At 54.3% G+C, this 144,179-nt stretch overlaps 1 protein-coding gene across 4 annotated transcripts; it reads right to left on the minus strand.

Annotated features, from left to right (window-relative positions):
• Positions 1-252: 252 nt before the first annotated feature.
• LOC144820086 (transmembrane protein 176A-like) lies at positions 253-112,201 on the minus strand. 4 transcript variants are annotated; one of them, XM_078677751.1, is made up of 9 exons: positions 112,084-112,201; positions 98,235-98,339; positions 92,975-93,064; positions 38,982-39,176; positions 33,156-33,266; positions 28,058-28,114; positions 15,118-15,354; positions 2,111-2,230; positions 253-568 (listed from the first exon to the last, which is right to left on the minus strand). In XM_078677751.1, exons 2-9 carry the CDS (start codon positions 98,310-98,312, stop codon positions 464-466), a joined length of 993 nt encoding a protein of 330 aa, XP_078533877.1. In that variant the 5' UTR covers positions 98,313-98,339; positions 112,084-112,201; the 3' UTR covers positions 253-463. The 4 variants fall into 4 exon arrangements, with proteins under 4 accessions (XP_078533877.1, XP_078533902.1, XP_078533920.1 ...); XM_078677776.1 differs by having other exon boundaries at positions 112,067-112,174; XM_078677794.1 differs by lacking the exon at positions 92,975-93,064.
• Between the last annotated feature and the right edge of the window lie 31,978 nt (positions 112,202-144,179).

The raw sequence follows: 144,179 nt of genomic DNA on the forward strand, positions 1-144,179 counted from the left end.
TAGCATAGACTAATGGTGCTATATAAACTGTTAAATAAGTAACTTTAGCCTCATCCTTAGTGACAGAGGCCTGGACTTGTTTGGATCAGGTTCTTAGGCCACATCCCATTTAGAAGCCCCTCCCCCTGCCACAAACACACCTTTTTTACATCCTCTTTGAAGAACTGCTTTCAAAGCCTGGAATTGACCAAAGGGAGAAAGTTACATCAAACGATGAAATAACTGAAAATAAATAACAGAATACAAAACTGCTTAACTAAATCCTTTATTTTTTAGAAGTACAAACTACTGTGGGATAGCATTGCAAGGTTATACGTAGCATACATTTAACATAAACCGTGAATTAAATCATTATTGGTAAAGCTGGCGAGAGTGACGGAGGTGAAAGCAAGCGACATCTCTTTCTGTATTTAGAATCTTGCTGTCAGCACTTGCCTCCCTCGCGACCCAAAAAACTGAGCGTCTAAACGGTTTGCACACCTGAGACCTTCTCCTCGTACGCGGGGGGCTGGGCTGCCAGCAGCGGCTCGCTGTCCGGCCCCGGGGCGGGATGCTCCTCCTTCACCTCCTGTAAAAAAATAAAACAGAGCGGAAGTTAACTGCAGGAGGCGGATGTGAAGACACAGGAGAGACAGACGAAGAGATTTGGAAGAGGAGCCGATGGGATCAGACCAGACGACAGGGGAGGTTAACTGGAGGATAGAATCAAAGCGGGGGAGTGGAATACAAATCCCAGAGAACTGGACCTAGAATCTCCTGTAGTGGGGGGAACTATAGATAGTCTGGACTGGCCAAGACCTGCCTTAGATTTGGGGGGAGGGTGTTGTAAAGTAGCCCGAACCCTGCACAGGATGAGGAGTCCATCAGGAGGTCTGGTCCAGGTTCCCAGCCCAATGTCGTCTCACTCACCTCCTCACTAAAGAGAGGGCGAACACGAGTTGGCCCCATGAGGGAAGACCGAGACCTGCTCTAAAAACTTCCTTAACCACATGCACCCTGACACGCAAGAGCAGGACCAGATCAACTGACATCTACCAGCTGCAACACAACCTGCAACACTTCATCCTTCTCCCTGCCATGTGCACACCTGGGTGTAGGTTCTTGGCACCTTAATTTCCATGCATGGTTGTAAAATTGCAAAATATGAATTGTACACAGTAGCCGCTGTGGCACAACACTGCGCTGTTCGAGAAGCCTTTCACCACTAGGTGCACAGATTCAAACCCAACATTGGCTGCGTAGCAGTGGGACATGAGCATTCTGACCTCAATCTGCCTCCCAACGAGTGTTAGTCATTTTTGTATTTTAAGCTCTTTGCGTTATCCAAGAAAGTAGGCGTATGGGAATGTTTTGGGGTTTCCCATAAACTCGTCTCTCTCTGCTGATTGGAGAACCTCGTGCTGCTGAAACTTTGTAGCAAGAGGTAGACAAAAAGACCCTTCTTCCGGAATTGTTGGTCATCCAGAAATGGATCACCAGCAATTACCACAAGAAACGTGGAAATAAATTGCATCAAGTCCCTGGTCCTTGCACACGCCCTGCCAAACATCTCCCTCTGAAGAAGTTGCACAACGAAACACTAATGACGAATATGCCTCCTCTTCCCGCTTTCCCTCACCCCGCAAGTTGTTACAACGAGGTTGTTGTAACGACCACGATGTAACAACATGCAGGGTGAGGGATGCGGGGTGACGGATGTTCACCCTAACAGCAAGCAAAGTAGGGGAACACAGCTGAGGGACACACAGAAACGTCTGGTGTTGGAACACCTAGTGGTAACAGAGCATATGGGAGCAGAACTCTGGCAGCCATGATGGAATTAAACTCAGGTTCACTCTGTGTCCAAAGAGCTGCAGCCCTTAGAGCAGCAGGAGGCAGGAAAGTGATGGGGAAAGTGGAGTGTGGTCAAGAGAATAGAAAGAGGTTGCAGGGTTAGGTGCAGAGCTGAGGTAGCACAGTGCAGTCTGGAGGCACAGACCTTGGACCCCTTCGCAGAGTACTACCGAGGTGCCCAAGAGTGACTTACCAGACTCCGCGGCACTCTCCAGTCTCACCAGAGCGGTCAATTGTACAGATATTATAGGAAGCCAGTCTGCATTCTCATAGTTACCTTCTTAAGGGCACGTGTGCAGCAGAGGCGCTTGATGCCAGAGCCCAGAGAGTACAGGGAAATGCACAGAGCCAGGCAGGTGAACACCAGCACCACCACCTTCACACCATTTAACACGGCCTGCAAAAGATACGATGAACAGGATCAGGCGAGCAGCAACTCCAACACCTTTACGCACATTCACGGAGAGCACCGAGGACACTTCTTAAACTCATGCAGTGGTGCATAAATGGGCACTTGGATCACACAATAAACACACATGGGATAAAGTGCCCCCAACCATGGGTAACCTAGATACCACCAATTACCAGGGATTAATCCTAATCATAAACATGCGAGTGCATGCCCGAGTTCTTTCAAAAGTTATCAAAACTCTGATGATGCAGTATTCAGGTTACTTAAAGTTGGGGGTGGTCTATTCCATATACTTCTTGATCTCATGTGAGTGGTGCCAAGGCACGCGGTGCACTCAATAGCCTCTGGGGTCACATTTTAAGCCCTTAAGGTGGAGTGTCAGTTACATTGCTCGTCCCGCTTCCACTCCCACTTCAGAATCAAAGCATCAACAGACCTTCTATACCCTGAGCCCTCCCTCCACCAGCTGAACTGAGGGTCATCTGACAGCAAAATGTCATCTTTGCATTACAATGTTTGACTGGATATTTTGGAAGGACACAGTAGGACAATAATCCTTTTTGCTTCAATATATATATATTTCTCTATACAGGGCCGAGCCTGCTAAATGTTGACCCACTCTATGGAGGTTCGCAATTCTCTCTTAGGGAAATCTCTTCTTCAGGGTTTCAAACGCGCCAGTCACCTTTGTAAGGAAGAGCCAGATCATGGTTCAGCTCAAGAAATAAGCCACATTCTCGTGCACAGCGCGCATGGATATAAGGAGTGTGCAAAGGTTTCGAACGGCGCGTACAGACCCTTGCAGCTCCTGATTATCGACCAGTAGTTTGTCGAGCTTCCCACATTTCCGGAATACATTGCTTAGACTGCTCTAGCAGTGACTGTACACAAATTGCAATCTTGTACAAAAACGCCTGCGAACAAAGCTAGACTTTCATACGAAACTCCACTGCCTTAGAACTTCATGAGCTGTGTATTATAGATGTGTAGATTCTGCAAGAAATACACACCCCTTACAAATTCACACACACATCACTACTTCAGACAGATATTACCCTCATATTACTACACGCCTCACCCAAAAGTACACCCACCACCATTCAAAACAAGAACACACGCGTGGCGAGCACGAGCTCTACCATTATTCATGAAGGTCTCAGCAGAGTTAAAACTAATACATTGATCACATTACACCACATCACAATAGCGGCACACCGTATGTTAAGCTCATCACACATCCACTTGCTATTCTTGTAACCCAATATTAAAAATATGTTAATCTAGTCCAGCATGGAACTCTTCAACATAATCAAAGAATTCTCCAACCTCTCAGCTGAAACAAACATTAACCCCTCACAGGAACTCTGTGACAACCTTGCAAATGTCTTCCATGAGAAGATCGCCAACATCTACTGAAACTTCAAACACCAGCCCAAGGCCACCAACTTCTTCAAGCAACACAATGACCTGCTACCACCACAGACAGACCAGCCAAATGGAGCTGGCTCACCCCACAGAACACTGTCTCCATCATAAACTCGGTCCACTTAGGGGCCCCAATCAACACATGCTCGGACCATATCTTCAACCGAGGTGACACCAGAATCAGCCACATACTCACCACATTGTTCACCACCTCAATTGCCCTGGTCACCTTCCTAGAGCATTGAAAACATGCAGAAGTCAACACCCTTCTAACTAAACCATCGGCAGACCCCAGCAAAGTCAATAACTACTGACTGATCTCCCTGCTCCCGTTTCCTGGTAAAGTATTACAAAAAGCCATCAACCAACAACTCTCCTCGCATCTGAAAGGGAGCCTCCTACACAGCTTCTCCCAATCTGGATTCTACAGCAACAACAGCACAGAGACAGACTTCTTAGCGGCTACCAACGACATCGAACCCTACTCGACCAAGGAGAGACTGCGGCTATGATCCTCCAAGACCTCTCAGCAGCCTTTGATACGGTCTCACCACGTACTCATCATAAGGCTGCACGACACCGGCATCCAATGAGCTGCTCTCAGATGGATCACCTCTTTCCTCACCAGAAGAATGTAAACAATCTTCCTTCACCGCCAAATGCAAGGAAATCATCTGCGGAGTACCCCAAGGATTCTCGCTCAGTCCCACCGTCTTCAAAACATATTTGGCACTTCTAGCCCGCATCGACAAAACCCAGACTTATATCCTTCGCCAACGACACACAACTCGTCCTCTCTTTCTCTAAAGACACTACCAACACCAAGATCAACTTCCACAACTGCATGACAACCGTCTAAGGCTAAACTCGGACAAGACTAAGGTACTGATTTTTAGGTCTCGCGACCTATCGATGCGCGCAAGCGCATCGAGCGGAGCGAGAATTCAAGTAGCCAAAATCCTCGTCAAACTAAGGGCTTTCCGCTGGCGTTTTGTTTACGTTCAAGTGAATCACGTGATCAAACACGAACGCGCATCAGCCTCCCTCCCTCCTAATTGCATTTTTTTAACGGCCGCCGCACAGCACATCAAAGGGCTTCGCCCAGCGTGCGCTCTGCGGCTTCTCCTCCCCTTCTCCCGGTGCCACACTGCCTCCAACCCTTATCCCGGTGCCACACTGCCTCCAACCCTTCTCCCGGTGCCACACTGCCTCCAACCCTTCTCCCGGTGCCACACTGCCTCCAACCCTTCTCCCGGTGCCACACTGCCTGCAACCCTTCTCCCAGTGCCACACTGCCTACAACCCTTCTCCCAGTGCCACACTGCCTACAACCCTTCTCCCAGTGCCACACTGCCTGCAACCTTTCTCCCGGTGCCACACTGCCTCCAACCCTTCTCCCGGTGCCACACTGCCTCCAACCCTTCTCCCGGTGCCACACTGCCTGCAACCCTTTTCCCAGTGCCACACTGCCTGCAACCCTTCTCCCAGTGCCACACTGCCTGCAACCCTTCTCCCAGTGCCACACTGCCTGCAACCCTTCTCCCAGTGCCACACTGCCTGCAACCCTTCTCCCAGTGCCACACTGCCTGCAACCCTTCTCCCGGTGCCACACTGCCTGCAACCCTTCTCCCGGTGCCACACTGCCTGCAACCCTTCTCCCGGTGCCACACTGCCTGCAACCCTTCTCCCGGTGCCTCACTGCCTGCAACCCTTCTCCCAGTGCCACACTGCCTGCAACCCTTCTCCCAGTGCCACACTGCCTGCAACCCTTCTCCCAGTGCCACACTGCCTGCAACCCTTCTCCCGGTGCCACACTGCCTGCAACCCTTCTCCCGGTGCCACACTGCCTGCAACCCTTCTCCCGGTGTGTTGGACTTGGGCCTTGTGGCAGGTTCACCCCTGAACTTTTTGCCTTGAAGTATAGTGATTTCTGGTCTTTGCGCACTTTGACACTGTGGCGCGTGCGCTCCTTGAGTGCGTGTGTGAGATAGGCCTGCCCTCCCATAGGAATGCATGGGGAATGTATGTGTTCCTGGTAGTTCCTGATGCGTGGGGAGTGCAGGCTCGAGTTTGGTATGTGTGAACTCGTGAGAGTGAATGCTGTGAGATGGTGTATGCGGCATGTATGTGTCTAGTGGGGAAGTGCTAATTCTAGACCTTGATGTATGTGTGCAGTGAGGGTGCTAGAGCATGATTGGCTGGAGCTGGCTAGCATGCCAGGCTCCAGGAAGTCTGGATGGGTCTGCCCGGTTGTGGGTGGGAGATTAGCATGCTGATGGCTGGGGAGGAGTGTACCTGTGTCCTGAATGAGGCTGGGTTTTTCCCTGACAATGCTGGCTCTGCCCCCCCTGTGGTGTGACTGATGGCCCTAGCCCTGCCAGTGAATAGAGAGGGTGGTTGAGCCCATCAGCAGTGCTCACAGACCAGCTGCGACTGGTTCTGCCCCCACCCTGCCCAAAGACAAAGGATTTGTCTGTATAAAAAGAGGCTGTGACCTCTTGAAAAATATTCTTGTTCCCAACTTGAATCTTGCCAGGGGCGTGCTGCTGCTTGGGCTCAGGGGAAGGCTTGCCTCCCTGAGCCCAGCCCCTGGACTGCTGAGATGCTGGATTTTGAAGGACTTTGGTGCTTTCTGTTGCTCTAGCGCTTGGGAGCGCTTTATCCTGCTTGTAGCGCTCGATTTTCACTTATAGCGCTGGGAGCGCTGTATTTCCGTCCTAGCGCCTGGGGGCGCTCTATTCTCGCACCTAGCGCTCTGAGCGCTGTTATTGCCCCTTCCGCGTCTGCCACACGCCGCATGATTGCTTTTATTAGTAATTTTGAGGGTGCCTACCCCTCTTGCCCCCGAGAAGCGAGAGAGCCGGTGCCGCCGCCGCGAAACCGGAAGCCAGGCCCGAGCCGCCTGACTATGGGAGGGGCCTAAATTTGGTCACTTCCGGGAGAAGCCTTCCTTTTTCCGTTGCCGGTCTCCCGTGTGAGGAGGGAGACCGGAGCTGATGTCCGCCCCGGGGAAGGAGTCCCTGAGGAAGAGGGCCGGGCGCCTTGTGAAGGCGGGGCTCCCAGGAGAGCCCCGCCAGGCGCTACCACGGCCCAAGAGAGAGCCGCAGCCGAGCACCGCCAGCCGACCCGGTGAGTGTGTTGAGAGAGAGGAGGGGCGTCGGGGCACATTGCCGGTGCCCGCCCCTCCCCTCCAGAGCGAGTCTCGTGGTGCTAAGAGGCCCGGGCGGCCTCAAGTGATCCCGAGTCCCCCGAGAGGGACTCCGCCTACCGCCCATTGTTCTCGAGCCCCGAGAGGCTCACAGCGCCGCATTGATTTCCAAGCCCACGAGGGGCTCAAGGCGCTATTGGTTCACGGAGCCCCGTGGCTCCAAGAGGGCACCAGTGCGGGGGGATTATTGTATATTAGGAGCCAGAGTGCTCCAATGGGCCCAGTTGTTTCTCGAGCCCTGAGAGGCTCCACCTTTTGCATATTTGTTTGCAGAGCCAGAGGGCTCCCAGTTTGCGCAGCTTTGGGTTCCAGAGAGCTAGTAAGAGCCCTGTCGCAGTTCTGTTTCCAGCTGCCCAGCAATAAGTGGGCAGCTGCACCGTTTAGGTATTTTGCTTCCTAGGGACATGTACTCTGGACTTTAGGAGTGAGGCGCACACCTTCATCCCTGGCCTTTCCTGGATGGCCGGCCTGCACACAGCCTTCCTTGGATTTCTCCTTCCCCTCCCCAGCCAGCTTCCCCCAGGCCGTGTTCCCTCCCCTGCTACCCCATCCTCACTCATCCCTCGCACCCCCTCCTCCTTCAGGCCCCCACCATGTGCCTCGGCGTGGCTCCAGGACGCCTTGATGGAGGTCGGAAGGCGTGTCCTAAGTCCTTTACGGTATTCAATGGAGCACTTCGCCAGCATGAGGAGCCAGGCGACGAGCAAAGGGCAGGCTCCTAGTAAGCAGAAGAGGGGTGACTTTCCGCCCATGTGGTGTCCCAAGGCACTGGCATGGATGTGGCCCCATGAACGTAAGCTTGACACATATGCAATGGACGATGTATGTCTTTTAGCAACATTTTCGGTGCATCAGTATAATGTACCAGGACAAGTTAATTTCAAGTCACTTTTGCTCTATACAATGGCATCGATTAAAAGTTCAACATAACACACTTATTCTTGCACCACCGTTCAGAAGTTATGCAATAGATACATATATTTATTTCCTATCTACAAGCCCCAACGAAACCGATATGTTACAAGGAAACTGGGCATAAAATCTTTAACTGCCTATAATATCGCTGTAATGCTTCAACTCATATCAAATATTCCTGAGATGGATACCATCGAAGAGCATAAAAATATACTACGTAATAAACGCACTGCACGTTAAGATGATAACCATGAATCCCTCGCATAGGCTATATCCATCACGTACGTGAATGAGGAGGCTGTTAGCTCGAAGACCTGCTAACCAATACGCGCAGCACACAATACCAACTACAACAAGCATTGGCATTGCCAATAGGTCTCGCTTGTGGGACCTTATAAGTATTTAGTTTTGCAGCACAATATCCTTAGTGCAACAACATCAACTGTTGCATGCCTAAACACTTATAAGATACAAGGTTTAGCCGTGCAACAGCTAATGTTGTTGCACCAAGGATATTGTGCTGCAAAACTAAATACTTATAAGGTCCCACAAGCGAGACCTATTGGCAATGCCAATGCTTGTTAGATACAGAAGCTAACCAGAGAAGGCATTCTGGTGGCCCTCAGAACCCGGACCTACTGCTACCCCCACTGACCTCGCTTGGAACCTAGGCATCATTTTGGACAACAAGCTAATCAGGAGGACTCCGGTCAACTCTCTCTCTTCCTCCTGCTACTTCATCATCCTCTGCATGCTTTGTAAGATATTCAAATGGCTATCTTAAAGCTCAAGACGCACCATCACCCACGACCTCATCTCCAAACAACTGGACCAGAGCGAGACACTACGCAGGGATCGCAGCTCACCACTTCCTCCGAATACAGATCATACAGAGCACCGCAGCCGGACTCGTCCTGGATCTCCTTAGACAAATTTATATCACACTTTACTGCAAACCACCAGTGGCTCCCGGTTCAGAAACAATGCCAGTTCAAGCTCCTGAGCCCTGCACACAGGGTACTAAACAACTGCAGACACACCTATTTGAACCAACACTTGAACTTCCATCAGCACACCATGTACCTCCCTAGACTCCACATCCCTTCACAACCCTCGCTCCACCAGACGGAGGCAGCTCCTTCTACAGCGAAGAAATCCACTAGCCTCGCCCTCGCCGCCGTACCACGCATCCGAAGAGCCACCGCCGGAGGCAGATCCTTCTCCTACCTGGCGGCCAAGACATGGAACTCCCTCTCCACCCACCTTCGGCAGACCCAGGACCATCTCGCCTTCAGGAGACGACTCAAGACCTGGCTGTTCGAGCAGTAGCAGACCTCTTCCCCCAAGCGCCTTGAGACCCTCCCGGGTGAGTAGCGCGCTATACAAGTGTTATGATTGATTGATTGAAGAAATTGGAGGAGCTGCCCTTTCATCTATGGACCTCCCCATCTCTTACAGAGTTCCTAAAGACCCTGAAGACTTGGCTATACGGCTAGTCAACTTGTCCCTGCCCGCGCCTACTCACAGGTGACAAGCAGCGCTCTACAAATCTACTGCTTGAGTGAGCCATGTCAACAGTATCCAAGAGCAAGTAATTGCTCTGAATAACTACCAATTACTAGTTGTAATGACAGCAACAAACCTAGTCTACCAGATCCATCAAAAGAGAGGTCTACAAGGCCCCGAGGACCGAGAGCAAGAGTTCAAGAGCAGAGGACCAAACCAGAGGGGTTTCAATACCAGTGATCCAAAGGCCCTGGTTCTGAAGGTCACTCTGATACACCACCAAGGTTTTTAAACCAAGACTATCGAACGTAAGGATTTTAAGGCCATATAGAGACAAAATCATGGCTAAACACAGGACATCGCAAAACTCTTGGGGGATTCTTAGATCACGGCGATTAATCCTAAGAGAATCAAAGACACCCACGTCAATTGTAGGACAGGCGAGGCTGAATATAATCAACATTTTATCATTCAATACTATTGTCTTGTGAAGAAGAGAAATAAACATATAGTGTAGTTCCGGGCTGTACACGCTTAAGAGTCCAATCTTCAGTGACTTTGAAAAATTTCAAGGTGCTCTTCAGTTGCCGTTATGAACAGCAGCAATGAAATGCAGACGTGGCTAGCTGAACTGTAAAGGTCCTACCACCACCGATGTGTGGCACGTGCCGGCCTCAGCTGGCAAAAAGCAAAGTATTGGGCCATTCGGTATGAAATAACATCAACCAAGGTAGACGATAACCTAATAGTGACAATGCACTTATCAAAGCGAGGGGTGGGGGAATCACAAGTGATTGTTACTGGCCCTCGCATGACTTGAGGGTTGAAGCCGCAACAGAGTGGTCGAGGAGGGTAAGGGATGATAGCCACTTACTGATAGATGCCACGCCGTCAGCGAAGCACGTGAATGTACGGTGTCTTTTCTCACAACCCTCTACAAATTTACCAATCTGTGGTGACTGAGGTCACAAATAAACATCAGTATGAGGATACAGATTGGTTTTCCCACACTGAATTGTACAAGTGCGGTATTGTAGCATCATCACTCACTGCAGGTGAATGAAACTATTAGTTAAACTACTTCCTGAAAGCCAAATCCCTACCACATTAAATTGAGAGCAACTCTTCAAAAACTACTACATCCGACAACATGACAGCTAGAATACTAATATACCATTCGACCCAGTCAGGGAAGACTATACTGAATTAAACAAAAACAAAAATAGAAACTTTGGAGTGTTGCACCACTGGCCATTACCATCCATTATTTGCCAAAACACTTATTTCGCTAACTTCAGCAGAGCTCTGAACATTTCAGCATTGGCTTTGAATTGGAAGCACATGTACTGAAACCATGGCTGGGGAGGTAGGGTCCTTTATCAGAATTTAAGAATGAGGTAGTGGATTTTGCCTTCTCTGCAGCTTTAATGCGGTGTAAGGTTGAGTGCATTTGCATAGCGCGTAGAGGTCACTCCCACATCAATTGCAGCGACCTTCGGAGCAAAGGAAGGGTCCTGACCTGCCACGCGTACAACAAACACTTCCAAGTATTACAATGTTGATCCTGCAAGGGGATGTCTGGGAGGCCATGGGACCCCCTATACCACCTGCAGAAGGCTGCGGTTTAAAAAAATGGCGCACTGTCAGTGCGCCTACTGAGAGTTTCTTTGACTCTGTGCCCGCGTCTGTAGTATGGCGCAGGCTCAAACGAATTCCCTCATTTGCATAGGCCGCGCCCCTATGCAAATGAGGGAACACCCGCTGAAGGTAGCACTGGCGCAATAAGTGCGCCAGCACTATCGGTGTTATAGAATCGGACACACAAGCGCCTGCGCCCCCTCCTATAATACCAAAGTGCCACGGGGGGCGTGCAAAGCAGGCGCGAACACCCATTGCGCCCATGAGGCACCTTATGTAATACGGCCCCGGATGTACTTTGGCTGGAGAAAAAAGGAAATTCCTGAAAGACAATATGGTTGCGGAGCCTGCGTTCTCGGACAGAAAAGGTGTGACAAAATTGAGCGCTATGACTCGAAGGCACACTGCGCAGGACCCTCGGGACGGAAGCTGGTGAGTGCTGGTGTCAAGGGTCTCATATGGAGCATGTTCACAGTTCCGGTCCACATTCTTTAGATGTTCACGGCCAACCTAGAAGACATTCTGAGCTCCAAGTAACTATGAATTTATGCTCGGACTCCCCGGCACGTGCTCTCCCTGGTTTCAGGAAGTGCGCATCTATTTAAAAAAAAAAAAAAAGATCTGTTTACATGGTCGTTTTCCATTATCGTCTGGTACTGACTGTAGGCTTCCAGATTTCCCCAGTGCACGTACACCCTTACCAAAAAGTTGCATTGCACTCTTGCCAAGGGTGGCTTTGGTGGAGTTGAGGCTTCGTCCTCAATTCTCTTGGACGTCCCTCTCTTCCGGTGGATTGTCATAACACCCGTTCCTCAGTGAACGTCAAGCATGAGAGTACGATGGGTCGAACTACAGTTCTTTGTCTTTCTGGAAGAAATGGTTTGACAATCTTTAGAAGACCGACCCGGCAGGAGGAAATTGTTCCTTTAGGGTAAGATAGTTGTTCAGGTTGAATCCGGTAATTTTGCATTCAGTGAAAGGTGGAGTTTGCAATCGTCAAGGTTCATTTTATTGAGCCAGGTCTGTTCAACCTCTTGCGTGTTGTTCTTAGTAAATGACAGGAATGCGGTTTTGGCAAGCAAGCATCCAGGTCTGTATGGTGTGCGAGCACTACTGGTGAATCCTGATGCCATTATCGGTTAGTGATTAACAACCACAGGGGCTGTCCACAAACCCCGAACCCGGGACAAATACTAATTATATCAAACAAAAGGCTCAGGGAAAAAGAAAAATTGTTAAAACATCGGAAAAGTATCCATTATAGTAGTCAGAGAAGCCCAATAGTATCAAAAATTATATATTTATTTAATTTCCCATTTAATAAGAAATTTGTTTTATATAAATAGTCTCATACAAGAAAAACGCTGGTATACAAAAAAAGCAATACATATAAACCAGACAAGTGGCAACAACAATACATATCACAGAACAAAAAAAGAAACACCATAAACATAAATACTGTGTCCTTATAATAATTTTAGCCACAGGAAAGCGTCGACGGCGTTTCGACCAATACGTTATTTACCGGTCATCTTCAGGACTCAACAAGTATTCTTGGACAAGAGATCTTCTATATAAAAATGTATAAAAGGCATAGACCGATAGATATTCAGGTCCTCCAGCATCGGTATTCAATATCGAACTAGAAATAAATCACTGCACGGTGGAGCCTTGCTACTTGATAGCATAATGTAGGGATCCTCAAAAAACCTTAAGAGGGCCAATTAGTGACCGCCGTGGTGATTTAGGAAATTAATCACCAACACAACGTTTTTGCGCGCATGTTCATTACAAAGACGCCAACTCATATCCACGTGCATGAAGCCCTTGCATGAAGCCCATGCACGTGGATATGAGTTGGCGTCTTTGTAATGAACATGCGCGCAAAAACGTTGTGTTGGTGATTAATTACCTAAATCACCACGGCGGTCACTAATTGGCCCTCTTAAGGTTTTTTGAGGATCCCTACATTATGCTATCAAGTAGCAAGGCTCCACCGTGCAGTGATTTATTTCTAGTTCGATATTGAATACCGATGCTGGAGGACCTGAAAATCTATCGGTCTATGCCTTTTATACATTTTTATATAGAAGATCTCTTGTCCAAGAATACTTGTTGAGTCCTGAAGATGACCGGTAAATAACGTATTGGTCGAAACGCCGTCGACGCTTTCCTGTGGCTAAAATTATTATAAGGACACAGTATTTATGTTTATGGTGTTCCTTTTTTTGTTCTGTGATATGTATTGTTGTTGCCACTTGTCTGGTTTATATGTATTGCTTTTTTTGTATACCAGCGTTTTTCTTGTATGAGACTATTTATATAAAACAAATTTCTTATTAAATGGGAAATTAAATAAATATATAATTTTTGATACTATTGGGCTTCTCTGACTACTATAATGGATACTTTTCCGATGTTTTAACAATTTTTCTTTTTCCCTGAGCCTTTTGTTTGATATAATTATTATCGGTTAGTGAAGCACCAAGCTGCAGCCCCATGAGGGGGGGGGGGAACCCTGTCCGATTCCAAAGATGATGGGGATCATTTGAGATCTTGATGAGACTTTGGAAACAAACTAGTCGCGGCTGGAAAGGTAGGAGGAGAACCAGTGAAGGACATTGCCAGTGAATTCCATTCACAAATCCAGAGTATATATGAGGGTGGGATGGTCGACTATGTCGAAGGCAACCGAGAGATCCAGCAATACCAGCGGTCATCTTCATCTGTGGTCAAGAGGGCATCGTCTACAATGTGTATGGTAGCGGTCCCTGTGCTGCAGGGTGACCCAAGCCAGTCTAGTAGTTGCGTCACTGTGTGATATTCGGCTGCAAACTCCTTGCCCCTGCAACAAGAGTGCAGAAACCCCAGAACAAGCGGACACTGATCATTAGTGGCCCTTTCTGTGGACTTCAAAGATACTATGTAGCATAACCTGCATTTGTAAAGCGCACGTTCACCTATGGGTATCTTGGCGTTGAATAAGGTATGGTGTAACGGACAGTCGCCAACAAGAACCGCAGACCGTAATAGGGCGCCCTTGGTCCTCAACATGCATTGCATGAAAACCAACATAGTAATGCACTTGTTTGCTCAAAAGTCTTCCTCTACCGCCTTCAGAAGGTCTCGCCCGTCTGTTCTCATGATGCTGGTCTCGGCCTTCTTTACACAACTCCTGTGCAGTCTTTCTGCTTCTTGATCACAATATGTGTCTCCTCTACTCACTCTGTCCCTTCATTCTCCACATACCCCTTCCCGATCATTAAATGTTGTCCTTCCCTTCCCAGTATCATCCTGACCTTTCACACCCCTGTTTTGTCTCTTCCCTAATTCTCACTGTCCTCCTGTTCACCACAAATTGTTCTCTAATGGTTAACATCCCAACATTTCCCCTAACTTTCTTCTGTCCTCTCCACTCTGCTATCTTCAGAATCTACGTGATAAACGCAGGAACACCCCCGCGCCTTGGTACCAAGACGCCTTCAGAACGCTTTACCATCTTGACTCGTCGTGGTGGGACGAGTCTATCCTGCCGTTGTCCACATGTCTCCTTCCTGACCTTGTCACCTTTTGTCCCTTCTGATGGGAGATGCCTACTCTGGATGGTCCTAGGGCCCACAACTGAAAACATGATCCAGCCCCCCTCATTCTCTAGTTGACCTCATGTCCCATTTAACCGCATGCATGCATGTGCGGCTTTTAAAAAAAAACTGCGTTACATGACGAGCTGAGCTCGTCATGAGCATGCGAGCGGCGCAACTCATGACGAGCTCAGCTCTGTCATGAGCATGGAAGGGGTTAAACCAGTCTCCTCTCACCATGACCCCTACGCTCACGTCTACAAACTCACAGCCCCAGTACTGGGAGGTATAGCAGGGCTGTTTGGCAGGCCTCACCCTACTGCATGGCAGAGTCCCATGGTATTGCCCACAGACTCCATGCCACCAACGGACACGCGCATGACCCGCTTCTGAGACGCAGCGTAAGCGGTTAAGGAAGCACAATGATCCAATCCTTAATAAAACCAATCAAAGTTGCTTTCCCATAGTGGAAAGAGTTTGGGGGACTACTGCCCCCTCCCAGGGCCAGATACAGCTCTATACACATGCCCGCCTTCAGCTGCGCTATGAATAAGGCGATAAGATGCCACCCCCCACACACAGTGAAGGTCCCAACTTACCAAGAGATTGTAGAACACGTTCTTGCACTCCTCAACCCTGGGGTCGTAAGGCTCCGGGGTCGTAGTTTCATAGTAGCGTCTGTAGTAGCCATCATCACGCCGAGTCTTGCACAGATTATCCAGATCCCAAGACCACCTCCTTGACCACTCGTATGGACTTAGATCACCTGAAACCATAACGATCCCTCCGATGGCCACACCAAAGCTGACGAGATGAAGGAACATGGCGGCCGTGCGCTACAGAGAAGGAAGGAAACACAGGTGACCAACGAGGCTGACAAGGTGGAGGAACAAGGCAGAGCAAAGAGGGCCCCAAGACACAGCTTAGCGCAAAAGGGGTCCAGACACACACACACAGGCAAAAGGGGGGCACACACACACACACAAAAGGGGCCTAGACACACACACACACACACACGGGTAAAAGGGGGGCACACACACACACGCAAAAGGGGCCCAGACACACACAGACACACACACATGGGCAAAAGGGGGGGGCACACACACACACACACGGGCATAAAGGGCCTAGACACACACACGGCCAAAAAGGGTCTAGATATAGACACGGGCAATAGGGGTCCAGACACACACACAGGCAACAGGGGCCAAGACACACACGGGCAACAGGGGCCAAGACACACACGGGCTACAGGGGCCCAGACACACACGGGCTACAGGGGCCCAGACACACACGGGCAACAGGGGCCCAGACACACACGGGCAACAGGGGCCCAGACACACAGGGGCAACAGGGGCCCAGACACACACACACACGGGCAACAGGGGCCCAGACACACACACACACACGGGCAACAGGGGCCCAGACACACACACATGGGTAAGGGCAAAAGGGGCCCAGACACACACACACATGGGCAACAGGGGCCCAGACACACACACACATGGGCAACAGGGGCCCAGACACACACACACACACACGGGCAACAGGGGCCCAGACACACACAAGGGCAAAAGGGGCCCAGACACACACACACACACACGGGCAAAAGGGGCCCAGACACACACAAGGGCAAAAGGGGCCCAGACACACACACTCGGGCAACAGTGGCCCAGACACACACACACACACACACACACACGGGCTACACGGGCCCAGACACACACGGGCAACAGGGGCCTAGACACACACACACACACACACACACACACTGGCAACAGGGGCCCAGACACACACATGGGCAAAAGGGGCCCAGACACACTGTTGGAAAACGAGGCAGTATCTGTGAGGCCTGCACAAATAACATGACACATTTGTCCTTCACTGGGAGCCAAACACCCTAGGGCAGCGCCTGACTCTCAGAGGGTAGCGTTGCAGAGCAGTCTGAGGCTTACTCAAGGGAGGTGGCGTGGGCTAGTAATCGCCATTTGCTGGTGCGCAAAAATAACACTCAATAATTGATTGTCCAGTCTGTACTTTGCTTTATAAAAGTAAGAGTACATTTATTAAACACACACACACTACTCAATACTATGCACCAATTTACAAATATACATAAGCTGATGGAATTACTTTGTGACATTGCATGACATCTCCACCAATCCCGCAGGGGGGGTGGGGTCTAGTACCACCCCTCCCATGTATGCACATCATCTTGCCCCCAATGCGGTGAATTGGTCTTAACCTGGAGCGAGGGCCCTCCACACTGGCACCATCCCAGTGGCGACCCCCCCCCCAGTACCTCAACAAGCATTAAACAGGCTACCCCTGCCTTGGTGACACATGACCCTGACTGAGCATCTCCTACCCACCATACAGTATTCACCTCTTCATCTTAAGGGCTAACAGTCTGGGGTCTTCACCTAAGCGCAGCAGCAAGAATACATGTTTACGCACACTTTAGAATGACAGTACTCAGCACATTTGGATATCATTAGAATGCATTGCAAGTACAGCCCCTAAAGGCATCACAGATAAAATCACAGGTTGAAGTATCTACAGCCAGACACCCTAGCAGAAATGTCTAGCCACTTAAATCCATTTTTCTTATGGCATCACCTTGCACCAGCACTTCACATTAACCAGGCGAAATTCAGTCCCTCTACAAGAAATAACCATTAATAATCGCAGTTCAGTGCAATTACACCTCTTCGCCTCCAGGGGATGCCCTTCTAGATATCCCCACCTCAGCCCTTCACTTCTTGATGCAGTTATCCACAACACCCTCAGCTGAAGAACAAAAGTTCCAGCCCAGAAGGTGTTAACTGCCAGACGAGCCCGGGAGGGGTTGCTTCCTTGAAATCCCCAAGACACTTGGGGTGGGACTTTTGCTCGTGCTGGGGGGAGAATGCGCTTCTCCTGCAGCTCCCCCAGCACCTTTGCACCTGTATAGTGGTGACCCCGTTCTTCTGGGGCCACCACGAGCCAAGAAAACGCTGTATTGCCCTTGCAGCCCGGTCCTGGCCTGCAAGGCATTATGGGCCGGGCTGCATAATAGATGAGCGGCTCTCCCGCAGCTCCGGGGAGAGCCGCGCTGGCGCTTTGCCGCTTTTCCCGGCCTCGATGGGGGGTCCGGTCCCACCCGGACCCCCGGGTACGCATAGACGGCTCGGGCAGCCCACCCCCGGCCGCTCCTCCTCCTTTCTGGGGCCCGGCCCCACCCGGGCCCCTCGCACCTCCAACTGCCTTCTCTGGGGGCCCCGGTCCCGCGGGGGCATCTTCACGGGGTGCGCGATGGCGCACCCCGGCTTTACTTCTTTTGGGGGGCAGCCCCCGGGACCTGACCCACCCCGGGGGCATCTCTGAGACCGGCGGCGGAGCCCCACGCGCTTCGTCGTCGGTCTTCTTAGGGGTCAAATGTCGCCTACCTTCCGGGGCCCATATCTCAGCCCCTGGGGGTCCGATCTGCCCCATTTACGCGTCTTCACTCTCCTTCGTCCTCTGGGTCTCCAAGAGGGTGCATTCTGCAGGGGGCAGTTTTCACTTGCTCCCTGCGCCTCTCTTCTCCCTGCGCAGAGGCCTCCTCTTCTGCGCCACGATCCTGGGCTCTTCTTTTGGCGCTGTTAGGGGCCTGGGGGACAATCAGGGGTTTCCTCCTTCCAACTGCCCATTGCACCAGGCTCCAGCACCTTTCGCCTCCGCAGACCACACCCCAGAGAGAGCTTCTCTTCTTCTGCAAGTACTTTTTAAAAGTTGAGTAGGGGGCTGGCAGGAAGTCTCTGTAGGTCCTATCACACAGCGACACATCACTTCCCTGCCCCCTCCCTCCTTCTTGTCCAGCCTCTGGGTTGTTCAAAATGGAGTCGTCCAGTGTCTCTGGCCACATGGCCTCTGAAACCCAACTCCTTCCCCCTTCACTGCTTTCTCTCCTGGGTGCAAACTGGTGCCTGGCACCCAGCGACATCAGTTGATGGATTGGCTTTAACTCCACCTATCTTTTCTCCTTGGAGGGAATATCTTGCTCTGGGACGAAAGGTCATTAATCTAACCTGCCAGGGCCAGACCCCAGCCAGGGACTCAGAGAAATATGACATTTCTGGACGACCCACAAGCAGTACAAATATGACTTTGGACTTTGCAGAATACTCATTTTCACATCTGCTACACTGGACATTTGTGCGTGTCTGGAATCTGTAGGCTTTGTGGAAGTCATTTTAGCCATGAGTCCCACATCCCCACAGGGAAATAAAGAAGTAAAAACACAGTAAAACACACTGACTTTCCCTGGCATGTTCCTTCCCAGGGTATAAAGCCTATTCCATGTCACCGCCCAATTCTGCATAAGATGGCCACGCCATTCACTCTGTAGCTGCTCCTGGACTGCGCACGTTAGGAATCTCCCCTGCGCAGCCCCTACACGTGTGCACACGCATGTACACCTGTGTCTGCATGTAACCAGCACGGTGTCCCATACTCCAGCTGCTGCGCAGCGGCCTGGTCAAGCCAGGGGGACACCAGTAAAATCCCCATGCAGTCTCCTTCATTATGAGTTCACTGTGGGTGAGTCCCAGATTATGAGGCTCCCCCACAGTAAAAGCTCAACAATTAGGTGCTCAAAAAGCGAAAAATCCGGGCGGCGCATAGTGTCAGAACCACCTTCTAACACACGCCGCGCCCAGCTGATTCCTACAGGAAAGAAGTAGCCATTCTACATGGGTACACTTCCCGTAGTCAGCGATAACTAGTTATAAGGGGTTCTGACCAGACCCCCCTTACTCACCAGTTATCCGCTCAGACCACCTGCTTCTCCCCTCCATGAAATCTCCACCCATGACAAGGATCCCAGACTACCCTAAGAACCCTCCAGGCTCTAGGTTAGATACCTCCAGGTCACTCATGGTCTACATGGACTCAGCCTAACTAGGCCCACCTTTGCCCGTGGGCAGGCAACACTATGCCTACCCGTTCTCTGGACAAGGGTACAGTGCCTCAGCACTGATGCGGTCTCCCGGGATAGGTCTACCCCCATCCACGGGTCACTAGCTGGTCTCCCTTCCAAAGTTTGTTCCAACCAGTACCCTCTCTCCGTTTTGGTCCTTGCACCCTAAAGATGTAACCTCTCTGGACCCTCACCCTCAGCCTGCGGCTGAGGTCAATTTGCTGCCACCACCCTTTCGGGATGACTGGCTTCCCTACAGAAAGCACAGCCACTCATGCTTTTCCCACTCAGAAAAGCTCCTCTGACCGCTAGTCTAACTCCAAAAATAGGACCTCAGACCGGTCTCACTACCACACTGGCAGTGCTAGGGAGGAACACTGAGGGTGCCTTGACAGACCCCCTACAGCTCATTCCCCCCGTTAGTAGCTCCACACGGAAACTACCCCGGGAACCTAGACCCCCTTCTTGTTCTCCGCTGCGAGAACAGGGACTATGCATCCTTCCCTCCGAGAGGCACGCTCTCCTCCCGGAGTACCCTTAGAGAGCCTGTGGGCCCCGAGTTAGCTAGACCCAGGCCCACTTCTCCTGGCTCTCCCCAGTCTCCCGGCAGCGCCCTGGGAGACCGTCCAGGGACCTACATGGTCCCTGGATGGCCTGCACCACCCCTTCTGAAGAGCAGGGTCCCTTCACTTAAGATAGGCCCCACCTGCCTTCAGGGTAGTACTACCACCCTCAGCCAGGGACCCTAAAGTTCCCGGCTAGGCCTGCAGCACCCCTTCGCGAAACACAGGGTCCCTTCACTGAAGATAGGCCCCACCTGTGTTCAGGGTGGTACTACCATGCAGAAGTCCACCTCCTGCCTCGAGCTAGGGGAACATCCCCATGCCCCTGGTCCTTCGGTCCAAGTCCCACAGGACCTACCTGACTGGTTACCGGCTAGGCCTCGCCCAAGCCACCACTTCAGGTTCCCTCCACCAGCTCCAGGTCCTGGGGTTCAAGTCCCACAGGAACTACCGGACTGGTCACCGTCCACCACTAACCCTTCAACTGAAAACTAGGGAGCACATCCCCCCCACTCAGATCTTCACTGGCTCAGTTACCTAGCCCACCTAGGGGCTACCACTACACACCATCACTCAAGAACTACCCTCCTTTGGGGCCACCCACTACCAGGGGCCACCCCTGGGTTGCTCACCTCCCCACCAGTTAACCTGGGGGACCTGCCGGACACTGAACTCTACCACACTCTCCTCCCACCGTGGGAAAAGTTTGTTGGGGTCCCCCACCATGGGAACCCTTGGGGTGTTACTACCTGGGGTGAAGAAAACTCCTGCCCCACCCTTCAAGTGGTTTAGGCCTGCGCCAATAGCAAGAAACTTTCAGCGGGGGAAGGATATCTGGGGCCCCTTCTGTGGAAACCCTCCCTGCCCTTAAAAAGTGCGGGAACCTCGCAGAACCCCCTTTTCTCTTGACCCACATAAAGGTCCATCCACCCCTACACCCCCCTCTGTGATGTAGGTATCAGTTGCTGTCCCTATCTCTTGATGACACCCTCCTCAGGCAGGTGTAGTGCGTGAAGTGTTAGGGTTCAAAGGTGTACAATATGGTTTAGAACATTTGTTTGTAATCATTTCCTGGAAAGCACCATCCCGCTAGCACATGATAATCAACATAGTGTGGTCATATCAATACAGTTTACATTTAAACCATAATATCTTCACATGACACATATGGGCGCGTGGCTTTCCTTTCCCATACCTTTAGTTCACATAACCAAAACTTTGAACCCTTCTCAGAGCCTTACGCTCTTCCATTTGCTCATTACTGCATAGGTAATGTGTGGCTAAACTGGACTTATCAAATGCTATATTTGCACACCAGAATGGGATACTATGTTTCCCGCCGCTAGACACCAATGTTGGAAAACGAGGCAGTATCTGTGAGGCCTGCACAAATAACATGACACATTTGTCCTTCACTGGGAGCCAAACACCCTAGGGCAGCGCCTGACTCTCAGAGGGTAGCGTTGCAGAGCAGTCTGAGGCTTACTCAAGGGAGGTGGTGTGGGCTAGTAATCGCCATTTGCTGGTGCGCAAAAATAACACTCAATAATTGATTGTCCAGTCTGTACTTTGCTTTATAAAAGTAAGAGTACATTTATTAAACACACACACACTACTCAATACTATGCACCAATTTACAAATATACATAAGCTGATGGAATTACTTTGTGACATTGCATGACATCTCCACCCCTCCCGCAGGGGGGGTGGGGTCTAGTACCACCACTCCCATGTATGCACATCATCTTGCCCCCAATGCGGTGAATTGGTCTTAACCTGGAGCGAGGGCCCTCCGCACTGGCACCATCCCAGTGGTGACCCCCCCCCCCCAGTACCTCAACAAGCATTAAACAGGCTACCCCTGCCTTGGTGACACATGACCCTGACTGAGCATCTCCTACCCACCATACAGTATTCACCTCTTCATCTTAAGGGCTAACAGTCTGGGGTCTTCACCTAAGCGCAGCAGCAAGAATACATGTTTACGCACACTTTAGAATGACAGTACTCAGCACATTTGGATATCATTAGAATGCATTGCAAGTACAGCCCCTAAAGGCATCACAGATAAAATCACAGGTTGAAGTATCTACAGCCAGACACCCTAGCAGAAATGTCTAGCCACTTAAATCCATTTTTCTTATGGCATCACCTTGCACCAGCACTTCACATTAACCAGGCGAAATTCAGTCCCTCTACAAGAAATAACCATTAATAATCGCAGTTCAGTGCAATTACACCTCTTCACCTCCAGGGGATGCCCTTCTAGATATCCCCACCTCAGCCCTTCACTTCTTGATGCAGTTATCCACAACACCCTCAGCTGAAGAACAAAAGTTCCAGCCCAGAAGGTGTTAACTGCCAGACGAGCCCGGGAGGGGTTGCTTCCTTGAAATCCCCAAGACACTTGGGGTGGGACTTTTGCTCGTGCTGGGGGGAGAATGCGCTTCTCCTGCAGCTCCCCCAGCACCTTTGCACCTGTATAGTGGTGACCCCGTTCTTCTGGGGCCACCACGAGCCAAGAAAACGCTGTATTGCCCTTGCAGGCCTGGCCTGCAAGGCATTATGGGCCGGGCTGCATAATAGATGAGCGGCTCTCCCGCAACTCCGGGGAGAGCCGCGCTGGCGCTTCGCCGCTTTTCCCGGCCTCGATGGGGGGTCCGGTCCCACCCGGACCCCCAGGTACGCATAGACGGCTCGGGCAGCCCACCCCCGGCCGCTCCTCCTTTCTGGGGCCCGGCCCCACCCGGGCCCCTCACACCTCCAACTGCCTTCTCTGGGGGCCCCGGTCCCGCGGGGGCATCTTCACGGGGTGTGCGATGGCGCACCCCGGCTTTACTTCTTTTGGGGGGCAGCCCCCGGGACCTGACCCACCCCGGGGGCATCTCTGAGACCGGCGTCGGAGCCCCACGCGCTTCGTCGTCGGTCTTCTTAGGGGTCAAATGTCGCCTACCTTCCGGGGCCCATATCTCAGCCCCTGGGGGTCCGATCTGCCCCATTTACGCGTCTTCACTCTCCTTCGTCCTCTGGGTCTCCAAGAGGGTGCATTCTGCAGGGGGCAGTTTTCACTTGCTCCCTGCGCCTCTCTTCTCCCTGCGCAGAGGCCTCCTCTTCTGCGCCACGATCCTGGGCTCTTCTTTTGGCGCTGTTAGGGGCCTGGGGGACAATCAGGGGTTTCCTCCTTCCAACTGCCCATTGCACCAGGCTCCAGCACCTTTCGCCTCCGCAGACCACACCCCAGAGAGAGCTTCTCTTCTTCTGCAAGTACTTTTTAAAAGTTGAGTAGGGGGCTGGCAGGAAGTCTCTGTAGGTCCTATCACACAGCGACACATCACTTCCCTGCCCCCTCCCTCCTTCTTGTCCAGCCTCTGGGTTGTTCAAAATGGAGTCGTCCAGTGTCTCTGGCCACATGGCCTCTGAAACCCAACTCCTTCCCCCTTCACTGCTTTCTCTCCTGGGTGCAAACTGGTGCCTGGCACCCAGCGACATCAGTTGATGGATTGGCTTTAACTCCACCTATCTTTTCTCCTTGGAGGGAAGATCTTGCTCTGGGACGAAAGGTCATTAATCTAACCTGCCAGGGCCAGACCCCAGCCAGGGACTCAGAGAAATATGACATTTCTGGACGACCCACAAGCAGTACAAATATGACTTTGGACTTTGCAGAATACTCATTTTCACATCTGCTACACTGGACATTTGTGCGTGTCTGGAATCTGTAGGCTTTGTGGAAGTCATTTTAGCCATGAGTCCCACATCCCCACAGGGAAAGAAGTAAAAACACAGTAAAACACACTGACTTTCCCTGGCATGTTCCTTCCCAGGGTATAAAGCCTATTCCATGTCACCGCCCAATTCTGCATAAGATGGCCACGCCATTCACTCTGTAGCTGCTCCTGGACTGCGCACGTTAGGAATCTCCCCTGCGCAGCCCCTACACGTGTGCACACGCATGTACACCTGTGTCTGCATGTAACCAGCACGGTGTCCCATACTCCAGCTGCTGCGCAGCGGCCTGGTCAAGCCAGGGGGACACCAGTAAAATCCCCATGCAGTCTCCTTCATTATGAGTTCACTGTGGGTGAGTACCAGATTATGAGGCTCCCCCACAGTAAAAGCTCAACAATTAGGTGCTCAAAAAGCGAAAAATCCGGGCGGCGCATAGTGTCAGAACCACCTTCTAACACACACACACACGGGCAAAAGGGGCCCAGACACACACACACACACACACACACACGGGCAAAAGGGGCCCAGACACACACACACACACACACGGGCAAAAGGGGCCCAGACACACAGGCAAAAGGGGCCCAGACACACGCGCACACAAGGGCAAAAGGGGCCCAGACACACGCGCACACAAGGGCAAAAGGGGCCCAGACACACGCGCACACAAGGGCAAAAGGGGCCCAGACACACGCTGTGAGAAGTTGGCCTGATATGCAGTGCTCACTATTCTAGTGATCACTATGTATCAGTCCAAACAACCCTTATTGATGATTAGTTGTAAGTCAACCTTATAGACCAGCTATCCTAGCAGCATGGATACGAGCAGTCTAAGGCTAAGACTCTAGAGGGCGTGTTAAGCCAGCTGTTTTACCATCACATTACCCCTTGAACACCAAGTGAAAGGACACCACACAAGTTGTTATGAAAATAAACGTATATTTATTTCTAACAAGACTACCCTGGCTCTTTATGAGACAGGGAGCTAAGCACACAACAAAACTCTTAAGAAAATACTTTAAGTCGCACAATTTACACAAATGCCCGAGGGGCACGAAAAACCATATATTACAAAAGTGGAATGCGAACTACTAGCAGGTAAGTAACTATTCTCATAGACTTTAGAAACGCTAGTCCTACAATGCTAAACACTTAGATTAGTTGCAGGAGGCCTGTGGACGTCGTGTGCAGAGTGGGAACTCTCACGCGTAAGGCGGGAAAAAGTCTATGGAGGCTAGTAGTCACAAAGTTACTGTTCTCGGGCGAACCCGACTAGGTAGGTCGAAAACAAGGGTGGATCCGAACACTTAGGGTGTTGGACTATGCTGAAGCACCGGAGTACTTGGTTTACCTAGCCCAGGGGCTGCGGCTGCATAGGGTTGAAGTTCCGTGGAAACCCTCGTTGAAGAACCAGGAGCCTGAAGAAAGAAGTTGCTGGCAGGCGGCCAGTGAAGAGAGTTCGTGGTGATCCAAGCCTGGATCAGGGAAGAAGAAGACCTGAAAGCAGAGGGGACCAAGTTCTGAATCACTAGCCAGTGATTTAGGTGGGCACCAGAGTGGCACCGGACGAAGTCACCTCGACCAGGTGAGTGGGCGCTGCTGGGCTCTGCAGTCTCTCGGACCAGGAGGCGTTGTCGGCGACCAGGATGGAGGTGCGAGCTGTCCCACGGAGGTATCTGCTGCTGAAGTCGCTGGACCCAGGATTGGGCAACAAGTCTTGGCAAATGCAAGGCCCACGCGGTGGACCTAAAATGGCGTCTTGAGTGGACCAGGAGGGTCCAGGGTGCTCCTCTGTTGGAGGGGAGCAAGGGCTAGTCTGGAGCAACCAGACCAGCAGTGTTTGTCGTCGTGAGAGGGCCACTAGCCAACGGGCAAGCGACCTGGACAACGCGGTGAGCAGCAAAGAGCAGAAGGGCCCCACGCAGATCTTGTGGATGCAGGGGGGCTGAACTTCGGTGCTGGAGCTGCTCAGGGTCGGGGCTTCTCTTACCCCAAAGCACTCAGTCGAGGGTCACTCGTGGACGTGCTGGACAAGCGTCGTGCAGTTCTGAAGATGGCCGGTCCCTCGAGGTCTCGTCGCACCCACGGATCACAGCTGGGCTGATGATGTAGGTTGAGGTCAGAGGTGCCAGGGAAGCCGGTTCTCGTCGTGCTGGAGCAGTCTTGATCCGGAGGAGAGACTGGCAACAAACCGCGATGCTTGGTTGGTGCCTGCTGCTGCAGGGTGACTACTCCTTAGTCACAAGGGAGAAATCTTGAGAAGAGTCTTGAGTTCCTTCTTGTAGAAAGTAGTTTCAGGATTCAAAGATGATCTAATTTGGAAGGGGGCCAGTTCCTACCTTTATCCTGAAAAAGGGGGCTGGCACGCGACGAAGTCCTGCCCTATGGGTGGGACCAGGAGGGGGGTGGTTACACCCCTCTCCCTTGGCGGGCTTTTCCCCAGAGCAGGGGCTGGAGTGCCCCTGGAACTGGTTCAAGCCGGCCTATGCACAGTGAGCACCGGGGTGCCACTTGCAGTCACCTTCCTCTAAAGCCCTGCCTACCTAGGATACACAAAATCCTGTCTGGGACGGTGCTGGCACCGCCCCGGACAGGAAACCCTTTGTCCTTGCCTTCTGCTCTGGGAGGACTCCCAGCAGCAGGAGGGCAGACTTGTGTCTCGGTGGCAGCATCCATTTTGTGGAGCTAAGGCTCTGTCTGACTTTAACCGGGGTTACAGGTTACATACATGTCGTGTCCCTCTAGAAGGGTGGAATGCTAACCCCGTCGCCAGAATTGGCGAGGGGTTAGTATTCCAATTCGTATGACACCTTACTCGACATGTTTTGATAAAGCGATACCAGAGTTGACATATAAACGGAGGATTAAAATGCACTTTAGAGTATATGGTATGCGTTATCATGGAACAGCTATTAGGACTTGGTTCCGCAAGCTGCAAACGGGCTCAGCTCATGCCAGAGCACCATCTCACATGATTCCAAGCACTCTGCCTTCAGGATTGTTAAGGCCTGCCATAGGAGTGACTGATAGGAATACATGTGTCCATTTTAGGGTTAGATATAGGTATACTATATCTAAAGCAAAGGGTGATTACACCACCTTGCCCCAGCTGTCGTGCAGCCAGTTGTGTCAGATTTGGATGGCCAGCCAGGGGTGGCATAATACATGCTGCAGCCCCTGGTAGGCCCTGGGTACACCTATGCCCTGGGTACCTAAGGTACACTGTACAGGGACTGATAAGGTGACTCAGTATCCAATTGGATATGTACCTAGGGTACATGGAATCCATTTTAACAGAGAGAGCAGTGGGCCTGAGGTCCCGAATAGCAGGGCCTCAGGTCAACTAAGTCAGAAAACCAGCAAAACACCAGGCAAAAAGTTGGGGGCAACCATAGTCAGGGATCTACCTTCCTACACACGCGCACACAAGGGCAAAAGGGGCCCAGACACACGCGCACACAAGGGCAAAAGGGGCCCAGACACACGCGCACACAAGGGCAAAAGGGGCCCAGACACACGCGCACACAAGGGCAAAAGGGGGGCCCAGACCCACACCCGAGGGCACAAGTGGCCCAGACACACACCCACGGGCACAAGGGACCCAGACACACACCGACGGGCACAAGGGACCCAGACACACACCCACGGGCACAAGGGACCCAGACACACACCCGAGGGCACAAGGGACCCAGACACACACCCGAGGGCACAAGGGACCCAGACACACACCCGAGGGCACAAGGGACCCAGACACACACCCAAGGGCACAAGCGGCCCAGACATACACCCAAGGGCACAAGGGCCCAGACACACACCCAAGGGCACAAGGGGCCCAGACACACACCCAAGGGCACAAGGGGCCCAGACACACACCCGAGGAGCACAGACACTAGAGGGCAAAAGTGGCACAGAAACACACTAGAAGGCAATTGGACACAGTCACACTCCAGAGGTGAACAGGCACACACCAGAAAGAACACACAGACACAAAAGAAAGTCATAAATATGCAGAGGGCAAAAGGGGCACAGAAACAGGCCAGAGGTCTAATGGGGCAAAGACACCCACCAGGTGGGCATACACAACCAGAGAGCTAAACCAGCACAGGCACTTCGAAGGGCAAGGGGGCACAGAAACATACCAGAGGGCAAAAGAGGCAGAGAAACACACCAGTGAATGAAGGAAGCAGTGAAAGACGCCAGCAGGCAAATAAGGTGGTTAATGTTGTCAGAGTGAAATGAAAGATGGCCGAGGGCTTAGGAAGAAACCACAGCAGGTGAAAGGAGCAAGCAGTGAAGGCCGACACTTACCGAAAAGCAGCTGGGACGTCTCTCACTGAGTACAGCTACTGCTCCGGTGACAATAAACTGAAGGGGAAACAGACTACATGTGAGAAACACACACAAGTGGAAAGAACACGCTTTCAGAGCAAGACTTGTTATACTACAAAGAGAAGAAGGTGCAGCAGCAGTTCACCTGTGCAGTGGGGCAGGATGTTGAAACTAAAGCCACACCACAGCAGGCACAGGAGCCACCATACACCCCTAGGCTGCGCCTCAGCAGGCACTGGAGCCACCCAGACACCCCTACGCTGCTCCTCAGCACAGGAGCCACCCAGACACCCCTAGGCTGCTCCTCAGCACAGGAGCCACCCAGACACCCCTAGGCTGCTCCTCAGCAGGCACAGGAGCCACCATACACCCCTACGCTGCTCCTCAGCACAGGAGCCACCCAGACACCCCTAGGCTGCTCCTCAGCAGGCACAGGAGCCACCCAGACACCCCTAGGCTGCTCCTCAGCAGGCACAGGAACCACCAGACACCCCTAGGCTGCTCCTCAGCAGGCACAGGACCCACCCAGACACCCCTAGGCTGCGCCTCAGCAGACACAGGAGCCATCCAGACACCCCTAGGCTGCTCCTCAGCAGGCACAGGAGCCACCCAGACACCCCTAGGCTGCTCCTCAGCAGGCACAGGAGCCACCAGACACCCCTAGGCTGCTCCTCAGCAGGCACAGGACCCACCCAGACACCCCTAGGCTGCGCCTCAGCAGGCACAGGAGCCACCCAGACACCCCTAGGCTGCTCCTCAGCAGGCACAGGAGCCACCCAGACACCCCTAGGCTGCTCATCAGCAGGCACAGGAGCCACCCAGACACCCCTAGGCTGCTCCTCAGCAGGCACAGGAGCCATCCAGGCACCTTCTCATCAGGCACGGGAGCCACCCAGACACCCATAGGCTGCTCCTCAGCAGGCACAGGAGCCACCCAGACACCCCTAGGCTCCTCCTCAGCAGGCACAGGATCCACCCAGACACCCCTAGGCTGCTCCTCAGCAGGCACAGGACCCACCCAGACACCCCTAGGCTGCGCCTCAGCAGGCACAGGAGCCACCCAGACACCCCTAGGCTCCTCCTCAGCAGGCACAGGAGCCACCCAGACACCCCTAGGCTGCTCCTCAGCAGGCACAGGAGCCACCCAGACACCCCTAGGCTGCTCATCAGCAGGCACAGGAGCCACCCAGACACCCCTAGGCTGCTCCTCAGCAGGCACAGGAGCCACCCAGACACCCCTAGGCTGCTCCTCAGCAGGCACAGGAGCCACCCAGACACCCCTAGGCTGCTCCTCAGCAGGCGAAGTAGCCACCCAGACACCCCTAGGCTGCTTCTGAGCAGGCGAAGGAGCCACCCAGACACCCCTAGGCTGCTCCTCAGCAGGCGAAGTAGCCACCCAGACACCCCTAGGCTGCTTCTGAGCAGGCGAAGGAGCCACCCAGACACCCCTAGGCTCCTCCTCGGCAGGCACAGGAACCCCCAGACACCCCTAGGCTGCTCCTCAGCAGGCACAGGAGCCACCCAGACACCCCTAGGCTGCTCCTCAGCAGGCACAGAAGCCATCCAGACACCCCTAGGCTGCTGCTCAGCAGGCACAGGAGCCACCCAGACACCCCTAGGCTGCGCCTCTGCAGACACAGGAGCCACCCAGACACCCATAGGCTGCTCCTCAGCAGGCACAGGAGCCACCCAGACACCCCTAGGCTGCTCCTCAGCAGGCACAGGATCCACCCAGACACCCCTAGGCTGCTCCTCAGAAGGCACAGGAGCCACAGACACCCCTAGGCTGCTCCACAGCAGGCACAGGAGCCACCCAGACACCCCTAGGCTGCTCCTCAGCAGGCACATGAGCCACTCAGACACCCCTAGGCTGCTCCTCAGCAGGCACAGGAGCCACCAGACACCCCTAGGCTGCGCCTCAGCAGGCACAGGAGCCACCCAGACACCCCTAGGCTCCTCCTCAGCAGGCACAGGAGCCACCCAGACACCCCTAGGCTGCTCCTCAGCAGGCACAGGAGCCACCCAGACACCCCTAGGCTGCTCATCAGCAGGCACAGGAGCCACCCAGACACCCCTAGGCTGCTCCTCAGCAGGCACAGGAGCCATCCAGGCACCTTCTCAGCAGGCACGGGAGCCACCAGACACCCATAGGCTGCTCCTCAGCAGGCACAGGAGCCACCCAGACACCCCTAGGCTCCTCCTCAGCAGGCACAGGATCCACCCAGACACCCCTAGGCTGCTCCTCAGCAGGCACAGGACCCACCCAGACACCCCTAGGCTGCGCCTCAGCAGGCACAGGAGCCACCCAGACACCCCTAGGCTCCTCCTCAGCAGGCACAGGAGCCACCCAGACACCCCTAGGCTGCTCCTCAGCAGGCACAGGAGCCACCCAGACACCCCTAGGCTCCTCCTCAGCAGGCACAGGAGCCACCCAGACACCCCTGGGCTGCTCATCAGCAGGCACAGGAGCCACCCAGACACCCCTAGGCTGCTCCTCAGCAGGCACAGGAGCCACCCAGACACCCCTAGGCTGCTCCTCAGCAGGCGAAGTAGCCACCCAGACACCCCTAGGCTGCTTCTGAGCAGGCGAAGTAGCCACCCAGACACCCCTAGGCTGCTCCTCAGCAGGCGAAGTAGCCACCCAGACACCCGTAGGCTGCTCCTCAGCAGGCACAGGAGCCACCCAGGCGCCCCTAGGCTGCTCCTCAGCAGGCACAGGAGCCACCCAGGCGCCCCTAGGCTGCTCCTCAGCAGGCACAGGAGCCACCCAGACACCCCTAGGCTGCTCCTCAGCAGGCACAGGAGCCATCCAGGCACCTTCTCAGCAGGCACAGGAGCCACCCAGACACCCCTAGGCTGCTCCTCAGCAGGCACAGGAGCCACCCAGACACCCCTAGGCTGCTCATCAGCAGGCACAGGAGCCACCCAGACACCCCTAGGCTGCTCCTCAGCAGGCACAGGAGCCACCCAGACACCCCTAGGCTGCTCCTCAGCAGGCGAAGTAGCCACCCAGACACCCCTAGGCTGCTTCTGAGCAGGCGAAGGAGCAACCCAGACACCCCTAGGCTGCTCCACAAAGATTACAGAGGCACTTTGACCAGAAAGCAGGACAACTGGACACTTCTTGTTAAATTGATTAGAATACATTTACTGGTGAAGTAAAGGTGCTTCACATAGATAGGTCAGTCACCCCAAGAAGTGCACAGCGGAGATGCAAAACCGAAGCAGATGATCGAGTGTTTTGAGGAGTGAAGCGGTGTGCCTCACCCGGGGCTCAGCCTCGGCGCTCACGAGTGGCCAGACTGATGGATGAATGTACGGTGGGGACTGGATGTCGGTTTAATGCTAAGAATGTCATTTGGAACGTCTCTGCCTCAGCAAAGTACGACGACTCTTTGAAGAAAGTGCATAAAAAGTAAAAACCAGGTCAATATTTCAGATATTGTGGATAAGAGCATAACCTGGCGGGGAGTTCCACCGGTCTGTGTCTGGCCAGGGGCATGCACAAGCGCTTGCAGTGATTAACACTACTACTCGTGGCATGTCCACGTGGTCTAACGCTGCTAACTCCTCAAGTAGTCATCATGTGGCTGAACTAGACCGATAAGGAACATGCGGGCTATCCTGACCCGGCAGTTTATTGCTCAATGTACAATTATGGGGCAGAGGGGGGATGGAATGCTTTTTTTTTTTTTTTTTAAAGAGGAAGCTGGTCAAGAGCTGGGCTCATCTCCCAAGCACCACTAAGTGAATCAAGTTGCTGAAGTGAATGAAATATTTTTCATGATGACTTATGCAGGTTTTGTCAATTTAATGCATGCAATTTAAATATATGTAATTGTAATAACAACATCTTTATTTCAATATTTAGGTGCTATAAGCTATGCTTATATCACTTTAAGCTGACAGATGCACTCTTTATATACCGGACAAGTGGAAATCTATAGAACTGTGATCTAGCGCAGCCTAAATCACACAGTGCTCAGGGCGTTTTAATGGGCAAACAGTATTTCTTTCAGGAGATTGTATGTCAGACACTGGGTGGCATGTGCCAAGCTGAAACCTCTGTTGACAGAGGATTCTGTATCATCCAAAACAGCAGGCTAGTGCTGACATGGGAAACAGTAGCTAAGTTGTATTCTTAGATGTCCTGAAGAAGGCTATGTGAATAAAAACCTACAGCCATGGGTGTAACAAAGGCCCCGCCACCCTCGCGGGGCGGGTTGCCCCCTCAGCACTGCACTCTGGCCGGAGAGCTTCTGATTGAGCCCGGAGGGAGCCTTCCACGTACCTAGCAGAGAACCCCCCTCAAGTTTCGTTACGCTCATGCCTACAGCCGAAACATGTTGAAATCTCTTCTAAAGTGGAAATGATGGAGAAGCAGATAAACAATCACATCATTCTGGACTGAGGAACCATTGGACTTCATATTTGGAGAGAACTCGAAGGGTAACACAAGCGTGCTTGCTACAGACTAATATATCGGAGTAATTGAGTACTAGCATGTAAAGTTCATGTTGGTTGTAGGTGTGAGGACGTTAATGTGGCTGATGAGAGCACTTCCTTTTAAAGAAAAAATTTACCTCTCGTGGAAGTATGCTATTGATGTGTTCATTTAAACAAATGCTCTGAAAAAAACAGATTTTAGTATTGAGTAAACCTGACCTCTGCAGTTAGATTCCAATATTATTGACAATACTCATTGGCTGAAATGCAAACTTGATCCTGAATCCAGTGTTCGCTCCGGCTCTACGCAGGGACGAATCAACTGAATCTGTGGATGGATGTAACACCAACACGCATTAGCCATGGCAAGAACCACAACTTAAGTAGAAACAGGAAGATAACTAATCCATCATCGCATAGGCAGCTCTCCAAGAGCTTGATTTGGGGTTCACTTCATCCCCAATACAAACCCAGGTCACAACACTACCACCAGCACACCGGGTCAGGAGGTGGCCACTCAGCAGGAAGAAGAGATCTGGCTGTCCCTGGCCAGAGATTCTCTGGACAAGGGATATTTCAGCGAACTCTATAAGTACCTCTTAAGTGTCGCATGAAATGACAACATACTCACCGGAATGCCGGTCCAGAAGCAGGAGCCGCTCCAGTACATGCTCGTTCTTACCGGGAAGCAGACCAGCACACCCATGGACACACACACAAGGCCGATCATGATCAGTACTGCCTGTTGGCACAAGAAAGGGCTCAGTAACTATATTCAGACTCCTACAAAACTTTAAAATGGGCACCATATTGTACTAGAAAGGACTCCTTTTACTTCAACCCAATTTTCCTGCTCTAAACATTTTCTTGGCTTCGCTGGCCTCATTACACCTACAAACATATGTCGTGTGTCATTCAACAAATGTGGCCCCAAGTATCCTCTTTCAAAACAAACCCACATGTCACAGCTTCGGAGGTGCACACACCCAAGAGCTTCCTCCCTTTAACACACCAGAATCTCTCTGAATAGCTTTGTGGAGATGACAGCGTATACAAAATGTAAATGTAAATGTGTTGTATTTGTAAAGCGCACTGCTGCCCACGCGACGGGGCGTCCCGGCGCTGCACTCATACCGCTGTGGAACCCATCCTGGCTTTTCCATGTGAAATGTCCACTCCTGGGCACCCCCAAGGTGAGGCAGGCATCCAAGCGCTGCTGGGGCCGTAGTCGAGATTAAGCAAGCTATTGCCCAGAGTGGGTCCCATGATTAGACTAGGCACCAAAGCGAGAATTATCAAGTCCGAGGAAATTGAGCCCAAGACCCTGCCGAGGCGGGGAATTGAACCCTGGTCCCGGGCCAGACCTCTGCATCAGGGTCTGCCGCTCTAACCATTGAGCCACGCTTCTCTAAAAGGACTTCTTGAGTTCCTGCAAATGTACACAGCAAAGCTCACCATCATCACTTACTGCATACACAAAGACCTTATACCACACCTCTGATACTAAACGAGGTGGTCACCGCCTCTCACTTATCTGAATTCACAAGCAAACAAGCAAAGTCTCAGGCCCGGTTCTCAATATATGTGTTAGTAGTGACTGAAATGGCCATTTAAAATTGAAGAAGGGAATGCGATCAGTGCCCGACTGTTTCTGCCCATGTTAAGTACTTGATGTTAGAAGGATCCACTGAACTGAATTTCCAGGGAACAAAAAACTCCCAAGGGGACCAACTGGATTGTCTTGCCCGCCATGGACAGATCAGCCTGGGTGGATGATGCTGGTCCTCTTGGGTGCTAAGAAGCCCAAATCCTTTCAAGTCCCAATGTTTCAGAGACTGCAGGAGAAGTTCAGGTGTACATGGTTAAGGCTCTGAGGGACAACACTCAGGGGCCAGCACTCACTCCAAAGAGACCACCAGAAGAGTCCAGAGCAGGTCCAGTTGTAACTGGTCTTTTTAGATGAAGGGCTCCTGCAGATTGGGATGTTCCTGTAGCCACAAGAGAGCCCACAACTTTGTTCTAGTTACAAGTGGGAGAAGGGGTAGCCCTGTAGGTCTCAAACAGCAAGTTCAGTTCTTGTTCTTTCCTTCTGTAGGACCAGAAAGGTTTCGCTGGAGCTGGTGTCCAGGTTCGTACAGTTCAGTAGCCGGTGGAGTTCACTCCTGGAGATTCCTTACTCAATGGTAAAAAAGTGCTTGGGGGCAATCCTACGCTCTTGAGCACCACATCCCGTTTACCTTACTGTAAACTACCCTTGAGTGAGCAGTTTTAAGGAAATCCAGGATGACGCAATCCTTCTGCCCCTGAAGGGAGCTTGGAGCCAGCCAGGGGTAGGTTTAGGGACAATCAGCAATCCCATACTTACTCTTCAGATACATCAAACTTGTTCTGGGAACAGGCCATCCTCCTAATGGGCAGGTGCCCAACTAGCCACCCAATGCCTAAAGACAAAAGACTATCCCTTCCTCAGGTCTCCTTACACTAAATTACCAATGGGAAGACCTCACCATGCCCCTTTGCCGTTAATGAAATTCCTGGACCCTCCTTAGTTACCCTTCTCGAGTGGATATGCATCATATTCTGCACACCCAGCCCATCCGGTCACCAAGACGAAGGCGTTTTGTGTACACTGAGAGGAGTTGTCACTGCTTGTTAAGGTCAAGTACTGGTGGGGGCAGCTGGTGACTTGCTATTGAAATTACTTCAGGCAGGGAGAAGGTCATTTTCTAAACAACACTTTTACTATAATTTTAAACCAATTGCACTTCTTAAAAAGTCTCAAAGCAACGAATGGGCTATTTTTCTGCCCTCATTAAGTCTTTCAATGGCGTAAATCCTTGACTCTGCTGAAGGTTCATGAACACGTAAAGGCAAGTAAACTCTCAGACGCTGTGCTTTACTAATACAACTTAACCAGAGGAACCGGGCCTATGCTAATCACGGAGGGGCTTATTTACATGACCCTTGTGCATCACTTTTCCCAGGTTAAAAATGACGCAAAAGTGGCGCAAGGTGCTTGTAAATCTGCCCTGAATTACAAAAAGCCTTCGCAACAAGGGCCTCACTCCTAAAGAGGCTGAAAAAACTGGCGGACAAACATACAAAGCGGTGAAAATGTATGAGATGGTTTCAAATAACACTGACGCTTGTATGTGCCATCACTTCCTATATACACAAATTTAAATTTGATGGGAACGTCTCAGCTTTAAGTACTTGTCACTGCCACGCAATTATTTTTACAACATTAGAGTGAGTGTCTCTTCATGTAAACACAAGTTAAACGTCATACTAGTAATGGTAGTCTGGGAGTTCACCCAACTTAGATTTTAGGCCAAGGCCCAAATGAAGTGATGTGCTTTCCTTATCATTCAAAACCGGCGTGAATTAGCCATTTTCATTCTGCTACTCTCAAGGCCTTTTATTACATTAGGGCTTCATTAACTCCTCCCCTTAGATGATGCAGTTCCTTCCTCACCCTACATTCTTTTGGTCACCATCCAGCCATGCCTGCTTCCCATCCTCTGAACCCTGCGGCACACGGGTCTTTCCAGTGTATCACCATTGCTCTGTGAGGCAGCACCTTGCCCAACTCCACAACCTCCCACATTGCTGCTTCTTTTGCTACCTGTAAACAAACCTAGTAAGAACTGGAGTATAGGTGGTTGTAATGTAATACTAGTGAGTGTGTTTGGTTTGTATTTCTTCCTGGAAGAATTTTCCAAACCTAATGCGTTCCCACCACATGTCTGAATGTGCCAGTGTTTACTCTACACTTGGGGCAGTGGTGTCTTTTCCTGGAATTCAATTTGCTTATTGGTTCTGGCATCAAATGCACTCGTTGTATACATTTAAAGTTGATCAATTTATATTTGGTATTTCTAGTGACTCGTCTTTATTTCACAAATATTTAGTGTCACTTCTGTGCCATTACTTCTTCGCATGAGTTTGTATCCTGGCTCCCTAATACGGTATAACATTTTACTCATGATGTGGATACAAGTAGACTTCCTCTCCCCCTCCCCCCCCCCCCCCCCCCCCACACCCCCAGGATTAGACCAGGTTGACCTGAGAAATCGCTGGTTCTTTTGGGAATGCTGAACATCTTTTTCGAATGAGTAATCGCAATTTTTGCATACGCAAGGAAGCTGGCATTGCTGATGGTCCAGTCAGTGGAGGGCGATTAATGGGACTTTCAGAATTCTGCACTACCTGCGGCTTTTTCTCCTGAGTAATAATTTCACCAAAAATGTTAAGCACAGAATTCTGCACCATAAAATTAACTGTGGCATATTCATGTAGTTAAGGTTGTCTTGACTCACTCTGAACAGGTATTGTTCTAATTAGCTCCTTCAGAAGCATAGGTAGGGTGGCCAAGGGGTAAATTAACCTTTAAAAATCAGGGGTTAACATTCCTCCCTTTCCCAGGGCAGTTCTAGCACCCCCCCCCACCTCTTCCCCAATATAACTAACATCTATAAGTCTAGTCCATGAAGGAGTTTTTCAGGGATTCACATAGGCATGTGTTGCTTATTATATAGTAGTACTCAGGGCGTTACTATCAATTGCTCAGAGTAACTCAGTCCATTAGTGACACTGGAACCATTTGGTTGCACTTGCCTCACATGGTGCCACCGTGTTATTTTTTATACACTGTTACTAGGTCTTTACACATCTGTGTGTCTGCCCAAACTTTTTTACAGTCATTTGGGGTGTTAACTGGAGTCATGCGAGCTCTCCGTAATCAAAACCACTAAAGGGGTACAGAACCGGTTACATTTAATTTTAAACCCAAAAAGAAGTCTCCCTCAGTGTATTCTCTAGGCCGTTACCAGTTTTAGATGCATTCTCAAGCATCTGTAATAGGTCACATAGAGATACAATATGCCCTGTGTCCTGGTCTAACATTCCTTTTTCTCTACGACTAGTTTGGATTATCTGACTCAGGAGGTTCAAACACCAGGAGGTTCAAACACCAGAGCAAGCACCAAGGGGGACCTTAGGAAGTCCTCCCGATTGGAAACATGTAGAAAGAAGTCTCTGTTTGGTTAGGTTTTTCTTTTTTGCCTGTTCAATACAATAGATCACAGGGATATAGATTTAATAATGAAATAGTCTCATGACAGTTGCATTCATTATAATTTGTAGTTTACGTTGTGTTGTCATTTACAAGAGCACTAGAAACAACACCTCTTAAGTAGGTTGTAGGATGTGAAGGCAGAAAATTCATATAACTCCGAGAAAAAAAAAATGGAAGTGCATATTTTACCTGCGTGTGAACAAACAGACTCATTTTGACTTTATGGCACATTTCGCAGGCTACATGCCACAGTACAGGTAGCTGGCAACATACTTTATGTATGCTTTTTAAACCAAGTGGACCGAGTTTCTGCAGAGGAGGATCAGGCGCAACTGCTAGTGCGCAGACCATGGGGAATCTGGTTCCAGTTCATGCAACATCCTAGGATTCTGGGCCAATCACTTAATCTCTCAATGCCTAAAAGTCCGTCTGTGATGCAATTGCGGCTATGTACAGAAATTTAATAAGCTTAAAACCTACAAGCGTACATTCTCTGGCATCGCCTGGAAAATCTGGAACTCCCTGCCAGTGGAAACAAGACTGATTCCCACTACACTGGCCTTCAAAAGGGAAGTCAAAGCTCTACTAATGAACAAGGCGTTGAACTAGATGCTTTTCTCCTCTTGCCTCCTGAATACATATCATGTGTTGCGACCCATTGTCGCCTGCCATATTGTCTTGTTTGCTGTTGATGTATATTGCCCCACTTATCGTTCTCACCCAGCCTGCGACCTATGTCCACCTTGATGTCAACCAGCGTCTGTTGTATATTGTCCCACTGTTAGATTTATTTTTCTCCCCTAGCTGTTTTCTTATGTCTTCATCAACCGTATGTAAAGCGCTCTGATACCCACTTGGGTCATGTTCGCGCTATACAAAACTTCAAATAAATAAATAAACTGCTACAATAACTTTAGGTCGAGTTCCCGCTATATGAAACTGCAAAATTAAAATTAAAAAAATGCTTCGTTCATGAAGCACCTGGTGTTTGGTGAATGTTACCCAACAGTTCAAATGTATTGCAGGAAGGGTGTGTATCTGAGACTTCAGCATGACGAACAATATACTACATATATGAAGTAATCCTGGTTAATGTGAAATTCTACAATATCTATAAGAGCCATGTGTGCTCCTTGTACGCTGATGAAAAGGACTCCTCTGTAGCCAGTTGCACGACATCATGCAGTTTTTCATAGATTCATATTCCGAAGACTGTCCAATGGAAGGCCAATGTGCCGCTTAAGAGCCATACACCAAAAACCACCTCTATTGCATACAACGGCAAAATACAGTCTTCTGCTGAGTTATCCTTTACGCACCTTGCTTGGGTGGTTCAACCCCACAACAAGGCTTACGTATTCCACCCATGGTCATACTTACCCCCAACACCTTCTGCTCCCCTTTGGGTACTGCTGGGGAGGCAGTCTTCCCCTTCCACTGGGACTTCACCATCTCGACCAGACTGTAGAGTCCAGAGGGCTGGTTAAGGTTGATGGTGATAACTGTCGGCTGAGCGATGCCGGAGGCGATCTCGAGCCCATTCACTCGGAGAACAGCGGAATACATGCCGTCCGCCTAGGAGGAGACATGAACACATGGGGTTAGCACAAGAGAGGACAGCGGAATACATGGCGTCCGCCTAGGAGACATGAACACATGGGGGTAGCACAAGAGAGGACAGCAGAATAAAAAAAATAATAATAATAAAACATTTATAGAGCGCCTGGCTGCACAAAACTGTGTATCCCCGCGCTGACTGCTAATACATTACACATATCCAGAGGAGCTGTGTTACTAGAGGAAAAAGAGAGGGTTTATATTTTAGCGAACAGATAGGTTTTCAGTTTTGTTTTGAATCTCAGTTCGGACGGCTCCATCCGCAGTTGAAGCGGAAGAGCGTTTCGGGGCTAGGTACCTGAAAGATTTTCCTCCCATCTTAGCTCTATTGATGCGGGGGAGTTCGAAGAGCATCGTACCAGATGACCTTAGGTTCCTGATCGGACGATGTATAGTTAGGAGATTTTTTAAATATCCTGGGCCTCTGTCCTGCGCAATGCGATGGGCGTAGCAAAGGGTCTTAAATTTGATCCTCTCCCTAACCGGAAGCCAGTGGAGTTTGGCTAGGGCCGCTCTAACAGAAGTTCTTCTTGGGAGTCCAAGCACCAGTCGTGCTGCGGCATTCTGCACGCATTGTAATTGATGTAGGCCCCTCTGACTGAGCCCAATCAAAAGGGCATTCCCGTAATCTAAATGGGGTGTTACCAGTGCATGGATTATGGTCTTCCTGGCTTTAGTAGGAAGAAGATCCAGCACCTTTCGGAGCACCTTTAAAATGCCGAAGCATCTTCCCGTTATTTTGTTGACCTGGGTTTTACCAGAGAGATCTAAGTCCAGCATAACGCCTAGATACATGGCGTCTGCCTAGGAGGAGACATGAAGATATGGGATTAGCACAAGAGAGGACAGCGGAATACATGGCGTCCGCCTAGGAGGAGACATGAACACATGGGGTTAGCACAAGAGAGGACAGCGGAATACATGGCGTCCGCCTAGGAGGAGACACAAAGATATGGGGTTAGCACAAGAGAGGACAGCGGAATACATGGCGTCCGCCTAGAAGGAGACATGAACACATGGGGTTAGCACAAGAGGACAGCGGAATACATGGCATCCGCCTAGGAGGTGACATGAAGATATGGGGTTAGCACAATAGAGGACAGCGGAATACATGGCGTCCGCCTAGGAGGAGACATGAACACATGGGGTTAGCACAAGAGAGGACAGCGGAATACATGGCGTCCGCCTAGGAGGAGACATGAACACATGGTGTTAGCCAAGAGAGGACACCGGAATACATGGCGTCCGCCTAGGAGGAGACATGAAGATATGGGGTTAGCCAAGAGAGGACAGCGGAATACATGGCGTCCGCCTAGGAGGAGACATGAACACATGGGGTTAGCACAAGAGAGGGCACTGGAATACATGGCGTCCGCCTAGGAGGAGACATGAACACATGGGGTTAGCACAAGAGAGGACACTGGAATACATGGCGTCCACCTAGGAGTCATGAACACATGGGGTTAGCAGAAGAGAGGACACTGGAATACATGACGTCCGCCTAGGAGGAGACATGAACACATGGGGTTAGCACAAGAGAGGACAGCGGAATACATGGCGTCCGCCTAGGAGGAGACAAAAAGATATGGGTTAGCCAAGAGAGGACAGCGGAATACATGGCGTCCGCCTAGGAGGAGACATGAACACATGGTGTTAGCACAAGAGAGGACAGCGGAATACATGGCGTCCGCCTAGGAGGAGTCATGAACACATGGTGTTAGCACAAGAGAGGACAGCGGAATACATGGCGTCCGCCTAGGAGGAGACATGAACACATGGGGTTAGCACAAGAGAGGACAGCGGAATACATGGTGTCCGACTAGGAGGAGACATGAACACATGGTGTTAGCACAAGAGAGGACAGCAGAATACATGGTGTCCGCCTAGGAGGAGTCATGAACACATGGTGTTAGCACAAGAGAGGACAGCGGAATACATGGCGTCCGCCTAGGAGGAGACATGAACACATGGGGTTAGCACAAGAGGACAGCGGAATACATGGCGTCCGCCTAGGAGGAGACATGAAGATATGGGGTTAGCACAATAGAGGACAGCGGAATACATGGCGTCCGCCTAGGAGGAGACATGAACACATGGGGTTAGCACAAGAGAGGACAGCGGAATACATGGCGTCCGCCTAGGAGGAGACATGAACACATGGTGTTAGCCAAGAGAGGACACCGGAATACATGGCGTCCGCCTAGGAGGAGACATGAAGATATGGGGTTAGCACAAGAGAGGGCACTGGAATACATGGCGTCCGCCTAGGAGGAGACATGAACACATGATGTTAGCACAAGAGAGGACAGCGGAATACATGGCGTCCGCCTAGGAGGAGACACAAAGATATGGGGTTAGCACAAGAGAGGACAGCGAAATACATGGCGTCCGCCTAGGAGGAGACATGAACACATGGGGTTAGCACAAGAGAAGACAGCGGAATACATGGCGTCCGCCTAGGAGGAGACATGAACACATGGGAGTAGCACAAGAGGACAGCGGAATACATGGCGTCCACCTAGGAGGAGACATGAACACATGGGGGTAGCACAAGAGGACAGCGGAATACATGGCATCCACCTAGGAGTCATGAACACATGGTGTTAGCACAAGAGAGTACACTGGAATACATGGCGTCCGCCTAGGAGGAGACATGAACACATGGAGTAAGCAAAATACCAAGTTAAACTTAGAGAAGAGCATAGCAGACATGTTTAAGAGTGAACAGACAGCAGGAAGGTGGATGGCGCACTATGATAAGTGCATTTGTATAGCGCACAACGCAGCGGGGGGCGGGGGAGGGGGGGGAAGCCTCGCCTTACTCAGGGGAGTTGTCAATGGTGGAAACATGAAATGGTGGAAACATGAAATGCTCAAAGAAGCAATCTCACCATGACTTGACAGAACAAAACATAAGAAAAGAAGCTTCTGTGTTGAGTATCTAATGCCAATGCAATTCTGAAACCTCAATGAAGTAATGTGGAGGGGGTTTGGCATGATAAAGCGGTCAGTAAATTATCAACGAAATGCATTACTACTGCATATTATATTCGTCAAGGACTTCTGTGAAATAGCTTATCTGTCTGGCATTAGCGAAAAACATCTGGGTTTATTTAATATCTATTTATTACATTTACTTTTAGGGGCTTTCACCCAGGCATAATATTTCATTGTCTGCTGTGGTGTTAATCATATGTCTTCATCTGTCCACTACACCGTAGTCAGTGGTGCAGCCAACTTCAGCCATTGACTAACTCCATGTGAGTGAGGGCATTCTGCCCTGTTACAAGGAGCAGGTATCCGCACACAAAGTAGTTGCCTTCAGTGCGAACCACGGTGGCAAGGAGCACTTTGAGAACAAAACAATGTCTGCTTTCAAAAACATGAAAGGAGGAAGCACACCCTAACCAATCAAAAAGGCTGGCGGCCAATGAAACGCTTTGGCAATTCTTATGATACGCCTTTAAAACGTTTTTTCTATTTATCCAGGTTACAGTCTCACTTGACATGCGACACTGAATAGGTCATTCGCAGTACATCCATTATTGGTTGTATGATGGAACAACGCATTCCATTAAAACACATGCCTTTCCCACGCGTGCGTTGCAACTGGAATGCCTTTACCACGCGTGCGTTGCAACGGGAAATGCCTTTACCACGCGTGCGTTGCAACGGGAAATGCCTTTACCACGCGTGCGTTGCAACGGGAAATGCCTTTACCACGCGTGCGTTGCAACGGGAAATGCCTTTACCACGCGTGCGTTGCAACGGGAATGTCTTTACCATGCGTGCATTTCAATGGGAAATGCCTTTGCCACGCGTGTGTTGCTACAGAAAATGCCTTTACCACGCGTACTTTGCTACACGAAATGCCTTTGCCACGTGTGCGTTGCTACGGGAAATGCCGTTGCTACAGGAAATGCCTTTGCCACACGTACGTTGCTACAGGAAATGCCTTTGCCACGCGTGCGTTGCTACAGGAAATGCCTTTGCCACGCGTGCGTTGCTACAGGAAATGCCTTTGCCACGCGTGCGTTGCAACGGGAAATGCCTTTACCACGCGTGCGTTGCAACGGGAAATGCCTTTACCACGTGTGCGTTGCAACGGGAAATGCCTTTACCACGTGTGCGTTGCAACAGGTAATGACTTTGCCAGGCATAACCTTTACCATAAATTTTACAACAACGAACATGCCTTTACCACGCATGTCTTTACCACGCATGCCTTTACCACACATGCCTTTACCACGCGTGCGTTGCAACGGGAATGTCTTTACCATGCGTGCATTTCAATGGGAAATGCCTTTGCCACGCGTGTGTTGCTACAGAAAATGCCTTTACCACGCGTACTTTGCTACACGAAATGCCTTTGCCACGTGTGCGTTGCTACGGGAAATGCCGTTGCTACAGGAAATGCCTTTGCCACGCGTGCGTTGCTACAGGAAATGCCTTTGCCACGCGTGCGTTGCTACGGGAAATGCCTTTGCCACGCGTGCGTTGCAACGGGAAATGCCTTTACCACGCGTGCGTTGCAACGGGAAATGCCTTTACCACGCGTGCGTTGCAACAGGTAATGACTTTGCCAGGCATAACCTTTACCATAAATTTTACAACAACGAACATGCCTTTACCACGCATGTCTTTACCACGCATGCCTTTACCACGCATGTCTTTACCACGCAAACCTTTACCACGCATGCCTTTACCACGCATGTCTTTACCACGTATTTCGTTGTAAAAGCATGAATGTTAAAGGCATATGCATGGTAAAGGTTTTGCCTGAATCCTGCCCTGAACCCTAAAACCGGTCCCTGTCGCAACCGCGGCCCCTCGCTCCCGGCCCTTTTTACAAATACCCGACCCCCGCTCACCCCCCTCCGTTTTTAATAAAATACCTTAAAGCCCTCAAACCGTGGCCTCGGTGACCTCAGGGTGATAGTGCAGCGGCTGTTTTAGGATCAGCTGGTCGATGGCTGTTCCTATCCCCTCCTACCGTCTCCAAGGTGCACCGAGCATCGCCCTCAGAAGGCACCTGTGGGGGCTGAAGTGGGGCCAATGAGGGCCGTTTTGTATATCACACGTCAGCCCTTCGAAGGGGCGTCACATGACAGCTCGGAGCTGCTCCTGACCGGCGGTGTGCACCGCCAGGACACATGCCTTCCCAAGACAGCCCGGCGCATTCTGGGAGTTGTAGTCGGGACCTACCACTGGGAGGAATTAAAGGGGCTCCTACAATGCGGAGGGCAGAAGTGCTCGCGGCGCCTGGGCATCTCCCCCAGAGGAGGGTGCACCCCCGCTTCTCTCCATCTTGTTTCAGTCCAAACCTTCAGTCGCCCCTGCCAACCAACTCCCTTTCGTACCCATCTCTGGGGGCCCCTGCAACCTCAGACCCGCCTCGTCGTCTGCTCTCCCACCTCTGGCAATGACAACCCCTCACCAACAGGGCTCTCTGGCTCTCACCTGGACTCCCCCTCAACCTGCACAGCTCTTGGCCTGGACCCCCTCCTCACCTGCAGAGCTCTTGGCCTGGACCCCCTCCTCACCTGCAGAGCTCTCCTGCCCTTGACCTGGACTACGCCCTCAACCTGCACAGCTCTCCCACTCTTCACCTGACCCCTCCTCACCTACACAGCTCTCCTGCCCTGAACTCCCTCCTCACCTGCACAGCTCTCCCGCTCCTGACCCGGACCCTTCCTCACCTGCTCTTCACCTGGGCCCCTTATCACCTGCACAGCTCTCCTGCTTTTGACCTGGATCCCTCTTCACCTGCACAGCTCTCTTACTCTTAACCCGGACCCCTCCTCACCTGCACAGCTCACCTGCTCTTGACCCGGACCCCTCCTCACCTGCACAGCTCTCCTGCTCTTCACTAGGAGTCCCTCCTCACCTGCACAGCTCTCCTGCTCTTGACCTGGACCCCTTCTCACCTACTCAGCTCTCCCGCTCTTGACCTGGTACCTCCTCACCTGCACAGCTCTCCTGCGTTTGACCTGGACCCCTCCTCGCCTGCACAGCTCTCCTGCTCTTCACATGGGCCACTCCTCACCTGCACAGCTCACCTGCTCTTGACCCGGACCCCTCCTCACCTGCACAGCTCTCCTGCTCTTGACCTGGACCCCTCCTCACCTGCCCAGCTCTCCTGCTCTTGACCTGGACCCCTTCTCACCTACTCAGCTCTCCCGCTCTTGACCTGGCCCCTCCTTACCTACACAGCTCTCCTACCCTGAACTCCCTTCTTCACTTGCACAGCTTTCCTGCTCTTGCACTGGACCCCACCTCATCTTCACAGATCTCTTGCTCTTGACCTTGACCCCTCATCACCTGCACAGCTCTCCTGTTCTTGACCTGGACCCCTCTTAACCTGCACAGCTCTCCTGCTCTTGACCTGGACCCCTCTTAACCTGCACAGCTCTCCTGCTCTTGACCTGGTACCTCCTCACCTGCACAGCTCTCCTGCTCTTGACCTGGTCCCTCCGCACCTGCACAGCTCTCCTGCTCTTGATCTGGACTCCCTCCTTGCCAGCACAGCTCTCCTGCTCTTGACCTGGACCCCTCCTCACCTGCACAGCTCTCCCGCTCTTGACCTGGATCACTCATCACCTGCACAGCTCTCCCGCTCTTGATCTGGACCCCTTCTCACCTGCACAGCTCTCCTGCTCTGGACCAGGACCCCTCCTCATCTACACAGCTCTCCCGCTCTTAACCTGGACCCCTCCTTACCTACACAGCTCTCCTGCCCTGAACTCCCTCCTCACTTGCACAGCTCTCCTGCTCTTCACCTGCACAGCTTCCCTGCTCTTGCACTGGACCCCTCCTCACGTGCACAGCTCTCCTGCTCTTCACTAGGAGTCCCTCCTCACGTGCACAGCTCTCCTGCTCTTCAACTGGACTCGCTCTTCACCTGCACAGCTCTCCTGCTCTTCACTAGGAGGCCCTCCTCACCTGCACAGCTCTCCTGCTCTTCACTAGGAGGCCCTCCTCACCTGCACAGCTCTCCTGCTCTTCACTAGGAGTCCCTCCTCACATGCACAGCTCTCGACCTGGAGCTCTCCTCACTGCACAGCTCTCCTGCTCTTCATCTTGACTCCCTCCTCGCTGCACAGCTCTCCTGCTCTTGACCTGGACCCCTCCTCACCTGCACAGCTCTCGACCTGGACCCCTCCTCACCTGCACAGCTCTCCGGCTCCTGACCTGGACCCCTCCTCACTGCACAGCTCTCCTGCTCTTCACCTGGACCCCCTCCTCACCAGCACAGCTCTCCTGCTCTTCACCTGGACCCCTCCTCACCTGCCCAGCTCTCCTGCTCTTCACCTGGACCCCTCCTCACCTGCACAGCTCTCCTGCTCTTGACCTGGTACCTCCTCACCTGCACAGCTCTCCTGCTCTTGACCTGGTCCCTCCGCACCTGCACAGCTCTCCTGCTCTTGATCTGGACTCCCTCCTTGCCAGCACAGCTCTCCTGCTCTTGACCTGGTACCTCCTCACCTGCACAGCTCTCCTGCTCTTCACCTGGACCCCTCCTCACCTGCACAGCTCTCCTGCTCTTCACCTGGACCCCTCCTCACCTGCATAGCTCTCCCACTTCTGACCTGGACCCCTCCTCACCTGCACAGCTCTCCTGCTCTTCACTAGGAGGCCCTCCTCACCTGCACAGCTCTCCTGCTCTTCACTAGGAGTCCCTCCTCACCTGCACAGCTCTCGACCTGGAGCTCTCCTCACTGCACAGCTCTCCTGCTCTTCATCTTGACTCCCTCCTCGCTGCACAGCTCTCCTGCTCTTGACCTGGACCCCTCCTCACCTGCACAGCTCTCCGGCTCCTGACCTGGACCCCTCCTCACTGCACAGCTCTCCTGCTCTTGACCTGGACCCCTCCTAACCTGCACAGCTCCCCTGGTCTTCACCTGGACCCCTCACCTGCACAGCTCTCCTGCTCTTCATCTGGACACCTCCTCGCCTGCACAGCTTTCCTGCTCTTGCACTGGACCCCTCCTCACCTGCATAGCTCTCCTGCTCTTCACCTGGACTCCCTCCTTGCCTGCACAGCTCTCCAGCTCTTGACCTGGACCCCTCCTCACCTGCACATCTCTTTTGCTCTTGAACCCTCCTCACGTGCACAGCTCTCCTGCTCTTCACTAGGAGTCCCTCCTCACGTGCACAGCTCTCCTGCTTTTGACCTGGTCCCTCCTCGCCTGCACAGCTCTCTTGTTCTTCACCTGGACCCCTTCTCACCTGCACAGCTCTCCCGCTCTTGACCTGCACAGCTCTCCTGCTCTTCACCTGGACCCTTCCCCCAACCTACAGTTCTCCTGCAGAGTTCTCCCCTTCTTCTCAGTAACAGAGGGAGGGAGGGACCTGGGGAGGGGGGGGATGGGAGGAGGGGGTCTGCCACGTCACTGGCACAGCTCTTTTCACCCCCCCCCCCCCCCCTCCAGCCCCTCACCTGCACAGTCTAGGCCTCTGTGCCCCTGCCTCGGGTTGGCCCCTCCTCCTTCAGACTCCCCGGTCAGCCTCGGGTCGGGGGGCTGGGCCTGAGCCGAGGACAAGCGGCCTCCATCTGCGGGAGTGGAAGGAGGAGGAGCGGGGCCTTCTGTTAGGCTCTGGCGCCCTCCAGCGGCCGGCTCTGGTAGTGACGCTGTGTAAGCATCCTTCACTGTCACTGCCGCCTGCAACCCTTCTCCCTGTGCCACGCTGCCTGCAACCCTTCTCCCAGTGCCACACTGCCTGCAACCCTCTCCCGGTGCCACACTGCTGCCTGTAACCCTTCTCCCAGTGCCACACTGCTGCCTGCAACCCTTCTCCCAGTGCCACACTGCCTGCAACCCTTCTCCCAGTGCCACACTGCCTGCAACCCTTCTCCCAGTGCCACACTGCCTGCAACCCTTCTCCCAGTGCCACACTGCCTCCAACCCTTCTCCCAGTGCCACACTGCCTGCAACCCTTCTCCCAGTGCCACACTGCCTGCAACCCTTCTCCCAGTGCCACACTGCCTGCAACCCTTCTCCCAGTGCCACACTGCCTCCAACCCTTCTCCCAGTGCCACACTGCCTGCAACCCTTCTCCCAGTGCCACACTGCCTGCAACCCTTCTCCCAGTGCCACACTGCCTGCAACCCTTCTCCCAGTGCCACACTGCCTGCAACCCTTCTCCCAGTGCCACACTACCTCCAACCCTTCTCCCAGTGCCACACTGCCTCCAACCCTTCTCCCAGTGCCACACTGCCTGCAACCCTTCTCCCAGTGCCACACTGCCTGCAACCCTTCTCCCAGTGCCACACTGCCTCCAACCCTTCTCCCAGTGCCACACTGCCTGCAACCCTTCTCCCAGTGCCACACTGCCTCCAACCCTTCTCCCAGTGCCACACTGCCTGCAACCCTTCTCCCAGTGCCACACTGCCTGCAACCCTTCTCCCAGTGCCACACTGCCTCCAACCCTTCTCCCAGTGCCACACTGCCTGCAACCCTTCTCCCAGTGCCACACTGCCTGCAACCCTTCTCCCAGTGCCACACTGCCGGCAACCCTTCTCCCGGTGCCACGCTGCCTGCAACACTCCTGCCGGTGCCACGCTGCCTGCAACCCTTCTCCCGGTGCCACGCTTCCTGCAACCGTTCTCCAGGTGCCACACTGCCGGCAACACTCCTGCCGGTGCCACACTGCCTGCAACACTCCTGCCGGTGCCACGCTGCCTGCAACACTCCTGCCGGTGCCACACTGCCTGCAACCCTCCTCCCGGTGCCACGCTGCCTGCAACACTCCTGCCGGTGCCACGCTGCCTGCAACACTCCTGCCGGTGCCACGCTGCCTGCAACACTCCTGCCGGTGCCACGCTGCCTGCAACACTCCTGCCGGTGCCACGCTGCCTGCAACACTCCTGCCGGTGCCACGCTGCCTGCAACCCATCTCCCGGTGCCACGCTGCCTGCAACCCTTCTCCGGTGCCACGCTGCCTGCAACCCTTCTCCCGGTGCCACGCTTCCTGCAACCCTTCTCCTGGTGCCACACTGCCTGCAACCCTTCTCCCGGTGCCACGCTTCCTGCAACCCTCCTCCCGGTGCCACGCTGCCTGCAACCCTTCTCCCGGTGCCACACTGCTGCCTGCAACCCTTCTCTCGGTGCCACACTGCTGCCTGCAAACCTTCTCCCGGTGCCACACTGCCTCGAACCCTTCTCCCGGTGCCACACTGCCTCGAACCCTTCTCCCGGTGCCACACTGCCTCGAACCCTTCTCCCGGTGCCACACTGCCTCGAACCCTTCTCCCGGTGCCACACTGCTGCCTGCAACCCTTCTCCCGGTGCCACACTGCTGCCTGCAACCCTCCTCCCGGTGCCACGCTGCCTGCAACACTCCTGCCGGTGCCACGCTGCCTGCAACACTCCTGCCGGTGCCACGCTGCCTGCAACACTCCTGCCGGTGCCACGCTGCCTGCAACCCATCTCCCGGTGCCACGCTGCCTGCAACCCTTATCCGGTGCCACGCTGCCTGCAACCCCTCTCCCGGTGCCACGCTTCCTGTATTCCTTCTCCCGGTGCCACACTGCCTGCAACCCTTGTCCCGGTGCCACGCTTCCTGCAACCCTCCTCCCGGTGCCACGCTGCCTGCAACCCTTCCCCCGGTGCCACACTGCTGCCTGCAACCCTTCTCTCGGTGCCACACTGCTGCCTGCAAACCTTCTCCCGGTGCCACACTGCCTCGAACCCTTCTCCCGGTGCCAAACTGCCGCGAACCCTTCTCCCGGTGCCACACTGCCTGCAACCCTTCTCCCGGTGCCACACTGCTGCCTGCAACCCTTCTCCCGGTGCCACACTGCTGCCTGCAACCCTTCTCCCGGTGCCACGCTTCCTGCAACTCTCCTTCCGGTGCCACACTGCCTGCAACCCTTCTCCCGGTGCCACACTGCTGCCTGCAACCCTTCTCCCGGTGCCACGCTTCCTGCAACTCTCCTCCCGGTGCCACACTGCCTGCTCCCCTCTCCCAGTGCCACACTGCCTGCATTCCATCTCCCGGTGCCACACTGCCTGCAACCCTTCTCCCGGTGCCACGCTGCCTGCAACCCTTCTCCCGGTGCCACGCTTCCTGCAACTCTCCTCCCGGTGCCACGCTGCCTGCAACTCTCCTGCCGGTGCCACGCTGCCTGCAACTCTCCTGCCGGTGCCACGCTGCCTGCAACCCATCTCCTGGTGAAACACTGCCTCCAACCCTTCTCCCAGTGCCACGCTGCTTCCAACCCTTCTCCCGGTGCCACACTGCTGCCTGCAACCCTCCTCCCGGTGCCACGCTTCCTGCAACTCTCCTCCCGGTGCCACGCTGCCTGCAACCCTCCTGCCGGTGCCACGCTGCCTGCAACCCTCCTCCCGGTGCCATGCTGCCTGCAACCCTTCTCCCAGTGCCACGCTGCCTGCAACCCTTCTCCCAGTGCCACGCTGCCTCCAACCCTTCTCCTGGTGCCACGCTGCCTCCAACCCTTCTCCCGGTGCCACGCTGCCTGCAACCCTCCTCCCGGTGCCACACTGCTGCCTGCAACCCTTCTCCCGGTGCCACACTGACTGCAACCCTTCTCCCAGTCCCACAATGCTGCCTGCAACCCTTCTCCCGGTGCCACACTGCTGCCTGCAACCCTTCTCCCGGTGCCACACTGCTGCCTGCAACCCTCCTCCCGGTGCCACGCTTCCTGCAACTCTCCTCCCGGTGCCACGCTGCCTGCAACCCTTCTCCCGGTGCCACGCTGCCTGCAACCCTTCTCCCGGTGCGACGCTTCCCGCAACCCTTCACCCGGTGCCACGCTTCCTGCAACCCTCCTCCCGGTGCCACACTGCCTCCAACCCTTCTCCCAGTGCAACGCTGCCTCCAACCCTTCTCCCAGTGCCACGCTGCCTGCAACCCTCCTCCCGGTGCCACACTGCTGCCTGCAACCCTTCTCCCAGTGCCACGCTGCCTCCAACCCTTCTCCCAGTGCCACGCTGCCTCCAACCATTCTCCCAGTGCCACACTGCCTGCAACACTTCTCCCAGAGCCACACTGCTTGCAACACTTCTCCCAGAGCCACGCTGCCTGCAACCCTTCTCCCGGTGCCACGCTGCCTGCAACCCTTCTCCCGGTGCCACGCTGCCTGCAACACTTCTCCAGCTGCCACACTGCTGCCTGCAACCCTTCTCCCGGTGCCACACTGCTGCCTGCAACCCTTCTCCCGGTGCCACACTGCTGCCTGCAACCCTTCTCCTGCTGCCACACTGCCGCCTGCAACCCTTCTCCCAGTGCCACACTGCCTGCAACCCTTCTCCCGATGCCACACTGCTGCCTGCAACCCTTCTCCCGGTGCCACGCTGCCTGCTCTCCTCTCCCGGTGCCACACTGCCTGCAACCCTTCTCCCGGTGCCACGCTGCCTGCAACCCTTATCCGGTGCCACACTGCCTGCAACCCCTCTCCCGGTGCCACGCTTCCTGTAACCCTTCTCCCGGTACCACACTGCCTGCAACCCTTGTCCCGGTGCCACGCTTCCTGCAACCCTCCTCCCGGTGCCACGCTGCCTGCAACCCTTCTCCCGGTGCCACACTGCTGCCTGCAACCCTTCTCTCGGTGCCACACTGCTGCCTGCAAACCTTCTCCCGGTGCCACACTGCCTCGAACCCTTCTCCCGGTGCCACACTGCCTCGAACCCTTCTCCCGGTGCCACACTGCCGCGAACCCTTCTCCCGGTGCCACACTGCCTGCAACCCTTCTCCCGGTGCCACACTGCTGCCTGCAACCCTTCTCCCGGTGCCACACTGCTGCCTGCAACCCTTCTCCCGGTGCCACACTGCTGCCTGCAACCATCCTCCCGGTGCCACGCTTCCTGCAACTCTCTTCCCGGTGCCACGCTCCCTGCAACCCTTCTCCCGGTGTCACGCTGCCTGCAACCCTTCTCCCGGAGCGACGCTTCCCGCAACCCTTCTCCCAGTGCCACGCTGCCTCCAAGCCTTCTCCCAGTGCCACACTGCCTGCAACCCTTCTCCCAGTGCCACACTGCCTGCAACCCTTCTCCCAGTGCCACACTGCCTGCAACCCTTCTCCCAGTGCCACACTGCCTCCAACCCTTCTCCCAGTGCCACACTGCCTCCAACCCTTCTCCCAGTGCCACACTGCCTCCAACCCTTCTCCCATTGCCACACTGCCGGCAACCCTTCTCCCGGTGCCACGCTGCCTGCAACCCTTCTCCCGGTGCCACGCTTCCTGCAACCGTTCTCCAGGTGCCACACTGCCGGCAACACTCCTGCCGGTGCCACACTGCCTGCAACACTCCTGCCGGTGCCACGCTGCCTGCAACACTCCTGCCGGTGCCACACTGACTGCAACCCTTCTCCCAGTCCCACAATGCTGCCTGCAACCCTTCTCCCGGTGCCACACTGCTGCCTGCAACCCTCCTCCCGGTGCCATGCTGCCTGCAACCCTTCTCCCAGTGCCACGCTGCCTGCAACCCTTCTCCCAGTGCCACGCTGCCTCCAACCCTTCTCCCGGTGCCACGCTGCCTCCAACCCTTCTCCCGGTGCCACGCTGCCTGCAACCCTCCTCCCGGTGCCACACTGCTGCCTGCAACCCTTCTCCCGGTGCCACACTGACTGCAACCCTTCTCCCAGTCCCACAATGCTGCCTGCAACCCTTCTCCCGGTGCCACACTGCTGCCTGCAACCCTTCTCCCGGTGCCACACTGCTGCCTGCAACCCTCCTCCCGGTGCCAAGCTTCCTGCAACTCTCCTCCCGGTGCCACGCTGCCTGCAACCCTTCTCCCGGTGCCACGCTGCCTGCAACCCTTCTCCCGGTGCGACGCTTCCCGCAACCCTTCACCCGGTGCCACGCTTCCTGCAACCCTCCTCCCGGTGCCACACTGCCTCCAACCCTTCTCCCAGTGCCACTCTGCCTCCAACCCTTCTCCCAGTGCAACGCTGCCTCCAACCCTTCTCCCAGTGCCACGCTGCCTGCAACCCTCCTCCCGGTGCCACACTGCTGCCTGCAACCCTTCTCCCAGTGCCACGCTGCCTCCAACCCTTCTCCCAGTGCCACGCTGCCTCCAAGCCTTCTCCCAGTGCCACACTGCCTGCAACCCTTCTCCCAGTGCCACGCTGCCTGCAACCCTTCTCCCGGTGCCACGCTGCCTGCAACACTACTCCAGCTGCCACACTGCTGCCTGCAACCCTTCTCCCGGTGCCACACTGCTGCCTGCAACCCTTCTCCCGGTGCCACACTGCTGCCTGCAACCCTTCTCCTGCTGCCACACTGCCGCCTGCAACCCTTCTCCCAGTGCCACACTGCCTGCAACCCTTCTCCCGATGCCACACTGCTGCCTGCAACCCTTCTCCCGGTGCCACGCTGCCTGCTCTCCTCTCCCGGTGCCACACTGCCTGCAACCCTTCTCCCGGTGCCACGCTGCCTGCAACCCTTATCCGGTGCCACGCTGCCTGCAACCCCTCTCCCGGTGCCACGCTTCCTGTAACCCTTCTCCCGGTACCACACTGCCTGCAACCCTTGTCCCGGTGCCACGCTTCCTGCAACCCTCCTCCCGGTGCCACGCTGCCTGCAACCCTTCTCCCGGTGCCACACTGCTGCCTGCAACCCTTCTCTCGGTGCCACACTGCTGCCTGCAACCCTTCTCCCGGTGCCACACTGCCTCGAACCCTTCTCCCGGTGCCACACTGCCTCGAACCCTTCTCCCGGTGCCACACTGCCGCGAACCCTTCTCCCGGTGCCACACTGCCGCGAACCCTTCTCCCGGTGCCACACTGCCGCGAACCCTTCTCCCGGTGCCACACTGCCTGCAACCCTTCTCCCGGTGCCACACTGCTGCCTGCAACCCTTCTCCCGGTGCCACACTGCTGCCTGCAACCCTTCTCCCGGTGCCACACTGCTGCCTGCAACCATCCTCCCGGTGCCACGCTTCCTGCAACTCTCTTCCCGGTGCCACGCTGCCTGCAACCCTTCTCCCGGAGCGACGCTTCCCGCAACCCTTCTCCCAGTGCCACGCTGCCTCCAAGCCTTCTCCCAGTGCCACACTGCCTGCAACCCTTCTCCCAGTGCCACACTGCCTGCAACCCTTCTCCCAGTGCCACACTGCCTGCAACCCTTCTCCCAGTGCCACACTGCCTCCAACCCTTCTCCCAGTGCCACACTGCCTGCAACCCTTCTCCCATTGCCACACTGCCGGCAACCCTTCTCCCGGTGCCACGCTGCCTGCAACCCTTCTCCCGGTGCCACGCTTCCTGCAACCGTTCTCCAGGTGCCACACTGCCGGCAACACTCCTGCCGGTGCCACACTGCCTGCAACACTCCTGCCGGTGCCACGCTGCCTGCAACACTCCTGCCGGTGCCACACTGACTGCAACCCTTCTCCCAGTCCCACAATGCTGCCTGCAACCCTTCTCCCGGTGCCACACTGCTGCCTGCAACCCTCCTCCCGGTGCCACGCTGCCTCCAACCCTTCTCCCAGTGCCACGCTGCCTCCAACCATTCTCCCAGTGCCACACTGCCTGCAACACTTCTCCCAGAGCCACACTGCTTGCAACACTTCTCCCAGAGCCACACTGCCTGCAACCCTTCTCCCGGTGCCACGCTGCCTGCAACCCTTCTCCCGGTGCCACGCTGCCTGCAACACTTCTCCAGCTGCCACACTGCTGCCTGCAACCCTTCTCCCGGTGCCACACTGCTGCCTGCAACCCTTCTCCCGGTGCCACACTGCTGCCTGCAACCCTTCTCCCGGTGCCACACTGCTGCCTGCAACCCTTCTCCTGCTGCCACACTGCCGCCTGCAACCCTTCTCCCAGTGCCACACTGCCTGCAACCCTTCTCCCGATGCCACACTGCTGCCTGCAACCCTTCTCCCGGTGCCATGCTGCCTGCTCTCCTCTCCCGGTGCCACACTGCCTGCAACCCTTCTCCCAGTGCCACACTGCCTGCAACCCTCCTCCCGGTGCCACGCTGCCTGCAACCCTCCTCCCGGTGCCACGCTGCCTGCAACCCTCCTCCCGGTGCCACGCTGCCTGCAACCCTCCTCCCGGTGCCACGCTGCCTGCAACCCTCCTCCCGGTGCCACGCTGCCTGCAACCCTCCTCCCGGTGCCACACTGCTGCCTGCAACCCTTCTCCCAGTGCCACGCTGCCTCCAAGCCTTCTCCCAGTGCCACGCTGCCTGCAACCCTTCTCCCTGTGCCACGCTGCCTGCAACCCTTCTCCCTGTGCCACGCTGCCTGCAACCCTTCTCCCGGTGCCACACTGCTGCCTGCAACCCTTCTCCCTGTGCCACGCTGCCTGCAACCCTTCTCCCGCTGCCACACTGCCGCCTGCAACCCTTCTCCCGGTGCCACACTGCCTGCAACCCTTCTCCCGATGCCACACTGCTGCCTGCAACCCTTCTCCCGGTGCCACACTGCTGCCTGCAACCCTTCTCCCGGTGCCACACTGCCTGCAACCCTTCTCCCGATGCCACACTGCTGCCTGCAACCCTTCTCCCGGTGCCACACTGCTGCCTGCAACCTTCTCCCAGTGCCACACTGCTGCCTGCAACCTTCTCCCAGTGCCACACTGCCTGCAACCCTTCTGCCGCCGCCACACTGCCGCCTGCAACCCTTCTCCCAGTGCCACACTGTCTGCAACCCTTCTCCCAGTGCCACACTGCTGCCTGCAACCCTTCTACCGGTGCCACACTGCTTGCAACACTTCTCCCAGAGCCACACTGCCTGCAACCCTTCTCCCGGTGCCACGCTGCCTGCAACCCTTCTCCCGGTGCCACGCTGCCTGCAACACTGCTCCAGCTGCCACACTGCTGCCTGCAACCCTTCTCCCGGTGCCACACTGCTGCCTGCAACCCTTCTCCCGGTGCCACACTGCTGCCTGCAACCCTTCTCCTGCTGCCACACTGCCGCCTGCAACCCCTCTCCCAGTGCCACACTGCCTGCAACCCTTCTCCCGATGCCACACTGCTGCCTGCAACCCTTCTACCGGTGCCACGCTGCCTGCTCTCCTCTCCCGGTGCCACACTGCCTGCAACCCTTCTCCCAGTGCCACACTGCCTGCTCCCCTCTCCCGGTGCCACGCTGCCTGCAACCCTCCTCCCGGTGCCACGCTGCCTGCAACCCTCCTCCCGGTGCCACGCTGCCTGCAACCCTCCTCCCGGTGCCACGCTGCCTGCAACCCTCCTCCCGGTGCCACGCTGCCTGCAACCCTCCTCCCGGTGCCACACTGCTGCCTGCAACCCTTCTCCCAGTGCCACGCTGCCTCCAAGCCTTCTCCCAGTGCCACGCTGCCTGCAACCCTTCTCCCTGTGCCACGCTGCCTGCAACCCTTCTCCCTGTGCCACGCTGCCTGCAACCCTTCTCCCGGTGCCACACTGCTGCCTGCAACCCTTCTCCCTGTGCCACGCTGCCTGCAACCCTTCTCCCGCTGCCACACTGCCGCCTGCAACCCTTCTCCCGGTGCCACACTGCCTGCAACCCTTCTCCCGATGCCACACTGCTGCCTGCAACCCTTCTCCCGGTGCCACACTGCTGCCTGCAACCCTTCTCCCGGTGCCACACTGCCTGCAACCCTTCTCCCGGTGCCACACTGCTGCCTGCAACCCTTCTCCCAGTGCCACACTGCTGCCTGCAACCTTCTCCCAGTGCCACACTGCTGCCTGCAACCTTCTCCCAGTGCCACACTGCCTGCAACCCTTCTGCCGCCGCCACACTGCCGCCTGCAACCCTTCTCCCAGTGCCACTGTCTGCAACCCTTCTCCCAGTGCCACACTGCTGCCTGCAACCCTTCTCCCGGTGCCACACTGCTGCCTGCAACCCTTCTCCCGGTGCCACACTGCCGCCTGCAACCCTTCTCCCGGTGCCACACTGCCGCCTGCAACCCTTCTCCCGGTGCCACACTGCCGCCTGCAACCCTTCTCCCGGTGCCACACTGCCGCCTGCAACCCTTCTCCCAGTGCCACACTGCCGCCTGCAACCCTTCTCCCAGTGCCACACTGTCTGCAACCCTTCTCCCAGTGCCACACTGCCGCCTGCAACCCTTCTCCCGGTGCCACACTGCTGCCTGCAACCCTTCTCCCAGTGCCACACTGCTGCCTGCAACCCTTCTCCCAGTGCCACACTGCTGCCTGCAACCCTTCTCCCAGTGCCACACTGCTGCCTGCAACCCTTCTCCCAGTGCCACACTGCCTGCAACCCTTCTCCCGATGCCACACTGCTGCCTGCAACCCTTCTCCCGGTGCCACACTGCTGCCTGCAACCCTTCTCCCAGTGCCACACTGCTGCCTGCAACCCTTCTCCCGGTGCCCGCCTGCAACCCTTCTCCCAGTGCCACACTGCTGCCTGCAACCCTTCCCCCAGTGCCACACTGCTGCCTGCAACCCTTCTCCCAGTGCCACACTGCTGCCTGCAACCCTTCTCCCAGTGCCACACTGCTGCCTGCAACCCTTTCCTGGTGCCACACTGCCTGCAACCCTTCTCCCAGTGCCACACTGCTGCCTGCAACCCTTCTCCCAGTGCCACACTGCTGCCTGCAACCCTTCTCCCGCTGCCACACTGACTGCAACCCTTCTCCCAGTGCCACACTGCTGCCTGCAACCCTCCTCCCGGTGCCACGCTGCCTGCAACACTCCTGCCGGTGCCACGCTGCCTGCAACACTCCTGCCGGTGCCACGCTGCCTGCAACACTCCTGCCGGTGCCACGCTGCCTGCAACACTCCTGCCGGTGCCACGCTGCCTGCAACACTCCTGCCGGTGCCACGCTGCCTGCAACCTATCTCCCGGTGCCACGCTGCCTGCAACCCTTCTCCGGTGCCACACTGCCTGCAACCCTTCTCCCGGTGCCACGCTTCCTGCAACCCTTCTCCCGGTGCCACACTGCCTGCAACCCTTCTCCCGGTGCCACGCTTCCTGCAACCCTCCTCCCGGTGCCACGCTGCCTGCAACCCTTCTCCCGGTGCCACACTGGTGCCTGCAACCCTTCTCTCGGTGCCACACTGCTGCCTGCAACCCTTCTCCCGGTGCCACACTGCCTCGAACCCTTCTCCCGGTGCCACACTGCCTCGAACCCTTCTCCCGGTGCCACACTGCCTCGAACCCTTCTCCCGGTGCCACACTGCCTTCAACCCTTCTCCCGGTGCCACACTGCTGCCTGCAACCCTTCTCCCGGTGCCACACTGCTGCCTGCAACCCTTCTCCCGGTGCCACGCTTCCTGCAACTCTCCTCCCGGTGCCACACTGCCTGCTCCCCTCTCCCAGTGCCACACTGCCTGCTCCCCTCTCCCAGTGCCACACTGCCTGCATTCCATCTCCCGGTGCCACACTGCCTGCAACCCTTCTCCCGGTGCCACACTGCCTGCAACCCTTCTCCCGGTGCCACACTGCCTGCAACCCTTCTCCCGGTGCCACGCTTCCTGCAACTCTCCTCCCGGTGCCACCCTGCCTGCAACTCCTGCCGGTGCCACGCTGCCTGCAACCCATCTCCTGGTGACACACTGCCTCCAACCCTTCTCCCAGTGCCACGCTGCTTCCAACCCTTCTCCCGGTGCCACACTGCTGCCTGCAACCCTCCTCCCGGTGCCACGCTTCCTGCAACTCTCCTCCCGGTGCCACGCTGCCTGCAACCCTCCTGCCGGTGCCACGCTGCCTGCAACCCTCCTGCCGGTGCCATGCTGCCTGCAACCCTTCTCCCAGTGCCACGCTGCCTGCAACCCTTCTCCCAGTGCCACGCTGCCTGCAACCCTTCTCCCAGTCCCACAATGCTGCCTGCAACCCTTCTCCCAGTCCCACAATGCTGCCTGCAACCCTTCTCCCGGTGCCACACTGCTGCCTGCAACCCTTCTCCCGGTGCCACACTGCTGCCTGCAACCCTCCTCCCGGTGCCACGCTTCCTGCAACTCTCCTCCCGGTGCCACGCTGCCTGCAACCCTTCTCCCGGTGCCACGCTGCCTGCAACCCTTCTCCCGGTGCGACGCTTCCCGCAACCCTTCACCCGGTGCCACGCTTCCTGCAACCCTCCTCCCGGTGCCACACTGCCTCCAACCCTTCTCCCAGTGCCACGCTGCCTCCAACCCTTCTCCCAGTGCCACGCTGCCTCCAACCCTTCTCCCAGTGCCACGCTGCCTGCAACCCTCCTCCCGGTGCCACGCTGCCTGCAACCCTCCTCCCGGTGCAACACTGCCTGCAACCCTCCTCCCGGTGCCACACTGCTGCCTGCAACCCTTCTCCCAGTGCCACGCTGCCTCCAACCCTTCTCCCAGTGCCACGCTGCCTCCAACCATTCTCCCAGATCCACACTGCTTGCAACCCTTCTCCCACTGCCACACTGCCGCTTGCAACCCTTCTCCCAGTGCCTCTCTGCCTGCGACCCTTCTCCCTGTGCCACGCTGCCTGCAACCCTTCTCCCTGTGCCACGCTGCCTGCAACCCTTCTCCCGGTGCCACACTGCTGCCTGCAACCCTTCTCCCGGTGCCACACTGCTGCCTGCAACCCTTCTCCCGGTGCCACACTGCTGCCTGCAACCCTTCTCCCGGTGCCACACTGCCTGCAACCCTTCTCCCGCTGCCACACTGCCGCCTGCAACCCTTCTCCCGCTGCCACACTGCCGCCTGCAACCCTTCTCCCGGTGCCACACTGCTGCCTGCAACCCTTCTCCCGATGCCACACTGCTGCCTGCAACCCTTCTCCCGGTGCCACACTGCCTGCAACCCTTCTCCCGCTGCCACACTGCCGCCTGCAACCCTTCTCCCGGTGCCACACTGCCTGCAACCCTTCTCCCGATGCCACACTGCCTGCAACCCTTCTCCCGCTGCCACACTGCTGCCTGCAACCTTCTCCCAGTGCCACACTGCCTACAACCCTTCTGCCGCCGCCACACTGCCGCCTGCAACCCTTCTCCCAGTGCCACACTGTCTGCAACCCTTCTCCCAGTGCCACACTGCCTGCAAACCTTCTCCCAGTGCCACACTGCTGCCTGCAACCCTTCTCCCGGTGCCACACTGCTGCCTGCAACCCTTCTCCCGGTGCCACACTGCCGCCTGCAACCCTTCTCCCGGTGCCACACTGCCGCCTGCAACCCTTCTCCCGCTGCCACACTGCCGCCTGCAACCCTTCTCCCGGTGCCACACTGCTGCCTGCAACCCTTCTCCCGATGCCACACTGCTGCCTGCAACCCTTCTCCCGGTGCCACACTGCCTGCAACCCTTCTCCCGCTGCCACACTGCCGCCTGCAACCCTTCTCCCGGTGCCACACTGCCTGCAACCCTTCTCCCGATGCCACACTGCCTGCAACCCTTCTCCCGATGCCACACTGCCTGCAACCCTTCTCCCGCTGCCACACTGCTGCCTGCAACCTTCTCCCAGTGCCACACTGCCTACAACCCTTCTGCCGCCGCCACACTGCCGCCTGCAACCCTTCTCCCAGTGCCACACTGTCTGCAACCCTTCTCCCAGTGCCACACTGCCTGCAAACCTTCTCCCAGTGCCACACTGCTGCCTGCAACCCTTCTCCCGGTGCCACACTGCTGCCTGCAACCCTTCTCCCGGTGCCACACTGCCGCCTGCAACCCTTCTCCCGGTGCCACACTGCCGCCTGCAACCCTTCTCCCGGTGCCACACTGCCGCCTGCAACCCTTCTCCCAGTGCCACACTGCCGCCTGCAACCCTTCTCCCAGTGCCACACTGCCGCCTGCAACCCTTCTCCCAGTGCCACACTGCCTGCAACCCTTCTCCCAGTGCCACACTGTCTGCAACCCTTCTCCCAGTGCCACACTGCCGCCTGCAACCCTTCTCCCGGTGCCACACTGCTGCCTGCAACCCTTCTCCCAGTGCCACACTGCTGCCTGCAACCCTTCTCCCAGTGCCACACTGCTGCCTGCAACCCTTCTCCCAGTGCCACACTGCTGCCTGCAACCCTTCTCCCGCTGCCACACTGCTGCCTGCAACCCTTCTCCCAGTGCCACACTGCTGCCTGCAACCCGTCTCCCAGTGCCACACTGCCGCCTGCAACCCTTCTCCCGCTGCCACACTGCCTGCAACCCTTCTCCCAGTGCCACACTGCCTGCAACCCTTCTCCCAGTGCCACACTGCCTGCAACCCTTCTAACAGTGCCACACTGCCGCCTGCAACCCTTCTCCCGGTGCCCGCCTGCAACCCTTCTCCCAGTGCCACACTGCTGCCTGCAACCCTTCTCCCAGTGCCACACTGCTGCCTGCAACCCTACTCCCAGTGCCACACTCCTGCCTGCAACCCTTCTCCCGCTGCCACACTGACTGCAACCCTTCTCCCGGTGCCACACTGCCCTTCTCCCAGTGCCACACTGCTGCCTGCAACCCTTCTCCCAGTGCCACGCTGCCTGCAACCCTTCTCCCAGTGCCACACTGCTGCCTGCAACCCCTTTCCTGGTGCCACACTGCCTGCAACCCTTCTCCCAGTGCCACACTGCTGCCTGCAACCCTTCTCCCAGTGCCACACTGCTGCCTGCAACCCTTCTCCCGCTGCCACACTGACTGCAACCCTTCTCCCAGTGCCACACTGCTGCCTGCAACCCTTCTCCCAGTGCCACACTGCTGCCTGCAACCCTTCTCCCAGTGCTACACTGCTGCCTGCAACCCTTCTCCCAGTGCCACACTGCTGCCTGCAACCCTTCTCCCGCTGCCACACTGACTGCAACCCTTCTCCCAGTGCCACACTGCTGCCTGCAACCCTTCTCCCGGTGCCACACTGCTGCCTGCAACCCTTCTCCCGGTGCCACACTGCTGCCTGCAACCCTTCTCCCGGTGCCACACTGCTGCCTGCAACCCTCCTCCCGGTGCCACGCTTCCTGCAACTCTCCTCCCGGTGCCACGCTGCCTGCAACCCTTCTCCCGGTGCCACGCTGCCTGCAACCCTATCCCGGTGCGACGCTTCCCGCAACCCTTCACCCGGTGCCACGCTTCCTGCAACCCTCCTCCCGGTGCCACACTGCCTCGAACCCTTCTCCCAGTGCCACGCTGCCTCCAACCCTTCTCCCAGTGCCACGCTGCCTCCAACCCTTCTCCCAGTGCCACGCTGCCTCCAACCCTTCTCCCAGTGCCACGCTGCCTGCAACCCTCCTCCCGGTGCAACACTGCCTGCAACCCTCCTCCCGGTGCCACACTGCTGCCTGCAACCCTTCTCCCAGTGCCACGCTGCCTCCAACCCTTCTCCCAGTGCCACGCTGCCTCCAACCATTCTCCCAGAGCCACACTGCTTGCAACCCTTCTCCCAGTGCCACTCTGCCTGCGACCCTTCTCCCTGTGCCACGCTGCCTGCAACCCTTCTCCCTGTGCCACGCTGCCTGCAACCCTTCTCCCGGTGCCACACTGCTGCCTGCAACCCTTCTCCCGGTGCCACACTGCTGCCTGCAACCCTTCTCCCGGTGCCACACTGCTGCCTGCAACCCTTCTCCCGGTGCCACACTGCCTGCAACCCTTCTCCCGCTGCCACACTGCCGCCTGCAACCCTTCCCCCGCTGCCACACTGCCGCCTGCAACCCTTCTCCCGGTGCCACACTGCTGCCTGCAACCCTTCTCGCGATGCCACACTGCTGCCTGCAACCCTTCTCCCGGTGCCACACTGCCTGCAACCCTTCTCCCGCTGCCACACTGCCGCCTGCAACCCTTCTCCCGCTGCCACACTGCTGCCTGCAACCTTCTCCCAGTGCCACACTGCCTACAACCCTTCTGCCGCCGCCACACTGCCGCCTGCAACCCTTCTCCCAGTGCCACACTGTCTGCAACCCTTCTCCCAGTGCCACACTGCCTGCAACCCTTCTCCCAGTGCCACACTGCTGCCTGCAACCCTTCTCCCGGTGCCACACTGCCGCCTGCAACCCTTCTCCCGGTGCCACACTGCCGCCTGCAACCCTTCTCCCGGTGCCACACTGCCGCCTGCAACCCTTCTCCCGGTGCCACACTGCCGCCTGCAACCCTTCTCCCGGTGCCACACTGCCGCCTGCAACCCTTCTCCCAGTGCCACACTGCCGCCTGCAACCCTTCTCCCAGTGCCACACTGCCGCCTGCAACCCTTCTCCCAGTGCCACACTGCCTGCAACCCTTCTCCCAGTGCCACACTGTCTGCAACCCTTCTCCCAGTGCCACACTGCCGCCTGCAACCCTTCTCCCGGTGCCACACTGCTGCCTGCAACCCTTCTCCCAGTGCCACACTGCTGCATGCAACCCTTCTCCCAGTGCCACACTGCTGCCTGCAACCCTTCTCCCAGTGCCACACTGCTGCCTGCAACCCTTCTCCCGCTGCCACACTGCCGCCTGCAACCCTTCTCCCGGTGCCACACTGCCTGCAACCCTTCTCCCGATGCCACACTGCTGCCTGCAACCCTTCTCCCAGTGCCACACTGCTGCCTGCAACCCGTCTCCCAGTGCCACACTGCCGCCTGCAACCCTTATCCCGCTGCCACACTGCCTGCAACCCTTCTCCCAGTGCCACACTGCCTGCAACCCTTCTCCCAGTGCCACACTGCCTGCAACCCTTCTCCCAGTGCCACACTGCCTGCAACCCTTCTAACAGTGCCACACTGCCGCCTGCAACCCTTCTCCCGGTGCCCGCCTGCAACCCTTCTCCCAGTGCCACACTGCTGCCTGCAACCCTTCTCCCAGTGCCACACTGCTGCCTGCAACCCTTCTCCCAGTGCCACACTGCTGCCTGCAACCCTTCTCCCGCTGCCACACTGACTGCAACCCTTCTCCCGCTGCCACACTGACTGCAACCCTTCTCCCGGTGCCACACTGCCCTTCTCCCAGTGCCACACTGCTGCCTGCAACCCTTCTCCCAGTGCCACGCTGCCTGCAACCCTTCTCCCAGTGCCACGCTGCTGCCTGCAACCCCTTTCCTGGTGCCACACTGCCTGCAACCCTTCTCCCAGTGCCACACTGCTGCCTGCAACCCTTCTCCCAGTGCCACACTGCTGCCTGCAACCCTTCTCCCGCTGCCACACTGACTGCAACCCTTCTCCCAGTGCCACACTGCTGCCTGCAACCCTTCTCCCAGTGCCACACTGCTGCCTGCAACCCTTCTCCCAGTGCTACACTGCTGCCTGCAACCCTTCTCCCAGTGCCACACTGCTGCCTGCAACCCTTTTCCCGCTGCCACACTGACTGCAACCCTTCTCCCAGTGCCACACTGCCGCCTGCAACCCTTCTCCCGGTGCTACATTGCCAGCAACCCTTCTCCCAGTGCCACACTGCTACCTGCAACCCTTCTCCCAGTGCCACACTGCTGCCTGCAACCCTTCTCCCGCTGCCACACTGACTGCAACCCTTCTCCCACTGCCACACTGCCGCCTGCAACCCTTCTCCCAGTGCTACACTGCCTGCAACCCTCCTCCCGGTGCCACACTGCTGCCTGCAACCCTTCTCCCGCTGCCACACTGACTGCAACCCTTCTCCCACTGCCACACTGCCGCCTGCAACCCTTCTCCCAGTGCTACACTGCCTGCAACCCTCCTCCCGGTGCCACACTGCCTGCAACCCTTCTCCCAGTGCTACACTGCCTGCAACCCTTCTCCCAGTGCTACACTGCCTGCAACCCTTCTCCCAGTGCCACACTGCTGCCTGCAACCCTTCTCCCAGTGCCACACTGCTGCCTGCAACCCTTCTCCCAGTGCCACACTGCCTGCAACCCTTCTCCCGCTGCCACACTGCCACCTGCAACCCTTCTTCCGGTGCCACACTGCCTGCAACCCTTCTCCCCATGCCACACTGCTGCCTGCAACCCTTCTCCCGGTGCCACACTGCTGCCTGTAACCCTTCTCCCAGTGCCACACTGCTGCCTGCAACCCTTCTCCCAGTGCCACACTTCCGCCTGCAACCCTTCTTCCGTTGCCACACTGCCTGCAACCCTTCTCCCGATGCCACACTGCTGCCTGCAACCCTTCTCCCGGTGCCACACTGCTGCCTGCAACCCTTCTCCCATTGCCACACTGCTGCCTGCAACCCTTCTCCCAGTGCCACACTGCTGCCTGCAACTCTTCTCCCAGTGCCACACTGCCGCCTGCAACCCTTCTCCCGCTGCCACACTGCTGCCTGCAACCCTTCTCCCAGTGCCACACTGCCTGCAACCCTTCTCCCAGTGCCACACTGCCTGCAACCCTTCTCCCAGTGCCACACTGCCGCCTGCAACCCTTCTCCCGGTGCCACACTGCTGCCTGCAACCCTTCTCCCAGTGCCACACTGCTGCCTGCAACCCTTCTCCCAGTGCCACACTGCTGCCTGCAACCCTTCTCCCAGTGCCACACTGCTGCCTGCAACCCTTCTCCCAGTGCCACACTGCTGCCTGCAACCCTTCTCCCAGTGCCACACTGCTGCCTGCAACCCTTCTCCCGCTGCCACACTGACTGCAACCCTTCTCCCAGTGCCACAATGCTGCCTGCAACCCTTCTCCCAGTGCCACACTGCCTGCAACCCTTCTCCCAGTGCCACACTGCTGCCTGCAACCCTTCTCCCGCTGCCACACTGACTGCAACCCTTCTCCCGGTGCCACACTGCCCTTCTCCCAGTGCCACACTGCTGCCTAAAACCCTTCTCCCAGTGCCACACTGCTGCCTGCAACCCTTCCGCTGCCACACTGACTGCAACCGTTCTCCCAGTGCCACACTGCCGCCTGCAACCCTTCTCCCAGTGCTACACTGCCTGCAACCCTCCTCCCGGTGCCACACTGCTGCCTGCAACCCTTCTCCCAGTGCCACACTGCCGCCTGCAACCCTTCTCCCGGTGCCCGCCTGCAACCCTTCTCCCAGTGCCACACTGCTGCCTGCAACCCTTCTCCCAGTGCCACACTGCTGCCTGCAACCCTTCTCCCAGTGCCACACTGCTGCCTGCAACCCTTCTCCCAGTGCCACACTGCTGCCTGCAACCCTTCTCCCGGTGCCACACTGCCCTTCTCCCAGTGCCACACTGCTGCCTGCAACCCTTCTCCCAGTGCCACGCTGCCTGCAACCCTTCTCCCAGTGCCACACTGCTGCCTGCAACCCCTTTCCTGGTGCCACACTGCCTGCAACCCTTCTCCCAGTGCCACACTGCTGCCTGCAACCCTTCTCCCAGTGCCACACTGCTGCCTGCAACCCTTCTCCCGCTGCCACACTGACTGCAACCCTTCTCCCAGTGCCACACTGCTGCCTGCAACCCTTCTCCCAGTGCCACACTGCTGCCTGCAACCCTTCTCCCAGTGCCACACTGCTGCCTGCAACCCTTCTCCCAGTGCCACACTGCCGCCTGCAACCCTTCTCCCAGTGCCACACTGCCGCCTGCAACCCTTCTCCCGGTGCTACATTGCCAGCAACCCTTCTCCCAGTGCCACACTGCTGCCTGCAACCCTTCTCCCAGTGCCACACTGCTGCCTGCAACCCTTCTCCCGCTGCCACACTGCCGCCTGCAACCCTTCTCCCAGTGCTACACTGCCTGCAACCCTCCTCCCGGTGCCACACTGCTGCCTGCAACCCTTCTCCCGCTGCCACACTGACTGCAACCCTTCTCCCACTGCCACACTGCCGCCTGCAACCCTTCTCCCAGTGCTACACTGCCTGCAACCCTCCTCCCGGTGCCACACTGCCTGCAACCCTTCTCCCAGTGCTACACTGCCTGCAACCCTTCTCCCAGTGCCACACTGCTGCCTGCAACCCTTCTCCCAGTGCCACACTGCTGCCTGCAACCCTTCTCCCAGTGCCACACTGCCTGCAACCCTTCTCCCGCTGCCACACTGCCACCTGCAACCCTTCTCCCGGTGCCACACTGCCTGCAACCCTTCTCCCGATGCCACACTGCTGCCTGCAACCCTTCTCCCGGTGCCACACTGCTGCCTGCAACCCTTCTCCCGGTGCCACACTGCTGCCTGTAACCCTTCTCCCAGTGCCACAATGCTGCCTGTAACCCTTCTCCCAGTGCCACAATGCTGCCTGCAACCCTTCTCCCAGTGCCACACTGCCGCCTGCAACCCTTCTCCCGTTGCCACACTGCCTGCAACCCTTCTCCCGATGCCACACTGCTGCCTGCAACCCTTCTCCCGGTGCCACACTGCTGCCTGCAACCCTTCTCCCAGTGCCACACTGCTGCCTGCAACCCTTCTCCCAGTGCCACACTGCTGCCTGCAACCCTTCTCCCAGTGCCACACTGCCGCCTGCAACCCTTCTCCCGCTGCCACACTGCCGCCTGCAACCCTTCTCCCAGTGCCACACTGCCTGCAACCCTTCTCCCAGTGCCACACTGCCTGCAACCCTTCTCCCGGTGCCACACTGCCGCCTGCAACCCTTCTCCCGGTGCCACACTGCCGCCTGCAACCCTTCTCCCAGTGCCACACTGCTGCCTGCAACCCTTCTCCCAGTGCCACACTGCTGCCTGCAACCCTTCTCCCAGTGCCACACTGCTGCCTGCAACCCTTCTCCCAGTGCCACACTGCTGCCTGCAACCCTTCTCCCAGTGCCACACTGCTGCCTGCAACCCTTCTCCCAGTGCCACACTGCTGCCTGCAACCCTTCTCCCAGTGCCACACTGCTGCCTGCAACCCTTCTCCCAGTGCCACACTGCTGCCTGCAACCCTTCTCCCAGTGCCACACTGACTGCAACCCTTCTCCCGCTGCCACACTGACTGCAACCCTTCTCCCGGTGCCACACTGCCCTTCTCCCAGTGCCACACTGCTGCCTGCAACCCTTCTCCCAGTGCCACGCTGCCTGCAACCCTTCTCCCAGTGCCACACTGCTGCCTGCAACCCTTTCCTGGTGCCACACTGCTGCCTGCAACCCTTCTCCCAGTGCCACACTGCTGCCTGCAACCCTTCTCCCAGTGCCACACTGCTGCCTGCAACCCTTCTCCCGCTGCCACACTGACTGCAACCCTTCTCCCAGTGCCACAATGCTGCCTGCAACCCTTCTCCCAGTGCCACACTGCCTGCAACCCTTCTCCCAGTGCCACACTGCTGCCTGCAACCCTTCTCCCGCTGCCACACTGACTGCAACCCTTCTCCCGGTGCCACACTGCCCTTCTCCCAGTGCCACACTGCTGCCTGCAACCCTTCTCCCAGTGCCACACTGCTGCCTGCAACCCTTCCGCTGCCACACTGACTGCAACCGTTCTCCCAGTGCCACACTGCCGCCTGCAACCCTTCTCCCAGTGCTACACTGCCTGCAACCCTCCTCCCGGTGCCACACTGCTGCCTGCAACCCTTCTCCCGCTGCCACACTGACTGCAACCCTTCTCCCACTGCCACACTGCCGCCTGCAACCCTTCTCCCAGTGCTACACTGCCTGCAACCCTCCTCCCGGTGCCACACTGCCTGCAACCCTTCTCCCAGTGCTACACTGCCTGCAACCCTTCTCCCAGTGCCACACTGCTGCCTGCAACCCTTCTCCCAGTGCCACACTGCTGCCTGCAACCCTTCTCCCAGTGCCACACTGCTGCCTTCAACCCTTCTCCCAGTGCCACACTGCCTGCAACCCTTCTCCCGCTGCCACACTGCCGCCTGCAACCCTTCTCCCGGTGCCACACTGCCTGCAACCCTTCTCCCGGTGCCACACTGCTGCCTGCAACCCTTCTCCCAGTGCCACACTGCTGCCTGCAACCCTTCTCCCAGTGCCACACTGCTGCCTGCAACCATTCTCCCAGTGCCACACTGCCGCCTGCAACCCTTCTCCCAGTGCCACACTGCCGCCTGCAACCCTTCTCCCAGTGCCACACTGCTGCCTGCAACCCTTCTCCCAGTGCCACACTGCCGCCTGCAACCCTTCTCCCGCTGCCACACTGCTGCATGCAACCCTTCTCCCAGTGCCACACTGCCTGCAACCCTTCTCCCGGTGCCACACTGCCGCCTGCAACCCTTCTCCCGGTGCCACACTGCTGCCTGCAACCCTTCTCCCAGTGCCACACTGCTGCCTGCAACCCTTCTCCCAGTGCCACACTGCTGCCTGCAACCCTTCTCCCAGTGCCACACTGCTGCCTGCAACCCTTCTCCCAGTGCCACACTGCTGCCTGCAACCCTTCTCCCAGTGCCACACTGCTGCCTGCAACCCTTCTCCCAGTGCCACACTGCTGCCTGCAACCCTTCTCCCAGTGCCACACTGCTGCCTGCAACCCTTCTCCCGCTGCCACACTGACTGCAACCCTTCTCCCAGTGCCACACTGCCCTTCTCCCAGTGCCACACTGCTGCCTGCAACCCTTCTCCCAGTGCCACGCTGCCTGCAACCCTTCTCCCAGTGCCACACTGCTGCCTGCAACCCTTTCCTGGTGCCACACTGCCTGCAACCCTTCTCCCAGTGCCACACTGGCTGCAACCCTTCTCCCAGTGCCACACTGCTGCCTGCAACCCTTCTCCCAGTGCCACACTGCTGCCTGCAACCCTTCTCCCGCTGCCACACTGACTGCAACCCGTCTCCCAGTGCCACACTGCTGCCTGCAACCCTTCTCCCAGTGCCACACTGCCTGCAACCCTTCTCCCAGTGCCACACTGCTGCCTGCAACCCTTCTCCCAGTGCCACACTGCTGCCTGCAACCCTTCTCCCGCTGCCACACTGACTGCAACCCTTCTCCCAGTGCCACACTGCCGCCTGCAACCCTTCTCCCGGTGCTACATTGCCTGCAACCCTTCTCCCAGTGCCACACTGCTGCCTGCAACCCTTCTCCCAGTGCCACACTGCTGCCTGCAACCCTTCTCCCAGTGCCACACTGCCGCCTGCAACCCTTCTCCCAGTGCTACACTGCCTGCCACCCTCCTCCCGGTGCCACACTGCAGCCTGCAACCCTTCTCCCGCTGCCACACTGCCGCCTGCAACCCTTCTCCCGGTGCCACACTGCCTGCAACCCTCCTCCCGGTGCCACACTGCCTGCAACCCTCCTCCCGGTGCCACACTGCCTGCAACCCTCCTCCCGGTGCCACACTGCCTCCAACCCTTCTCCCAGTGCCACACTGCCGCCTGCAACCCTTCTCCCAGTGCTACACTGCCTGCCACTCTCCTCCCGGTGCCACACTTCTGCCTGCAACCCTTCTCCCGCTGCCACACTGCCTGCAACCCTTCCGCTGCCACACTGACTGCAACCGTTCTCCCAGTGCCACACTGCCGCCTGCAACCCTTCTCCCAGTGCTACACTGCCTGCAACCCTCCTCCCGGTGCCACACTGCTGCCTGCAACCCTTTTCCCGCTGCCACACTGACTGCAACCCTTCTCCCACTGCCACACTGCCGCCTGCAACCCTTCTCCCAGTGCTACACTGCCTGCAACCCTCCTCCCGGTGCCACACTGCCTGCAACCCTCCTCCCGGTGCCACACTGCCTGCAACCCTTCTCCCAGTGCCACACTGCTGCCTGCAACCCTTCTCCCAGTGCCACACTGCTGCCTTCAACCCTTCTCCCAGTGCCACACTGCCTGCAACCCTTCTCCCGCTGCCACACTGCCTGCAACCCTTCTCCCGGTGCCACACTGCCTGCAACCCTTCTCCCGGTGCCACACTGCCTGCAACCCTTCTCCCGGTGCCACACTGCCTGCAACCCTTCTCCCGGTGCCACACTGCCTGCAACCCTTCTCCCGGTGCCACACTGCTGCCTGCAACCCTTCTCCCGCTGCCACACTGCCTGCAACCCTTCCGCTGCCACACTGACTGCAACCGTTCTCCCAGTGCCACACTGCCGCCTGCAACCCTTCTCCCAGTGCTACACTGCCTGCAACCCTCCTCCCGGTGCCACACTGCTGCCTGCAACCCTTCTCCCACTGCCACACTGCCGCCTGCAACCCTTCTCCCAGTGCTACACTGCCTGCAACCCTCCTCCCGGTGCCACACTGCCTGCAACCCTCCTCCCGGTGCCACACTGCCTGCAACCCTTCTCCCAGTGCCACACTGCTGCCTGCAACCCTTCTCCCAGTGCCACACTGCTGCCTTCAACCCTTCTCCCAGTGCCACACTGCCTGCAACCCTTCTCCCGCTGCCACACTGCCGCCTGCAACCCTTCTCCCGGTGCCACACTGCCGCCTGCAACCCTTCTCCCGGTGCCACACTGCTGCCTGCAACCCTTCTCCCAGTGCCACACTGCTGCCTGCAACCCTTCTCCCAGTGCCACACTGCCGCCTGCAACCCTTCTTCCGCTGCCACACTGCTGCATGCAACCCTTCTCCCAGTGCCACACTGCCTGCAACCCTTCTCCCGGTGCCACACTGCCGCCTGCAACCCTTCTCCCGGTGCCACACTGCTGCCTGCAACCCTTCTCCCAGTGCCACACTGCTGCCTGCAACCCTTCTCCCAGTGCCACACTGCTGCCTGCAACCCTTCTCCCAGTGCCACACTGCTGCCTGCAACCCTTCTCCCAGTGCCACACTGCTGCCTGCAACCCTTCTCCCAGTGCCACACTGCTGCCTGCAACCCTTCTCGCAGTGCCACACTGCTGCCTGCAACCCTTCTCCCGCTGCCACACTGACTGCAACCCTTCTCCCAGTGCCACACTGCCCTTCTCCCAGTGCCACACTGCTGCCTGCAACCCTTCTCCCAGTGCCACGCTGCCTGCAACCCTTCTCCCAGTGCCACACTGCTGCCTGCAACCCTTTCCTGGTGCCACACTGCCTGCAACCCTTCTCCCAGTGCCACACTGCTGCCTGCAACCCTTCTCCCAGTGCCACACTGCTGCCTGCAACCCTTCTCCCGCTGCCACACTGACTGCAACCCTTCTCCCAGTGCCACACTGCTGCCTGCAACCCTTCTCCCAGTGCCACACTGCCTGCAACCCTTCTCCCAGTGCTACACTGCCTGCCACCCTCCTCCCGGTGCCACACTGCTGCCTGCAACCCTTCTCCCGCTGCCACACTGCCGCCTGCAACCCTTCTCCCGGTGCCACACTGCCTGCAACCCTCCTCCCGGTGCCACACTGCCTGCAACCCTCCTCCCGGTGCCACACTGCCTGCAACCCTCCTCCCGGTGCCACACTGCCTCCAACCCTCCTCCCGGTGCCACACTGCCTCCAACCCTTCTCCCGGTGCCACACTGCCGCCTGCAACCCTTCTCCCAGTGCTACACTGCCTGCCACCCTCCTCCCGGTGCCACACTGCTGCCTGCAACCCTTCTCCCGCTGCCACACTGCTGCCTGCAACCCTTCTTCCGCTGCCACACTGCCGCCTGCAACCCTTCTCCCGGTGCCACACTGCCTGCAACCCTCCTCCCGGTGCCACACTGCCTGCAATCCTCCTCCCGGTGCCACACTGCCTCCAACCCTCCTCCCGGTGCCACACTGCCTCCAACCCTCCTCCCGGTGCCACACTGCCTCCAACCCTCCTCCCGGTGCCACACTGCCTGCAACTCTCCTCCCGGTGCCACGCTTCCTGCAACCCTTCTCCCGGTGCCACACTGCCTGCAACCCTTCTCCCGGTGCCACACTGCCTGCAACCCTTCTCCCGGTGCCACACTGCCTGCAACCCTTCTCCCGGTGCCACACTGCCTGCAACCCTTCTCCCGGTGCCACACTGCCTGCAACCCTTCTCCCGGTGCCACACTGCCTGCAACCCTTCTCCCGGTGCCACACTGCCTGCAACCCTTCTCCCGGTGCCACACTGCCTGCAACCCTTCTCCCGGTGCCACACTGCCTGCAACCCTTCTCCCGGTGCCACAGTGCCTGCAACCCTTCTCCCGGTGCCACACTCCCTGCAACCCTTCTTCCAGTGCCACACTGCCTGCAACCCTTCTCCCAGTGCCACACTGCCTGCAACCCTTCTCCCAGTGCCACACTGCCTGCAACCCTTCTCCCAGTGTCACACTGCCTGCAACCCTTCTCCCAGTGCCACACTGCCTGCAACCCTTCTCCCAGTGCCACACTGCCTGCAACCCTTCTCCCAGTGCCACACTGCCTGCAACCCTTCTCCCAGTGCCACGCTGCCTGCAACCCTTCTCCCAGTGCCACGCTGCCTGCAACCCTTCTCCCAGTGCCACGCTGCCTGCAACCCTTCTCCCAGTGCCACGCTGCCTGCAACCCTTCTCCCAGTGCCACACTGCCTGCAACCCTTCTCCCAGTGCCACACTGCCTGCAACCCTTCTCCCAGTGCCACACTGCCTGCAACCCTTCTCCCAGGGCCCCACTGCCTGCAACCCTTCTCCCAGGGCCACACTGCTTGCAACCCTTCTCCCAGGGCCACACTGCCTGCAACCCTTCTCCAGTGCCACACTGCCTGCAACCCTTCTCCCGGTGCCACACTGCTTGCAACCCTTCTCCCAGGGCCACACTGCCTGCAACCCTTCTCTCATTGCCACACTGCCTGCAATCCATCTCAGAAGTAAACTACATGCAACCCTTCCCCCAGTGCCAACCTGCCTGCAACCCTTCTCCCAGTGCCCCTTCTCCCAGTGCCGCACTGCTTGCAACCCTTCTCCCTGCAACCCTTCTCCCAGTGCCACACTGACTGCAACCCTTCTCCCAGTGCCACACTGACTGCAACCCTTCTCCCAGTGCCACGCTGACTGCAACCCTTCTTCCAGTGCCACGCTGCCTGCAACCCTTCTCCCAGTGCCACACTGCCTGCAACCCTTCTCTCAGTGCTTCCCTGCCTGCAACCCTTCTCCCAGTGCCTCACTGACAGCAACCCTTCACCCGGTGCCACACTGCCTGCAACCCTTCTCCCGGTGCCACACTGCCTGCAACCCTTCTCCCGGTGCCACACTGCCTGCAACCCTTCTCCCGGTGCCACACTGCCTGCAACCCTTCTCCCAGTGCCACACTGCCTGCAACCCTTCTCCCAGTGCCACACTGCCTGCAACCCTTCTCCCAGTGCCACACTGTCTGCAACCCTTCTCTCATTGCCACACTGCCTGCAACCCTTCTCTCATTGCCACACTGCCTGCAATCCATCTCAGTAGTAAACTACATGCAACCCTTCCCCCAGTGCCAACCTGCCTGCAACCCTTCTCCCAGTGCCCCTTCTCCCAGTGCCGCACTGATTGCAACCCTTCTCCCTGCAACCCTTCTCCCAGTGCCACACTGACTGCAACCCTTCTCCCAGTGCCACACTGCCTGCAACCCTTCTCCCGGTGCCCCCTGCAGCAACCCTTCTCCCAGTGCCACGCTGCCTGCAACCCTTCTCCCAGTGCCACACTGACTGCAACCCTTCTCTCAGTGCCTCCCTACCTGCAACCCTTCTCCCAGTGCCACACTGCCTGCAACCCTTCTCCCAGTGCCACACTGCTGCCTGCAACCCTTCTCCCAGTGCCACACTGCTGCCTGCAACCCTTCTCCCAGTGCCACACTGCTGCCTGCAACCCTTCTCCCAGTGCCACACTGCTGCCTGCAACCCTTCTCCCAGTGCCACACTGCTGCCTGCAACCCTTCTCCCAGTGCCACACTGCTGCCTGCAACCCTTCTCCCAGTGCCACACTGCTGCCTGCAACCCTTCTCCCGGTGCCACACTGCCCTTCTCCCAGTGCCACACTGCTGCCTGCAACCCTTCTCCCAGTGCCACGCTGCCTGCAACCCTTCTCCCAGTGCCACACTGCTGCCTGCAACCCCTTTCCTGGTGCCACACTGCCTGCAACCCTTCTCCCAGTGCCACACTGCTGCCTGCAACCCTTCTCCCAGTGCCACACTGCTGCCTGCAACCCTTCTCCCGCTGCCACACTGACTGCAACCCTTCTCCCAGTGCCACACTGCTGCCTGCAACCCTTCTCCCAGTGCCACACTGCTGCCTGCAACCCTTCTCCCAGTGCCACACTGCTGCCTGCAACCCTTCTCCCAGTGCCACACTGCCGCCTGCAACCCTTCTCCCAGTGCCACACTGCCGCCTGCAACCCTTCTCCCGGTGCTACATTGCCAGCAACCCTTCTCCCAGTGCCACACTGCTGCCTGCAACCCTTCTCCCAGTGCCACACTGCTGCCTGCAACCCTTCTCCCGCTGCCACACTGCCGCCTGCAACCCTTCTCCCAGTGCTACACTGCCTGCAACCCTCCTCCCGGTGCCACACTGCTGCCTGCAACCCTTCTCCCGCTGCCACACTGACTGCAACCCTTCTCCCACTGCCACACTGCCGCCTGCAACCCTTCTCCCAGTGCTACACTGCCTGCAACCCTCCTCCCGGTGCCACACTGCCTGCAACCCTTCTCCCAGTGCTACACTGCCTGCAACCCTTCTCCCAGTGCCACACTGCTGCCTGCAACCCTTCTCCCAGTGCCACACTGCTGCCTGCAACCCTTCTCCCAGTGCCACACTGCCTGCAACCCTTCTCCCGCTGCCACACTGCCACCTGCAACCCTTCTCCTTGTGCCACACTGCCTGCAACCCTTCTCCCGATGCCACACTGCTGCCTGCAACCCTTCTCCCGGTGCCACACTGCTGCCTGCAACCCTTCTCCCGGTGCCACACTGCTGCCTGTAACCCTTCTCCCAGTGCCACAATGCTGCCTGCAACCCTTCTCCCAGTGCCACACTGCCGCCTGCAACCCTTCTCCCGTTGCCACACTGCCTGCAACCCTTCTCCCGATGCCACACTGCTGCCTGCAACCCTTCTCCCGGTGCCACACTGCTGCCTGCAACCCTTCTCCCAGTGCCACACTGCTGCCTGCAACCCTTCTCCCAGTGCCACACTGCTGCCTGCAACCCTTCTCCCAGTGCCACACTGCCGCCTGCAACCCTTCTCCCGCTGCCACACTGCCGCCTGCAACCCTTCTCCCAGTGCCACACTGCCTGCAACCCTTCTCCCAGTGCCACACTGCCTGCAACCCTTCTCCCAGTGCCACACTGCCGCCTGCAACCCTTCTCCCGGTGCCACACTGCCGCCTGCAACCCTTCTCCCAGTGCCACACTGCTGCCTGCAACCCTTCTCCCAGTGCCACACTGCTGCCTGCAACCCTTCTCCCAGTGCCACACTGCTGCCTGCAACCCTTCTCCCAGTGCCACACTGCTGCCTGCAAACCTTCTCCCAGTGCCACACTGCTGCCTGCAACCCTTCTCCCAGTGCCACACTGCTGCCTGCAACCCTTCTCCCAGTGCCACACTGCTGCCTGCAACCCTTCTCCCAGTGCCACACTGCTGCCTGCAACCCTTCTCCCAGTGCCACACTGACTGCAACCCTTCTCCCGCTGCCACACTGACTGCAACCCTTCTCCCGGTGCCACACTGCCCTTCTCCCAGTGCCACACTGCTGCCTGCAACCCTTCTCCCAGTGCCACACTGCTGCCTGCAACCCTTTCCTGGTGCCACACTGCTACCTGCAACCCTTCTCCCAGTGCCACACTGCTGCCTGCAACCCTTCTCCCAGTGCCACACTGCTGCCTGCAACCCTTCTCCCGCTGCCACACTGACTGCAACCCTTCTCCCAGTGCCACAATGCTGCCTGCAACCCTTCTCCCAGTGCCACACTGCCTGCAACCCTTCTCCCAGTGCCACACTGCTGCCTGCAACCCTTCTCCCGCTGCCACACTGACTGCAACCCTTCTCCCGGTGCCACACTGCCCTTCTCCCAGTGCCACACTGCTGCCTGCAACCCTTCTCCCAGTGCCACACTGCTGCCTGCAACCCTTCCGCTGCCACACTGACTGCAACCGTTCTCCCAGTGCCACACTGCCGCCTGCAACCCTTCTCCCAGTGCTACACTGCCTGCAACCCTCCTCCCGGTGCCACACTGCTGCCTGCAACCCTTCTCCCGCTGCCACACTGACTGCAACCCTTCTCCCACTGCCACACTGCCGCCTGCAACCCTTCTCCCAGTGCTACACTGCCTGCAACCCTCCTCCCGGTGCCACACTGCCTGCAACCCTTCTCCCAGTGCTACACTGCCTGCAACCCTTCTCCCAGTGCCACACTGCTGCCTGCAACCCTTCTCCCAGTGCCACACTGCTGCCTGCAACCCTTCTCCCAGTGCCACACTGCTGCCTTCAACCCTTCTCCCAGTGCCACACTGCCTGCAACCCTTCTCCCGCTGCCACACTGCCGCCTGCAACCCTTCTCCCGGTGCCACACTGCCTGCAACCCTTCTCCCGGTGCCACACTGCTGCCTGCAACCCTTCTCCCAGTGCCACACTGCTGCCTGCAACCCTTCTCCCAGTGCCACACTGCTGCCTGCAACCCTTCTCCCAGTGCCACACTGCCGCCTGCAACCCTTCTCCCAGTGCCACACTTCCGCCTGCAACCCTTCTCCCAGTGCCACACTGCTGCCTGCAACCCTTCTCCCAGTGCCACACTGCCACCTGCAACCCTTCTCCCGCTGCCACACTGCTGCATGCAACCCTTCTCCCAGTGCCACACTGCCTGCAACCCTTCTCCCGGTGCCACACTGCCGCCTGCAACCCTTCTCCCGGTGCCACACTGCTGCCTGCAACCCTTCTCCCAGTGCCACACTGCTGCCTGCAACCCTTCTCCCAGTGCCACACTGCTGCCTGCAACCCTTCTCCCAGTGCCACACTGCTGCCTGCAACCCTTCTCCCAGTGCCACACTGCTGCCTGCAACCCTTCTCCCAGTGCCACACTGCTGCCTGCAACCCTTCTCCCAGTGCCACACTGCTGCCTGCAACCCTTCTCCCGCTGCCACACTGACTGCAACCCTTCTCCCAGTGCCACACTGCCCTTCTCCCAGTGCCACACTGCTGCCTGCAACCCTTCTCCCAGTGCCACGCTGCCTGCAACCCTTCTCCCAGTGCCACACTGCTGCCTGCAACCCTTTCCTGGTGCCACACTGCCTGCAACCCTTCTCCCAGTGCCACACTGGCTGCAACCCTTCTCCCAGTGCCACACTGCTGCCTGCAACCCTTCTCCCAGTGCCACACTGCTGCCTGCAACCCTTCTCCCGCTGCCACACTGACTGCAACCCGTCTCCCAGTGCCACACTGCTGCCTGCAACCCTTCTCCCAGTGCCACACTGCCTGCAACCCTTCTCCCAGTGCCACACTGCTGCCTGCAACCCTTCTCCCAGTGCCACACTGCTGCCTGCAACCCTTCTCCCGCTGCCACACTGACTGCAACCCTTCTCCCAGTGCCACACTGCCGCCTGCAACCCTTCTCCCGGTGCTACATTGCCTGCAACCCTTCTCCCAGTGCCACACTGCTGCCTGCAACCCTTCTCCCAGTGCCACACTGCTGCCTGCAACCCTTCTCCCAGTGCCACACTGCCGCCTGCAACCCTTCTCCCAGTGCTACACTGCCTGCCACCCTCCTCCCGGTGCCACACTGCAGCCTGCAACCCTTCTCCCGCTGCCACACTGCCGCCTGCAACCCTTCTCCCGGTGCCACACTGCCTGCAACCCTCCTCCCGGTGCCACACTGCCTGCAACCCTCCTCCCGGTGCCACACTGCCTCCAACCCTCCTCCCGGTGCCACACTGCCTCCAACCCTTCTCCCGGTGCCACACTGCCGCCTGCAACCCTTCTCCCAGTGCTACACTGCCTGCCACCCTCCTCCCGGTGCCACACTGCTGCCTGCAACCCTTCTCCCGCTGCCACACTGCTGCCTGCAACCCTTCTCCCGCTGCCACACTGCCGCCTGCAACCCTTCTCCCGGTGCCACACTGCCTCCAACCCTTCTCCCAGTGCCACACTGCCGCCTGCAACCCTTCTCCCAGTGCTACACTGCCTGCCACTCTCCTCCCGGTGCCACACTGCTGCCTGCAACCCTTCTCCCGCTGCCACACTGCCTGCAACCCTTCCGCTGCCACACTGACTGCAACCGTTCTCCCAGTGCCACACTGCCGCCTGCAACCCTTCTCCCAGTGCTACACTGCCTGCAACCCTCCTCCCGGTGCCACACTGCTGCCTGCAACCCTTTTCCCGCTGCCACACTGACTGCAACCCTTCTCCCACTGCCACACTGCCGCCTGCAACCCTTCTCCCAGTGCTACACTGCCTGCAACCCTCCTCCCGGTGCCACACTGCCTGCAACCCTCCTCCCGGTGCCACACTGCCTGCAACCCTTCTCCCAGTGCCACACTGCTGCCTGCAACCCTTCTCCCAGTGCCACACTGCTGCCTTCAACCCTTCTCCCAGTGCCACACTGCCTGCAACCCTTCTCCCGCTGCCACACTGCCTGCAACCCTTCTCCCGGTGCCACACTGCCTGCAACCCTTCTCCCGGTGCCACACTGCCTGCAACCCTTCTCCCGGTGCCACACTGCCTGCAACCCTTCTCCCGGTGCCACACTGCTGCCTGCAACCCTTCTCCCGCTGCCACACTGCCTGCAACCCTTCCGCTGCCACACTGACTGCAACCGTTCTCCCAGTGCCACACTGCCGCCTGCAACCCTTCTCCCAGTGCTACACTGCCTGCAACCCTCCTCCCGGTGCCACACTGCTGCCTGCAACCCTTTTCCCGCTGCCACACTGACTGCAACCCTTCTCCCACTGCCACACTGCCGCCTGCAACCCTTCTCCCAGTGCTACACTGCCTGCAACCCTCCTCCCGGTGCCACACTGCCTGCAACCCTCCTCCCGGTGCCACACTGCCTGCAACCCTTCTCCCAGTGCCACACTGCTGCCTGCAACCCTTCTCCCAGTGCCACACTGCTGCCTTCAACCCTTCTCCCAGTGCCACACTGCCTGCAACCCTTCTCCCGCTGCCACACTGCCGCCTGCAACCCTTCTCCCGGTGCCACACTGCCGCCTGCAACCCTTCTCCCGGTGCCACACTGCTGCCTGCAACCCTTCTCCCAGTGCCACACTGCTGCCTGCAACCCTTCTCCCAGTGCCACACTGCCGCCTGCAACCCTTCTTCCGCTGCCACACTGCTGCATGCAACCCTTCTCCCAGTGCCACACTGCCTGCAACCCTTCTCCCAGTGCCACACTGCCGCCTGCAACCCTTCTCCCGGTGCCACACTGCTGCCTGCAACCCTTCTCCCAGTGCCACACTGCTGCCTGCAACCCTTCTCCCAGTGCCACACTGCTGCCTGCAACCCTTCTCCCAGTGCCACACTGCTGCCTGCAACCCTTCTCCCAGTGCCACACTGCTGCCTGCAACCCTTCTCCCAGTGCCACACTGCTGCCTGCAACCCTTCTCCCAGTGCCACGCTGCCTGCAACCCTTCTCCCAGTGCCACACTGCCTGCAACCCTTTCCTGGTGCCACACTGCCTGCAACCCTTCTCCCAGTGCCACACTGCTGCCTGCAACCCTTCTCCCAGTGCCACACTGCTGCCTGCAACCCTTCTCCCGCTGCCACACTGACTGCAACCCTTCTCCCGCTGCCACACTGACTGCAACCCTTCTCCCAGTGCCACACTGCTGCCTGCAAGCCTTCTCCCAGTGCCACACTGCCTGCAACCCTTCTCCCAGTGCTACACTGCCTGCCACCCTCCTCCCGGTGCCACACTGCTGCCTGCAACCCTTCTCCCGCTGCCACACTGCCGCCTGCAACCCTTCTCCCGGTGCCACACTGCCTGCAACCCTCCTCCCGGTGCCACACTGCCTGCAACCCTCCTCCCGGTGCCACACTGCCTCCAACCCTCCTCCCGGTGCCACACTGCCTCCAACCCTCCTCCCGGTGCCACACTGCCTCCAACCCTTCTCCCGGTGCCACACTGCCGCCTGCAACCCTTCTCCCAGTGCTACACTGCCTGCCACCCTCCTCCCGGTGCCACACTGCTGCCTGCAACCCTTCTCCCGCTGCCACACTGCCGCCTGCAACCCTTCTCCCGGTGCCACACTGCCTGCAACCCTCCTCCCGGTGCCACACTGCCTGCAACCCTCCTCCCGGTGCCACACTGCCTGCAACCCTCCTCCCGGTGCCACACTGCCTCCAACCCTCCTCCCGGTGCCACACTGCCTCCAACCCTTCTCCCGGTGCCACACTGCCGCCTGCCACCCTCCTCCCGGTGCCACACTGCCTGCCACCCTCCTCCCGGTGCCACACTGCTGCCTGCAACCCTTCTCCCGCTGCCACACTGCTGCCTGCAACCCTTCTCCCGCTGCCACACTGCCGCCTGCAACCCTTCTCCCGCTGCCACACTGCCGCCTGCAACCCTTCTCCCGGTGCCACACTGCCTGCAACCCTCCTCCCGGTGCCACACTGCCTGCAACCCTCCTCCCGGTGCCACACTGCCTGCAACCCTCCTCCCGGTGCCACACTGCCTCCAACCCTCCTCCCGGTGCCACACTGCCTCCAACCCTCCTCCCGGTGCCACACTGCCTCCAACCCTCCTCCCGGTGCCACACTGCCTGCAACTCTCCTCCCGGTGCCACGCTTCCTGCAACCCTTCTCCCGGTGCCACACTGCCTGCAACCCTTCTCCCGGTGCCACACTGCCTGCAACCCTTCTCCCGGTGCCACACTGCCTGCAACCCTTCTCCCGGTGCCACACTGCCTGCAACCCTTCTCCCGGTGCCACACTGCCTGCAACCCTTCTCCCGGTGCCACACTGCCTGCAACCCTTCTCCCGGTGCCACACTGCCTGCAACCCTTCTCCCGGTGCCACACTGCCTGCAACCCTTCTCCCGGTGCCACACTGCCTGCAACCCTTCTCCCGGTGCCACACTGCCTGCAACCCTTCTCCCGGTGCCACACTGCCTGCAACCCTTCTTCCAGTGCCACACTGCCTGCAACCCTTCTCCCAGTGCCACACTGCCTGCAACCCTTCTCCCAGTGCCACACTGCCTGCAACCCTTCTCCCAGTGTCACACTGCCTGCAACCCTTCTCCCAGTGCCACACTGCCTGCAACCCTTCTCCCAGTGCCACACTGCCTGCAACCCTTCTCCCAGTGCCACACTGCCTGCAACCCTTCTCCCAGTGCCACGCTGCCTGCAACCCTTCTCCCAGTGCCACGCTGCCTGCAACCCTTCTCCCAGTGCCACGCTGCCTGCAACCCTTCTCCCAGTGCCACGCTGCCTGCAACCCTTCTCCCAGTGCCACACTGCCTGCAACCCTTCTCCCAGGGCCCCACTGCCTGCAACCCTTCTCCCAGGGCCACACTGCTTGCAACCCTTCTCCCAGGGCCACACTGCCTGCAACCCTTCTCCAGTGCCACACTGCCTGCAACCCTTCTCCCGGTGCCACACTGCTTGCAACCCTTCTCCCAGGGCCACACTGCCTGCAACCCTTCTCTCATTGCCACACTGCCTGCAATCCATCTCAGAAGTAAACTACATGCAACCCTTCCCCCAGTGCCAACCTGCCTGCAACCCTTCTCCCAGTGCCCCTTCTCCCAGTGCCGCACTGCTTGCAACCCTTCTCCCTGCAACCCTTCTCCCAGTGCCACACTGACTGCAACCCTTCTCCCAGTGCCACACTGACTGCAACCCTTCTCCCAGTGCCACGCTGACTGCAACCCTTCTTCCAGTGCCACGCTGCCTGCAACCCTTCTCCCAGTGCCACACTGCCTGCTACCCTTCTCTCAGTGCTTCCCTGCCTGCAACCCTTCTCCCAGTGCCTCACTGACAGCAACCCTTCACCCGGTGCCACACTGCCTGCAACCCTTCTCCCGGTGCCACACTGCCTGCAACCCTTCTCCCGGTGCCACACTGCCTGCAACCCTTCTCCCGGTGCCACACTGCCTGCAACCCTTCTCCCAGTGCCACACTGCCTGCAACCCTTCTCCCAGTGCCACACTGTCTGCAACCCTTCTCTCATTGCCACACTGCCTGCAACCCTTCTCTCATTGCCACACTGCCTGCAATCCATCTCAGTAGTAAACTACATGCAACCCTTCCCCCAGTGCCAACCTGCCTGCAACCCTTCTCCCAGTGCCCCTTCTCCCAGTGCCGCACTGATTGCAACCCTTCTCCCTGCAACCCTTCTCCCAGTGCCACACTGACTGCAACCCTTCTCCCAGTGCCACACTGCCTGCAACCCTTCTCCCGGTGCCCCCTGCAGCAACCCTTCTCCCAGTGCCACGCTGCCTGCAACCCTTCTCCCAGTGCCACACTGACTGCAACCCTTCTCTCAGTGCCTCCCTACCTGCAACCCTTCTCCCAGTGCCACACTGCCTGCAACCCTTCTCTCAGTGCCAAACTGACTGCAACCCTTCACCCGGTGCCACACTGCCTGCAACCCTTCTCCCGGTGCCACACTGCCTGCAACCCTTCTCCCGGTGCCACACTGCCTGCAACCCTTCTCCCGGTGCCACACTGCCTGCAACCCTTCTCCCGGTGCCACACTGCCTGCAACCCTTCTCCCGGTGCCACACTGCCTGCAACCCTTCTCCCGGTGCCACACTGCCTGCAAACCGTCTCCCGGTGCCACACTGCCTGCAAACCTTCTCCCGGTGCCACACTGCCTGCAACCCTTCTACCAGTGCCATACCGACTACAACCCTTATACCAGTGCCACACCGACTGCAACCCTTCTCCCAGTGCCACACCTGCTGCAACCCTTCTCCCAGTGCCACACTGCTGCAACCCTTCTCCCAGTGCCACACTGACTGCAACCCTCCTCCCGGTGCCACACTGACTGAAACCCTCCTCCCGGTGCCACACTGACTGCAACCCTCCTCCCGGTGCCACACTGACTGCAACCCTCCTCCCGGTGCCACACTGACTGCAACCCTCCTCCCGGTGCCACACTGACTGCAACCCTCCTCCCGGTGCCACACTGACTGCAACCCTCCTCCCAGTGCCACACTGCCTGCAAACCTTCTCCCAGTGCCACACTGCCTGCAAACCTTCTCCCAGTGCCACACTGCCTGCAAACCTTCTCCCAGTGCCACACTGCCTGCAAACCTTCTCCCAGTGCCACACTGCTGCAACCCTTCTCCCGGTGCCACCCTGACTGCAACCCTCCTCCCGGTGCCACACTGCCTGCAACCCTTCTCTCAGTGCCAAACTGACTGCAACCCTTCACCCGGTGCCACACTGCCTGCAACCCTTCTCCCGGTGCCACACTGCCTGCAACCCTTCTCCCGGTGCCACACTGCCTGCAACCCTTCTCCCGGTGCCACACTGCCTGCAACCCTTCTCCCGGTGCCACACTGCCTGCAAACCGTCTCCCGGTGCCACACTGCCTGCAAACCGTCTCCCGGTGCCACACTGCCTGCAAACCGTCTCCCGGTGCCACACTGCCTGCAACCCTTCTCCCGGTGCCACACTGCCTGCAACCCTTCTCCCGGTGCCACACTGCCTGCAACCCTTCTCCCGGTGCCACACTGCCTGCAACCCTTCTCCCGGTGCCACACTGCCTGCAACCCTTCTCCCGGTGCCACACTGCCTGCAACCCTTCTCCCAGTGCCACACTGCCTGCAACCCTTCTACCAGTGCCACACCGACTGCAACCCTTCTACCAGTGCCACACCGACTGCAACCCTTCTCCCAGTGCCACACCGACTGCAACCCTTCTACCAGTGCCACACCGACTGCAACCCTTCTCCCAGTGCCACACTGACTGCAACCCTTCTCCCAGTGCCACACCGACTGCAACCCTTCTCCCAGTGCCACACCGACTGCAACCCTTCTCCCAGTGCCACACTGCTGCAACCCTTCTCCCAGTGCCACACTGACTGCAACCCTTCTCCCAGTGCCACACTGACTGCAACCCTTCTCCCAGTGCCACACTGCTGCCTGCAACCCTTCTCCCAGTGCCACTACTGCCAGCAACCCTTCTCCCAGTGCCACACCGACTGCAACCCTTCTCCCAGTGCCACACCGACTGCAACCCTTCTCCCAGTGCCACACTGACTGCAACCCTTCTCCCAGTGCCACACTGCTGCCTGCAACCCTTCTCCCGGTGCCACTGCTGCCTGCAACCCTTCTACCAGTGCCACACCAACTGCGACCCTTCTCCCAGTGCCACACTGCTGCAACCCTTCTCCCATGCCACACTGCCTGCAACCCTTCTCCCAGTGCCACACTGCCTGCAACCCTTCTCCCAGTGCCACACTGCCTGCAACCCTTCTCCCAGTGCCACACTGCCTGCAACCCTTCTCCCAGTGCCACACTGCCTGCAACCCTTCTCCCAGTGCCACACTGCCTGCAACCCTTCTCCCAGTGCCACACTGCCTGCAACCCTTCTCCCAGTGCCACACTGCCTGCAACCCTTCTCCCAGTGCCACACTGCCTGCAACCCTTCTCCCAGTGCCACACTGCCTGCAACCCTTCTCCCAGTGCCACACTGCCTGCAACCCTTCTCCCAGTGCCACACTGCCTGCAACCCTTCTCCCAGTGCCACACTGCCTGCAACCCTTCTCCCAGTGCCACACTGCCTGCAACCCTTCTCCCAGTGCCACACCGACTGCAACCCTTCTCCCAGTGCCACACTGCTGCAACCCTTCTCCCAGTGCCACACTGACTGCAACCCTTCTCCCAGTGCCACACTGACTGCAACCCTTCTCCCAGTGTCACACTGCTGCCTGCAACCCTTCTCCCGGTGCCACACTGACTGCAACCCTTCTCCCAGTGCCACACCGACTGCAACCCTTCTCCCAGTGCCACACTGCCTGCAACCCTCCTCCCAGTGCCACACTGCTGCCTGCAACCCTCCTCCCGGTGCCACACTGCTGCCTGCAACCCTTCTCCCGGTGCCACACTGCCTGCAACCCTTCTCCAGTGCCACACTGCTGCCTGCAACCCTTCTCCAGTGCCACACTGCTGCCTGCAACCCTTCTCCCGGTGCCACACTGCCGCCTGCAACCCTTCTCCCGGTGCCACACTGCTGCCTGCAACCCTTCTCCCAGTGCCACACTGCCTGCAACCCTTCTCCCAGTGCCACACTGCCTGCAACCCTTCTCCCAGTGCCACACTGCCTGCAACCCTTCTCCCAGTGCCACACTGCCTGCAACCCTTCTCCCAGTGCCACACTGCCTGCAACCCTCTCCCGGTGCCACACTGCCTGCAACCCTCTCCCAGTGCCACACTGCCTGCAATCCTCCTCCCAGTGCCACACTGCTGCCTGCAACCCTTCTCCTGATGACACACTGCCTGCAAACCTTCTCCCAGTGCCACACTGTCTGCAACCCTTCTCCCAGTGCCACACTGTCTGCAAACCTTCTCCCAGTGCCACACTGACTGCAACCCTTCTCCCAGTGCCACACTGCTGCCTGCAACCCCTCTCCCGGTGCCACACTGTCTGCAACCCTTCTCCCAGTGCCACACTGCCTGCAACCCTTCTCCAGTGCCACACTGCCTGCAACCCTTCTCCCAGTGCCACACTGCCTGCAACCCTTCTCCCAGTGCCACACTGCCTGCAACCCTTCTCCCGGTGCCACGCTGCCTGCAACCTTTCTCCCAGTGCCACACTGCCTGCAACCCTTCTCCTGGTGCGACACTGCCGGCAACCCTTCTCCCAGCGCCACACTGACTGCAACCCTTCTCCCGGTGACACACTGACTGCAACCCTTCTCCAGTGCCACACTGCCGGCAACCCTTCTCCAGTGCCACACTGCCGGCAACCCTTCTCCAGTGCCACACTGCCGGCAACCCTTCTCCCGGTGACACACTGCCGGCAACCCTTCTCCCGGTGACACACTGCCGGCAACCCTTCTCCCGGTGACACACTGCCGGCAACCCTTCTCCCGGTGACACACTGCCGGCAACCCTTCTCCCGGTGACACACTGTCTGCAACCCTTCTCCCAGTGCCACACTGTCTGCAACCCTTCTCCCAGTGCCACACTGTCTGCAACCCTTCTCCCAGTGCCACACTGCCTGCAACCCTTCTCCCAGCGCCACACTGCCGGCAACCCTTCTCCCAGCGCCACACTGCCGGCAACCCTTCTCCCGGTGACACACTGACTGCAACCCTTCTCCAGTGCCACACTGCCGGCAACCCTTCTCCAGTGCCACACTGCCGGCAACCCTTCTCCCGGTGACACACTGTCTGCAACCCTTCTCCCAGTGCCACACTGTCTGAAACCCTTCTCCCGGTGCCACACTGCCTGCAACCCTTCTCCCAGCGCCACACTGCCGGCAACCCTTCTCCCAGCGCCACACTGACTGCAACCCTTCTCCAGTGCCACACTGCCAGCAACCCTTCTCCAGTGCCACACTGCCAGCAACCCTTCTCCAGTGCCACACTGCCAGCAACCCTTCTCCAGTGCCACACTGTCTGCAACCCTTCTCCCGGTGCCACACTGCCTGCAATCCATCTCCCTGCGATACTGTTGATATTGCAGGATGAAGCCATGGGTGGGGGCGAAGGGTGCAGCGTGGTGTAACCCAGGCTGGGTTGTGAGCCGGGAGGGGGAGCGAGGGTGACACTGCCAGCAACCCTTCTCCAGTGCCACACTGCCGGCAACCCTTCTCCCAGCGCCACACTGCCGGCAACCCTTCTCCCAGCGCCACACTGACTGCAACCCTTCTCCAGTGCCACACTGCCAGCAACCCTTCTCCAGTGCCACACTGCCAGCAACCCTTCTCCAGTGCCACACTGCCGGCAACCCTTCTCCCAGTGCCACACTGTCTGCAACCCTTCTCCCAGTGCCACACTGTCTGCAACCCTTCTCCCAGTGCCACACTGTCTGCAACCCTTCTCCCAGTGCCACACTGTCTGCAACCCTTCTCCCGGTGCCACACTGACTGCAACCCTTCTCCAGTGCCACACTGCCAGCAACCCTTCTCCAGTGCCACACTGCCAGCAACCCTTCTCCAGTGCCACACTGCCAGCAACCCTTCTCCAGTGCCACACTGCCAGCAACCCTTCTCCAGTGCCACACTGCCGGCAACCCTTCTCCCAGTGCCACACTGCCTGCAACCCTTCTCCCAGTGCCACACTGCCGGCAACCCTTCTCCAGTGCCACACTGCCAGCAACCCTTCTCCAGTGCCACACTGCCGGCAACCCTTCTCCCGGTGCCACACTGCCTGCAACCCTTCTCCCAGTGCCACACTGTCTGCAACCCTTCTCCCGGTGCCACACTGCCTGCAATCCATCCTCCTGCGATACTGTTGATATTGCAGGATGAAGCCATGGGTGGGGGCGAAGGGTGCAGCGTGGTGTAACCCAGGCTGGGTTGTGAGCCGGGAGGGGGAGCGAGGGTGATTCTGGAGGCTGTTTTTGAAGGCAAAATATTTCATAAAGTTATGCAAAATTCAGCAAAAGGTTGAAACTTTTCTAAAAAGTTATTTTTCTCGTCCCCACCGGTGGAACAGAATCTTCACTCCACTCTGGCCTGGAGTTTTCAGGTTAAAAACTCATCTAGAAGGGGTCATAGAGGGGTCAACACCGGGCCAAGGACCAGCTGCTGAAATTCATCTGTAACTTCCAAGGGACGCGTTCATATCCCCAGTACGTTGCTCCCCATTTCATCATCTCGAGGTTGATGAAATGTGCGCCACGATTATGCACAAAACTCTAACAGTTCCACTACAAACTTTACATATTCTTGGGGGCAAAAAAAGGGAAGGGGCGTATATTGGTGCACCGGGTGCAGTGGCACCGGCGCCTAGAGAGGCCCACTTCTCTATAATTACTGCTGTCTTTTATCATTTAGAGAGCAGCCAGGGGTCCACTTTCCTTCCTTTTTTTTTTTTTTTTTTCAGAGAGTTTTATATAGCGCGAACTTGAACCGAACCGAATCAGTTATCAGAGCGCTTTACATAGCACCAGTTACGTTACATGAGGACACACTTTCATTTTTTTTTTTTAGGGTTTTTTTTTTCCTTGCACCGGGGCACATGACTCACTACTGATTAGAGACATTCTAAGAAGCTTTGAAAAGAATAGTTTCGAAACAAAGGACTTCTATTTGCTTCTATCAAGGCTTAAAGTTCTGATGACACTTTTCCAACTTTTGCTCGGTCTCTACCCTCGTTTCAGATTGTGCAAAGATGGACTTTCCCTCCCCTGGTGCAGTTTCAACCTCGTTACTGGACGAGGAAACCAGAAACTGTACACAACCCACTCCCACGTGCCCTGGCACGCAGAAGACGGCTATTGTTTGCTGTTGTGCATAGCGCCAACTCGGCCAAGGGCTTTGGAGCGCTTTACATTAGCACCACTTACAACAGTCGAGCTCACATTCTTTCTAAAGCGGGGAGTTTGGGAGAATTCCCAGAATCACAGGATGTTGTTGAGTCAAGGCTGGGTCAGGAACCCCGCCCCCCTCTCCCCCTTCCAGAGTCGGCTGCTCTGGCCCGACGCCACTTCTTCCTCCTGTCCACTGTATATAATAAATCCGAATTTCTAAAGCGTGAACTACTCACCCTTACGGGTCTCAAGGCGCTGGGGGCCGTCGTGGATATTAAGTGAGCTATTGCCCAGAGTCACATGGTGCTGAGCTGAGCTGCCGCAGGAGCCGGGGGTTTGAAACGTGAACCCTGTGCTCCGAAGTCAGCTGCTCTGGCCGCTGCGCCACACCTGTCCACTGTATGAACTTCAGGAAATCAATGGAGGCCACATGGACTGCTTCAGGGAAATCACAAACCTCCCCAGAAGGGGCGAGAGAACGCGGCTGCCCAGTGCGCCCGCTCCAAAGGGCGGCCACCTTAGGCACATCCCCACTTCTAGTCGTGGGGACCCCCGGGGAGCCCCTAAAGTCCGGTGCAGATTCTGCATCTCATGCGACGCACCAGCTGGGACACAAGCAGGGGACACGGTCTGTCCCAAGAACCCGCCCACTGGTGACACCTCTATGGGGCGGTCAACGTGTCCTTAGGGGTAAGTAGCATAATGTGTATGTGTAAAGTGCAGGTTCACACACAAGAGTATCTTGGTGCCGAATAACAGAGGTTTATTGTTACCCAACTCAATGGTACTTATTTTATCAACCTCGGAAGGATGAAAAGCGGAGTCTGCCTGCTGGGATTTGAACCTGTGACCATAAGGGCAAACACGGGCCCCTACAGTTGACACATTAGTCCACTACACAACGAGAACCGGCGTAGTAGTCGTCTCCAGGGGCAGGTCACATACCATGCCGTGATATCCCTTAGTTGGGAGGTGGACTCGGAGGGTGAGTTTGTGATGCCTGAGGGAGAGAGTCGTCACTTCCACCAGGTGAAAGAGAATGGGTCCCAGTCACTGCTCTGAGGGACAGCGGGGCTAGCCGGACCATGGTTGTGGAAAAGCTAGTTGCCCCAGAGTAGTACACGGGTCAGATATGTTGGGTAACTCCAGCCCATGGGCAGGATTTCTTCAACTCTGTGGCCCCGCTATCCATAGGGTAGGGTATGGAGGTGACCAAGAGGAGGGTCATAGTTAGTACCCAGATGCCCACAGACTGCATTTGGGGGAATGAGTTGCCCCCGGTGTCAGAAGAACAAGAAGGGGGTACAAAAGGGGGTGGTGATGGACGGAGCATTTGAACCAATCAAACACTCCCACCCAGTCAACAGATCTGGGTTTAATCCATCACCGTTCTTTAGCCCACTCTGCCACCCCAGTTCAGACATGGCCATATGCAAATCAGCCTTGACCCTGTGCCTCATGGGAACAGTGCAGCCCGAACTGCCAAGCCATGTCTTCCCTGGACCGGAAACAAGCATCCGAGGACCGGTTTCTGGCATTCCAGCAGTCTTCAGCCCGGCTTGCTTGAATACAGTGGCAAAGTGAGCAAGGGACTCACGTCGGAGCATACCCTGCCACACTTATGGCGGCCAAAAGCGGTGTAAATGGGGGTGGTGATGGACGGAGCATCTGAACCAATCAACACTCACACCCAGTCAACAGATCTGGGTTTGATCCATCACCGTTCTTTAGCCCACTCTGCCACCCCAGTTCAGACATGACCATATGCAAAATAGGAGACCCTGTGCCTCATGGGAACAGTTCAGCCCGAACTGTCAAGCCATGCCTTCCCTGGACCGTAATCAAGCATCCTAGGACCGGTTTCTGGCATTACAGCAGTCTTCCGCCAGGTTTGCTTGAATCCAGAAGAACAAGGAGCAGCCCCAACAGTTCAGTTTCCTGGGGGTACCATTCACAAAGGGTACAGGACCCCAGAGGTAGGAACAGGGTGAGGGCGAGCCCAGGCGGACCTCCAGTTCAGCCTCTGGGTGCAGACACGGGGCTCAGTGACCGGTCTCTGGATACCACCACCTGAATTGGGTCAGGGTTGCTAGTCAAAAGGGGCAGCAGTGCAAAAGGGGCCGCAGTGCTAAAGGGGCCGCAGTGCTAAAGGGGCCGCAGTGCTAAAGGGGCCGCAGTGCTAAAGGGGCCGCAGTGCTAAAGGGGCCGCAGTGCTAAAGGGGCCGCAGTGCTAAAGGGGCCGCAGTGCTAAAGGGGCCGCAGTGCTAAAGGGGCCGCAGTGCTAAAGGGGCCGCAGTGCTAAAGGGGCAGCAGTGCTAAAGGGGCAGCAGTGCTAAATGGGCAGCAGTGCTAAATGGGCAGCAGTGCTAAATGGGCAGCAGTGCTGCTTCTGTTACTGGGGTGATATTGCAGCATTGCTGCAAACCTGGCCCCCCAGTAACAAAACCGGCTCCAGCCCTTCCAGTCCACTGGTAAGACACCTGATGCCCGCTACAGCCCGTCTGGCCATGGGCAGGGAAGTCCATCAAGGTAACGATTAGTCTACCCTGGGTTTAGGCAGGACGGGGGTAGTGTTGGAAATGGCCCTTTCTGTAGGGTCACCCCAAACTTTCTGCCTTCCTCCTCCTCCTCTTTTCAGGACCTTGTTTTTTGTAGGCTTTAGGACTCTGGACACTTACTACTACTAACCAGTGCTAAAGCACATGTGTTACCTACTTAAAGCCTGGTAATATTGTCTTAACCATAATGGATATATTTAATTTACTTATAAGCCCATAGTAAAGTGCGCTACATGTGCTCAGGGCCTGTAATTAAAAGCTACTGGTGGGCATGCAGAACTGATTAGGTCATCCACTTAAGTAGCCCTGTCAACATGTCTATGGTCTTCCATTACGGAGCCTGTGTGCAGTTTTAAATTGCCATTTCGACCTATCAATGTGAACCTCGTGCCAGGCTCTAACCTTCCTTTTTGGGTCTCGCCTACGCAGCGCACATGCGCTGCATAGGAGGGCCTTTAGCCGTTGCTCTGCTTATTTTCAAGCACACACTCGTGCTTGTGGCGGCATCCACCTTGCAGGAGCGAACTGCGGCGCACCACAAGCACGAGTGCAGTGCTTCAAAAGTGAAGACTGCGCGCACATGCACGCACCACTCCCGAAAGCAGCTGCGGCTTGTTAATTAGTGCAGCGCCGCGCACACCACTCACGTGGTTTTTTTTTGTGTGCCGGTTGCGGCCTGTGACCAGCGCTTGTTATAACACGCCGTTGTTGCCTTATTGTAAATCTTTGACAATATTCTGGACCAGGCGCATTTACTTCAAACCTACAGACTTGAGCCAGTAACTGGAACTTTTAGCCACTGAGTCGAGCACCATACAATAAAGCACTCCAGTGACGTCATTCTTTCGCTGCAGATCAGTGCTCGTAAACACGCCTTTACTTCTTGCACGATGCCATGCAACTCCTATCTTGCTAAGTGCTTCCCATTCCGAGCAGCTCCTCTTCGCTCCATCTCGGGGGCCGCAGCTATCTCCTCCCTCCTAAAATGGTGTGACGAGGAAGCTGGTAAATAATTAATCAACCTTATTCCTGTTGCTTATGATCTGAGTGACGCTTGAATAATTATGTGGCAATTGATAACTCATGCTCTACGGTCACGTGTCACTGTTCAGGTGTGTCTGTATGCTGATCTCTATATGCGTGCATGCACTCTGGTGTTTCTCTCAAGTTACGAACCAGAGGCCTGGTTGGAGTCTTCACTCATGCAGCCATCCATCGCACAAATCTCCTTCTTGACTCAGGGGCTGTCAGGATAACGCGGTGTATGACTATTCTCTCAAAATAACAGCAGGTGCTTTGATTAGGGGGGGCGTGTGCGTACCTGTGAATGCCAGACCCATCCCGCTCTTTACTTTGTCAGTGCACTGTATGTAAATTTTCACAGGGAAGCCTTGCACACATTATGCAGCCGGTCGAGTCTTTAACGAGCTGTCACACGGCTCACCTTGCTATCGAGTTCTCCCGCTTTCTTTGCCCGCTCCGCCATCAAGGACTCAGCTTCTTTCATCCAGTTCAGTTCCGACTTGTACTGGTTCTGAAAGAGAAAAAAAAGCAGACGTTATGGGTGCCAGTCCACTAAGAGTGACATTAAAGGACCCTTGCAAATGAACAGCACCCTTTGCTCTCCACTAGCTCCATTTTGCAGCAGTGCAATGTGCATTGGTGCAAAGTCGGCGAGAGTGCCCGTTTATTTAGGAAGCCTTTGACTAATAACGGCATTAGATGGTTTCAAAATGGAATTGCTGGGAGCTTAAGGAGGGGGCAATTGGAGCAAAAGTCACTCTGGAAAGTGTTTCAGTAGAGTCTTGATAAGCCTGCTAGGAAAGTTGAGTTTTCAGGGATCAGGGTTTTTTTTAATGAAAGGAAATTGTTAACACGATTTTTGTTGAAAATCTTTTGATGGAAAAAACGGATTGAAAATCTCCTCTTTAATTGGTACCGTTGGTCGCTTTTTGTTAAAACCACAATTTGAAGTTTAACTAATAAACAAACCGTGCCCTGGGACTAGTTAAATTACAGCTCTAAGCCTAGTCCTAAAATATTTTGGTGATAGATGCTGATTATCGCATTTTAACCATAATACTCTTAAACAGACATCAGCATATAATCAAACAGCATTTGTTGTCATTAACATTGTTAACCTGAGCACCTACTAACTCTCCTAAAGGAAATAAGCTATGCACAAGCACGAACAGAAACACCCTCTGCTTCTCGAATAGATGCCACATGCCTCTGATGCCATGTTGGGCACTTGAGAAAGCTCTCTCTCGATGGAAATCAATCAATCAAGGCATTTGTAAAGCGCGCTACTCACCCGGGAGGGTCTCAAGGCGCTGGGGGAGAGGGGAATGTTACTGCTCGAACGGCCAGGTCTTGAGCTGCTCCCTGAAGGAGAGATGGTCTTGGGTCAGCCGTAGGTGGGTGGAGAGGGAGTTCAAAGTTTTGGCTGCCAGGTAGGAGAAGGATCTTCCTCCGGCAGTGGCTCTGCGGATGCGCGGTACGGTGGCGAGGGCGTGGCTGATCGATCGTAGCTGGCGGGTGGGCGTGTAGAAGGTCATGCAGTCGTTGAGGTACTTGGGGCCCAGGTCGTGGAGAGCCTTGTGTGCTTGGGTGAGGAGTCTGAACGTGATCCTCTTGCTGACGGGGAGCCAGTGCAGGTCTCTCAAGTGTCCGGTGATGTGGCTGTGTCGAGGGATGTCCAGGATGAGTCGTGCGGAGGCGTTCTGTATGCGCTGGAGTCTTTTCTGTAGTTTGGCAGTGGTTCCTGCGTAGAGGGTGTTCCCGTAGTCCAGTCGGCTGGTGACGAGTGCCTGGGTGACCGTCTTCCTGGTTTCGGTGGGGATCCATCTGAAGATCTTGCGGAGCATGCGACGGGTGTTGAAGCATGAAGAAGAGACGGAGTTGACTTGTCTGGTCATCGAGAGGGAGGAGTCCAGGATGAAGCCCAGGTTGCGTGCGTGGTCCGTTGGTTTGGGTGCGCTGCCTAGGGCCGGGGGCCACCAGGAGTCGTCCCATGCGGAGGCTGCTGATCCCAGGATGAGGACTTCCGTCTTGTCTGAGTTCAGTTTAAGGCGGCTGTTCCTCATCCAGTCGGCGACGTCTTTCATCCCTTCGTGTAGGTTGGCTCTGGCGGTGGTGGGGTCGTTGGTGAGGGAGAGGATCAGCTGGGTGTCGTCGGCGTAGGAGATGATGTTGAGGTTGAGTTGGCGTGCGATGGCTGCGAGGGGGCTCATGTAGACGTTGAAGAGGGTTGGACCGAGTGAAGATCCTTGTGGTACGCCGCAGATGACTTTGGTGGCCTTGGATCTGAACGGAGGGAGGCGGACTCTCTGGGTTCTTCCGGGGAGGAACGAGATGATCCACTCCAGTGCTTTCTCTCCGATTCCGATGTTGCTGAGGCGCTTCACCAGGGTGCGGTGGCAGACAGTGTCGAACGCCGCAGAGAGGTCCAGGAGGATGAGGGCCGCTGTTTCCCCGTTGTCGATCAGGGTTCTGATGTCGTCGGTGGCTGCGATTAGGGCGGTCTCAGTGCTGTGGTTGGCCCGGAACCCAGACTGCGAGGGGTCGAGGGATCCGTTCGTCTCGAGGAAGGCGGCAAGCTGTCTGTTGACGGTCTTCTCGATAACTTTGGCCGGAAAAGGAAGGAGCGAGATGGGACGGTAGTTCTTGAGGTCGGTGGGGTCCGCCGTTTGTTTCTTCAGGAGGGCGGTCAGCTCGGCGTGCTTCCAGCTCTCCGGGAAGGTGGCGGTGTGGAAGGAGGAGTTGATGATGTCTCGGAGATGGGGTGCGATGATGGCGTCGGCTTTGTTGAAGACGTGGTGTGGGCAAGGGTCGGTTGGTGATCCGGATTGGATGGAGTTCATCGTGCGGGTGGTGTCTTCGGTGCTGATCGGGGTCCAGTTGCAGAGGGTGGAGGTGGCGGGCATTGGTTCGGTGGTAGGGTGCGTGGTCTGTGCGTCGAAGCTGTTGTGTATGTCGGCGATCTTGCAGTGGAAGAACGAGGCGAGTGAGTTGCAGAGGTCTTGCGAGGGAGTGATGTTGTTGTTTCCGGCGCTGGGGTTGGAGAACTCTTTGACGATGCTGAATAGTTCCTTGCTGTCGTGGGCGTTGTTGTCCAGTCGTTCTTTCAGTACCGTCTTCTTGGTGGCGCGGATCAGCTGATGGTGTTTGCGGGTGGCGTGCTTGAGGGCGGTCCTGTTGTCTGCGTTCTGGTCGAGCCGCCAGGCTTTCTCGAGGGTGCGGCAGTTCTTGGATTCCTTGAGTTAGTCGGTGAACCAGGGGGTTTTCTTGCTGCCGGGTCTGCTGGGAGGGTTCTTTAGTGGTGCGAGGTCATCGGCGCAGGCGGTCAGCCACTTGGTGAGGTTGCTGGCTGCTTCGTTGGGGTCCGTTGTGCTGGTGGGAGTGTTCTGGTTGAGGGAGGCGGTGAGCTGCTCGGCGGTGATCTTGCTCCAGCTTCGGCGGGGGACCTGTTGCGGGTGGTGGTGAGTCGTAGTTCTTCTGAAGCTGAAGTGGACGCAGCTGTGGTCGGTCCAGTGGAGTCCGGTGGCGTGACTGAAGGAGATGTGCTTGCTGGATGAGAAGACGGGGTCAAGCGTGTGGCCGGCGTAGTGGGTGGGGGTGTTCACCAGTTGCTTGAGTCCGAGGTTGGCGAGGTTGTCCAGCAGGGCGGTGGTGTTTCTGTCGATGTTGTTCTCCAGGTGGAAGCATGTATGGGAGCGTGTGTAACACTTATATAGAATTCACTCTTTTCTTAGAAATATCAGGCTAAATATCCCCCATAATAGCCTCCCTCTTTTCCTTGCCTGTTTTATTCAATAAATGTCTATTGTCTATATATGGAATCTATTAAATCTCTGAAATGTCTAAAAACCTAAAATATATATAAAAATAAATAAATAATGGACTAAAATACCAGTGATGTCTGTGGCTCTGATACGTTTTTGATGTCACCCCATTTATAAACTTGTGGATCCCCAAGGGGACCTTTTGTAAGTAATTGTGGCAGGGTTGTTTGTTCTTTCTATGTGATATTACACTTCCCCCAGAGAGCCCGGTCTCTCCGGGGGAACAGGCAAGAGCGGAACGGAAGGCAGCAGAGGGCGACTTATCGTTCACCATGGCAGCGATCTGCACTACGTTACCGCGAGCGAAGACCCCGACCTACCGAACACCGGCGGGGGGGCAAACCGGGTCTCCGGGACAGGGACCTCCGCCCACAGCCTCAGTCGTGCCTAGTCACCACTCCTTCGATGTCAACCAACCCAAATGACCGCCATCCAAATCGGGCAAAGACAACCTCCACAGCGATAGAACGGACCCTGCCTGATTCCCACGGCCGATGTTGTTCAACTGTAACCCACTGGGCCAGTACTCGAGGCCCCGGCTTTCAAGCTGGGCTAGGCCGCAAACTGAAACACGACGTAACTCCGTCAACCAAGCCGGTAAAATTCTCGGGATTGCACCATCAGACTGTACACCGGTTCATCCACACGGAGGTTGGGCGTAAACACAGGATGAATGACAGGATCATCTGGCAGGAGACGGAGGTCGGCGGAGCCGGGAGCCTAAGCGGCCATCTTGTTCGCTAGCGTAGCTCCTCCTCCGTGTGTGCAGTTTTAAATTGCCATTTCGACCTGGCAATGTGAATCTCGTGGCAGGCCCAAACCTTCCTTTTTAGGTCTCGCCTATGCAGTGCACATGCGCTGTATAGGAGGACCTTTAGCCGTCGCTCTGCCTATTTTCAAGTACACACTCGTGCTTATGGCGGCATCCACCTTGCGGGAGCGAGCAGGGGCACGCCACAAGCATGAGTGCAGTGCTTAAATATTGAAGCGTGCACGCACCACTCACGAAAACAGCTGCTGCTTGTCAATTAGTGCAGCGCGCACGGCGCACAGCACTCGCCTGTTTTTTTTGTGTGTGCTGGGTGCGGCATGTGACCAGCGCTTGTTATAACACGCCGTTGTTGCCTTCTTGTAAATCTTAAATAATATTCTCGACCAGGGGCCCTTACTGCAAACCTACAGACTTAAGCCAGTAACTGGAACTTTTAACCCCTGAGTCTAGCACCATACAATAAAGCACTCCAGTGACGTCATTCTCTTGCTGCGGATTAGTTCTCGTCAACACGCCTTTACTTCTTGCACGATGCTGTGCAACTCCTCCCTTGTTAACTGCTTCCCATTCCAAGCAGCTGCTCTTCACTCCGTCTCCTCCCTACGCCCCCTCATGCCATTGGAGCTTCAAAATGATGTGACGAGGAAGCTGGTAATTAATTTTATCAACTTTATTCCTGTTGCTTAAGATCAGCGCGACGCTCGACTAATTATGTGGCAAATGATTAATTATGCTCTACTTTGCTCTACAGTCATGTGTCACTGTTGTTCAGGTGTGCTGATCTCTATATGCGTTCATGCACTCTGGTGTTTCTCGCTCAAACCGGGACGGGTTCGAGTCTTCACTCATGCAGCCATCCATCGCACAAATCTCCTTCTTGACTCAGGGGCTGTCAGGATAACGCAGTGTATGAGTATTCTCTCAAACAACAGCAGGTCCTTTTGTTAGGGGGGGCGTGTGCATACCTGTGAATGCCAGACCCATCCCGCTCTTTACTTGGTCAGTGCACTGTATGTAAATTTTCACAGCAGAGACGTCCATACATTATGCAGCCGGTCGAGTCTTTAACGAGCTGTCACACGTCTCACCTTGCTATCGAGTTCTTCCTCTTTCTTTGCCTGCTCCATCGTCAAGGACTCAGCAGCTATCCACCCAACTCCGGTCATCCAGTTCAGATCCGCCTTATACTGGTTCTGAAAGAAAGAAAAAAGCAGACGTTATGGGTACCAGTCCACTGACAGTGACATTAAAGGAGCCCTTTAAATGAACAGCACCCATTGCTCTTCGCTAGTCTCCATTTGAATTTGCAGCGCGCATCGGTACGAAGTCGGCGAGTGTGCCCGTTTGTTTAGGAAGCCTTTGACTAATAACGGCATTAGAAGGCTTTAAATCATTTGTTTTATTTCATGTATTGCCTCGAGGCGCACAGTACTTAGATGTACTTCAGATTGTTTAAAAATGGAATTGCTGGGAGCTTAAGGAGGGGGCAAATGGAGCAACAGTCCCTCTGGAAAGTGTTTCTGTAGAGTCTTGATAAGCCTGCCAGGAAAGTTGAGTCTTCAGGGATCAGGGTTTTTTTAATGAAAGGAAATTGTTAGCATGATTTTTGTTGAAAATCTTTTGATGGAAAAAATGATGATAGAAAAACTCCTCTTTAATTGGTACTGTTGGTCGCTTTTTGTTAAAACCACATAATTTGAAGTTTAGCTAATAATAAACAAACAGTGCCCTGGGACGAGTTAAATTACAGCTCTAAGCCTTGTGTTAAAATATTTTGGTGATAGATGGTGATTAACGCATTTTAACGATCATACTCTTACCGACATCCACATATAATCAAATAGCATTTGTTGTCATTAACATTGTGAACCAGAACACCTATTTACTCGCATAAAGTAAATAAGCTAGGAACAAGCACGAAAAGAAACACCCTCTGCTTCTCTTATAGACGCCACGTGCCTCTGATGCCATGTTCGTCCCTTGAGAAAGCGCTCTCTCGATGGAAATGTATTGGCAAATTTCCTCCAGGACAAGCAGTGTGGGCTTCTGGGACTTGGAGTCCCCTCAATACTGGCCGCGATGGTTGCATCTAAAATGACACTACTAACCTGGCGTATATAGATTGGTGGAGGAGAGTAGGGTACGGAATAAGCGGGTGGCAAGGATGATACTTTGCCAGTTAAAACACAGTATAATTACCCTTTTAACTAAAGCTAACAAGCATCGGCACAACCAATTTGTCAATGCCTGCATATTAAAAGGCGAGACCTATTGGCAGTGCATTGGCATTGCCAAGAGGTCTCGCCTTTGGGATCTATGCATCAGTTGATGTTGTTGCACCAAGGATATTGTGCTGGATAACTAAACACTTATAATGCCCCAAAGGCGAGACCTATTGGCTATGCCAATGTTTGTTAATATATATGTCACCCCTAAGGTAGGATATTTCTAGAGTTAACACAGAGAGCTAATGGACGGAGCGCTGAAAATGTTCAGACACTCGCCCCCAGTCACAGGTCTGGGTTGAATCCATCATCGTTCTTTAGCTCACTTCGCTACCCCAGTTCGGAGTCCGAAAAGTTTCAGCGCTCCGTCCTTCATCTCCTTGCGTTTGCCCCAAGTTGGCAGGGTATGCCCAGACTTGGGTCCCTTGCTCGTCAACATCCAGCTGTGACCCTTCATCGAAGACAACTACATCCTCGACCCTTCCCAATCCGTATTCCGCAGCAAGCACAGCACCGAGACCGCCCTCTCGCCACAGACGACATCGGCAATCTCCTCGACCAGGTCCACACCGCTACCCTCATCGAACTAAACCTCTTTGCAGCCTTTGACACAGTCTCCCATATAACGTGCACCTTCAGACTCCACGATGCCGGCATACAGGGAACCGCCCTAGACTGGATCCACTCCTTCCTCACCGGCCGACCCAAAGAATCAGACTCCCACCCTTCCTCTCCGAACCCACAGAGATCAACTGCAGAATACCCCAAGGAACATCGCTCAGCCCCACAGTCCTCAACATCTACATAGCCCCCCTCGCCGCCATTGTCCGACATCATGGACTCGGCATAGTTTCCTACACCGACAACACCCAGCTCATCCTCTCCCTCACAAAGGACCCCCACACCACCAGACTCAACTTCCAGGAAGGAATGAAAAGCTTTGCATCCTGGAAGAGCAGCAGCTGTCTGAAGCTCGCCTCGGAGAAGAAAGAAATCCTCGGACCCACCCCCTCAGCATGAGACAGGACAACACCTGGTGGACCACTGCCCTCTGCAACAAACCCCCCACTCCCTCAACTCCTAGGAACAAGGCTCAGAACATCGGCATCATACTCAACTCTTCCCACACCATGACCCAACAGATCAACGCCATCGCCTCCACTTGCTTCAACACCCTCTGCATCCTATGCAAGACCTTCAAATAGACATCCCTCCTTCCCCGCCCCCCTCCTGAGGCCAGAAAGACCGTCACCCACGGACTCCTAACAAGCAGACTGGGTTACTGTAACGCCCTCTAAGCCAGAATCAAGAAATCCCTGCCAAACTTTAGACAATCGAGAACACCGCAGCCAGACTCGCCCTCGGCATACCACAACATGAACACATCACCCAGCACCTGCAAGACCTCCACTGGGTCCCCGTCAAGAAGAGAGTAATTGTCAAGCTACTCACTCATGCCTACAAATCCCTCCACAACACCGGACCCCAATACCTTAAGAAAAGAGTCTCCTTCCACGTACCCAAGAGAGACCTCCGGTCCGCTGACCTTGCCGAAAACCCATGCATCCGCAGAGCCAGAACAGGTGGAAGAGCCTTCTCCTACATCACAGCAAAGACCTGGAACCAGCTCCCAATCAACATCAGACGTTCCCCCACTCTGCACAACTTCAGGAAGAGCCTCAAGACTTGGCTCTTCAGCTGACTCGAAGCTGCAAACCCCCCCCCCCCCAACACCCAGAGCCTTGAGGCCCTCACGGGTGAGTAGTGCGCTTCACAAATCCCTGATTGACTGCTCACTTTGCCACTGGATTCAAGCTAGCCTGGCTGATGAAGGGTGTTAGCCAGAAACTGGTTCCAGGATGCTCGTTTTCTGTTCAGGGAAGACCTGGCTTGGCAGTTCGGGCTGGACTGTCAGAGGGTCAAGACTGATGTGCATATAGCTGGATCTGAACTGGGGTGACGAAATGAGCTAAAGAACGATGAGGGATTCAACCCAGGTCTGTGACTGGGGGCGAGTGTTTAAAAAATGTCAGCGCTCTGTCCATAATCTCTGTGTTTGCTTTATTTCAAGAGTTGAACAGGTACTCTTAAGTTTCACATGTCCTGTTAGTGAAAAACTATTACATTTGTTGTTCACTACGACAAGCCTATCTCTCCCATAGGTTTACATTGGGATTAACTTACTCTATTTGATAAGTGTAATTTTTAATTGGGGAAAGATGGATATTTCGAGTTTGGGGTCTCTGGACTCACAATATAAAATCACAACCAAAGGTAAAGTTGGATTTTAATTGGGAAGTCCTAAAATGCCACTGTATTGCCTTTCCAGTCAGCTTGGAGCAACGAGGAATGGAAATTCCTGTGCTTCAAAGCCACTGCCTAGAAGCTTCTCCCACCTTTCAGAACCAGGGCACCTCGCAATTCCTTGCCCCTTCACTTGGCACTTTGCCTCTGGGTGCCAGTTGGGCTCTAGAAGTTGGAGCTGCATGGGGGTTGACAAGGTTGGGGCCATTGGCATTCAGCAAGCGTTGTCCCCTACCATAAATCGGTGAACACTTAGACTGCCAACTTATCCTCGTCTTTTAGGCTTCAAACTCTAGCTCACCCAGTTCTAGGTCACACGACTACGCACTCTCGCGCGCCCTTTTCTAGATACTTGAACTTGGCAATAATGATTAGAAAGTGAATAACATGGAGTGGGCACAACAAAATAATAACTGAACGTTGCTTCGCTCCCACCAGTGCACAACACACAACAACTCCACAACGTAGTGCACCGGATACTACTATTAGCAGCATTGTCCTAGGATAGGCCGCAAACAACGCGAGGACGCACCTATTGGCTGTAGCGGACATGAACCAAATGCCCTAAACGAAGCAAGCACCCTGACCCCCCCCACGGTACCCCTATGATAAAATCATCTTTCATAGTTGCTGTACGAAACAGTAAGAAACTTCACATTCTTCTTGGTAAAATCGAGTTTATAAATGTGTCTGTAAAAATATATTAAAAGCAACTCGGTCTGCTGCCACGTTACTATCCTGACAGTCTGTTTCTTTTTAGGACCTTACGTGAAGCAAAACAGAGAGAGGTGATTCATGTCTCTTCATCTGAGCATCGGTCCAATTTGTTGTGAAAATTCAAAGCATGACAATGCAAAAAAAATTCCGATGAGCATTCATTTCAAAACACTTATTTCATCTTTAATTCATTTCTAATCTGCATCCCGTCACTCCTCTGCGTATCTTTGCCGATCAAGTTCAAACCGTAAATTAAAGTTTAGAGTTATGGCAGTCACATTTTAAAAAGGCACCCAAATGCACCTCATGATAGAATTACACTTTTAACAGGACGTCAAATAATTTATGTAAGCGCACAAATCTTTCCAGCTAGTGTTTTATGGAGCAGTGTTCACTCTATTTATAGGCAGGCGGCATTTTGGTAAGAAGGGAATTGGGTGACGGAAAGAGAAAGGACTCTGTCCAAGATCACACGCTTTCGGTCAAGTAAGGAAGTAGGGGTTAGCGCCGAAGTCCCCTTGTTTTAAAGTGAATTAGCTACGTGCGCCTCTTGGCTTCATTGGGGGAGAGGAAGGTATAGTGCTGTAATGTGAACTGGGTGTTCTCCAGGCGCTGTTTCTAAGCAGTACCCTTCCTCCAGTGGACCACAACATTTTTGCATTTGGGATTCATCATCCCAAATGCAAAAATCGCTAATAAAGAATTCACAAATTTGCGAGGATTAGCATTTAAGGAATCTCTATCAGAGATTCCTTAAATGCCATTCATTAAACATTGAAAAATTGCGATTTCGCAATTTAGGACCGCTATTTACCACGAAGTCAAACCTCGTGGTAAATAGCGAAAACTTAGAAAAATGCATTTTAATGCATTTTTCTAAGTTGCATGTTACACACACACACACATCATCAGTGTAAATTCACATTTCAGGGGTGCTACAGGGTGTCATTTGGACACCCCTGGCACCCTTGAAATCGCATCCTTATTTGCGATTCGCAAATTCATTCATATGGGCCTTTGTCCCATAGGAATGAATGGGGAGTTATTCCTGTTTTGCGATTAGCAATTTGCTAATCGCAAATAAGGAAGCTGTAGGAATCGAAATTTATTTTGCGATTCCTACATGAATCCCGTTTTGCAAGTCCTTAATAGCGATTCCTTATGAATCGCTATTAAAGACTCGCAAAACGGGTCTTTGAGGAATCTAGCCGTTAGACACTACACCCCAAATCAGTGTTAGCTGAGGCGTCAAGAGCTCACACCTTCAGTTCTTCAAACAGGTTAGCACACACACATCTGTGCCACCTCCTGTTTTATCATGGGGGGGCGGGGGTGGCGGGGCTTTCCAAGGAGACGTGAGAGCGCCCTCTGAAGCACCAGAACAAATACTGCTTTGTATAAAGGCTTGTGATGTTTTCACTGCCTGCCTTGTAGCTTAGTAACACTGTATCAGCTGTCCTCACTCGTGCAGAGCTGGCATCTGGCCCCGTGACGTAAGCGGTAGCTTGAGCCTTCCGCGGGGTTGTAACCAAGAGTACGGTGCATTCTGGGACCTGTAGTCCCACGCGTCATTAAATACATACAAACTGCATATAAGAGTCAAGAGACGCGCAAGAATAGGCGGCGTGTGGCAAACATGGACTGCGGGTTAGTAAGCACGTGGATTCTGTTTTCAGCAGCAGTGACGGGGGCAACAACAGTGAACAGATTGGCAAAGGCGCGGAGAAACGGAAAACAAAGGTAAAGCCAGAGTCCAGGAAGGATCAGAGAAGGGTGCCCAGTCCACTGTGAGTAAATCTGCAGGAAGCTCCTGCACCAATGCCGGGCACCTTCATTTTGTCAACAACTGCTGGTTCTGACAAGCTACATACCAGGGCAGCTTTTTAACATCTCAGAATCAGGGCCACTGGAATTATGCAGCAAGGGAAGCTCAAATTATGCGGCAGGGTTGACCAAATTATGCGGTAAAAAAAGGCAAATTGTGTGGCTTAACACAGCAAAATGTTGTGATCGGGTAGTGTAAACATGACAAAATAAGGAAGTAATTCTGTCTGGGCACAGGCTGCACCTCAGTCATAGTTAACCTCTTCGACGCTGATGACGGAACCGCTCCGTCATCAGCCGAGGTGGCGCTGTACTGATGACGGAGCGGTTCCGTCATGGCCCGCCCGACGCGCCTGCGCTGATTTTGCACCTGCACGGCGCATTCTATTGAGCGGGCGGGGCCATGACAGAACCGCTCCGTCATCAGCACAGCTCAACCGAGGCTGGTAACGGAGCGGTTCGGTCAACATCGTGTGAGCGCCGCGCGCCCCCCCCCCCGCCCCCTTAGCACTGCGGCGGAATAGCCGCCGCAGCGAAGGTGCTAAACACCCAAATATAGCAATAAGCAATAGAATGGTTGCCAACCAACCTTTGCTAAGGGACTTCCACTGTGTGGCCATACATGTTGACGCGTTTTTTAGTAACTTTTGAACCATTAGAGAAAGAAACATACTTTTTTTGTTAAAATCTGCAAATTATGCAGCAGGTGATGGGTTATGTGGCAAATAGAGCAAATCCATAATTATGTGAAAACCGCAGCGCCCACACAATCACTTAATTCCAATGGCACTGCTCATAACGACAAGCAGATATGGGGTGATATTAACAAAGTCCATGCCAGCAGATATCCAAACCGTTTCTCTCTCCAACCATGTCTGCTGTTGTCCATAGACTAGCTCTCGGAATGAAATACCAGTGTGGTACCCAGCTTAGTGGAATTCTTTCCTGCTCAGACTATGGGAACTCCCTATATTTGGGCTCACCCAAATATTTTATCACGACACTCCAGCTGGTCCAAAACGTGGCAGCAAGAACTATCCTCAAGCAACCCAAAACGTTCACTGCCTCCTTGCATTGGCTTACAGTGGAGGTAAGGGTAAGATTCAAGGCACTCCACTTGGCACATAGGGGAATTAACCAGAAAGGACCCTCCTTGGTAAGGGGCCCTTCTGGTAACTTACACCCACGGCAGGACCCTAAGGTCGTCCAATGCGTGACTACGAAAGGTTCAGTCAACCCAAAGGATTAGATTGTTGTAAAATGTTGCACTTTCTGGGCCATGTTGGCCGTAATAAAGGTACATTTGACTTGACTTGATTAGACGGGGGGGGGAATAGTATAAAGACTGCTCGCATTTGACCCCTAAACTTTGGAATGCTATGCCTGCTGAGCTCAGAAAGGAACTAAAGACGACCCGTTTAAGAACAAGCATTTACAATGCAATAGTTTTCGCACTGGCATTATTTTGAGCTATTGACAGTGGTTTTTTTTTGTTTGGTTTTCTTTTGTAAAACATGAATAAAAAGGCATTTTTCTATTGACCATTCACATTGCGAATGACAATGCCTTTTATTTGTGTTTTCTTTTCTAAGACATAAAAAAAAAGCTATTGGTGTTGCATTATTATTAGCAATGCCAATAGCTCAAACTTTAATAATGCGAGATCTATTGCATTGCAAATGCTTTTTCTAACCTGGTGTGGATTATTTTAGTGTGGTTTCAACGGTTTGCTGTTTTAACTGTTTCAGAAATACATTATCGATCGCCTCCTAAGTTACGCCGGACTGCTCCGTGCCAAGCTACCAGAGGGTGAGCGCAGGCTAATTTAAGGAGTGTATCTGACTTACCCTGACTAGGATTGTGGGCCTCGCGCGGACAGGGTGCAAACCTCTGCCAACTAGAGACCCCATTACTAACAACTGGCAAAGCCGGTAGGTCCGGCTTTAATGTTGTAAAGTTGAAGTAAATGAATCTGCATGTCTTTCTGCCTCATCTCTGGTCAACGTCCTCTTTCTGTGCCTCGCGTGACTTCACCCGGTTCTTTTTATTCCCCAGCCTGCTGTGGCATGCAGCAGGGCACACACTGGTGAAGCTCAAACCCTCTCGGTGCACGCCAGCATTACCACATTAAAGCCAGTCCGTAGACTTGCCAATGCTTGTTTGACTTTTTGCTGAAAATAATCCACTCAAACTATGGATCATTTTCATACCAAAAGGGCTTTTAGGAGGACAAAGTTATTTATTAGAGTTGTGCGAAATTAGGCAAAAGGTTAGAACGTTTGTTTACTCATCCCCACAGGTGGAACTAAACCTTCGCTTCACTCTGGCCTCGAGTTTTCAGGTTAAAACCGTATCTAAAAGGGATCATAAAAGGGGCTAAGGACCAGCTGCAGAAATTCATCTGTAATTTCAAGTAACACCTGAATATCCCGAGGCGGTCCGTTTTTTTTCAGGTCACAGGCAAATCGAAGTGCACTGCTCACCAGTGCATCAATGTGCACTGCTCTCAGTGCTCACCAGTGCATCAATGTGCACTGCTCACACGGCTCTCTTCTCACCAGTGCATCGATGTGCGCTGCTCACACTGCTCACTTCTCACTAGTGCATTGATGTGCATGCTCACACTGCTCACTTCTCACTAATGCATCGATGTGCGCTGCTCACACTGCTCACTTCTCACTAGTGCATTGATGTGCGCTGCTCACACTGCTCACTTCTCACTAGTGCATCGATGTGCGCTGCTCACACTGCTCACTTCTCACTAGTGCATCGTTGTGCGCTGCTCACACGGCTCACTTCTCACTAGTGCATGGATGTGCGCTGCTCACACGGCTCACTTCTCACTAGTGCATCGATGTGCGCTGCTCACTTCTCACTAGTGCATCGATGTGCGCTGCTCACACTGCTCACTTCTCACTAGTGCATCGATGTGCGCTGCTCACACTGCTCACTTCTCACTAGTGCATCGATGTGCGCTGCTCACACTGCTCACTTCTCACTAGTGCATCGTTGTGCGCTGCTCACACTGCTCACTTCTCACTAGTGCATCGTTGTGCGCTGCTCACACGGCTCACTTCTCACTAGTGCATCGATGTGCACTGCTCACAGTGCTCACTTCTCACTAGTGCATCGATGTGCACTGCTCACAGTGCTCACCAGTGCATCAATGTGCACTGCTCACACTGCTCACTTCTCACTAGTGCATCGATGTGCGCTGCTCACACTGCTCACTTCTCACTAGTGCATGGATGTGCACTGCTCACACTGCTCACTTCTCACTAGTGCATGGATGTGCGCTGCTCACACTGCTCACTTCTCACTAGTGCATCGATGTGCGCTGCTCACACTGCTCACTAGTGCATCGATGTGCGCTGCTCACACGGCTCACTTCTCACTAGTGCATCGATGTGCGCTGCTCACACTGCTCACTTGTGCATCGATGTGCGCTTCTCACAGTGCTCACCAGTGCATCAATGTGCACTACTCACTTCTCACTAGTGCATCGATGTGCACTGCTCACACGGCTCACTTCTCACTAGTGCATGGAAGTGCGCTGCTCACACTGCTCACTTCTCACTAGTGCATCGATTTGTGTGCTGCTCACACTGCTCACTTCTCACTAGTGCATCGATGTGTGCTGCTCACACTGCTCACTTCTCACTAGTGCATCGATGTGCGCTGCTCACACTGCTCACTAGTGCATTGATGTGCGCTGCTCACACGGCTCACTTCTCACTAGTGCATCGATGTGTGCTGCTCACTTCTCACTAGTGCATCGATGTGCGCTTCTCACAGTGCTCACCAGTGCATCAATGTGCACTGCTCACACGGCTCACTAGTGCATGGATGTGCGCTGCTCACACCGCTCACTTCTCACTAGTGCATCGATGTGAGCTGCTCACCTCTCACTAGTACATTGATGTACACTGCTCACACGTGCATCGATGTGCGCTGCTCACCTCTCACTAGTACATTGATGTACACTGCTCACACGTGCATCGATGTGCGCTGCTCACACGGCTCACTTCTCACTAGTGCATCGATGTGAGCTGCTCACTTCTCACTAGTACATTGATGTGCACTGCTCACACATGCATCGATGTGCGCTGCTCACACTGCTCACTAGTGCATCGATGTGCGCTGCTCACACAGCTCAGTTCTCACTAGTGCATCGATGTGAGCTGCTCACTTCTCACTAGTACATTGATGTGCACTGCTCACACGTGCATCGATGTGCGCTGCTCACACTGCTCACTAGTGCATCGTTGTGCACTGCTCACTCGGCTCACTTCTCACTAGTGCATCGATGTGAGCTGCTCACTTCTCACTAGTACATTGATGTGCACTGCTCACACCTGCATCGATGTGCACTGCTCACACTGCATCGATGTGTGCTGCTCACACAGCTCAGTTCTCACTAGTGCATCGATGTGAGCTGCTCACTTCTCACTAGTACATTGATGTGCACTGCTCACACGTGCATCGATGTGCGCTGCTCACACTGCTCACTAGTGCATCGTTGTGCACTGCTCACTCGGCTCACTTCTCACTAGTGCATCGATGTGAGCTGCTCACTTCTCACTAGTACATTGATGTGCACTGCTCACACCTGCATCGATGTGCACTGCTCACACTGCATCGATGTGTGCTGCTCACACAGCTCAGTTCTCACTAGTGCATCGATGTGAGCTGCTCACTTCTCACTAGTACATTGATGTGCACTGCTCACACGTGCATCGATGTGCGCTGCTCACACTGCTCACTAGTGCATCGTTGTGCACTGCTCACTCGGCTCACTTCTCACTAGTGCATCGATGTGAGCTGCTCACTTCTCACTAGTACATTGATGTGCACTGCTCACACCTGCATCGATGTGCACTGCTCACACTGCATCGATGTGCGCTGCTCACACGGCTCACTTCTCACTAGTGCATCGATGTGAGCTGCTCACTTCTCACTAGTACATTGATGTGCACTGCTCACACATGCATCGATGTGCGCTGCTCACACTGCATCGATGTGTGCTGCTCACACGGCTCAGTTCTCACTAGTGCATCGATGTGAGCTGCTCACTTCTCACTAGTACATTGATGTGCACTGCTCACACGTGCATCGATGTGCGCTGCTCACAGTGCTCACTAGTGCATCGTTGTGCACTGCTCACTCGGCTCACTTCTCACTAGTGCATCGATGTGCGCTGCTCACACTGCTCACTTCTTACTAGTGCATCGATGTGCGCTGCTCACACTGCTCACTTCTTACTAGTGCATCGATGTGCGCTGCTCACACTGCTCACTTCTCATTAGTGTATCGATGTGCGCTGCTCACTTCTCACTAGTGCATCGATGTGCGCTGCTCACACTGCTCACTTCTCATTAGTGTATCGATGTGCGCTGCTCACTTCTCACTAGTGCATCGATGTGCGCTGCTCACTGGTGCATCGATGTGCGCTGCTCACACTGCTCACTTCTCACTAGTGGAGGTTATGGCATGACGTCACGCCAGGTGAGCGTCGTAGGAGAAGGGAAATCCTTTAACACCTTGACCGCGGCGCCGCAGCCGCGCCCTGTGCTGGACATTCCAGAACAGGGCGCGGTCGTGACGGAACCGTTCCGTCATCAGCACAGCTCAGCCGTGACTGATGACGGAACGGTTCCGTCACCAGCATCGAAGGGGTTGATTTTCTCTCTGGATTTACTTCTCTATTTGAAACTCAGGAGAAGCAACGTCGTCGTGGTGTCATCAGAGCTTTAAGTAGAAGCTTAGAGAATATTATTTACAAGCCATAGTTGCTGCTTATTTATCTTATGCAACCAACAACCATTGACAAAGCCAATAGTCCTGACTTGTAGGTATGATGTTACTTGTTGTATCATATCATCCCACTTAAAGCCCTGGCTAAGGATCTGTAACTTCCAAGTGACGCGTTCATATCCCCATACGTCGCTCCGCCATTTCATCATCTTGTGGTTGATGAAATGTGCGCCACGATTATGCACAAAACCGTAACAGTTCCCTTACAAACGTTACATATTCTTGGGGGCAAAAAAAGGGAAGGGGAGGAGCTCCCACTGGTGCACCGGGTACAGTGGCACCGGCGCCCAGAAAGACCCAGAGAGCCCCAATGTTTGCTTCTATAAAGGCTTGAGGTCCCGAGGACACGTTTTCTGCTTGTTTATTCGGCCTCGCGCCTCTTAGATTGTGCAATGTGGGACTTTCCCAGATCTCAGCCGCCGCAGATTCAACCTTGGCACTGGATACTGTACACAAACCACTCCCACGTGCAGGAAAGTAGACGCCTCGAGAGCCTGCAGAAGACAGCTATTGTTTGTTTGATGTTGGGCATAGCGCCAACTCGGCCAAGGGCATTACAGCGCTTTGCATGAGCACCAGTTACAGAAACCCACAGACCAGCAGCATACAGACACCAATGGACACCGGAATATATATATATACATACAGCGGGGTGCCCATAGGCACTGCCAGAAACACACACACCTGCAAGTACCCAGCTACCACCAGGCTAAGTACCACAGACATCTAAATAACAAGAGACATTCAACTATCAGAACACAGGCTATGGCCCTCGCTCTCAGACACTCAACAAATCACTGCAAGCAGACACCACTCACACAAGCAGACACTCACAGCATGTAACTTCCAGACCCAGTCCGATAGCATAAGACAGGAACACCCCGAAACCCACTGCTAACTGAACACCCGGACAAGAAACACAGCACAAGACACCCAGAAACGGGACGACCCATAGTTCACGCAAAGCATCCCCCACACCCAAAGTACTCTCCGAAAAACAATACAGATTGTTAATGTGCGCCTTCATACAGATAGTACCAGCCCAGCTGTGCCCTCCGCGCTGCAGCAGGCGCCTGTACCAGCCCAGCTGTGCCCTCCGCGCTGCAGCAGGCGCCTGTACCAGCCCAGCTGTGCCCCTCCGCGCTGCAGCAGGCGCCTGTACCAGCCCAGCTGTGCCCTCCGCGCTGCAGCAGGCGCCTCCACCAGCCCAGCTGTGCCCCCTACGCTGCAGCAGGCGCCTCCACCAGCCCAGCTGTGCTCCTCCGCGCTGCAGCAGGCGCCTCCACCATCCCAGCTGTGCCCCTCTGCGCTGCAGCAGGCGCCTGTACCTGCCCAGCTGTGCCCCCTCCGCGCTGCAGCAGGCGCCTGTACCTGCCCAGCTGTGCCCCTCCGCGCTGCCACAGGCGCCTCCACCACCCCAGCTGTGCTCTCCGCACTGCAGCAGGCGCCTCTACCAGCCCAGCTGTGCCCCTCCGCGCTGCAGCAGGCGCCTCTACCAGCCCAGCTGTGCCCCTCCGCGCTGCAGCAGGCGCCTCTACCAGCCCAGCTGTGCCCCTCCGCGCTGCAGCAGGTGCCGCCACCAGCCCAGCTGTGCCCCTCCGCGCTGCGCAGGCGCCTCCACCAGCCCAGCTGTGCCCCCCCCCCCCCCTGCAGCAGGCGCCTCCACCAGCCCAGCTGTGCCCCCTCCGCGCTGCAGCAGGCGCCTCCACCCGCCCAGCTGTGCCCTCCGCGCTGCAGCAGGCGCCTCCACCAGCCCAGCTGTGCCCCCCTGCGCTGCAGCAGGCGCCTCTACCAGCCCAGCTGTGCCCTTCCGCGCTGCAGCAGGCGCCTCTACAGCCCAGCTGTGCCCCCTCCGCGCTGCAGCAGGCGCCTCCACCTGCCCAGATGTGCCCCTACGCGCTGCAGCAGGCGCCTCCATCCCAGCTGTGCCCTCCGCGCTGCAGCAGGCGCCTCCACCAGCCCAGCTGTGCCCTCCGCTGCAGCAGGCGCCTCCACCAGCCCAGCTGTGCCCTCCGCGCTGCAGCAGGCGCCTGTACCTGCGGGGCTTTCTCACCTCCACTGTTCAACACCCGGAGCACAACAAAGCCCGTCCCTCCACGCAGCCGCAGAGCCGTGATGATGGCGTCCGGAGAGGGGGCGGGGCTGCGGGGGAGGGACACGGCTCCCTCCTCTGTGTAGGAAACGAAAGCACTTCAGCTCACCCCAGATTTATAAATCAAGCCCCGCCCCTCCCGCCCGGGCCCTGCCACCGATTTATTCATTTATTTATGCATTTTTATATAGCGCGGACTTTACCCGAAGGCGTCAGAGCGCTTCACAATAGGAACAGAAATGAAACATAATGAGAAACATTACACAAGAACAGATTACAAAAGCATACATTACGTTACATAAGGTAATAGTGACAATTGTGAGCAAACAGAATACATGAGGTAGTAAAAATTGTGAGCAACCAAAAATACATGAGGTAGTAAAAAGTGCACAGGAGGAAAAAGTGACAAGTGTGCAGTTATAAGAGAAAACAAAGTATCATTTGAGGTATAATACTGCAAAAGGTGCTAGACACTCAGGCACACGAACAAGCGTTACGTAGGCAAAGGTGGCACTTGTGCAAGTATCAAAGGTAGAACATGTGAGAGATAGCAAACCGTGTGTTGCAAGGGCAGAGTGGTGTGTGCATGTTACAAAAGGGCACCGAACACAAGTACATGGAAAATACTACAAACAGGCAGACACTCCAACCACAAGAACACACTGGGAAGGCACTTCCATGGTCATGGGAGGTAGAAATTCTCATTAGTGGGAAGTCTCCCTCCAAATAACATGAGGACGAGGTGTTTGTAACCTGCACACGTCACTTTTACCTCTTGTATTTTGTTTGCTCACATATGTCACTTTTGCTTCATGTTACTTAACGTTTGCTTTTGAAATTTGTGCACTTGTAATGTTCTCTTCTATCAGTTCTGTTCCTACTGTAAAGTCCGCGCTATAGAAAAACGCAACAAATAAATAAATAAATAAAAGCAGCGGGAGGTGTGCGGAGGGGGACAAGCACAAGACGTGCAAGTCCACCAGGACGTGCTCGAGTTGGTGCACGTGTAGGAATGTGTTCCCGGTGCATTCTGGGACTTGTAGTGCTGTTTAGCCTCTTACGAAATCATGATTAAAAACTTCCAGGATGCACAGCCACGAGCCATCGGTTGATAATGCTGGTGCCTGGCTCACTAGAGCGCTTTGAAGCTCGCCTGCAGCGCATTGAGGGGGGAGGGGCGGCTTCAGGAGGGGGGTGAACGCAACAACACCGGATGCGGAGTCGGGTTAATGCAAAACATTCGCGTCCCCCGGTCCGTGCATGAGTCACTCACCCGCTCCTGGTGTGTTTGGGTCGAGAGTGACGAGCAGACTCAGCGGTCGGTCGGTCGGTCGGTCGGTCGGTCGGTCTGTCTGTCTGTCTGTCTGTCTGTCTGTCTGTCTGTCTGTCTGTCTGTCTGTCTGTCTGTCTGTCTGTCTGTCTGTCTGTCTGTCTGTCTGTCTGTCTGTCTGTCTGTCTGTCTGTCTGTCTGTCTGTCTGTCTGTCTGTCTGTCTGTCTGTCTGTCTGTCCGTCCGTCCGTCCGTCCGTCCGTCCGTCCGTCCGTCCGTCCGTCCGTCCGTCCGTCCGTCCGTCCGTCCGTCCGTCCGTCCGTCCGTCCTCCGTCCGTCCGTCCGTCCTCCGTCCGTCCGTCCGTCCGTCCGTCCGTCCGTCCGTCCGTCCGTCCGTCCGTCCGTCCGTCCGTCCGTCCGTCCGTCTGTCCGTCCGGCTGTGCCCGGCTTGCCTGCAGCCAGCTCCCCAAGACAAACAGTGGTCGTGAAGCCCTCCCACTGCCTCCATTGGTTGGCTCCTTTGTCAACCTCGCTTGCTTCTCATTGGATGGCTCGCTTGTCCATCATCAGTCCTCCCTCCCTTCCACAAGTATCCACTGTGTACCTGGCTCCTTCCACCGAGGGCTTCAGGCTGCTGTCTCTCATTCTCCCCCTTTCACGCGCCTCGCTCTCTCACTCTCCTGCTCATATGTGGTGTTCCCTCCCTCTTGTGCCCCCCCCCCCCGACCCCTAAGTGCCGTAGAATATGGACGCAGTGAGAATCTGGAACTCACCACCACCTCCCCCCAGGCCTTCAAAAGGGACCTCAAAGTTCTCCTCCTCCAGACACCTCCTAAAGTAATTCACTCCCTCTCTATTATCTGAAGGAAGGCCTCCCATCACTGAAAACTCTATTCTCCATGACTATGAAAGTGCCTTCTCAGTGTGTTCTTGTGGTTGGAGTGTTTGCCATTTATTGCAGTATTATACTTGTACCTGTGTATGGTACCCTTTTGTAACATGCACACGTCACCTTTCTCTTGTAACACACTGTTTGCTGCCTCTCACATTTTGTTTGCTGTTGATACTTGCACAAGTGCCACCATTGCCTACGTAACGTCTGTTCTTGTGCCTCTGTGTCTAGTATATATTGCAGTATTATACCTCTAATTGTACTTTGTTTTCTCTTGTAACCTGCACACTTGTCACTCTTCCTCCTGTATTGCACTGTTTGCTAGCTCATGTATTTTGTTTGCTTACAATTGTCACTTTTACCTCATGTAACTTATCGTCTGCTTTTGTAATTTGTTCATTTGTAATTTTTCTGTTCCTATTGTGAAGCGCTCTGACGCCTTCGGGTAAAGTCCGCGCTATATAAAAACGCATAAATAAATAAAATACCCTCCACCCTCACCCATGTTATGCTCCAACAGGTGGTCCTTTCAGGCCAAGGCTTGTTTGCAAACAACTTCCGGTGTCATTCTCAAAGCTTCCTTGGAATGCACTCCATGTTGCGACGTGTGCTGTGCATTCAAAGACACGGATCACATTTCAAGCGCTGTCTTCCAGGGGAGCTTGGTGTTTACTTTTTTTTCTCTCTGACTTCAGAGTGGGAGAATGTATGTGACAATCTGTCTGTTGAAGGAAAGGCTCTTTTCTAAGGCACAACAACATTTAAATGTCTGCAAATAAACGGTGCTGCTATTTCAGAACATATCAGAATTAGTAAAGCACAAATGACATTATTTTTGTAATTCTGAAGTGTGGTGGAAACATATTTTTAATACGATCAAAAGACACCAATACAATGGGTGATCAGATTTATCATCTGTCCACATCAAAACTAAATGTCTGTGGAAATGTAATTTCAACCGAAAACACGTTGTCTGTAATAGAAGTTTGCTACCTCACCATGCATACTTCACACTACACCGCTCCACTATAGGCCCCTCCCCTCCACTCCACTCCACTCTACGACACTCCCTGTAACTCTACTCAACACCAATCCACTCTACGCCACCTTACTCCACGGCCGGCCACGCCACCCCAATCTACACCCCTCTACTCTATATCACGTCATTCTGCGACTCACTGCCACTCCACACTGTTCCTCAACATGCCTCTCCACTCTACACCACTCTACGCTAGTCTACTCTACACCCCTCCACTCTAGGCCCCTCTACTCCACTTCACACCACTTACCCCACTTCACTTCATCCCAATCTACACTATCTACCCACTCCAATATACCCACTCCAATCTACTCCACTCCACTCTACTCCAATCTACTCTACTTCACTCCAATGTACCTCAATCCACTCAATGTTCCCCACTCTACTCCACTCCAGTCTTTCCCAATGTGCCCCACTCCATTCCAATTCACCCAATCTACCCCACTGCACTCTACTCCACTCAAATCTACCCCATTCCACTCCAATCTACCCCGATCTACCCCTTTTCCAACTACCCCAATCTACCCCACTCCATTCTGCACCACTCCACTCCATCCTACACCACTCCACTCCATTCTCCACTACACTTCAATGTATCCCACTCCACTCTAGTCCACCCCACTGCAATCTACTACACTCCACTCTACTCCAATCTACCCTACTTCACTCCAATGTACCTCAATCTACTCAATGTTCCTCACCCCACTCCACTCTACTCCAATCTACCCTACTTCACTCCAATGTACCTCAATCCACTCAATGTTCCTCACCCCACTCCACTCTACTCCACCCCAGTCTTTCCCAATGTGCCCCACTCCATTCCAATTCACCCCAATCTACCCCACTGCACTCTACTCCACTCAAATCTACCCCATTCCACTCCAATATACCCCGATCTACCCCTTTTCAAACTACCCCAATCTACCCCACTCCATTCTGCACCACTCCACTCCATCCTACACCACTCCACTCCATTCTCCACTACACTTCAATGTATCCCACTCCACTCCAATCTAGTCCACCCCACTCCAATCTACTACACTCCACTCTACTCCAATGTACCCTACTTCACTCCAATGTACCTCAATCTACTCAATGTTCCTCACCCCTCTCCACTCAACTCCAGTCTTTCCCAATGTGCCCCACTCCACTCCAATTCACCCCAATCTACACCACTCCAATCTGTCCCATTCCACTCCGATCTACCCCTTTTCAAACTACCCCAATCTACCCCACTCCATCCTACACCACTCCACTCCAGCCTACACTACTCCACCCCATTCTCCACTAAACATCAATGTATCCCACTACACTCCAATCTACCTGGCTCCACTCTCATCTACAGCACCTCACTCCGATCCACCCAACTCCAACTCATCACAGTCTACCCTTGTACACTCTACCCCACCCCAATCCACCCCAGTGTACCCATCTACCCTACTCAAATCTACTCCACTTAAATCTAGCTCACTCTACCCTACTCTAATCCACTCCACTCCAATCTAGCCTACTCCACTCCAATCTACCTCACTACACTAAAACTTCACCACTCCACTCCACTCCAGTCCAATCTTCCAAACTCCACTCCAAATTACACAACTTCACCCCAAATCTATCACACTCTAATCCACTCCAATCTACCCCACTATAAACGACCACAATCTACTCCACTCCACTCCAATTTCCACTCTAAACTATTCAACTCCACAATATACTGTTGCTCGGATATAAATTTACCTTAAAAAATGAAAAGACAAGAGGCGTTAGCCTAAACAGGAACACGCTGGCTTAATTAAATGCAACGGCCAGGAGGGTCTTGACAGAGTGAGTCCAAGGATATAAACATAGTATGTATGTTGACTATATGTAACAATTTATTTTCTCCACTAATTGGTTTTAAAATATACTGTAGCAGTAATCATGTAATCTCAGGGTAAAATGACTGGTTGCACTTTTTCCTAGGATGTGTTATTTCATTATGCTATTAACTGTAATATTTTATGGTTTTAAGTTGCAAAATTGTTATGGTTTTAATTAGCTGAAACAATAAACAAACTTAAACTGAGTCCAAGGAAAGTTTCTCAGTGTAAAATGTTGACATTATATACACCTGTGAGGTACAATAAATCATTTCTGCATTCCTGAAAAAGCATCCCAGCCATAAATAAAAAAGTTTGCCCATCGGATAAGGACTCAGATGGCTCTCGACCTTGGGGAGAGCTAATGAGGACCAGTGTGTATGTGCCCAGATGCCTGGCATAAAGAACGCGTGATCGCTACGTGTGGTCTGCATGTCGTGTCTTGATTGCTGAGTGTTCCTATCTACATGTGGTATGTAGCTTTGTGGTATTTCGGGGGAATGCAAGCCTTTGGCCAAACGTGTTTTATTGGGGCCAATTGCCTCGGATTTGTTTGTGGTGCAACTATCCATCTGTGCGACCGATCAGGGGTTTCCCTGGGTGCGCGTTTGTCTTTGGCTTAAGAGAGGCCCCACCTGTGACCGGTTATTCAATAGTCGTGTGTGTGGGTCGCTGGGCCTGCCTGACCGCATATCTCTGACTCAGGGTCGATGGGGAGGTCACCTTGGGTAAACCCAACAGCAATGAAGAAAGTTCACTGGAACTCCTGAAAGTAATATGGCAATACCTGGTGTCATTTTTATCGACATTCTCAACATTGCGCGTACAGTTGCCATGGCGTTCGTTGATATTGTCTTTACTGATATTGACATAGTTATGCAGTCCTAGATCATAACCAAGGCTCCCTGCTTTCCGTTTTTACTGATTTTTACAGATAAATACAGATAGAAAACCATTGATTTTCTTGTCTGTGTTTATTATTAAATGTGGATAAAAACGGAAATTGGGTGCTTTTTGAGAGATTCTAAAAACACTTTGTCATGACTGCCGGGCCAATACCTGTGGGGATTGATAGGTAAGGTGGTTAAAAAAAAAGGAATTTCAGTAAAGAGGCTTAAAAAGCAGGAGATATGCACAAGGCTGATACTGAAATGTGCATATTTTCACATAAGGGCATTGATTTATCTTCTGCAGGTATTCAATCATGACTGCATAGTTATTGGTTAAATAAATGTGGAAATATACCAGTTTCAGTTTTATGTTTTTCACAGAGCCCATAATAAATATGGATAAATACAGACGGAAATGCTCCAAAAATAAATACTATAGAACTGGAAGCCCTAATCATGACGTACACTGACATTGCTTTTACTGGTAACAGCGTTGTCATTCGTACATGGATTGTCGGCATCAGCAGGATTGTGCAGGCACACGTTGATATTACCTTTGTTGGTATTGCCGTTGATGGCCCTGCACAGATCACAGTATTCACTGACATCGTATTTACCCATTCCAACGATACCACCCCAACTCCAATCTACCACACTCTGCTCCACTTTACACCAGTCTACCCCATTTCAACCTACCAAAATCAACCCCAGTACAATCTACCCCACTGCACCCCAGTCTACCCCAATCTACTGTACCCTATTCTCTCCTAATCCACTCCACTCCAATCTACCCCAATCCAAGCTACCCCTCTCCACTCCAATATGCTCCATTTCACCCAAAATCAACCAATCAACCCCACTCCACCCCACCCCACCCTGCCCCACCCACTCTACCACTCTCCCCACCAATCTACCATACTCCAACCCACTCTACCCATATCTACCCCCTACCACTCCACACCACTCCATTCTAATCTACCTCAATTCACTCCAATCAACCCCACTCCAATCTACCGCTCTCCAATCCAATATACTCCATTCCACCCCAATTCAACCAATCTACCCCACTCCACCCAGCTCCACTCTACCAGACTACACCCACTCTACCCATATCTTCCCCACTCCACTCTACACCACTCCCCTCCAATCTACCTCATTCTACTCCAATCAACCCCACTCCTATCTGCTCCAACCTACCTTGCTCCATTCCAATATATCCCACTCCACTCCAATCCACCCAGTCTACCCAATTCACTACAATCTACATAACCTACCCCACCCTACTCCAATGTACCCCACTCCACCCAATCCACTTCACCCCACCCCAATCCAATCTACCCCACTCCAATCTATCCCAGTAAAATTTACCCCACTCCATTCCAATCTACCCCACTCCACCCCACGCCAATCTACCGCACTCCACTCCAATCTACCCCATTCCAATCTACTCCATTGCACACACTTCAGTCTACTCCACTCTATTCCACTCCAATCTACCCAGATCCACTCCAATGTACCCCATTCCGCCCCAATTTACTCCACTCTAATCTACCCTACTCCAACTCTACTCCATTCTATCCCAGTCCAATCAACCAAACTCCACTCCAATCTACACAAGAAACCACACCCCAATCCACCTAATCTACCCCACTACACCCCATTCTACGACGATCCACTCTAATCTACCCCATTCCAATCTACCCAATCTACCCCATTCCAATCCACCTAATCTACCCTGCTCCACTCCAGTCTACACCACTCCACTCCCCTCTACCTCAATCTACCCACTCCACTCTACCATAGTCTACCCCACTCCACTCCACTCCAATCCAATCTGCCCCACACCTGTCTACCCCAGTCTACACAACTCCACTCCTACCTACCCCAGTATATTCCACCCCACTCCAGTCTTACCCACTCCCCTCCAAAATAGCACTCCACCTCACTATACCACATTTTATCCCACTCTACTCCAATCTACCCACTCCACTCTAACGCAATCCACTCTAATTTACCCCACTCCAATCTTTCTCACTCTGATCTACTCCAATCTATCCCACCCAACTGCACCCCAATCTACTCCCCTCCATTCCAATATATCCCACTCCAAATCACTTAATCTAACCCACTCCAATCTACCCCACCTACCACACTCCATTCAAATCTACCCCAGTCTAATCTACCCCACTCCACTCTAACCCACACCATTCTATCCAATGCCAAATTACCCCACTCCAATATATCCCAGTCCAATTTACCCCACTCCATTTCAATCTACCCCACTCCAATCTAACACAGTCCACTTCAATTCAATCTACCCCCGCCCACTTCACTACATTCCACCCTACTCCACTCCAGTCTACCCCACTCCACTCCAGTATAACCCACTCCAATCTACTCCACTCCAATACACCTTACTCCAATACACCCCAATCTACCTACTCCACTGTTATGTCATATAATATTGTATTGTAGAGCACACTAATCACACAAGAGGTTATCCAGGTGCTTGGGATAGTGTGTGGTCCCCAAGGTGCCTATACCAAGAGCAAGGTATTCAACTTCTTGCAGAACTGGAGAAGAGAGTAGGAGTATCTGATGTGTTGAGGGAGGTTGTTCCATGTCTTGGGTGTGGTGTAGGAGAATAACAGCCTGATTCATGAAGAAAAGAAACAGCGACTCTCAAATAGCGATTCACAGCGATTCGCAAATGGAAAGGCGCAGATCGGAATTCATCATAGATAGCGAGTAATCAAAGCGATTCGCACACGGGCGCTAAAATCGATAGCGAGAAAATGAAATCGCCGAAAAAGTCGCAAAAACCCAGATATTCCGTCTCTATTTAGCGCCACGCAAATCCACATTAGCGACATCTCGCCAGTAGCGAGAACTCACCAACGGGAAGTCGCTTTACGAGCGCCGTGATGACGTCGCAACCAGGAAGCAGGCAGTTGCCACACCCATTGTGAACTGCGAGGCCGACCGCGAGTCTGCAGCGAAACAGAGAGCTCCTACCGGGACACCTCCAAAGTAGCGCTAGTCACCCTTCAGCGACAGTAGCAATGACAGAGGAGAGTGCACCAGGGCCCAGTGACACCGGGCGCAAGAGAAAGCTCAAGTTTACCGAGCCGGAGTTGGAGCACCTCATCGAGGGAGTGGTTGAAAACCACGCAAAACTCTTCGAAAAGGACTCCCGGAGGGTGCCAGAGATGGAGAGACGTCGCATCTGGCTAGCAATTTCTGCCAAAGTGAACGCTGTGGGCGTGACACACAGGTCACTGGACGAATTAAAGAAGAGGTGGTACGACCTCCGAGGTCATGCCAAGGAAAGGGTGGCAGAGAGGCTGGGCGAGACATCTGGTACTGGGGGCGGAGACCCTACTGTCCCTCCCAATACCCCCATGGAGGACCGCGTGGAGGACACCCTCGAGACAGAGGCATGCATAGGTGTCACCAACCTGGACTCATCCCGACCCAGCCAAGACAGCCAAGGTAAGTGGCATGCGACTGCGACCCTGTCCCCTACCAATGGCCATGGCCCTATAGCCTCCCATATGCATTCCAAGTCATACAAACAATGCACATGAGATCATGGCCACAAGCAATGTCGGACATATAGACTGCCCATAATGTAAAAGAACCCCAAAGCAGCCACACGTAACCCAAAATAAGCTATCGCTAAGCTGTACGTGTGACAGATACATGGCATTAATGTAAGTCCAATTCCCCTCACAGGTGGCGGCGACTACAGCAGCGACAGCGACATGCTGCGGATCGATGAGTCAGAAGAGGATGCGGAGGAGGTGCCAACACCAACACCTCCTGCACCATCAGGCGTAGCCCCACACACCGCAGCCAGGCCAACACCAACAGCTCCAGCACCATCATTGGCAGCACCAATCCCTGCAGCCAGGGCCAGACCAACAGCGCCAGCACCATCCGGCGCTGCACCTAACCCTGCAGCCAGGGCGAGACAAACAGCGCCAGCACCATCCGGCGCAGCACCTAACCCTGCGGGCAGGGCCAGACCAACAGCGCCAGCACCATCCGGCGCAGCACCTAACCCTGCAGGCAGGGCCAGACCAACAGCGCCAGCACCATCCGGCGCAGCACCCAACCCTGCAGGCAGGGCCAGACCAACAGCTTCAGCACCATCAGGTGCTGCACCTTTGCCAAGCACAACTCCACCACCCGTGGCACCATCTACTCCTGGTGCATCAACTGCGGTGACTGTGCACACACCCACTGTGGACAGCCAGCAGAGCAGCCATGTCAGGGCTTCCCACCATGACACATCACACAGCGGCAGGAGGGGGATGGCTGTGCGCATGCCAGGCATGAGCACTGAGCGCCGGATGCTACGCATTCACCAACAGCAGGCACAACGGCAAGGGGCCATCCAGCTGCAACTACATAAAATTGCCCGCAATGTGGCCAATGTGGGTGGTAGGATTGAGCGCATGGCGGCAGCCATGGAGGCCAACACTGCTGCAGTTATATCGCAGCGCAACTCCGCCCGCCGACGCCACCGGCAGCTCCTAACGCGCCTGACAGCCTACACCCGCTCGAACTACATAATGGGGAATGCCACCTCCCAGCTATCACGACGGTGCCTGGCGCAGCAGCAGCAGCTGATACAATGTGTCGAGGATATTGGACGGGTGCTGGAGCAGGTCACCACTGCCGTACTGGCACTCCATCCTACTGGTGAAGGCAATGTGGGGAGGGACGACACCAGTGAGTGCGCCTCCAGTGTCAGCAGCTTGTCTGCCTCAATGGTTGGCGTGTTACGCCGCAGCACCAGGCCCACTGCAGGGACACGTGCCGTCCCAGAGGAAGAGCCAGAGCGTCGTTTGGGGGCTGCGCGGCGGAGGCGCAATTGAGTTACTTGCAAGTTGCCTAGTTAATGCTGATGATACAAGCATGTCCAGTGGCTAGTTAGGAGCAGTATGGCGCAATACTGCTGCAATATTATGAATGTAGACTTTACGTTATTATTGTGGATTTAACAATAATATTTATTCATGCAACATACATGGGCCTCCTGTCATATTTTTACATTGCCATGCAGGAGTGAATGTTGGGTGAGTGGATTGTGGCCTTCAGAAACTGTTCATAGTGATGTGGTTGCGCCGTCTGTGTCCTTCAGCAGGGTTCTCCCCGCGTGCATGCCGCACATGTGCTGGCGGACGGTCGTCCCCTTCAGACTCACTGCCAGAGATCTCGACTGGTATCCGGCGCTTGGTTGCAATGTTGTGTAACATTGCGCAGACAGCCACAATGCGGCAGCACACATCAGGACTGTAGTACATGGCCCCACCTGTCTTGTGCAGTATGCGGAACCGGCTCTTGAGTAGGCCGAATGTCCGTTCTATACAATTCCTTGTCCGTATGTGAGAAACATTGTACCGCCGTTGCTGTGGTGTAGCCGGGTTGAGGTATGGGGTGAGGAGGTATTCCCGGAGGGCGTAGCCGCTGTCACCTGCATGTGAGGGGCAGAGGGTGAGTGCCTGTGCTGCGCAGCTACATCATTGCAATGTGTAATTGTTGACAATGTGTACTTACCAAGTAGGTGTCCTTCCCCAAATTCTCCCCTGGCCAGTCGTGTGTGGAGGCCGCTGTGCCGGAATATAAAAGAGTCATGGGTACTCCCTGGGTACTGGGCCACGATGTCAGTTATGATAGTCTTGGCATTGCAGACCATCTGTATGTTGAGGGAGTGGTATGACTTCCGATTCCGGTACATGTACTCCGTCGCAGCTGGGGGGCAGATGGCAATGTGGGTGCAGTCTATGCATCCTATCACAGATGGGAAATGGGCCACATTGTAGAAGTTTAACTTTGTCAAGTCCAGTTCCTGTTGGCTGGTGGGGAATCTGATGTGTCGGTGTAGCTGGGTGAGCATTGCGTCAACAAAACTCCGGAGGCAGCGTGACATGGTGGGCTGGGATATCCCCCCTGCTGCGGCTACTATCCCCTGGAAGCTACCAGAGGCCAGGAGGTGCAGGCTACACAATACCTGTACATGTGTAGGCACTGCATTGGTCCGCCTTGTTGGGTGCTGCATCAGGGGGTGAAGGTCGTGTATGAGTTGGATTATCATGGCCCCATTCAACCGGTACTTCGCATAGATCTGCTCCCTGGTTTGTCCCAGCAGGGTGATCCGCTGGCGGAATATCCTCTCCTGTATTCTGCGTCTCCTCCGTGCTGCTCGCTGTAGCCTTCGCCGCCTGACCACCATGTACATTCCTGGCATTGTGAGACACCAACTGCTGCTGCTGTGTCTCCTTATGTGTGTTTGGTCAGCCCTGTCCCTGTTCCTGATTGGCCAACTGTTTTTCAGAATTTTCGCTAATCACTTTTATGGTTACCACCTGCTTTGGGTTGTCCTTAATTTGCGCGGCGCTAATGGAGATTTTGAGGTTTTTCGCTATTAGAGAATTTTCATGAATTCCGATTGCGCTAGTATTGCGAATTCGCTAAATTTATTCTCTAATTCCGTGCTTTGGCGCTAACCTACTGGGAATCTGAGAATTTATTAGCGAATTCGCAATCTTTGTTTTGCGCTTTGGTTATTTTCTTCATGAATGCCGATTTGGGTAATTGCGGGCGCAATGGCATTTTCGCAGCTATTGCGCCCGCAATTTAGCTTCATGAATCAGGCTGTAAGTGACTTACAGTTTTGCTTTTGCAAATGTGTGGAATGTGTGTAAGTGAGAGTGAGGTAGAGCATAGGTCTGGTGGGTGGTGAAAGTGTATGCAGCTGTTCAGTTATTCTGGTCCTGTGTTGAGAAGGCTGAGCTAGTGAATTGGGAACAAGTGAAGCTTCTTGAAGTACGTTGTGAATTGGTGCAGCATGGAAGTTCGAGTATGAGTCTTGCAGCGGTGTTCTTGATGGCTTAGCGTCTGTGTCATAGTTGTTTGGAGATTCTGGCATAGAGAATGTTGTCACAGTCCAGCCTTCTGGCGATGAGTGGTTGTGTGACAGTCCGTCATGCTCTGAGGCAAATATTTGAAGATCTTTCCTACCATGCACAGGGTGTGAAAGCAGGAGGTGCAAACTGTGTTGACTTGAGCCGTCATGTTGAGCTTGTCGCCCGGGATGATCCCTAGATTGTTTGTGTGGTGTGTGGGTGTTGGTCCTAGCTCCGACAGTCTCCAGCGGGAGTCCCATGGGGAGGTCTTGTTGCCAAAGACCAGTGCTACCATCTTGTTGAAGTTGAGCTGCAGATTGTTGGTGCAACCAGTCTGCTACCAATGTCATGCAGTTGGTGAAGTTAGTCCTGGTGGTGGTTGTCTTGTCCATCAGGGAGAGGATGAGTTGGTTGTCATCAGGAAAGAAGATGATAGTGGGATGAGGGATGATCCCTGTGGGACTCTCCATATATGTCTCTTGCCTGATGTGAAGGGTGACAGCCTGACCCTTTGGCTTCTTTCCATGAGGAAGGACCAAATCCATTTGAGAGCAGATCCTTGTATGCCAATCTCGTGGAGTTGCTTATTGATGGCTTTCTTAATCACTTCGGTGTAGATTTCTGCAAGTTTCCAGACATCCGGAAAAGTGGAGGGCATGATGGAGGTGTTGATGATGTGCGCCCGGGTGGTGCTGATTGGTGTGTAGGTTAGCAAAAAAGTTGACTCTATCCTAATCTACCTCACTCCACCTTAGTCTAGCCCAATACACCTCACTTCACTCTAACGTATTCTACCCCACTCCTGTCTAACCCACTCCACTGCATTCCAATCTACCCCATTCTAGTTTACCGCACTCCAATCTACCCCACTTCACTCCAATCAACTACAATCTACCCTACTCCTATCTAACCCTCCTAACTCCACTCCAATCCACCCCAATCTACTCATCTCCACTCCAATTTACCTCACTCAAACTCTACCCCAATCTAATCCACCCAATCTCACTTTACCCCAATCGATCCCAATCTACCCCATACCAATCGACCCCACTCTAATCTACCCCTCTCCCCCACTTCAGTCTTCCCCACTCCAATCAATCCCTTTCAACTCCAATCTATCCCACTCTACTCCACTCTAATCTAACCCACTGTACCCACTCTAATGTACCCCAATCCACCCTTCTCTAGTCCAACTCTACCCCCCACTCTACCCCAATCTAATCTACTACAGTCTATCCTACTTTTTCCAACTCTACCCCATTCCACTTTACACCACTCTCGTCTTGCCCAATCTACCCCACTTCACTCTACCCTAATCTACCCAGCTCCACTCCAAACTACCCCATCCATTTAGGTCACATTCTTAACATAAATTGTCAACAAGCAATATTTCGAAAGGCATGAATGACAAGGTCCAATATAGCCATGTTGCATCAAGCAAGCCAAGACTGATATTGTGGGGTTTCCCCCCTGGATATACCTTTGAAATATAGTGGCCAAAGGGTGCAATCTTCTTCTGTACAATTTTTGTAAAACATAACTAATACATCAAAGTTATTAAAAATGATGCACTTTTTGTCGGCATAATTTCCCTGCAAATGGCTAATAAACCAAAAGTATTATAGGCTGTTCGAAAATATAATCATTTAATTTCACTTGTCCTGTCATAATAATTTTCGCTGCATGCTCGCCTGTGAGTATTGTTCACAATAAAGGGCTTGGAGTGCTCCCATTGTTTACCATTCATTGGCTTCATTATCACTTTTCTTTGCTGACTCCTAATTGCCAGTGTGTGCCACTCTACGCCACTCCTCACAATGCCACTCAACACCATGGCACTCGACTCTATACCACTCGACTCTATACCACTCGACTCTATGCCACTCGACTCCACCCCACTCCACTCTATGCCACTACAATCTACGCCACTATACATCATGCCACTCCATTTCATGACACTCTGTGCCATTCTCTGCCACCTTATGTCACTCTACCCCACTTAACTCTACTCCATTCTATGCCATTCTACTTTGTCACTCCACTTTATGCCACTCCACAACACTCCACTCCACATAGTGCCACTCTTCACCACTCCACACCACACAATGCCACTCCACAACACACAATGCCACGCTACGCCACACCACCCCATTTCACACCACTTTGCACCATTCTACGCAACCTCTTGTCACTCTACGCTACTCCACTCAACTCTACTCTTCTCTACTCCACTCCATGTTACCCCAGACCACTCCACTCCACACAGCGTCACTCTTCACTACTCCACACTAACACAATGCCACTCCACACCACACAATACCGCTCTACACCACACCACTCCACTCTACGCCACCCCACTATATCCCACACAATGCCACTCCACACCACACCATTCAACTGCAAACAATGACACTCTACGTCACTCTTCTCTTTGCCACACCATTCCACTCGACACCACTCCACTCTGTGCCACTCCACACCACTTCCACACTGCACCAATACACTCTATGACACTCCACTCTACTCTAAGCCATTCTAATCTATGCCACTCCATTTCATTCCACACCACTCTGCACCACTCTATATGTTTCCAAGCCACTCTACTCCACTCTACTCTATGCCACTCCACTCTGCTCTACACAACTCTATTCTACACTACTCCACTCTACACCAGTCCACGTCACTTTATGCCACTCTACTCAACAAAACTCTACGCAACTTTATGCTAATCTACTCAACTCCACCCTTTGCAACTCTATGCCAATTGACTCTATGCCATGCTATGCCACTCCACTCTATGCCTCTCCACTCCCCTCACTACAATTCACTCCACTCTCTGCCACTCCACTCTGCTCCACACCACTCCACTCAACTTTCTGCCATTCCAAAATACTCAACGTCACTCCACTCTACGCAACTCCCTATCACTCCACTCTATGTCATTCTGCTCTACTCTATGCCACTCCACTCCACTCTACCCCACTCCACTCTATGACACTTCACACCATGCAACTCTACTCTGTCACTCCACTTCACACAGTCCTCTCTCTGGGACTCTACGTTACTCTATTCCACACATTGCAACTTCACTCTACGCCACTCAATGCCACACTATTCCACTGCACCCCAGCTATGCCACTTCACTCTATGTCACTCTACTCTGCCACTCTCCCCATGCAACTTCCTGCCACTCTCCACCACACACCCACCCTACTCTACGCCATTCCACTCTACACTACTCCACTATACTCTATGTTAATCCACTCTACGTCAGGCCACACCAATCTACGCCCCTCCACACCACTCTATGCCACTCCACTCTACGCCATTGCACTCTACTTTACTCAAGTCTACTGTATGGCACTCCATTCTACACCACTCCACATCATGAGACCACTTTATGCCACTCTACTCCATGCCACTCCACTCCACTCTACGCTACTCTACACAACTCCCCACCACTCTTCGCCAGTCTATTCTACACCACTCCACTCAACATCACTACACTCAACGCCACTACAATCTATGCTATTCTACTCTATGCCACTCCACGCCAATCCACTCTATGCCATTCCAATCTACTATTCACCAGTCCATTCCATTCTACACCACTCTACAGCACTCTGCACCACTCTACATGTCTCTAAGCCACTGTACTCTATGCCACTCCATACAACTCTATGCCACTCCATTTTGCGCTACTCCACTCTACATCACTCCATGCCACTTTATACCACTCTACTCTATGCCACTCCATGACACTCTACCCAGTGGTGGCTGGTGATATATCAGATTGGTGGGGCGCAAATAGTCTGTCCTCTCTTGCTTATTCCATTGCTTGGGATTAAGATGGCAAAAATCATGCAGTCTCTGAAATGCGTCTTGTCCGTCTCCTAAAAAGGACAGGATGTTGTGTAAGGAAATGTCTGTTGGCAGGCTCAACATCAGCAGGATAACAGGATCCAGACTTGTCTTTGGGTAACCAAATGTAGGCCACTTTGCTACAGATGTAGTAAGTTCCAAATGATCAACAATGCCACTGGTACTGAATAATATAACTGAGGGAAAGATTATTCATGGCATAGCAACCTTGAAAAGGGATTGGGGCAGTGTGCTTGGGGATGAACACATTGCAGCCACGAATATTATACTCTTGCCAACCTCTCAAACTACTCAGTGTGTAGTTGAAGAAAGTTTTACAGTAGGGGGCAACATCTATTGATCGGGCAAGGGCATTTTCAAGGTTGCAAGAGTAACATGGGTGGTGTTGTGGTAAATAAATAAATAATTACCGGTACTATTTTTCTATGCATTAACTGAAAAGGATAGCTCAATAAATAAGAGGCAGGATCCGTGATATCTGAGTCAAAATGGGCTTTAATCAGATGGCTCGAGCCAATGGACCATCGGGTTCCATCACCTGCAAAGGTTCAGGAAGGGACAGACACAAGGGAAGGGAAGTTGCGCGCATTTCATTAACATTATACAGTATATATAGTAAAACTGTATAATTGCATTGCATACAGTAGGCGTAACAAGTGACAAACGGAAGATAAGAACATATGGGCGTACAAAGAAGGCGTGCACAGGGCGTGCACGGAGACATGTGATGTAAACGTCACAGAAGCGTCATGAATGGGTGGATACATGGAGGGGGCTACCTGGGCAGCTGGAACCTTTAACCTACTGGTGCGCGCAAACGGGCCATGACGTGTAACTGGGGAGAGCTGGGGGCTCTGACTTCTGCACTAGAAGAGGAGACTAAAGTCTGGGATGTCAGGACGACATCTACCTATAGCATATCTGGTATCTTGTGTTTGGAGTACATGTTGCTTGAATCTAAATGTCATCAGGGCAAAGGCTACTTTGACACTAAGGCTGGTGCATGCAGATATTCTACATGTATTGCGTGTGCTATGAATCTTCTATGAATACTAATTCATTAATTCTCTTGCATGGAGACAGAAAGACTAGACTATAGCTGAAGATGTTTATGCGGTTCGTTAGCTTAGGAATGTGAAGCCGGGGAGCTGAACTGATAACTAGAGGCATAACATATTCTTGGCAGACAGGCAGGCAGGCCAGGCCGGGCACCGCGCTGCTTGGCAAGAAGTAAGTGAAGGGTCAGGGATGCGGGAGGGGCTGTATCGCCCCTCGAAGTGGTTTCAGGAGACTGGAGCTCGAATCTGGTGTCCGGGCCCTATGAGGCCTAGAAACGGGGACAACTCGATGAATTAACGTGCACAATGTAAAACGTTGGCAACATAGGCCTAATACTCGTTGCTTTCACGAGGACTGGATAACTGGCATATTTAACGTTGGACACAACTATAATTGCGTCTTTATTCGGGCAAGGGGAATATATGCATATTGATCATGCACATATAACATATAATGGGGAACACGTAGGGACACATGACAGGGCAAAATTCAATTTTCCTCATTCCCTGCTTGTTCCCTACGTTTCCTTCAGGAAACATCAATATTCATGAGACCATCTATCTGTTCATATAGCATCATTTGCTCGTCTCGAATCTTCTTGGAACGGGACTTAGGACTTGGAATACAAGAGGTAGCGCACAAGCCGCAAATCGCAGGGCCACATTGTAAACATAGACAACAACTGAATATGATCATTACTACTATTCCTAGGAATGACAATACTTTCCATCCCCAGGCAGATATTATACTCCAGAGCCAACTAGACCATGTCCTGGATTCTGGTGTAGCTGATGGGCTATTTTATGAAGTCTGGTTATAGCTGAATAAACAGACGGTGCGTTATTAGGAATGAAAATGCAACAACTAGATCCGATGACTCTACAAGCTCCGCCCCTATCGGCCAGTATGACGTCAAGAACAAGGCGGTTTTGAAGAACAACAAATCTGATAGCAGATTGTTCTTCTGTTAAGTTACCTAGAGCGGAAGTAGTCTCATTCACTACTGCTTCAAGGGTTCTGGTTAACCTGCGTATTAATTTACTATTCTGGACAGGACCTATGAAGAAAAAGAAACCTTTATTGAAGTCTGTATACTGTTCTAATGCAGTTTCAGTTTGATCGACAATTGGGGACTCGATCTCCCTTCTATGTCTGACGTGTACTAGATGTGTGTTCCTGTGATAATCGGATGGGGCAAGGAAAACTGGTGGCAATAGGAAGGCAATGTAACATGTTCCATCCCAATCGAGGGGCAGACGTACATATGCGGTCTGACCACACACAAAATACGAATGACGTGAGGCTTTGAAAGTAGACTTCCCACTGTCACTATACTCGACCACAGTAGTACAATCACTGTGTCCTAGATGTACTGAACCATTCCTTCTAACACATAATTCGCCTTTCACTGGTAGGACTGTAATAGCAGGCAAATCTGGAGTAGTCTCAGACTGAACATTCAAAACCATGAAATTCGAGGAATAATTGCCTAGATCATATACTTCATTCTCTAGATCTAACCCTGTTCCGTGGGAAAGACCTTCCTTGTCTGTGAAACATGTTCTATTCAAAAGGGACTTATCGTCTGAGGATGACGTTATCGTAAACCATGCTCCACACGAACCATTGTGTGAAAACGGATAGGGAAAAAATGGCAGAACTCCCTTCGGTGTCTGGAAAGGGGGGAGTCGACCACACACCCAACAATTAGTGGCATTGCTAGTCTGGTGTGAATAGTGTAACATTCGGATAAAAGTATTGTTGCGCATGGCAAGTCGGTAGGATAACTCGTGAGGAGGTAGTTCACTAAAAGTGTGCTCTACTGTAGTATTAGAAGACAAATGTACATGTGAATCAATAGGAGGAAAAAATACATGTAAAACATAACTTATGCATGTAATCGTAAGACTCAGAAATAACATAAACAATAAAGTGACTATACATCTGCTGCGCAGATTTTTACAATAACGTAGTTTCTTGGAGTTTCGACTAACTCTCTCACTATGGGGGTCTATCTCATACATGTCAGGAACCTGTCTAACCGCTTCACCCGAGAGGGACTTAAACAATTAAACTGTCTGACTTACTAGACCGGAGCTTGAGTTTATACTCCTGCTGCGGAGTTTTCTCTAACAGGGGAAGTTTAGAGTCAGTATCTGGGCAGTCCTTGAGAAAAGTCTTTGGACGGAGTCCATGAAAAAGCTTGACGTGGCTGGAGTGAAGCCACCCCTTGCGGCCCTCCAATTTTACTGCTGTCCTTGTGGTCATCAGAACTAGTTTCGGCTCTTTCCAGCGGGGCTCCAGCGGACTTGAACGATCAAAGTTCCTTACGAGCACGAGGTCGCCAGGAATGACCTCGTGCGGTTTCACTTGAGTGTTGTCTGGAAAGGCAGCCGCGACCTGTGAACGACAAGAGAGTAGTGCAGACATCAAGGAAGCTAGGTAATCTGTCAGCATATTACTGTCAACATCTGTAATTTTACGTGGCATAGGTGTACCCCACATGTTCGGGGGACGACTGAAAACAACCTCGAAAGGTGACAGACCTGAACGGGAGTGAGCGACCATTCTCATGTAAAAAAGGGCGACTGGCAGAGCTACCAACCAATCTACGCCTTTCTCGGCACAAACCTTTGCAATACGGATTTTCAGAGTCTGATTGTGTCTCTCGACGAGGCCAGCTGCCTCGGGGTGTCGTACGCAATGGAACTTCCACTGGTACCCTAACAGAAGAGATACTTGTTTCATGAGTTCGGATGAGAATGGCTGGCCGTTGTCTGAATACACGACCCTGGGCAAACCATAGCGAGGGAAATACTCACGAACCAACTGCCTGGCAGTGGTCGCGGCAGTGTAATCTGGGACTGGATATGCTTCTGTCCATCTGGACAAAGCGCATACAACTACGAGGACATACTTGAAACCTCGACATCGATCCATCTGAATATAATCCATCTGGAGGACTTCAAAAGGGTGGTCAGGAGGATGGAATCCACCTTGTTCCACCGGAACACCTTTACCTGGATTGAAATGACAACAGATCATGCAGGTACGCACTTTCTGCTTTGCTGCTGCTCGTAAATGCTTGTTAAACCAAATGTTCTGGATGCTGTCTAACATGGCTTTTTCTCCTAAATGTGCTGGACTATGTGCTGTATTAATAATGACTTGAACCATAGAGTCGGGGAGGAACCATGTGGCTTTTCCCTTCGCCAACCATCCTTGATCTGTCTGGACCCCTCCTTGTTCAGACCATTTCTTGATTTCATCGGGAGTAGCATGTGTCTGTATATCTAGTACGTCTCGTGTAGGGTCTTTAACTGTCATACAAGTAGTCTGATCGAGAACATCTGTCTTTGTCGTGTTAACTGGAATGTCTGGAGTCTGAGCTGTAAGCTTGGCTGTTCGATCTGCTAGATCATTACCTTGGGAAATGGTGTCAGTAGCTTTCGTATGTGCTTTGCACTTCATAATGGCAATGGCTTTCGGTAAATGTATGGCTTCTAACAGAGCTTGAATGAGGGGGCCATGCTGAATCTTGGCTCCATGAGAGGTCATGAAACCTCTTTCTTGCCAGAGTACTCCAAAGTCGTGAACGACTCCGAATGCATAACGTGAATCTGTATATATGTTTACTTTCAGGTTCTTGGCTCGTATGCAGGCTTGGGTCAGAGCAATGAGCTCTGCTGCTTGAGCAGACAAGGTGTCAATACGATGTGTTTCTATAACTTCAGTTTCAGTAGTCACTGCATACGCGGCTACTAACTCTCCTGTACTTGTTCTCATACATGAACCATCCACATAAAGTGTCAGGTCTGGATCAGATAATGCAATGTCCGTCAAGTCTTGTCTTGGCTTTGTCATGATGTTAATAACTTCCACACAGTCATGTGTGGCAGGGCTTGGAGTAATCGAGGGTAACAGTGTAGCAGGATTTAAAATGTTGCAGCGCCTGATTTCTATGTGTGGCTGAAACAGTGTCAATTCATATCCTGTTAAACGTGCAATTGTCAGGTGCTGAGTCTGTGTTCGGTTTAAAAGAACTTCCACGGAGTGTGGAACTTGAACTGTCAGGGAGTGTCCTAACACTATGGAATCACTTTGTCTGATAGCTAGAGCTGTGGCTGCAACTGACTTGAGGCACGCAGGCAGAGCCTGGGCTACTGGATCTAGTGTGCTAGAGAAATAAGCACAAGGCTTGTGTTGTCCTGCTTGATCTTGCGTGAGAACAGACAATGCTGTACCATCACGTTCAGTGACAAAAAGTGTAAAAGGCTTACTGTAGTTTGGTGTCGCTAACACAGGTGCATTACATAAAGCTTTCTTTAACTCATTGAAAACAAGTGTATGTTCCTCGGTCCAAGGGAGGACAGTCGATGTCGCTGCCTCCTGTGTCGTTAACTGTATCAGTGGTTTAGCTAGATATGCATACTGAGGAATCCATTGTCTGCAGTAAGAAGTGAGGCCGATAAAAGCTCGTACCTCCTTCTGTGTCTTGGGCTGTGGAAGATGTGCTATTAACTGGATACGGTCAGGTGTCAACTGCCTACCCCTCTTGGACAGCAAGTGTCCAAGGTATACCACTTGCTGGACACAGAATTGTAGTTTGGAAGGGGACACCTTGTGCCCCATCTCTGCCAGAAAATACAAGACTGTAAGTGACGCACGTTCGCAGTCACGTTCTGTACGGGTTGTGATTAACAGATCATCGACATACTGGAGCAGGGCAGTGTCAGTTGGCATGTGAATACTGTCTAGTTGTCTCTTAAGTGCTTGACTATAAATACTAGGACTTTCTGTAAAACCTTGAGGAGCTCGTGTGAATTTATAGCTTCTTCCATTTAAACAGAAACCGAAAAGAAACTGGCTGTCTGGATGAATGGGAACACTAAAGAATGCGTTCTTGAGATCAATAACTGTAAAGAACGTAGCTTCAGAATCAATGGCAGTCAATAGGGAAGAGATATCTGGAACCACTGGGTACTGGGGTATGATACATTTATTAAGCTCTCGAAGATCAATCACTAATCGATATACTGGAGGTGCATTTGGATCAGTACGTTTTAGAATCGGAATGATAGGAGAATTACATACATTGGAGTCAGTTTCTACAACCACTCCTTGAGCAATGAGCTCGTCAATAATTTTGGATAAGGCTACTACAGCCTCGGGTGGCAATTTGTACTGTCTGATTCGTGGTAAAACAACACCTTGTTTCAGAGTGACACGATAGGGTGTAATGTCCATACAACCTACATCAGTTGGACCTTGCGCCCATAAATGCTGTGGTACATTCAGTAATCTTGGATCAAAATCACGTAACACATAATGACCTTTAAAATCACGTAAACACAATCTCACTCCTTCCGGAGAACAGCATATCACTGCACCTAATTCTTTCAATGTTTTAATACCTAGTACATTTTCGGGACATGATTTCGTAAGTAACAAGTCTGTAGTTCGGGACAATGGACCAACTTCTAGGGAAACTGGTTTCGATATTTCATTAACAATAGGCTTTCCTGAAAATCCCAGGGAAACGTTTCTTGAGCCTGAGAGTGGAGCCCCTGGAACCTCGTCATGACTGATGGTAGTCCTACTTGCCCCTGTATCAATCAGAAACTTTCTGTCTTTCCCTAATACTTGACTGTGTACATAGGGACCCTCTTGATCTACAGGAATCTCGATGAGAGGCAAGCCAACCTCCCTCTCCAGGCTGTTTCATGAATACTGCTGATATTCTGGATAATCTGACTGTGCGTACTGGTACATCTGTTGTGTAACGTGTTGTGTGGCAGCTATAGGCTGCGGTACTGTAACTGCCTGTTGTGCATTCTGCGGTGGTTGCTGCGAATTCTGCGGAACATGTTCTTGTCTAGGAGGACGTGGTCTCTCTTTTGTCTTACCTGTAGCTATGTTGTGTTTCAGAACTGCACATTCGTTTATATAATGACCTGGCTGTTTACAGTAATTGCATGTCCCTTTAACAGGAGCTGCAGAATGACTAGTCTGATTCGTACCCCTCTTCTGACTGTCTTGTGGAACAGACTGTGCAACTAGTACTTTCATTTTCGTGTCTTTCATACGTCTCCTTTTGTGTTCTTGCTCTTCCCTGATTCTGTTATGGTGATACTGTAGCATCTGGAGCATTTGCGACGGGGTATTAGCTTGCCAAGTACTCTCGACTTTCAATACTCTATTTTTAACCTGCGGTAAAGAATTCTCAACTAGTTTGGTAACAAAAAGATGTGGATACGACTCACTACTTGTTTTCAGACCGCTATTAATAATGAAACATTTCTCAAATCTGGAATAAAAATCACTAGTGTCTTCGTCTTGTTTCTGTTTACAGGCTGAGATGGCATCCCAATCTTCCTTTTTCGTGGCTAGTAATCTTGGCAAGACTTGTATTAACAGTTCGGGCAATTCTTTGGCTCTATCCCCAAGACCAGTACCTGGGACTCGTGCAGTATCTTCGTTCTCTAACGCGGTCCAGTCAATCTTTTTCTCTCCCACCTCCCATTCCTTTTCTTTCAGTTTTTCATATATGCCCACAGGCAACAGGACCTTTAACATTTTAATGATATCTGGATACGTGTATTCTCCCATACGGAGCATGTCTTTTAACTCACGGTGGAACCCTGCTGGATCTTTATCGTGACAGGGCACTAACTTTTTCATTTCTAGTAATTCTATTTTCGTGATAGGGGTGTAAACAAATACTCGTTCGAGATTACCCCCCGCTCCCTTAACTGGATGCACTTCTCGTAACGGATTCTGTCTGTCTATGTAGAATGGGGGTGAAACAGGAACAAAATGCGGAGTCAGGAACGTTCTGTATTTGTGGCGCTGTTCTAAAATGACACTAATTAGATCGGTACCTAGACCTTTCCATCTGTTTAAGAGTAACTCGTTCAATACATAGTATAAGGGACCTGGATCAGAATGCTGATCCTCATACAGTGCGATGAGGTGTTGGATCATATACATACCCACCAGTCGCTGCTCGCCTGGGGGCAGTTTCAGAAACATTTGAGCCACTACTTCATCTGGAAACGTGGTAGAATCACTAGTCCATCGGACTGCTGAACGGGCTAGTTCTTGTTCATGCATGGTACTAAGCTCACTGTAACCTATTCGTAATTTCAGAACTTTATCGGTAGCCTGGAATACTTGTTCAAGAGAACAACGTTCTGGTACGGGAGGAGGAAAAGCTTTCTTGTAATCTGGGCGTGAATGTCTGTCTGACGGTCTCGCTCTACCTACATACGCTATTCTGGTTGGATTCTCGTTGTCTATATCTTCGTCTGAAGAATCATTCTCTTTCTCGGCTACTCTTCTTGCTTTCTCTCTCTCGTGTATGCCTATAATTTCTTTACGAATCTTTCTGTACATGGTTTCTATACTATTTTGTGTCTTGTGTTTTCCTTCGGCTATATTATCGCTCCATCTTGTCAAGACTTTCATCTCGTCTTTGTCTTTATCAGGATGATCTTGTTCTCTTATTAAACAATTTATCAAGAACTGTAAAATCATACTTTGAATCTCGACTTTTCGGTGTGCCATAGCTTCGTGAATACTTTCTGGATTCTCCCCTGTTCGGATGAAATGATATATTCTGTCTAGATGTTCCTTCATATCTGATATAGTAATCAAAAAGTCTGCAACTCGTCGTAAACGTACGGAATACAAGATCATGTGATCTTCACCTGGTACTGGATCATATCTACAATCATATTTACTATCAGTAAGGAACTTTTTGAGGGCTTCGTACGTAGCTACCTTTGGCGTGTGTTGTAACGCTGCGTCTCTCAGCGTCAGTCGTTTTGTTTGAGGCGGGGTGATAGGAGTACCTCCCCCTGCTCCTCCTGAACTGGAATCGTCAGTTAATACTGAATGTGCGGCTGCCGGTAACGTGACTGGCAAAGTAGGGGTACGTAATGTGGGTTGGTCCTGGGATACTGGCGGATTAACAGGATTCCCGGGACCAATGGCTGGAGGCACAGTAATTACATTATTAACGGGAGGTGGAAGTTGAACAGGCGGAGTAGGATTCGTATTAGCATATTCTGGGACAGTGTCGTCTAAATAGGAAGAAAGAAAAATTTCAGCTGCGGTCGGTTTGTGACGTAGCTTAGTCGGGACCAATGGTGGCGGTAAATTACAGGGTGCTTCCGGGGTTGCCTTCGGCAAACCCTCGGAGAGAAGGGGATACATACCTTTAATAAGGGCATTTCTCTGTCTGTCTGACTGTTCTGCTCTAACTCGTTCACCTTCTTCTAGTAATTCCCTTTCTTGGGCTTTTTCAGAAGATTCCCTACTTAATTCTGCTTTTCTGAATTCTTTCTCTGTTCTTTTATGAGATTCTTTACGCCATAAATCTATGGCATCTTTCTGAGATTGTCTGGCTTTCTTTTTCCATAATGCTTCTTCTACTCTCATGATGCACTCGGCATCCCATGTTCCTGAAACAGGCCATCTATATTTCTCTTCGAGATGTTTGGTATAGTCAACCCATAAATCTAGATACAGTATGGCATCTAAGCCATGCTTATGATACATAAAATGTCCAGGACTGTCCCTGGGAGGGACAGGAACTGATTCTTCGAGTAACCCTTTTCTTGTTTTTATCTGACGTAACTTCGAAAACAGAGGCATATTTGAACCGTACTTGAACTTGAACACAATACACAATGAACACAGTAATGAATAGCAAAACAATCATTCATACCACGACATCAAGAACACATTAATAACAGTTCGAACAGAATACTACCTGATACATTGAAAACATAATACTTGAACTTCTCGAGAACAGACTTACTAGAATTACTGGATGCACTGCTAAAACAGTACAGAACATACCGGTCTCCTAAAGAGACACGTCATACCGTATCCACCTAGGTGAACACGTCGGACCGGATCTGTGTACCTCAAACCCGTCGGACCGGGCACAAATTAATGAACCCGTCTAGATACCCCCAGCAACGGTACTCACCGGGAAGCAAAACTGAAGGCCTCGGACTGGACTGCTACGACGTCTGGTTACTGCTACACACTACGCATGCGCCTCGGGCTTCGGGCTTCGGGCTTCGGTTACAGGTGGGCCTCCGGATACCTCGGACCTTGCTCTCTCGGCTTGGGCTCTGGTCGGGACGACCCGCCTTCCTCACCGCCTCGTCTGGATGCCGGACCGCAGTCTCCGTCTCCTCCGTGGGCCTGAGGGAGACTTGAAGCAGAAATATCTGCACGTGCACGTAGGGTTCCGTCACGGCTGTAGAAGGGTCAGGGGGCCTGCGTTACATCGCCGGCGCGTGGGGAAGGGGCTCGTCCCTGTTCGGGCGCCATTATGTGGTAAATAAATAAATAATTACCGGTACTATTTTTCTATGCATTAACTGAAAAGGATAGCTCAATAAATAAGAGGCAGGATCCGTGATATCTGAGTCAAAATGGGCTTTAATCAGATGGCTCGAGCCAATGGATCATCGGGTTCCATCACCTGCAAAGGTTCAGGAAGGGACAGACACAAGGGAAGGGAAGTCGCGCGCATTTCATTAACATTATACAGTATATATAGTAAAACAGTATAATTGCATTGCATACAGTAGGCGTAACAAGTGACAAACGGAAGATAAGAACATATGGGCGTACAAAGAAGGCGTGCACAGGGCGTGCACGGAGACATGTGATGTAAACGTCACAGAAGCGTCATGAATGGGTGGATACATGGAGGGGGCTACCTGGGCAGCTGGAACCTTTAACCTACTGGTGCGCGCAAACGGGCCATGACGTGTAACTGGGGAGAGCTGGGGGCTCTGACTTCTGCACTAGAAGAGGAGACTAAAGTCTGGGATGTCAGGACGACATGTACCTATAGCATATCTGGTATCTTGTGTTTGGAGTACATGTTGCTTGAATCTAAATGTCATCAGGGCAAAGGCTACTTTGACACTAAGGCTGGTGCATGCAGATATTCTACATGTATTGCGTGTGCTATGAATCTTCTATGAATACTAATTCAGTAATTCTCTTGCATGGAGACAGAAAGACTAGACTATAGCTGAAGATGTTTATGCGGTTCGTTAGCTTAGGAATGTGAAGCCGGGGAGCTGAACTGATAACTAGAGGCATAACATATTCTTGGCAGACAGGCAGGCAGGCCAGGCCGGGCACCGCGCTGCTTGGCAAGAAGTAAGTGAAGGGTCAGGGATGCGGGAGGGGCTGTATCGCTCCTCGAAGTGGTTTCAGGAGACTGGAGCTCGAATCTGGTGTCCGGGCCCTATGAGGCCTAGAAACGGGGACAACTCGATGAATTAACGTGCACAATGTAAAACGTTGGCAACATAGGCCTAATACTCGTTGCTTTCACGAGGACTGGATAACTGGCATATTTAACGTTGGACACAACTATAATTGCGTCTTTATTCGGGCAAGGGGAATATATGCATATTGATCATGCACATATAACATATAATGGGGAACACGTAGGGACACATGACAGGGCAAAATTCAATTTTCCTCATTGTAGTTGTCACATTTAAGGATAAAGGGCCTGTGCAGGTCCAGTTCATCCCATTGTGACTTTAAGTTCAAAGGAACTGGGATAATTGGTAATCCACTTCTGGAGTTAATGGGTACATAGGAGCACAACATGAGGAAACATTCAGGTCCTGCTTACATTAATCCTAAACTTACAGGGAATGATTGTCTTTGTAATCAAGCATTTGCTCTGGAAGTGGGCAGTGGGTTCCATGTGGTGGACAAGTTCCAACTCACTGCACGGCCCCACCTCACACAGCCATATTACTTATAGATTGCAAAGTATGCGGAAGATTCTTGCTGCAAAAGTAAGAACAGAGGTTTAGTAAGAAGTATGAAGCTATTGATGATACATAGGCATCTATTAGTTATGCATGAGTCTTTAAAGTTTTATAAAGTGAAGAAGAGTGGGTTGGTGCGAGGATATATTGGAAGGGCATTCCTAATTTTATCTACTGCCACAGAGAAGGCTCCATCACCAAAGCTTAATGTCCTAGTTTTTGGATCACAGCAAAGAATTCATAGCTTGGCCGTAGGGTTTAACTGGAAGAGTGACACAAAAACATGTTAGCAATCACTTCCGGGTTTTCAGAGGGCTGTATGTAACGTTACCAGTGATTTAAATATTATCCTTTACTTTATAGGTAGCCGATGAAGCTGCTGAAGTACAGGAGTGAAGTAACCACTCTGAAGAAACTTTATAATAAGTTCAGCTGCTGGGTTCTGGCCCAGTTGCAAATGATATTTAGTGGAACCCAAGAAATAAAGATAAACAGAGTTGCCATAATCAAATCTGGATTTTAGAAGAACATTCACTACAATGATGTGAAACTGGTCTTCAATACAGAGGGGAGATGGTTTAGGGTATCATATCTATCTTCAACAATAAAGCTTAGCTTTTAGAGTTGATTCCACTGATACCAATATCCTGACATTTGTAGATCATATTGGAATGGTTGATGGTGTCAAAGGCCACGATAGGTACAGTAAGATCAAGACTATGGCCTTGCCCTTGTTCTGCTATTCTCACTTTGTCTAAGGTGATAATACCACAACATCAGTACCTAGACCAGAATGAAATCCGGCTTGATGGTGGCCCATAAAATAAATCTGAAAGAGACTATTAGTTATACATTCCTTACATTAGAATTACCCCCAGGCGTCAGACAGGATCCGGAGAAATTATTTCGTAGCAGTACCCTTGCGCGTCAGTAGGTGCCGTCAGTCGACTCTGCGTTTGTCGTCGAAATCGTGATTGCCAGGATGATGTTGCGGTATCTAGTTAGACGCCGCCCCTGCACGCTGACATCATTTCTTTCTTTTTATGTGCCAGCCAGCGCAGATCCGTAGAGAGCGGTACCTTAGTACATTTTTGAATAGCCTTTTTGAACTTTTTTTCGACATCTTTTTCAAGTCATTCGACTCCTGGTGCACAGGGATGTCACATAGGCGGACCGGCTTCAAACCTTGTGACTCCTGTCACAAATTTATACCGTTTACGGACCCGCACCTTGTGTGCCTGTGGTGCCTAGAGCACGACCAAGACCCAAAGTCCTGCTCCGACTGTCGGGCCATGAATATGAAGTCTTTGCAGGAGCTGTCCCGAAAGCTTCTGGAGCCCGGCAGTCAGTTCCACGCAGCTCGAGGACCCGGTAAAGAGGGAGGTCACGGGACTGATCGCGGAGTCGCCATGAACACTATTCTTTGAGTTTATCGGGTAAGTTGAAGCACAAAAAGAAGGTTAAGAAGCATTATCGTTCTTCGTGTTCTTCCCGTCCGTCAGCCGACGCAGGATGCGGAAGGTCGTCGTCCTTTCCGAACTGCCAAGCCATGCCTTCCCAAGACCGGTTTCTGGCATTCCAGCCGTCTTCAGCCGGCTGGTAGTTTGGGCTGGACTTTTCCCATGAGGCACAGGGTCAGACTGATTTGCATATGGCCATGTCTGAACTGGGGTGGCAGAGTGGGCTAAAGAACGGTGATGAATTAAACCCAGATCTGTTGCCTGGGTGTGAGTGTTTGATTGGTTCAGATGCTCCGTCCATCAACACCCCCTTTTGTACCACTTTGTTCGCCATAAGTTGGCAGGGTATGCTCAGACATGAGTCCCTTGCTCACTTTGCCACTGTATTCAAGCAAGCCGGGCTGAAGACGGCTGTAATGCCAGAAACCTGTCCTCGGAAGCTTGTTTCCGGTCCAGGGAAGGCATGGCTTGGCAGTTCGGGCCCCCTCCACGCTGCAGCAGGCGCCTCCACCAGCCCAGCTGTGCCCTCCGCGCTGCAGCAGGCGCCTCTACCAGCCCAGCGGTGCTCCTCCGCGCTGCAGCAGGCGCCTCTACCAGCCCAGCTGTGCCCCTCCGCGCTGCAGCAGGCGCCTCCACCAGCCCAGCTGTGCCCCCTCCGCGCTGCAGCAGGCGCCTCCACCAGCCCAGCTGTGCCCTCCGCGCTGCAGCAGGCGCCTCCACCAGCCCAGCTGTGCCCTCCGCTGCAGCAGGCGGCTGCCCCAGCCCAGCTGTGCCCTCCGCGCTGCAGCAGGCGGCTGCCCCAGCCCAGCTGTGCCCTCTGCGCTGCAGCAGGCGGCTGCCCCAGCCCAGCTGTGCCCCTCTGCGCTGCAGCAGGCGCCTCCACCAGCCCAGCTGTGCCCTCCGCTGCAGCAGGAGCCTTCACCAGCCCAGCTGTGCCCTCCGCACTGCAGCAGGAGCCTCCACCACCACAGCTGTGCCCTCCGCGCTGCAGCAGGCGCCTGCCCCAGCCCAGCTGTGCCCCTCTGCGCTGCAGCAGGCGCCTCCACCAGTTCAGCTGTGCCCCTCTGCGCTGCAGCAGGCGCCTCCACCAGCCCAGCTGTGCCCTCCGCGCTGCAGCAGGAGCCTCCACCAGCCAAGCTGTGCCCTCTGCGCTGCAGCAGGAGCCTCCACCAGCCCAGCTGTGCCCCTCCGCGCTGCAGCAGGCGCCTCTACCAGCCCAGCTGTGCCCCTTTGCGCTGCAGCAGGCGCCTCCACCACCCCAGCTGTGCCCCTCCGCGCTGCAGCAGGCACCTCCACCAGCCCAGCTGTGCCCCTCCGCGCTGCAGCAGGCGCCTCCACCAGCCCAGCTGTGCCCTCCGCGCTGCAGCAGGCGCCTCCACCAGCCCAGCTGTGCTCCTCCGCGCTGCAGCAGGTGCCTCTACCAGCCCAGCTGTGCCCTCCGCGCTGCAGCAGGTGCCTCCACCAGCCCAGCTGTGCTCCCTCCGCGCTGCAGCAGGCACCTCTACCAGCCCAGCTGTGCCCCCTCCGCACTGCAGCAGGAGCCTCCACCAGCCCAGCTGTGCCCTCCGCGCTGCAGCAGGCGCCTCCACCAGCCCAGCTGTGCCCTCCGCTGCAGCAGGCGGCTGCCCCAGCCCAGCTGTGCCCTCTGCGCTGCAGCAGGCGGCTGCCCCAGCCCAGCTGTGCCCCTCTGCGCTGCAGCAGGCGCCTCCACCAGCCCAGCTGTGCCCTCCGCTGCAGCAGGAGCCTCCACCAGCCCAGCTGTGCCCTCCGCACTGCAGCAGGAGCCTCCACCAGCCCAGCTGTGCCCCTCCGCGCTGCAGCAGGCGCCTCCACCAGCCCAGTTGTGCCCCTCCGCGCTGCAGCAGACGCCTCTACCAGCCCAGCTGTGCCCCTTTGCGCTGCAGCAGGCGCCTCCACCACCCCAGCTGTGCCCCTCCGCGCTGCAGCAGGCACCTCCACCAGCCCAGCTG

Source organism: Lissotriton helveticus, chromosome 1_1 (genome assembly GCF_964261635.1).
Source record: "Lissotriton helveticus chromosome 1_1, aLisHel1.1, whole genome shotgun sequence".
Taxonomy (NCBI): Eukaryota; Metazoa; Chordata; class Amphibia; order Caudata; family Salamandridae; genus Lissotriton; species Lissotriton helveticus.

Excerpts from the sequence above, each read along its gene's own strand:
- LOC144820086 (XM_078677751.1), bottom strand. The coding sequence starts at position 98,312 with ATGACCGGAGTTGGGTGGATAGCTGCTGAGTCCTTGACGATGGAGCAG. Across the intron at positions 39,177-92,974 it reads CGGGAGAACTCGATAGCAAG|GCGGACGGCATGTATTCCGC; the intron begins GTGAGCCGTGTG and ends GTCTCCTCCTAG. Across the intron at positions 2,231-15,117 it reads ACGTGTTCTACAATCTCTTG|GCCGTGTTAAATGGTGTGAA; the intron begins GTAAGTTGGGAC and ends TATCTTTTGCAG.